The 143,741-nt window shown below is 43.2% G+C and overlaps 2 protein-coding genes and 1 pseudogene across 8 annotated transcripts; 2 read left to right on the plus strand and 1 right to left on the minus strand.

Moving 5' to 3' along the window:
• Nucleotides 1-13,348: 13,348 nt before the first annotated feature.
• Nucleotides 13,349-94,201, plus strand: CREBRF (CREB3 regulatory factor). 6 transcript variants are annotated; one of them, XM_055112875.1, is made up of 10 exons: nt 13,769-13,891; nt 14,609-14,708; nt 35,452-35,651; nt 41,351-41,476; nt 45,109-46,195; nt 63,641-63,835; nt 65,540-65,729; nt 67,314-67,387; nt 78,069-78,191; nt 88,551-94,201. In XM_055112875.1, exons 3-10 carry the CDS (start codon nt 35,643-35,645, stop codon nt 88,664-88,666), a joined length of 1,920 nt encoding a protein of 639 aa, XP_054968850.1. In that variant the 5' UTR covers nt 13,769-13,891; nt 14,609-14,708; nt 35,452-35,642; the 3' UTR covers nt 88,667-94,201. The 6 variants fall into 6 exon arrangements, with proteins under 6 accessions (XP_008964852.2, XP_024784523.2, XP_034816864.2 ...); XM_055112876.1 differs by having other exon boundaries at nt 13,793-13,908; XM_008966604.3 differs by lacking the exons at nt 13,769-13,891; nt 14,609-14,708 and adding an exon at nt 13,349-13,507 and having other exon boundaries at nt 35,452-35,665.
• Nucleotides 35,673-41,285, minus strand: LOC100981631 (cell division control protein 42 homolog; annotated as a pseudogene).
• Nucleotides 94,202-99,281: 5,080 nt separating the features above from the next.
• On the plus strand, nt 99,282-119,319 carry BNIP1 (BCL2 interacting protein 1). Of its 2 annotated transcripts, XM_003814001.5 has the most exons (6): nt 99,282-99,555; nt 101,792-101,884; nt 109,261-109,352; nt 113,681-113,782; nt 114,867-114,985; nt 118,657-119,319. In XM_003814001.5, exons 1-6 carry the CDS (start codon nt 99,472-99,474, stop codon nt 118,851-118,853), a joined length of 687 nt encoding a protein of 228 aa, XP_003814049.1. In that variant the 5' UTR covers nt 99,282-99,471; the 3' UTR covers nt 118,854-119,319. The 2 variants fall into 2 exon arrangements, with proteins under 2 accessions (XP_003814049.1, XP_034816865.1); XM_034960974.3 differs by lacking the exon at nt 101,792-101,884 and having other exon boundaries at nt 99,449-99,555.
• Nucleotides 119,320-143,741: the final 24,422 nt, after the last annotated feature.

The raw sequence follows: 143,741 nt of genomic DNA on the forward strand, positions 1-143,741 counted from the left end.
ACAGCCAAGCTGCCCATTTCTGAGATTCTAGGAGCCGCTTACAGCTGTTTTTTTTTTCCTACTTTTTCATCATTATTATCAGTCCTGTGGCTAACAATAATACCTAACACATAGCAGTTCCACATACGGATGTTAACTTTTTTTTTTTTTTTGAGACAGAGTCTTGCTCTGTTGCCCAGGCTGGAGTGCAGTGGCACGAGCTTGGCTCACTGCAACCTCCGACTCCTGGGTTCAAGCGATTCTCCTGTCTCAGCCTCCCAAGTAGCTGGGATTACAGACATGCGCCACCACGCCTGGCTAATTTTTTGTATTTTTAGTAGAGATGGAGTTTCACCATGTTGGTCAAGCTGGTCTCGAACTCCTAACCTCAGGTGATCCACATGCGTCAGCCTCCCCAAAGTGCTGGGATTACAGGTGTGAGCCACCGTGCCTGGCCTTTTTTTTTTTTTTTTGGAGATGTAGTTCTGCTCTTGTCACCCAGGCTGGAGTGCAATGGTGTGATCGCGGCTCACTGCAACTTCCACCTCCGGGGTTCAAGTGATTCTCCTGCCTCAGCCGCCCAGGTAGTTGAGATTACAGGCATGCACCACCATGCCCAGCTAATTTTTCTATTTTTAGTAGAGATGGGGTTTCACCATGTTGGTCAAGCTGGTCTCGAACTCCTGACCTCAAGTGATCCACCCGCCTTGGCCTCCCAAAGTGCTAGGATTACAGGCGTGAGCCACCACACCCAGACCACAGATATTATTCTTAATGTTTCACATATTTTAACTCGTTTAATCCTCACAAAAACCTATTAAATATTTATTATCTTCATTTTATAGATGAAGAAATTGAGGCCCAACGTTCCAAGCTGTTGTCAAAAAACCAAATTATAACAAACTAGTTTAAAGATTTCAATTGGCTTTATTTGCAATTCTAGAATCAGGCAACACTTCATTCCATAAAACAGTAAGTCCCAAAGAGCTGAGCAGAAGAGCTTGGCTTTATACACAGAGAGGGGCTGAAGAAAGCAGAAGGAAGGAACAGAGCATATTAGTCACTTTTAGACAGAACAATAGAAACGTCACTGGTTAGTAACATTGGTTTACTTCAGGCTACCTTTTTGGTTTAAGGATTAAGGCAGCCGGGCGCGGTGGCTCACGCCTGTAATCCCAGCACTTTGGGAGGCCGAGGCGGGCAGATCATGAGGTCAGGAGATCGAGACCATCCTGGTTAACACAATGAAACCCCGTCTCTACTAAAAATATAAAAAAAAAATTAGCCGGGTGTGGTGGTGGCTGCCTGTAGTCCCAGCTACTCAGGAGGCTGAGGCAGAAGAATGGCGTGAACCCGGGAGGTGGAGCTTGCAGTGAGCAGAGATCGCACCACGGCACTCCAGCCTGGGTGACAGAGCGAGACTCTGTCTCAAAAAAAAAAAAGGATTAAGGCAGAGGAACTTCCCTTATCATACTGATTGAAGATTGGAACTGGTCTTCTTGGGAAATTGGTTATTGTCTGTCTCTCTTGATTTCTTGCAAGGTCAGAAAACTCTTCAGGTTTGGTGATCTGGAACTTTAACATGGCTGACTCCATTTTGATTTTTTATTTTTATTTTTTGAGATGGAGTTTCGCTCTTGTTGCCCAGGCTGGAGTGCAATGGCGCAATCTCGGCTCACTGCAACCTCCGCCTCCCAGTTTCAAGCAATTCTCCTGCCTCGGCCTCCTGAGTAGCTGAGATTACAGGCATGCACCACTACGCCCGGCTAATTTTGTATGTTGAGTAGAGACGGGGTTTCGCCATGTTGGGGCTGGTCTCGAACTCCTGACCTCAGGTGATCCGCCTGCCTCAGCCTCCCAAAGTGCTGGGATTACAGGCGTGAGCCACCGTGCCCGGCCCTCCATTTTGATTTTTAGCCTGGTCTGTCGGGGCCTAGTGCAGGAGCTTATTCCAAAACAATGGCCTCCTATAATGGTTTATTTAACAGTGTTAATTAGAGGAAATGGGGTTTAAACCCAGGGGAGTCCGACTTTAGGGTTCAGGGCTGTCACTGAGGCTCCATTTTTCTGAGGTAAAATTCCTCACTTTACCCATCGATGACGGTCTTGTAGCCTTAGCTTCTTGGCCACACCTTCAACCTTTCCGTGCCTATGGTTGTTCCTAGCCCCAAAAGGTCACATGGTTCTTCTAATATCTTCCATTAAGAAGCCAATAGCTTTCTGAAAATGAGGCCAGAGGCCATTTGGAGAATCCTAAACCTACTACCTGGGAACGGGCAGGGTCTTGTGGTTCTGAATGTCCTCAGAATGAATTTCCTGCCATCCCTGGGATTCCAGCTCCCCTCTCTCCACAGCTCCCCACAAGACAGGGTTGGAATTGCTAATCCCCTGCCTTTGGGGCAGACTATCAGACCCAAAGGTAGTTCTTTGTGTTTTTTTTTTTCCGGTGACACTTCAATGCCCTCATGCAATAAAGGGGCCTGCCTTGATTTTCCTGAGTTGCCGAAGGGGGCCGGCACCTGCAAGTCCCAGGGAGGGTGAGCACTTCATGCTCTCTGCCAGCGTTTCTGAAGCATGGGGTCGGAATGGGATTTTCCAGTGTTACATTGCATGTGGATAGACGGTGCAGGTCCCTGAGAAAGCATCGCCTCATCTCACCTGCCTCTGCCTGGAAAGTTTCACCCCTCTCAGCTCAGCTCCAGGGGCATGTCCTGGAGGCAGTGCCCCGCCTCCTTCCCTCCAGAGGTGTGCGCTGTTTGCTTCCCACAGCAACCTTTGCTTATCTCCGTTATCACAGTTGTACATAACTCTGTCTTTCCCAGGGGCTGCAGAAGCTTTACTGGGCAGGATCCCTTGTTTGTTCGAGTTTGATCCCTACCATCTTGCACAAAAAGCTGTTCAGTAAATGTTCATTCACTGCAAGTTGGCTTGGAAAAAAAAGTCTTGTGAGAGATCACCTTTTTTTTTTTAATTCCAGTCTCTAGGTATTGAGTTTTCTTAAAGGATGGTAAAACTGTCTGACCTGGACCTCTAACATCTTAGAGGGTGAATTTCATGGGGCAGTCACACAGGGCCCCTTGCTTAGAAGGCCCCTGCACTGGGTTTGATGCTCTGCTCTTGTATTGAAATTCTTAGCAATTTTTTTTTGTGGTTGGGGGGGCGGGGGGACGGAGTTTGGCTCTTGTTGCCCAGGCTGGAGTGCAACGGTGCAATCTCAGCTCACCGCAACCTCCGCCTCCTGGGTTCAAGTGATTCTCCTGCCTCAGCCTCCCGAGTAGCTGGGATTACAGGCATGCGCCACCATGCCTGGCTAATTTTGTATATACATATATATATTTTTTTGAGATGGCATCTCACTCTGTCACCCAGGCTGGAGTGCAGTGGCGTGGTCTCGGCTCACTGCCAGCTCCACCTCTTGGGTTCACGCCATTCTCCTGCCTCAGCCTCCCGAGTAGCTGGGACTACAGGCACCCGCCACCATGCCTGGCTAAAATTTTGTATTTTTAGTAGAGACGGGGTTTCACCGTGTTAGCCAGGATGGTCTTGATCTCCTGACCTTGTGATCCGCCCACCTCGGCCTCCCAAAGTGCTGGGATTACAGGCGTGAGCCACTGTGCCCGGCCTAATTTTGTATTTTTAATAGAGATGGGGTTTCTCCATGTTGGTCAGGCTGGTCTCGAACTACTGACCTCAGGTGATCTGCCTGCCTTGTCCCCACAAAGTGCTGGGATTACATGCGTGAGCCACAGCGCCCAGCCTTGAAATTCTTAGTAATTTTTGAACAAGGTCCCTGCATTTTCATTTTGCACTTAGCCCCACAAATTATGCAGCTAGTACTGCATATTATAAGGAGACTCTCTAGTCAATCGGCAGGTCCTAATTGGGATCCACACCTATCTGTAAACCCCCTGAAAGCACCTGCACAATTAGGGGTGCGTATATTCGTGTGTGTTTTTCTGGAGAGCAAGTCTATGACTTTCGTCAGACCCGAAGCCAAGTTCAGAGCCGTGGTTATTAACAATAACAACGTCACCCAGGCTGGAGTGCAATGGCATGATCTTGTCTCAGTGCAACCTCCGCCTGCCTGGTTCAAGCAATTATCCTGCCTCAGCCTCCTGAGTAGCTGGGACTGCAGGTGCGTGCCACCATGCCCAGCTAATTTTTTGTATTTTTAGTAGAGACAGGGTTTCACCATGCTGGTCAGGCTGCTCTCGAACTCCTGACCTCATGATCTACCTGCCTCGGCCTCCCAAAGCGCTGGGATTACAGGCATGACCCACTGTGCCCGGCCCAACAATAGCCATCTTTTACCTAGTGCTTATTGTGTGCCAGGGCCTAAGGACATTATGTAACTGTGATAAGGACAGGAGGCAGGGAAATACTGGGTAGAAGAGAGCGGTTCTCTGGCAAAGGCCCACCCACAACCCCGGGCCTGGGGCCCTAAATGAGAACTTCACATCCCTGTTTTCCCACCTAAATGTTGCTTTTTCCAAAACCACCCTGGCCTGCCAGACCCCCCATCCTGTACCCATAAGAACCCCAAACTCCACTGGCAGAAAAGCAGAACAGTGCGGCAGAGGAGAGAAGAGAAGAAGCATCTGAACATCAAAGAGGCAGCTTGGTCGGCTGCTTAGTCTGCAGCCAAACTCCTTCCCACTCTATCCACTTTCCTCCTCCCCATCCCGCTGAGAGCCACCTTCATCTCTCAATAAAACCTCCACATTCACCATCCTTCAAGTCTGTGTGACCTGATTCTTCCTGGATGCTGGACAAGAACCCAGGTGCCAAGAGGGCAGGGTGTAAAAGGCTGTCACCCTGACTCTCCACTGAGCTGGTTAACACTTAACTGTCCACGGACGGCAAGGGCTAAAAGAGCATTAATTGTAACACACCCCTAGAGGCTACCATGGGGCCTGAGTCCAAAAGCGCTCGCCCTGGCCCCAGCACCCACTCACCTGTGTGCTCTCCCTCCAGCAAGGGGTTTGAGTAAGCAAGCCACACCCCTGTCACAAGTCCCCCGAAGGGGTCCAGGGAACTCTCCCATCTCAACTGTTATAGGTTCATTACCTGATGCACACAGCAAGCCAATAAATACATCGTGACACCAGGTTGCAGCAGACAAACAGGTTTAATCATAGGGTCATGAAACAAGGAGATGACCCTTGTTTAAATCCATTTCCCTGAGGAGTTTGGGGCTAGGGTTTTTAAGGGTTTTGGAGTGGGCCAAAGTGTGGAGATGGCTGACGGGTTGAAGAGTGCAGAGTGAAGTCATGGGACAGAGAGCTGAAGAAGCTGGGTTGTCATGCTGATCCCGTTCCTCTGTGGGGGTCTTCAAACTGGGAGCTGGAGTTGGGGTCTGGAAAACATCTTAAGTGAGCCTTAAACAAAAGTCTTATGATTCTAATGTCAGAGATCCTGTCTATAGGAACAATGGGGATGGAAATCAATTTTTTTTTTTTTTTTAAAGACAGAGTTGCCCAGGCTGGAGTGCAGTGGCACGATCTTAGCTCACTGCAAACTCTGCCTCCTGGATTCAAGTGATTCTCCTGCCTCAGCCTCCGGAGTAGCTGGGATTACAGGCACCTGCCTCCAAGCCCAGCTAATTTTTGAATTTTTAGTAGATACCGGGTTTCACCATATTGGCCAGGCTGATCTCGTACTCCTGACCTCATGATCTGCCCATCTCAGCCTCCCGAAGTGTGATTACAGGTATGAGCCACCACGGCCGGCTGGAAATCAATTCTTAAGCGGTCTTATGGCCCTGATGTCAGAAGTCCTACCTGTAGCAACAACAGGGATGCAAATGGTCAGTGTCTAGTGCTCCATGACTTTTTTTTTTTTTTTTTTTGAGATGGAGTCCCACTCTGTTGCCCAGGCTGGAGCGCAGTGGCACAATCTCGGCTCACTGCAACCTCTACCTCCCGAGTTCAAGCAATTCTCCTGCCTCAGCCTCCCAAGTAGCTGGGACTACAGGCATGCGCCACCACGCCCACCTAATTTTTGTATTTTTAGTAGAGATGGGGTTTCACCATGTTGGACAGGCTGGTTTTGAACTCCTGACCTCAGGTGATCCGCCCACCTCTGCCTCCCAAAGTGTTGGGATTACAGGCATGAGCTACTGCGCCCTGCCATGCTCCATGACTTTTAGCAACAAGGAAGTGGGGCCAGAGGGCAGCCTGATGATTGCTTAATTATATTTCTGTTCAGAATCTGGCACACAATTCTTGTCAACCCTGTGGGGACAGTTTTAGTTATATTAGTTGCCTTATGCTTCACCAGATTTTAATTGGATTGGGGCAGGGCAGAAAGCAGTATTACACATTTCCTGCCTTCTTAATACTCCCAACCCCTCTGTTCCTCACCCAGAGAGGAGACAAAAAACCCACCTACTGGGTCCTCCCTTCTCCCATGGTGTTCACAGAAGCCTGAACCTGTGTCATTACTCCCTTTGTTAGGAGGAGGGGAGAACCACCCTCTACTTTGTCCTAATCCCTACTTCAAGTCCCACCATTACTCCTAATTTTCCCAAAGATGGTTTCTTCTTTCGCCAAGCTGGGACAAGGTGACCGGGTGAGTAGACAAGAGGCCCCCTCTTTATATTATTTATTTATTCATTTATTTTTTGAGACAGAGTTTCACTCTTGTAGCCCAGGCTGAAGTGCAATGATGCCATCTTGGCTCACCGCAACCTCCGCCTCCCGGGTTCAAGTGATTCTCCTGCCTCAGCCTCCCGAGTAGCTGAGATTACAGGCATGTGCCACCACCCCTGGCTAATTTTATATTTTTTAGTAGTGACAGAGTTTCCTCATGTTGGTCAGACTAGTTTCGAACTCCCGACCTCAGGTGATCCGCCTGCCTCAGCCTCCTAAAGTGCTGGGATTACAGGCGTGAGCCACTGCGCCCGGCTATTTTTTTGAGACTATTGCTCAGGCTGGAGTGCAGTGGTGTGATTATAGCTCACTGCAAACTCAACCTCCCGGGCTCAAGCGGTCTTCCCACCTCGGCCTCCCGAGTAGCTGGGACTACAGGCATGTGCCACCACACCCCACTAATTTTTAAATTTTTTGTAGAGACAAGGTCTCGTTATGTTGCCCAGGCTGGTCTTGAACGTCTGGTCTCAAGGGATCCTCCTGCCTCAGCCTTCCAAAATGTTGGGATTACAGGTGTGAGCCACCACACCCAGCCTAAGACTGGCTGTCATGCTGATGGGTCGTCATGGCATCAGGAAAGGGCTGTAGCCAGCTCACCTGTGGCCAGAATCCGTCTGGCTTTATCCGTTGGTAGATCCTGAGTTATGGGGACTGAGTAATGAGAAGGAGACTTGGTCCTTCCTCCTGGTACTGCCTCTCTTAACATAGGACAGGAGCTACAGCTTGCATTCAGATCTGTTGATGTGCTTTATGTCCCACTGTTGCGGTTCCAGAATGTTGTACCCATTTATGTTATACTTTTCATCTTGGAGTCTGGACCTTGTGAAAACAAGATGAAAACTCAAACTTAAAAAAAACTGTTGGCCATAGTCCCAAGTTTTGCTGTCACGTGAGGGAAATCTATGACTTTGTGGATTTGTGGGTTAAAAAAATACTTTGGATAATAGGATGCCCTAACTTCATCATCAATTCTCCCAACTTCAGCAGCCTCTCTGAACAGCTGACTTCCTTCACTTGGGAATCCAGCTTCACTGTGTTCATCGGATTGGCTTCTTTGGTCCACGCCTCCGTTTGTATTTCAACAAATTATTCTCAAGGCTACAGGTCTTGATCTTCTCATCGATCTGTTTCTCCACTTTCTGTTTTTATCGTCCTACTTCTGACCTCATCAACAGAATGCCTTACTGTACCTATCATTTGGGAGTATTTTCTACAACAAATGCGAGGTTGTTCTCACTCCTTAGCTTCCTGGTTTGCTATCAGTTAGAGTTGCTGATACTACCAGCGTATGTTCAGCTCAGCACTGACAAGATAAAACAAAACAAAAAAGCCATAGCAGCTATTAGTTGTCCTAGGAGTTTCCAGTCTTAGTGAAACAGTCAAAACAATTTTGAGAGGAATGCTGCCTTGGAAGACAACAGAATCCCAAAGCCCTTTGAGTCACTGGCTGCCTTCTCTTTGCCATGCTACTTTCCCTTCTCTGCTGGTTCTCTACTAAGAAGCTTCCAGGCACATTCCTCCCTGGAAAGTGGAGAAGCCGGGGGGGGCATCTATTTTTAAAATTTATTGATTGATTGATTGAGACTGAGTCTCACTCTGTTGCCCAGGCTGGAGTGCAGTGGTGCAGTCTCGGCTCACTGCAACCTCCGCCTCCCGGGTTCCAGCAATTCTCCTCCCTCAGCCTCCCAAGTAGCTGGGACTACAGGAGCCTGCCACCACGCCCAGCAAAATTTTTCTATTTTTAATAGAGACGGGGATTTCACCATGTTGGCCAGGCTGGTCTCAAACTCTTGAACTTGTGATCTGCCCGCCTCAGCCTCCCAAATCGCTGGGATTACAGGCGTGAGCCACCGTGCCCGGTCTAAATTTTATTTTAAATACAGACAGGGTTTCCCCATGTTGCTCAGGCTGGTCTTAAACGCCTGGGTCAAGGAATCCTTCTGCCTCAGTCTCCCAAAATGCTGTGATTACAGGCGTGAGCCACCATGCCCAGCTGGGGGTATCTATTATGCATCAGGCCCTGCATTTAATCCTCAGAATCAATAACTGTGAGGCAAGTTATTACAGAATTAAGGAACAGACAGGTTAGTTACTTATCCAAGTAAGTTTTTCTAGCAAAAAGGTGGTGCTGAAATGCATATGTGTCCTGCTCTTAACAACCCTCTAACGGCTCCCTTCTGATGAACTCTGGTTGGATTGTGGGGTCAGTCTCCTCCACTAGGTTCTGAGTTCCTCCAGGGCAAGGATTGTATCTTCAGTGCACACATTAGGCACTCCGCAGATGTCAGTTTATTTCTCTCCCTTTCCTATTCCTAACCCCCGCCCATCACTAAACACAGGCTGGAAGATGGTTATCTAATGAAGTGCTTTGCATTCTTTCTTCATAACTCAAGGATTTGTGTTTATGCCCATGTGATTTTATTGAAGAAATAATATCAACACACGATATGAATAATACAAAGCAGTAAGTACATTAAGTGCTTAGTTCGGCGGTAGAGGAAAGGAGATTAAGGAGGGCAGAAATAGACATGGTAGAAATAGATTCCATGAAAGAGGTGAGATCTTGAGCCATGGAGGTTGAACAGAATTTAGATATTAATCTGTCCATTCAGAACACAAGCAGGCTCCTATCCTACGGCAGGACTGGTGCTAGGTATGCGAAATGGGGTGGAATGAGGAATCAGGGTAAATAAATGGGAGACTAGAGAAGGATATTTGGGACCAATTGTAGTGCTTTCTGTGGAAGTAAGAAACCAAGGCTCAGAGCTGTCACACGAAGAACACTGCGTCCTCTTGAGAGATCAGGCAGTGGGAAGAACTGACCTTTCTTCTTCCCCCAAAGAATTATTTTATTTCATTTCATTTTTTTAACATTAGTCAAGTGCAGTGGTCAGGCAAAAGAGCAGAACAAGGAGTTCCACCTGTAACTAACTATGAACAATTGAGATAATTCATTACCTTCGGACCAGCCCAAATAATTTTTTTTTTCTTTTTTTTTGAGACAGAGTTTTCCTTTGGTGAGTTTTGCTCTTGTTGCCCAGGCTGGAGTGCAATGGCGTGATCTCAGCTCACTGCAACCTCTGCCTCCCAGGTTCAAGTGATTCTTCTGCCTCAGCCTCCCGAGTAGCTGGGATTACAGATACCTGCCATCACGCCCGGCTAATTTTTGTATTTTTAGTAGAGACGGGGTTTCACTATGTTGGTCAGGCTGGTCTTGAACTCTTGACCTCAAGTGATCCATCCGCCTCGGCCTCCCAAAGTACTGGGTTTACAGGCATGAGCCGCCATGCCCAGCCCCAAATAATATTTTTGGTAAGATGAATGAAGGATAGAGGCCAATTGCTAACCATCAATCAGTATCTCTTTTCAATTCACTCCATTCTTCTCAGAAAGAAAATCAGTTTTTAGTGTCAGAAGGACACAGCTTTTCCTGGAGATCTTCCAGCTTTGAGTTAATTAATCTCACTTCTAAAGCTGTGAAGTCTTATTTAACTAATCACACAGGCCTAGAGGGGTCCGGAAAGAAAACATTTAGACTTGAAATGATAACACTCTCTTAAAAGATGTCTATGTGAGCAGCAGGCAGAGCTCAATCTACTGTAATGAAGATTTACACACAGCGCAAAGTTATGACCTACAGGTCATATGGAAAGTTAGGACCTGTGCCAACAATTTTAATTCTTTCAGGATGTGCGCTCAGTGTTGAAGTTAAAAAGATCATAGAGAATACCCAGTTTTACTTCTGATCCCTTGTGGTGAAGAAACCGGAACTCAGAGAGGTCACCTTGGATCTTACAGTTAGTGGTAAAGCTCAAATTGGGGTCTTGGCTCCAAGAACAGTGTTCCAAACACATGAAGGTTTAAAGTAGGTAAAATGCCTGCACATACAAAGGATATCTCTGGAAGAAGACACAGAATGTGGGTAACTGTGGTTGCCTCTGAAAAGGGAAAATGAGTAGCCAAGAAACAGGAACAGGATAGAGACTTGATATTCACTGAATACTTTCTTGTGCCTTTTGAATTTTGTACCATCTATATATGTTAGGTAATCGAAAATTAAAAAATTATTTTAAGAATTTGGCCGGGCGCGGTGGCTCACGCCTGTAATCCCAGCACTTTGGGAGGCCGAGGCAGGCGGATCACGAGGTCAGGAGATCGAGACTATCCTGGCTAACACGGTGAAACCCCGTCTCTATTAAAAACACAAAAAATTAGCTGGGCGTGTTGGTGGGCGCCTGTGATCCCAGCTACTCAGGAGGCTGAGGCAGGAGAATAGAGTGAACCCGGGAGGCAGAGCGTGCAGTGAGCCGAGATAGCGCCACTGCAGTCCAGCCTGGGCGAAAGAGCGAGACTCCATCTCAAAAAAAAAAAGAATTAAAAGGAGTTCTTGGTTTGTTTCCCCCATTGTATCATATTTGTGTAAAGCGTGTTTTTCTGACTCATGCTATTCCAGAATGTAAATTATTCCGCAGGAACCAGGTTAAACACTTTGGAAGTGGCGATGCCAGTTGGTTACTACTTTGTGGCTAGAACGAGAAGCCAATGATATTACAGAGTTCCAACTTCCTGCCAACTTTGACTGTGACAGAATCTGGCAGGATAAAACCCAGAGAAACACAAATCAATTCAGAGCCAGTGATTTCATTCATTTTGGAGCAGGATATAGTCATTAACAAACCTTGATGGAAAGGTCTCCTTTAGCCAAAACCTCATCCTTTCCAAGACAACGGAAGAGGGAAATGTGGGAATCCAATGTAACTCACTAGTAAACACCTTCAGTGGGCGGAGCCTCACGCTAGGAGATAAACCTGGCTGCCCCCTGACCCCAAGGAACTGCCCAGTAGAGGAGATGAACATGCCCGTGTCCAGATAGCAGTGTAACAATGGAAGGTCTAACCATCTGCTGGAGCTTTTTCAAATATAGTATTACAAGAGAGGATGGTCTGTCATGTATGCCGGGGAGATTTAATGCATGAATCTCATGTGAACGAGTCGGGGCAACTTGCCTCAAACTTCCCAGCTAGTTTTCCTCTTTTTCAATTTTAAATTCCAGTTGATGTGGAAAATTAGAATGTGGTATGTGTTAGATTTTAAAAAATTATAATCCTGGTACTCACTTTGCAGTAGGGGAAATACTCATTCCTTCATTGGGCATGGAGGCCCTACTATGTGGTTGGTATTGTGGCGGCTACAGAGGAGAGATTTATGCTTTTACTTTCCTGTTAGGTATCTACATATAGCTATCTATTCATTTTGTGTACAGAAGTATTATTTTAGTGGCTGTTAACCTGCTAAAGTCTAAAGTTATCTGTACTTGCTATTTAGTATACAGTACATCTTCCAAATGATGCCCTTAAACAATTTAATAATTCAACTATTGATTAAGTGCTTACTATATGCCAGGCACTATGATAAGTGCTTTATATGAATTATTTCACTTAGTTCTCACATCAACCCCAGAAGGTACTAACAGAGGAGGAAATTGAGCTTCACAGAGGTTAATTTGTGTTGCTTTACACGTGGTGAAACAAGGATTCAAATCCAGACTATTCATTCAACCAGTATGTAATGACTGTCTATGTGCCGGGCATGGAAGTTACAGGATAAACACTGCCCAGTCCCTGCTCTCCTGATGATTATGATCTGTGGGTCTTTTTGATTCCAAAGTCCATGGTTTTGACAATGACACTATACTACTTCTCTAAATCTGTGCAAAAGGGAGTCACATTTTCAAAGGCGATTCCTCCTAACAGAAACCTGGGCAGGTGTCTTTATTCCCCAGTCCTCCTTTCCCTGTGCTTACTAAAATCAAATTTCTGTTGTGTGTTCAGATCAATTCCGTGCCTTTAAGATGTATAAAAAGCACCTGGAAGAATAGGCTGTGATAAAAGACAAGGGCTCCAGCCCTAGCTAGCTCACTTACTAGCTGCCTGACCTCGGGCAAGTAACTTAACTCCTCTCAGTCTTAATTTTCCTGTCTGAAAAATGGATATATTACTACTGCATGTGCTTGCAGGGAAAACTAATTGAGATGATAAGCCCACCATATAGCACTCGTTCAATAAAGGGACGCTGTTGTTATTAAGAGGATCAGTAAGTGCAAGAAAACGACCATGTGTCACGGAGGTTTGTTTGTCTAGGCGCTTCTGTAGTAGTGGCATTCTGGTTGTACAGTCGTATACGGGTCTCTCTCTTCAAAGGTGCACGCAGTCTGATTGATCCCTGTGTCTCGGAATCCGTGCTAACTAAATATTGAGTCGGTGAATGAATGAACGAACGACAAAAGGCAAGGTTTGTCTCTCAATTAAGACGTTCAGATGGGGAGGCGGTCCATTACCCATGACATCGATACAATCCCCCTACTAATCAAGTTAGCCACTTCAAGTTTCAGTGAACTTAAACTTACAAAATGGGCAAACGGACACCTCATGCCTCACAGCGCAGTTCTGAGATCTGATAAAACGCTGGATTTGAAGCCTTTGTAAAAAGGAACATCCTCTCCCATCCTGGGCGTGCTGCCGGGTATCGCAGACGGCCCACGCCCACACTGCAGAGGCCGGCACCGAGCCCCCGCTCCGCCCTCTCTTCCTGGTTTTTCCCGGCAACCCGCCCCTCCGGCGACACGTGACAGGGGTGCCCGGCCGGACTCAGCCCCTGATTGGCCGGGCTGTGGAACGCCTCGCGATTGGCCCGAGGCCGGCGGGCCCCCGCCTCCCTCCTCCTCCTCGCCGCGGCCCACGTGAGGGGGGCGAGTCACGCGATTTCCGGGAACCCGTCAGGAAGGACATAAACAAAACAAACCCGAGGCAGCATGGAGAGGGGCCGTGGCCCCTGCAGCGGAACCGGACCCAGTCCCTGAGCCGCCCCTACACCCACAGGTGAGCGCCGCCACCCGCTGCTCGGAACCCCCAGGGGCCTGGGCTGGGGGAAGAGCGGAACGGGGGGCGGAGGGCCGCTTGCCTAGGAGGCAGCAGCGCTGGGGCTCTGGGCCGGGCCGGCGCGGGGCGGGGGCCGGGACCACGGCCGAGTGCTAGGGCGCGCGGGCCTTGGGCCACCGCCTGCAGGTCACGGGGGCTCCGCTCCCCTCCCCCACCCCCGGCCCGGGACGGTTACATAAAAGCGCGGGGCGGCGGTAGATGGGACTCGCGGGCGGGCAGTAGGCTAGGCCGGGGATGGGCAGCGCCGGGCGCCCGTCCTGCCGGGCCGCCCGGCCCTTCCCCGCTGCCTCCGAGCCCGGGGCCGCTGCTGCCGGCAGTCGGCCTGTCAGAGAAGAGAGCGGGTGGGAGGGGCCCGGGAGGGGAGGGGAGGCGAGACTGGCGGGGGAGGAGGGGAGAGAGGGGCGTGTGAGGAAGGGCCGGGGCCGCGGAGGTTGGAGCCAGGCTGGCAGGAGACGAAGAGGCGCGGGCTGGGGCTAGGGGGACCGAGCAGGGCGTCTCGGGGGTAGCCGCTCCCCCTTCTGTCCCCGCCTCAGAGGCGACGGGCGAGGGGCCTCCCTCCCGGGATTTGTTTATATGTCTTCTCACAGCAGCTTGAAGCGGCTGAGGGGCGGAGCCCTCAGAGCTGAGTGGCAGGCTCTGGCGTCCAATGGAGCGGGCGGATGGAGACTTCTGCACCAATGGGCGTGGGGGAGGCGGGGCGCGGGGGGCCACTAATTGGTTAGGCTGTGCCGGAGGTGGGCCGGGCGGGGCAGCCATGTTAGATGGGAGGGGACCAGTGGTGGTGGGTCACTGAGAGGGGAGGAGACAGGGCAAAGGGCGAGGGAGCCGGGCCGGGGGTGTTTCGGGTGTCCGAAGGCGAGTCCGATCGGACCAGGAAGTAGCTCAGGGGAGCCTGACCTCGACCCGCCTTTCTCCTCACACGAGCTGAGGAGGCAGGGAAGTACCGAGGGCAGTCAAGCCTCCCCTGGGGGTGGTTCCTGGGACTAGATGGAGCTCAGTCTCTGGATTCTCCCTCTTTCTCTGCCCTATGCTTCCTGACAGACCTGGCCGCCAAACCCTGTAATCGCCCTCCTTTAACCCAAGAAAGCAAATCTTTCTGCCGTTTCTGAGCTGGCTTGAGCCTTAAGACTACCTTAAGGAGGTACTTGGATAAATAGCGGTCTGAATTTCTGTACCAGGCCTCGGATAAGAGACAGGCAGTGAAGGGGAAGTTTTGCTTTTCTGAATTTTGTAAAAGAAAACGGGACTAGAAAAGCCGAGAAAGTTGAGGGCTGGGCGGGGTTTCTCTTTTTTTTTTTTTTTTCTCATCAGGATGCCTTTTAAAGATTAGGCCCCGTGCTTGTCCTAGTCTTAGTAGTAATTTGCCCCTCTTGCTAACCTAAGTTGGTAGTCCACATTAATCAGCTTCTTGAGAAAACTGAGCCCACAGGAAGTTATTTAGTTTCGAAGGTTCTTTGGGACTTTTCTTGCGAATACCCTGCAGGTGAAAAATAGGATCAAGGCCTGGAATTTCTTTCTTTTTTTTTTTTTTAAAGCAGAAAACAAGACTTGTGTGTAAATCTTGTGATCTGTCGTAAACTAGTTGTCACTTGATTGTACTTCTAAATATCTTTAATCTTTTAATCCAAAATAGGATATACACCAGAGGCAGGGAAAAATGGTATGAATAATTCGAAAATAACTTATTTTAATCTAATTGTATTATGGTTATTTTGGCATCCTTTTGGCCTTGTTAAATGCTTAATTTAACATCGGATTACAACCTGTGTTTACATCGGATTACAACCTGTGGCTACGTTGGTATTGTTAAGGGTACCAAGCTATTGATGGCATCTTTGGTTACGTACTTAGGCGTAGGAACATGCCTTAGATAGATCATGCAGGGGCTAATCAGAGTTAGCTGTATTAAGAATTTGCATTATCTTCTATTTTATTAGCTGGAGAAAAAGAATAATTGGTAACTGATTCATCAATTTTTTTTTTTTTTGAAACGGAGTCTCGCTCTGTCGCCCAGGCTGGGGAGCAGTGGCGAGATCTCGACTCACTGCAAGCTCCGCCTCCCGGGTTCACGCCATTCTCCTGCCTCAGCCTCCGGAGTAGTTGGGACTACAGGCGCCCGCCATCACGCCCGGCTAATTTTTTTTTGTATTTTTAGTAGAGACGGGGTTTCACCATGTTAGCCAGGACGGTCTCGATCTCCTGACTTCGTGATCCGCCCGCCTCGGCCTCCCAAAGTGCTGGGATTACAGGCGTGAGCCACCGCGCCCAGCCTCTTTTTTTTTTTTTTTTTTTTTTTTTAAGACGGAGTCTCCGTCTGTCGCCCAGGCTGGAGTGCAATGGCACGATCTCGGCTCACTGCAACCTCCGCCTGCTGGGTTCTAGCACTTCTCCTGCCTCAGCCTCCCGAGTAGCTGCGACTACAGGCGCGTGCCACCATGCCCGGCTAATTTTTTGTGTTTTTAATAGAGACGGGGTTTCACCACGTGCTGGTCAGGCTGGTCTCGAACTTCTGGCCTTAGGTGATCCACCACCTCAGCTTCCAAAGTGCTGGGATTACAGGCGTGAGCTACTGCGCCCGGCCTGATTCATCAATTTTTGTAGTACTTTGGCATGACTGACTCAGTTCTGTTAATAATGATACATAAAAACATAATCCCTGATTATTTGATAAACTTGAATTCTTACGTATAACTTTTGCAGTAAATAAGGGTATTAGCTTATTTATCAGTTCTTATTTTTCTTTTTTTTTTTTGAGACGGAGTTTCGCTCTTGTCGCCCAGGCTGGAGTGCAGTGGGAAGATCTCGGCTCACTGCAATCTCCGCCTCCCGGGTTCAAGCAATTCTCCTGCCTGAGCCTCCCGAGTAGCTGGGATTACAGGCGCCCACCACCATGCCCGGCTAATTTTGTATTTTTAGTAGAGACGGGGTTTCACCATGTTGGCCAGACTGGTCCTGAACTCCTGACCTAAGGTGATCTGCCTGCCTTGGCCTCCCAAAGCGCTGGGATTACAGGCGTGAGCCACCGCGCCTGGCCTATCAATTCTTATTTTATCAGGTGGCATTGTGTTGCTTTTGGAACCCTAGCCCTTACAATGCCCTAATTAGTTTAACAGAGAAGTATAGTGAAAATAAAAATAAAAACTTTTCATTGATACCTAGAATATTCCAGGCAGTTTTCACTGTTGCATCGGTTGATAAAGTCAATCAGCATTGCTTATATAATGCTCTCTTATTCTAAGAATGGCAAATAGATGCAATATAACTTATTTGGGTATAATTCCTTCATATGACTGGTATATCAGCTTTGGGTTTTTTATATTCATAAACATAGAAGAGGCTAAATACCTCCCGAAGAGAGTCTGGATGCTCCATTTACCATCATTCTCTGTCATGGCAGGTGAAAGCAAGCTTTTATATAGACAATGTTCTACTTAGTTTACAGGGTGTCTACTTAGTTTACAGGGTGGATGTGTGTGGGTTCTAGGATACTAGTGTAAGAAGTAAAGGAATAACTAGCATGGTTCCTCGTGGTGGTTAAATACAAGTGACAGTGAAGTACAGTAAGTTTGTGTGTTGATTCTATTAATATAACTCAGTTTTTAAAAGATAAAGAGAACTGAAATCACTGTTTGCTTTTAAAGCTTAATTTTCAGTCAAGATCGGCATTTATATATTTATTTAAAAAATACATATATATATATATATATTTTTTTTTTTTTGGAGACGGAGTCTAACTGCGTTGCCCAGGTTGGAGTCCGGTGGCGTGATCCTGGCGCACTGCAACCTCCGTTTCCTGGGTTCAAGCGATTATCCTGCCCCAGCCTCCCCAGTAGCTAGGATTACAGGCGTGCACCGCTATGCTCAGCTAATTTTTGTATTTTCAGTAGAGACAAGGTTTCACCAAGTTGGCCAGGCTGGTCTTGAACTCCTAATCTTAAATGATCCGCCCGCATTGGCCTCCCAAAGAGCTGGGATTACAGGTATGAGCCACCGTGCCCCCTCTAGTTATGTGATTTTGAAATGAATTAGCAGTCGCTTGTTTCCATGTAGGGTTGAACTTGGATTTTTTTGAGGAACAATTCACTGACACTTTCACCATATTCAGTAGCTCATTTCGGGATAGGTAAACTCTTAGACTAGACATAAATTTGTCAGATAATTGGTTCTGATTATTTTAAGACAAGGGTTGACGACTTTTTTTTTTTGGAACAGGATCAAATAGTTAATATTTAGGCTTTTTCAGCCTTATAGTCTCTGCCACAACTACTCAACTTTGCAATCTGTAGCATGAAAACAGCTGTAGAAAATATGTTCTACATATTTTTGGGCTGTATTCCAATAAAACTTTATTTACAAGGTCAGGCTGTGCCTCTATTTGTGCTTCCACGGCTATAGTTTGTCAGCCCCAGTTGTAAGACATCAGTCAGTGAGGTTTTTTGTTTGTTTGTTCGTTTTTTGAGACGGAGTCTAGTTCTGTCCCCCGTGCTGGAGTGCAGTGGCACGATCTCGGCTCACTGCAACCTCCGCCTCCCGAGTTTAAGCGATTCTCCTGCCTCAGCCTTCTGAGTAGCTGGGATTACAGGCGCCTGCCACCGTGCCCAGCTAAGTTTTGTATTTTTAGTAGAGACGGGGTTTCACTGTGTTGGCCAGGCTGGTCTCAATCTCCTGACCTCCTGATCTGCCCGCCTCAGCCTCCCAACGTGCTGGGATTACAGGCGTGAGCCACCGCATCTGGCCCAGTCACTGAGTTTTAAGTACTTAGATGTTAAGGTATTTCAGAATATACAAATAGACACTTTAGGTAAATTTGAGCATTTGCAGATTGTACAGTCTCCTGCCTTGAAGAAAATTTTTAGTACAAGAGCATATGGCAACATTGTATTTTGTATTTTACATATAAATGTTTTCTTGAAAAGCTGTTTAAAGCAAATATTGGTACAAATCCTGTTGATTTTAGAGATGCATTCTGATTGAAAAAACTTTGGCCCTAAGATATATTCAGGATATGGTCCTCTTGAAGTTTCAAAGCACATTTAGCATATAATCCTTAACAAAACTGTATAGCTGTTTCAAGAGATGATAGTCACGTGAATAGTCAACACATGTAGTTCTTATATTCAAATATGCAGTTAATTTAGAAGTTATTAAGACATTGAGTGCTCATTGCCTGAGATGCTTGAAGAAGTAAAGAGAGAGGATGCTTTTTCCAGGCCCAAAAAGATACAGGTTACCTCCTCTCTTTTTCCGGGGAAAATGTCAAGTGGTGCTAAGTGCCTAGTGAAGCAGAGATGCCGTAATCTACAAATATAACTGGGAAATACTAAATTTTTTTGATAACTTTTGCTTTATTTTTAATGTAATATTTCACCATTTTTGTTGACTTGAACTGGATTTCAAGTGGAAGCGTAAAAGTTTAGAAAAGAGAATATATTGACCTTTATGAACTGAGAAACATGTGGCCTGCAATCTTGTTTCTAGTTCTAGCTAACCTAGGGTCTGGCTGGATGACTACAGATAATCTCAGTTTATTAATTTGTAGTGGTAGGGATTAATGATGTTTTCCATCTCACAAGGGGATACTGGGAAATTTTTAGTTACTGTATTCTTAAACTCTTGTACTTTGAATATGCTAATATTTCGGTCTGCTTGAAACCACTTCTCAAATCTGGATTCGATTTTCTCCTGGCTTATTTGTCTTCTCATTAAACTATGAGCTCCTTGAGGTCAGAGTCTGTGTTTTATTTCTATATATTCACTGCCTCACACTGTGCCTGATACCTTTTAGTGCTCTTGAACTGTTTAAATGAATGCATGCATTGCTGAGAACTGCTTATCTGGAAAGTAATAAAGTCTATTAGAGATGTTGGGCTTTTCTTAGTTAGAAAGGAGGAATTAATCACCGTCTGTTCAAACAAAAAGCCTTCATTCTAAAACTGATCCGTTCTTTTAAGAAAGTATTTAGAGAAGCTATTTTGATGATGTTTAAAAATCTCTTTAGTTCCTTTGTTAATTTGTTTTCAGATGAACTCCATTAGTTAGACTTGTTGAATATTCCTTGCAGGTATTAAAAAAAAAAAAAGTTGTGCTTTTTGTCCTATTTGGCAAATATGGATGGAATCTCTTACTTCATATAGGTTTGGGATAATTTTTCATCTGCATAGTAGGGTCTTTTTTTAAGGAGGGCACTGTAAAATCATTCTTTTTTTTTTTTTTTTTTTTTTTTTTTGGGACGGAGTCTCGCTCTGTCGCCCAGGCTTGAGTGCAGTGGTGGGATCTCGGCTCACTGCAAGCTCCGCCTCCCGGGTTCACGCCATTCTCCTGCCTCAGCCTCCCAAGTAGCTGGGACTACAGGCGCCCGCCACTATGTCCTGCTAATTTTTTGTATTTTTAGTAGAGACGGGGTTTCACCGTTTTAGCCGGGATGGTCTCAATCTCCTGACCTCGTGATCCGCCCACCTCGGCCTCCCAAAGTGCTGGGATTACAGGCGTGAGCCACCACGCCCGGCCTGTAAAATCATTCTTGCTAATAAGTCTGACTCACCTCTGTGGGGTAGGCTAGGATTTGGATCGAGTTTGATGCAGGGTGCGGCAGTAGTATCACCAGCCAAGCCTTATATGCATTTCACCAATTTATGACCTTTCCTCCAAAATCTATATTGTAACTCTCCTTCCTAAACAGCTTTCTAAACTACTGCTTTCTGTACTTAACTCTTGGCAACTTAAATCATCCTACGCTCTGTCCTTTCAACACCAAAACCACTTTTATATCTTTTGGGTATTACTAATTTTGAGAATTTCCTATGAAAGCCTCACAAATTTGCTGATTTCTTTTTCTCTTTTTTTTTTTTTTGAGACAGAGTCTCACGCTGTTGCCCAGGCTGGAGTGCAGTGGCGTGATCTTGGCTCACTGCAACCTCTGCCTCCTGGGTTCAAGCGATTTTCCTGTCTCAGCCTCCTGAGTAGCTGGTATTACAGGAGCACGTCACCACACTCAGCTAATTTTTTGTATTTTTAGTAGAGGTGGGGTTTCACCATGTTGGCCAGGCTGGTCTTGAACTCCTGACCTCAGGTGATCCACCCGCCTTGGCCTCTCAAAGTGCTGGGATTACAGGCGTGAGCCACCACACCTGGCCTGCTGATTTCTTTTTCTTAATTTTTAATTTCTTAATTAAAACAAATTTTTGTTCTTTTTGATTTTTTTTTTTTGAGGCGAGTCTCGCTCTGTCACCCAGGCTGGAGTGCAGTGGTGTAATCTCTGCCCCTGCGACCTTTGCATCCTGGGTTCAAGCAATTCTCCTGCCTCAGCCTCCCAAGTAGCTGGGACTACAGGCACCTGCCACCATGCCTGGCTAATTTTTATATTTTTAGTAGAGACAGAGTTTCACCATGTTGGCCAGGCTGGTCTCGAACTCCTGACCTCAAGCGATCTGCCTGCCTTGGCCTCCCAAAGTGCTGGGATTACAGGCGTGAGCCAATGCACTGGCCTAAAGTTTTTTTTCTTAAAGACTAGTGTGATAGTAAAGCTTGCTGTTTTTTTTGTCCTCCAGTTTTTTTTTAGATTCTTGTTGTACATATGTTTTCTTCAGTATAATATTTTGTCCTGAGGGTTTGAGGTGCTCCTTTTATAAAAGCAGTTTCTATTTTGGCTGCTGATGGAATTGCTGCCTTTTCTATTATAGGTTAGTCATTTACTGAGAAATTTAAAGCATTACAAAAATAAAACGTTGATATGGGGAGGAATTAGGGGTAGGGTGGGTGTACTTTTGAAAAGATTCATTGTAAAATTCCTTAAAACAGCAAGGCTTCTAGCATCCTAGTGGTATGGTATAAATGAGGTGGACTCATGCAGTTTTTGTTGTTGTTGTTGTTTGAGACAGGTCTTGCTCTGTCACCCAGGCTGAAGTGCAGGGGCATGATCACGGCTCACTGCAGCCTTGACTTTCCAGGCTCAAGCAATCCTCCTGCCTCAGCCTCCTGAGCCTCCTGAGTATCTGGGACTACAGGTGTGCACCACCACACCTGGTTAATTTTTTTTTTTTTTTTTTTTGAGACAGAGTCTCGCTCTGTCGCCCAGGCTGGAGTGCAATGGCACAATCTCGGCTTACTGCAACCTCCACCTCCCGGGTTCAAGCGATTCTCCTGCCTCAGCCTTCCAAGTAGCTGGGATTACAGGGATGTGCCACCATGCCCAGCTAATTTTGTATTTTTAGTAGAGTCGAGGTTTCTCCATGTTGGTCAGGCTGGTCTTGAACTCCCCACCCCAGGTGATCTGCCTGCCTTGGCCTCCCAAAGTGCTGGGATTACAGGTGTGAGCCACTGCGCCTGGCCCACTTGGCTAATTTAAAAAATTATTTGTAGAGAGAGAGTTTTACTATGTTGCCCAGGCTGGTCTTGAACTCCTGAACTCAAGTGACCCTCCTGCCTCAGCCTCCCAAAGTGTTGGGGTTACAGGTGTGAGCCACTGTACCTAGCTGTACAGTTTTTGAACTGCTTTTTAGTAAGGTTTTCATCTTTACCTTTGAATCCTCTACTAGAGTTGCCCATAGACTAGGAGAGGAGACACGCATTGCAGCCCAATGTTACGATGGTTTTTCAGAACAAAATGTTCTGAAATATGGAAGAAGGACTGCTAACTCTGCCTGGGGAAAGTTGAATATTCATTGAAAAAGTGGTGTTTGAACTTAGTTTTGAAGATTAGTGAAGGAGGCATTCTAGTACAGTTGAAGTATAAAAGATGTGTAGTGTGGGGTTGGGTATGAGATGGTTTGAGCTAAGGCAGAGGTGGGAGGGAGAATGGAAGAGGAGGAAACTGATGTGTAAGATTTAGGAGGAAATAGCTTTTTTTGCTTTCACTTTGTCCTCTAATTCTCTTCAGTCTGTTCTATGCTGTCAGGTCTCCAGTCTCCTTTTCTCTGTAGCTCCCTGTACCTCTGACTTTGGTTGATTGGTTTTTTCCCCTAGTGTTCCATTTTTCTTTTAGTCCCACCTTTTCTAATGTGTTGGTACTAAAGTACCTTTCATTCTGACTCTATTTGTCTCTTGCGTTTATTTCACCTCCCACCCTCCCTCCCTCTCTCTCTTTATTCCCTTTGGGTTATATTTCTTTCCTTTTCTTTTCCTTTTTCTTCTTTTTTTTTTAAAGACAGGATCGTGCAGTGGCACAGTCATGGTTCACTGCAGCCTTGACCTTGGGCTCAAGTGATCCTCCCACCTCAGCCTCACGAGTAGCTGAGACTACAGGTGTGTGCCACCATGCCCAGGTAATTTTTTTTGTAGAGACAGGGTTTCCCCACATTGCCCAGGCTGGTCTTAAACTCCAGGGCTCAAGCCACCCACCCACCTTGGCGTCCCAAAATGTGCGATTACAGGCGTGACCAACCGCACCTGGCCCCTTTGGGTTTCTCTTTGCCCCTACCTTTCCTTTTTATTTGCTTTATTTTATTTTTTATTTTTTTGAGATGGGGTTTTGCTGTGTTGCCCAAGCTGGCCTCAAACTCCCGGTGTCAAACAATCCCATCTCAGCCTCCTGAGGAGCTCAGGCTGCAGGCGTGCGCCACCTCTCATTATCTTTTATTTAAAAGCAAAACAAATTCTTGCACACTATCTGCTTATTTTACATGTAAATAGCAAAATAAGCTGATTCCCTCTTGGGAAATCTTGTAAGATCAACTAGCTTTTGATACCTGTTCAAAGACTAATTATCCATTTCTGTGAATTTCTTTTTATGAAACATTTTCCTTTGTATTCAAAGATGCTACTTCTTCAAAGGCCACAGTGTAGAATGTGACTGCCTATGTGCCTTGTTTTCTATTTCTTATGCACCTACAAATTGTTCGATAACAAAGTCCAATTCACCTTTTTCCTAAAGCTTTTCCAAACTTTCCCAGGAAGTAGTATTCTCGGTAGTTGTCTATTATTTTGTAAACACCTCTTTTTAAAATTCAGCTTTATTGAATTATAATTTATATAAAAGAAAATTCAACCAATTTTGAGTTTTGACAAACACATGCTGTCATCTAACCACTGTTATATCTCTAACATTTTTATCACCACAGAAAGTTCCTCATGCCCTTTTGTTCAGTTCTCCTGCACTCGCCCTTGGCTCCAGTCACTGATTTGCTTTGTATCACTATTGTTTTGTCTTCTCTGGAATTTCATATAAATCTTTTGGTAGAATGTGTTGTCTTTTGAGTCTGACTTCTTTTAGTTAACATTGATTTTGAGATACTCATATTGTGTCGTATATTCATTGAATCTTTTTTTTTTTTTTTTTTTGAGACAGGGTCTCATTCTGTTGCCCAGGCTGAGTGCAGTGGCGTGATAATGGCTCATCGTATCCTTGACCTCCTGGGCTAGAGTGATCCTCCTTCCTCAGCCTCACGAGTATCTGGGACTACAGGTGCCATCATCATGCCTGATTAATTTTTGATTTTTTGCAGAGATGGGGTTTTGTCATGTTTCCCAGGCTGGTCTGGAACTTTTGGTTGCAAGCAGTCCTCCTGCCTTAGCCTCCCAAAGTACTGGGATTACAGGTGTGAGCCACCTTTCTCAGCCTGAGCCACCGTGCTTGGCCTGAGCCTTTGTCATTGTGCGGACATACCACAATTTATCTGTTTACCAGTGGGTAGACATTGGCATTGCTTCCAGATTTTAGGCTATTATAAATAAAATGGCTTTAAATATTCATGTACAAGTCTTTTAGATATCTTTTAACATTCATTACATTTTATTTGGAAGTTGAGTTGCAGAGCTGTCAAGACTGAACACCCAACATTCATAAATAGGCATTTTGCTAGTTCTGTGGTTTTGAGCATCTTTCAGCTTAGATTCATAATCTGTAAAATGGGACTGGGTGGAGATTCAAGCAAGCTAGAGAGCACAGGCCAATTTAAAGAGGATACCTCTTTTTAGTTCAAGTGATCATCTTTCTGGGAATGTATACCCAATGTCAGATCTAATTTTTTCCCCCAAAAGAGTGGTATTTGAGATCAGACATCAAATTTTATATGAAATTTCATGTGAAATTTAAATACTGGTAGTTACAATTTAAAAAACACTAATGCAACTGAACACAACTGATTTGTGGGCGTTGATTTCTCACTGCAGTACAGTTTGAGACCTTGGCTTTAAATCTTCAGTTAATTGGCCGGGTGCCGTGGCTCACACCTGTAATCCCAGCACTTTGGGAGGCTGAGGCGGGTGGATCAAGAAGAGGTCAGGAGATCGAGACCATCTTGGCTAACGCGGTGAAACCCCATCTCTACTAACAATACAAAAAATAAGCCGGGTGTGGTGGCGGGCGCCTGTAGTCCCAGCTACTCGGGAGGCTGAGGCAGGAGAATGGTGTGAACCCAGAAGGTGGAGCTTGCAGTGAGCCAAGATCGCTCCACTGCACTCCAGCCTGGGCGACAGAGCGAGACTCCGCCTCAAAAAAAAAAAAATCTTCAGTTAATTTTGTCTTCTGTTTTAAAATGTATATCCTCCCAGTAGAGTGCACTTGTTAGGTCCTTTTTACCTTAGTTTTATTAGCATAATAACTTGCTGGTTGTCAAAATTCCCAAGTTAAAAACTAACGAGTTACTGTCAATTTTATTCTTTCGTCTGATTGGAAGGATATTAAGAATACTGACTGCCTGATGGAGGAGTGGAACTAGGTTCTGGTTACTCTATGTACTTCTTCTCTGATAGCTGCTGATTACATTCAGTACTATGTTTTCTCAGCAGTTGGAATAATCTGCCTCACTTGTTTGATTTATCTCAACACTTTTGAGACAAGTATGGTATAAACTCTGTGTGTCTCTTTATTAGAAACTATGCAAGGTGTTACAGATATACATATACATTTTATATCACTCTGTTTCCTCAGATTGTCCAGAGCCATTTGGTGAAGCCAGTATAATGAACTATGAAAAAGTGATAAATTATATGTAATTGTTTGAACAATAAAGAGCAATAATCTTTCTAAAGAGGCCTTTTCCCCTTTATCTGCCATTTCTTTATTGTGTATAGAGATGACTAGTTTGCAGCTTTATGAATGACTTTGTGAGTCCAGAGATTCTTTTGCTGATTAAACCAGCATAATTGACATACACCCTCATAAACCTGGGGGCAAGGGTGTTAAGTGTCCTGTGTTGCCTGAGTATCCCATATTCACCCTGGTTCTAGCTTGGTGGAATGTGGAATTTAGACAATTTAGGATTTTGAGTGGGCCAGGCGCGGTGGCTCACGCCTGTAATCCCAGCACTTTGGGAGGCCGAGGCAGGCGAATTGCCTGAGCTCAGGAGTTCGAGACCAGCCTGGGCAACATGGTGAAACCCCATCAGTACTGAAAAAAAAAAAATTAGCTGGGCGTGGTGGCGTGCACCTGTAGTCCCAGCTACTCAGGAGGCTGAGGCAGGAGAATTGCTTGAACCTGGGAGGCGGAGGTTGCAGTGAGCTGAGATCACGCCACTGCACTCCAGCCTGGGTGACAGAGGGAGACTCCGTCTCAAAAAACAAAAAAAAAAAAAAGAAAAGGATTCTAAGTTGAGTTTGGTTTTATACCTTAATAGCAGCAACATCCCAGGAGCATCACATACCAAGGAATAGATCTGAGAATAAAAATAGCCACCATTTATTGAGTGTCTGTTTTGTGCTAGGGCTAGATACTTTTATGTTATGTTATTGTGAATCACAATATCCCCACAAAATAATGGGGAATTCTTGCATTTATACATAAAGTAAGGCAGATGAGAGTCTGGAATGAAATTCTTTTTTTAAATGTATTTCTTTTTTTTTTGAGACAGAGTCTCACTCAGTTACCCAGGCTGGAGTGCAGTGCCGCAATCTCTACCTCCCAGGTTCAAGCAATTCCCCCATCTCAGCCTCCTGAATACCTGGGATTACATGTGCGCCACCACACCCAGCTAATTTTTGTATTGTTAGTAGAGATGGGGTTTCACCATGTTGGCCAGGCTGGTCTTGAACTCCTGACCTCAAGTGATCCACCCACCTTGGCCTCCCAAAGTGCAGGGATTACAGGCGTGAGCCACCATGCCTGGCCATGAAATTCAAAATATTCACTCACAATGCATAACCTTTTACCTAGAGTTTGTTCCTCATAAAGCAAGCTTTTTAGGAATGTTAGAGCCAAAGTGGCACCGAGCTTTTCTCAGTGTTAAAAGAGATGACTGCAAAACCATGTTCAAATAACCTCTGTACTGGCTATTATATAGTTTATGCTGGTGGTATAGCCTGCTTCACAGTAGGAAGGAATTTGAATATATCTCTAGTATATTTCATGCTGCTTTTAAAAAGGTGCCAAATCTGAGAAAGGAGGAAGGAAACATTTTTTTTTTTTTTTTGAGACAGAATCTCTCTTGTAGTCTAGGCAGGAATGCAGTGGCGTGATCTCGGCTTACTGTAATCCCGAGTTCAAGCGATTCTCATGCCTCAGCCTCCTGGGCAGCTGGGACTACAGGTGTGCGCCACCACGCCTAACTAATTTTTGTCTTTTCAGTAGAGATGGTTTTGCCATGTTGGCCAGGCTGGTCTTGAACTCCTGATCTCAAGTGGTCTGTCTACCTTGGCCTCCCAAAGTGCTGGGATTATAGGCAGTGAACCACTGTACCTTGCCCCTACAGTAAATTTTGAAGAAGAGCTCAAATCCTTGCTAACAACAGCATCAAAGTTGTTACAGTGTGTGAAGAATGTCTGGTGTCACTGGAATCCTGCTATGTGCTCCAGTGCATTCTCACTTGCACCACTGCCTGTTTTTATGCCGCTGCCATTAATTGTACTGTTCTCTTTTTAACATTTTATAGATTTCTGCAGAACAGCTTAGAAAACAAAGTGATTCTTTAAAACTAAAATCTTTAACATCCTGCATAAAATATTTTGTTTTACTATGGTGAGTTTATCTTCGTGCTTTGTAGTTTAAAATATTAAAATAAAATAATGACGAGGGAGAGAACAATATAACATGTATCGGTCCAGTGCCTGAATTCAGTTGATTTAAATTAAATTTAATTCTACTTCTTCCTCTGTCCTCTCTTCCCTAGATAATAATTACATCAGGTCTTTAAAATGGACTAAAATTTAAATATCACTCTTCTTGGAAATTAAAATCCAGGAGTACAATTTTTCATATTTTTACTATATGATACTACAGTGGTAAATATAAGATGATGAGGACCAAGTAAGGGTTGAAAAAGAGGGAAGGGCAAAGTCAAACAGATGCATTTGTGCTCAGTACAAGGTAAGTGATCTGTATATCTTTGTTAAAAAGAATTGGTATGATTCAACAAAGTGAGTAGGGGAGGAGAATTTAAAGAGTGAAGGCTGAAATCAGCCTTCTATCCCTGAAAGTCAGAGAGTGATAGTATTATTGACAGAATAGGAATGTTTGGATGGGGAGATGGCATGTTGTATCTGCGGTGATGGAATGTGAACATGGAGATATCCACATCTCAGATGATAGAGCTCATGCATGCACATGTTTAGGTTCAAAATGTAGATTTGCGAGTCCTTTAGAAATGATCTCTGAGGCCCAAAGAGTAGAGATAGTCTTTGTAACAATAGGTTTGCTTGGAGGTATCCATTTACTGAATGACCTTGGACAAATCTCTTACCCTTGCTGTACTTTTTATTTATTGATGTAAAAAGGGTTGGACAGGGACTGGGGGATAGTGGTTATCCTGATACCAAGACTATATTACCTAGATGTTTTATCAAAATACTGGTCCTTGTTACTTCACCAAGTTGTTTTATTAAATGACAGGGTATAGAAATGTACTTTAATCTGTAAACAGCTACACAGATACATACAAACTGAATATTTTGTCCCCAGTGGTAATCAAAGTTGGCTGGGATTAGAAATGCATTCTCTGGTTCTGTCTAAAATTGTTCCATGCTCTTATTCTTGTGCTCTGAACAACTTAATTGACAGATATCAAGGCTGCAGAAAGCCTCCAATACCTTGCAATTGATAGTTTTCAGAAATAAAAACTAGTCCTTCCCATTCAACTCAGATTAATCCAGATACTTGCTTTAATAGTCTTTTTAGGGCCGGGCGCAGTGGCTCACGCCTGTAATCCCAGCACTTTGGGAGGCCGAGGCGGGCGGATCACGAGGTCAGGAGATCGAGACCATCCTGGCTAATATGGTGAAACACCGTCTCTACTAAAGATACAAAAAATTAGCTGGGCGTGGTGGTGGGCGCCTGTAGTCCCAGCTACTCGGGAAGCTGAGGCAGGAGAATTGCTTGAACCTGGGAGGCGGAGGTTGTAGTGAGCCGAGATTGCGCCACTGCGCTCCAGCCTGGTGACAGAGCGAGACTCCGTCTAAAAAATAAAAAATAAAAATAAATAAATAAATAAATAAATAAATAGTTTTCTTTTTGGCCGGTTGCGGTGGCTCATGCCTGCAATCCCATCCCTTTGGGAGGCTGAGGCGGGTAGATCACCGAGGTCAGGAGTTCGAGACCAACGTGACCAACATGGTGAAAACCCACCTCTACTAAAAGTACAAAATTAGCTGGGTGTTGTGGCACATGCCTGTAATCCCACTACTTGGGAGGCTGAGGCAGGAGAATGGCTTGAACCCTGGAGGTGGAGGTTGCAGTGAGCTGAGATCACACCATTGCACTCCAGCCTAGGCAACAAGAGCGAAAGTCTGTCTCAAAAAAAAAAAAAAAAAAAAAAAAAGCTTCTTCCTTATTGGTTCCCAAAGAGCTTTGACTAAGCTCCCATATGTTGTCCCTGTAACCCAAAGATTAAAGTTGGATAGGAGCCTTTGGAAAGGAATTGAACAAAATTGTAACTGAGAGTTCTTCTGTCTTCCTCTAACATGGCATTCTAAGAAGAGATCACTTTTGAGATTTAGTATATCCTCTTTGCTTTTTAAGATTTTCAGTAAAAGGTGGTTTTATTTTGTTTAATTACATTTTTTTTTGTGGCAGACCTAATTCACCTCCCATATTTTATTTTTTATTTTTTAAAATTTTTATTTATTTTTATTTTTTTATTTTCTGAGACAGAGTCTCACTCTGTTGCCCAGGCTGGAATGCAGTGGCATGATCTCAGCTCACTGCAACCTCCACCTCTGGGGTTCAAGTGATTCTCCTGTCTCAGCTGCCCAAGTGGCTGGGACGACAAGTGCGCACCACCACGCCTGGCTAATTTTTGTATTTTTAGTGGAGAAGGGGTTTCACCACGTTGGCCAGGCTGGTCTCAAACTCCTGACCTCACGTGATCTGCCTGCCTCATCCTCCCAAAGTGTTGGGATTACAGGCATGAGCCACCATGCCTGGCCACCTCCCATATTTTAAAAACTCTCCGAATGTGAGGATAAAAGACTATTGGATTGATCAGGTATACAGAGTTTGCAAGGTGGTATGGCAAAAGGATCACAGATTCTTACAAGGTCATTATAAGTACTGCTTTGGCTAGGAAAATGATCTTTTTTCACCCAATCTGAGGGAAAAGATACACTTTCTTTCTTACTTTCCTCTTTTCCCATTGTCCTTCCTTAAAGACTAGCAGCAGCAGAATTTGGAAAATAAATAATGGGCATGTTTTGCTAATAATCATGACAAACTATAATAATCTGTTTTGAATTTTACTTGCCTGTTTCTAAATTTTGGAGTCTAGAGAACTGCTATCAAAGGGTAAAATATAGTGATTCACCTGTAGTTTTGGTTACAGGTTTCATATTACATAATAAAGGGAGAACTTGAGCCCCACCTTTCCCCCAGTGTATTCCTTGCATAGGCAACCTCTGCTGCTTAAATGTTTTGGAGACTTTGGGATATCTGATTTCAACTGTACCGTGAAACAGGTAGTGGCTTGACTTAGTAAGCATCTGAAGGACTGTTTTGTTCTGCTCTTGCAGAGTAGAGTAGTTTTCAAAAGGAAAGGAAAGGAATTGTTGAGTGGGACCTATGAAGTATAGCAGGATGGATAGAATATGAGGCAGATGGGTCCTAGTTTGCTAAAGAGCTTGGGCAGTCTGATAAGTTGTCTTTCTTGCCAAACAAGGGAATCACGTGGGGTATACACATTGTGTAACCTTTTCAGTCACCAAGGTTGCCTGTCCTTCCTGCCTCCCTGTTTCCTTGCCTCCTTGCCTCCCTTCTTCACTTCCCTTCCTTTCCCACCTCCCTGTCCACACCCCTCCCTTCCCCTGCCTCTCTTCGTTTCCCTTTCCTTCATTCTTTCCTGCCCTCCTGCCTACTTCCCTGCCTCCTTTCCTTTACCTCTTGTCTTAGTCTATTTTCTGTTGCTGTAACCACAGATTGGATAACGGATAATTTTAAAGAAAAGAGATTTATCGCTGGGCGTGGTGGCTTATGCTTCAAATCCCAGCATTTTGGGAGGCCGAGGCAGGAGGATCGCTTGAGCCCATGAATTCGAGACCAACCTGGGCAACATAATAAGACCCCATCTCTACAAAAAAAAAAAAAGTAATTAAGTAAAAGAAAAGAGATTTATTTGCCTCATGATTCTGGCAAGACTGAAAAGTCCAAGAACATGACACTGGCATCTGTTGAGGGTCATCCCATAGTAAAAGGCAAGAGGATGAGAGCACGTGAGACAGAGGAAGTTGAGCGGAATTCATTTTTTCTATCAAGAGCCCACTCCTGTGTCCAGTGATAATGTCATTGATACCTACCTCTTAAAGGGTCCACCTTCCAATACTGTTAGGATGGCAATTAAATTTCAAACATGTTTTGGAGGGGACATTCAAACCGTAGCATCTTCCTTGCCTGTCTTCCTTTCTTTCCTTTCTTCCTCTTTCAACTTTACTGAGGATTAAGCCTTAGGAGAAATGATTTATTTAAATTAGGGGTCATGGCCAGGCATCAGTGTCTCACACCTGTAATCCCAACACTTTAGGAGGACAAGATGGGTGGATCACCTGAGGTCAGGAGTTTGAGACCAGCCTGGCCAACATGGTGAAAACCGGTCTCTACTAAAAATACAAAAAAAGCCAGGCGTGGTGGTGCTGCATGCCTGTAATCCCAGCTACTCAGGAGGTTGAGGCACAGCAATCGCTTGAATCCAGGAGGTGGAGGTTGCAGTGAGCTGAGATTGCACCATTGCATTCCAGCCTGGGGGACAGAGTCAGTCTCAAAAAAAAAAAAAAAAAAAAAAAAAAAAAGAGAGTGTTTAGAACAGTTTCTGCCTCTTAGAATTGTGGATCTGGAACAGTTTAAAGACAACAGAGAGAGGAAAAGACCTCTGGTCACATGAAAGAAATGAGCATGAACCAGCAAAGATTAGGAAGGATCAAAGTAGACCATAGTATATTAACTACATAGCAGTATAAATTTATTGGCTTTTTTTTTTTTTTTTGAGACAGTGTCTCACTCTGTAGCCCAGGCTACTGTGCAGTGGCACAATCTCGGCTCACTATAACCTCTGCCTCCCAGGTTCAAGCGATTCTCCTGCCTCAGCCTCCTAAGTAACTGGGATTACAGGCGCCCGCCACCATGTCCAGCTAATTTTTTGTATTTTTAGTAGAGACGGGGTTTCACCATATTGGCCAGGCTAGTCTCGAACTCCTGAACTCAACTAATTCGCCCGTCTTGGCTTCCCAAAGTGCTAGAATTACAGGATGGGCCACTGCGCCTGGCCTGTATTCAGGCATTTCTTACCGAAAAAACTTTAAAAAAATTTTTTGTGGTAAAATATACATAAAATTTACTATTTTAATCATCTTTAGCTGTACAATTTTATGGCATTAAGTACATTGAGAAGTGTTGTGTAACCATCACCACTGTCTGTTCCTGAACGCTTTTTTTTTTTTTGAGACCGAGTTTCACTTTGTTGCCCAGGCTTACTGCAGTGGCATGATCTCAGCTTACTGCAGCCTCTGCCTCCCAGGTTCAAGCGATTCTCCTGCCTCAGCCTCCCAAGTAGCTGGGACTACAGCCGTGAGCCACCATGCCTGGCTAATTTTTGTATTTTTAGTAGAGACAGGGTTTCACCATGTTGGCCAGGCTGGTCTCGAATTCCTGACCTCAAGTGACCCACCTGCCTCAGCCTCTCAAAAGTGCTGGGATTACAGGTGTGAGCCACCACCCCCAGCCTCCAGAACACTTTTATCATCCCAAACAGAAACTATGTACACTTATTAAATAAAAACTATCCCAGCCCTTAGTAACCTCCATTCTACTCTCTTTCTCTATTCTAAGCACCTCATAAAGCCTAATCATACAATATTTGTCCTTTTGTGTCTATTTTACTTACCATAATGTTTTTAAGGTTCATTCTTGTAGTGTGTATCAGGATTTCATTCATTTTCATGGCTGAATAATATTCTGTTGTATTTGCCATATTTTGTTGATCCATTCATCTGTTTGTGGACACTTGAGTTGTGTTTACCTTTTGGCTTTTGTGCATAATGCTGCCATGAACATAAGTGTACACATATCTGTTTGAGGCCCTGCTTTTAACTCTTTTAGGTATATACCTAGGAGTGGAATTGCTAGATCATATGGTAATTGGATTTCGCTTTTTGAAGAAATACCAAACCGTTTCCCACACCAGCTGCAATCCTACCAGCAAATGCACAAGGGCTCTGATTTCTCTATATCCTTGCCAATATTTGTTATTTTCCACTTTTTGGATAATACTCATCTTAATTGGTGTGTCAAAAATGTTTTAACATTTACTGTGATGAATGTTAGATGATTCGGAAGAGCTACTTACTGTTGTGAGGAACCAGTTTCCTTAAGTTACTAAAAGGGGGCTTAAGCCAGTTCCATATAAAACAAGAGCTGCAGGGATTCTGGCCATCATATACAACATCTCCTTATTCATAAAATACTCTCATTTACAAAAAGGTTTATGTATTTATTATTATTAATGTATAATAAATATATATTTATTATTCGTAAAATACTCTCATTTACAAAGAGGTTTATATATTTCTTGATGTGAAGTTTTTCTTTTTTTTTTTTTTTTTTTTTTGAGACGGGGTCTTGCTCTCTGGCCCAGGCTGGAGAGCAGTGATGCGATCTTGGCTCACTGCAAACTCCGCCTCCCGGGTTCACACCATTCTCCTGCCTCAGCCTCCCAAAGTGCTGGGGTTACAGGCGTGAGCCACTGCGCCCAGCTGACCCTATTGCTAGTAAGGTTAATTTTTCAGATTTTAAAGGGTATCAAACTTTTCTCCCAAATCCAGGTTTTATGCCAAGATTATACTGATCCACTTTATTGAACACATGACTTGAATTAGATGCCTTTTGGGAGGCCTAAGTCATAGGTCTAGAAAAAGTGACTGACCTTCTTTCTCATAGGAATCAGGGGAGAGAATTAGGGCAATGACTATGACTACATACCAGTTGTAGGACGACGGCATGAGGTCACATACGACGGCATGAGGTCACATAAGGAGAGACTGCACAAGAACAGGCCTTTGGCAGGAACAGGGAGCAATCTAGTTATACTGTAGCACTGAATTGAAAAGCATAGTTAACTCTGTTTCTAGGTGGGCACTTGACATTGTTTCCTAGGTTAGACCAGTGAGCTGGGAACGACAGCCCAGTGGAGGGGAGAGTGCAGCAAAGATCCAGAAAATGTGAATTATAGTCAGTTTATTAATCTAATTAAGTAGAACAATGATTGAGTCCCTGGGTGTGGTGTTGCTTGCCTGTAATCTCAGCTACTTGGGAGGCTGAGGCAGGAGAATCACTTGAACCCAGGAGGTTGAGGTTGCAGTGAGCCAAGATTGGGCCACTGCATTCCAGCCTGGGTGACAGAGTGAGACTCTGTCTTTTTTTAAAAAAAAAAAAAAAAAAAGGAAATTAATACAATGTACCACTGTAACCCTCTAGCCCAGACAATGTGCTGACTTCAGAAGGCAAATTCAGTGTAAATTGACTGTTTACCAATATAAGAAGTGACACTGCTTCTGGACTGAATTAGATCAAGGATAGGACAGTGGTTCTCAAACTTTAGAGAGGACCACAATCACCTGGAGGGCGTATTAAAAAACATTGCTGGTACCCACTCCTAGAGGTTCTGTTTTGATTCTGCATTTTAAACAAATTTTTAGGTTGTTGCTGATGTAGTACTGCTGATCCTTGGATCATACTTTGAGACCCACTGATCTTGGACAGGAAAATGAAGCGAGTATAACTGTTTAGTTCCTCCTGGTTAAAGTCTTCATGGAGAAGGGAAAAAACACTAACATTTAAGTCTGTACCCTGTCAAAATCCTGTGCCAGATGATTTGTAGTCATTGTTTTACTTAACCCTTGAAACCACTCTGCAAAGCAGTCCTCAGGCCCATTTTCCCTCAAACGTACACCTGTTAAAAACTTGCTGGAATAATTCTTTCTTCAATGACAGCTTATACTTATAACTGAAAGAATAATGTTGGCATATACCATTACAAATGTGATTTTATTTAATGTAGAGGATATGTTAAGTTCCATTGCTGACTATTATGTATTCATTACTCTTCTGTTGACTTATGAGAGAGATAAAATGTAGATTAATTTAGCAGTAATGATTATACAATAGATGGAATTAAATTTTGAGATATGTTTTCTCATAAAGAACATAAAATGAATGAGAGCTTGACTTTAAAAATCAATATATTACATCTTTCAGATCACAGAAAAAATAAGCCTATGTTAATTTTGTGTTTTTTTTTTTTTAATGTTGCCAATTGGTTATTGACCAGCTCTATTTTAGAAAAATATAAGAGGAGGAATGGTAAATTTCAGAATAGTAAGTATTAAGATATGACCAAATCCTTGATAACTCAACCATAAGACTTATTCATTTAAAGTACAGTATTCTCTGCTAATATTATTTTTCAAAAGTCAACTTTTTTTTTGAAACATCAACTTGTTTTTCCTGGAATTCAGTGAAGTTACTTTGTGTTGTTTGACAGACAGCATCGCACAGAATTATTTTTTAAAAAAGCAGTGATCCAAGCAATTGAATTGGAAGCACTCTGGGGAAACCTGCTGTTTATTGTGAAAATCATCTTCGATCTTGGAATTGAAAGTAAAGCTGGAAAGGAATTTACAAACGAGAAAAAAAAGAAGTTTGGAATCGGATTCACAGGATCTGGGCTTGGAAATGCCTCAGGTAAATCATACAGAGTAGGTGCAAAGTTTTTTATTTTCCCACTACAGAAAGTCAATACCTTTGACTCTTAAATGAATCTTAACACAACTTTGCATACTACCTTTTTGTGATATCTCATTTCTGATCTCAGCTAGTTTTGAGTACATATTCTTCCTTCCATTGGCTTCTATTTCTTACTTTGCTATCACTTGAAGTTTAATGAGTTCTACATAGGTAGTATGATAAATAGGTAGAAGGTGGACAGATCTGCTGGCTTTATGGGGCAAAACCAACTCCCCTGAAAATTAGTCTGCCACAGCAATCCCATTTCTATCTCCTCACTCTTCCTATTTCCCAATTCTTACCTTTCATTTATGCTAGCTGAATTTAGAAGTAATTAAGAGGAAATAGTGAGAAACTTCAGGCTGCCTCCCCCAACCCCTCTCATCTCTCTTTCTCATAGACACACACACATACCTGTGTGTGCACATGTAAATATCTCCCCACAAAATATATCTAAGAATGATTGTATCTGTTTATATTATGGCAGCTACTCTGAATTGATCAGTTTTGGTTTAAGGCAATCAGTGAGACAATCAGTGAAGCCCTGTTAGTCCCCATTCTGCTTATCTAAACTCCTCCTTTTCTTCTCCAGTGTTTAGCTCTTGCCCCTCCCCTGTTTGTTTCAGTGCTGGGGAGAAACCTAGAAGTAATGAGTGGGCAGGGACTCTTGGGTGGCTTTTTGTGTTGCCATACTGAGCTATCCCTTGAGCACAGGGAATCAACAATTTGCTGGGATTGTCTGGTGACTCGGAGACAGGCAGAAGAGGTAAAGAAAGGGGACTTGGTAGTAGATATTGAAAAGACCAGCGGCCGGCTAGGCACAGTGGCTCACACCTGTAATCCCAGCACTTTGGGAGGCCGAGACAGGCGGATCACAGGTCAGGAGATCAAGACCAGCCTGGCGAACATTGTGAAACCCTGTCTTTACTAAAAATACAAAAACTAGCTGAGTGTGGTGGCACACGCCTGTAATCCCAGCCACTTTGGAGGCTGAGACAGGAGAATTGCTTGAACCTGGGAGTGCAAAGATCATGCCATTGCACTCCAGCCTGGGGACAGAGCAAGCTCTGTCTCAAAAAACAAAAAAGAACAGCTGCCTACCGCCACCCCAACCTCTGTGACAGATGGACTGCATATACCCTTTTAGAGTGGTTGCCCATTCAAGGTTTAGTTTTTTTTTTTTTTTTTTTGAGCTGGAGTCTCGCTCTGTTGCCCAGGCTGGAGTGCAGTGGTGCAATCTTGGCTCACTGCAAGCTCCACCTCCCGGGTTCACGCCATTCTCCTGCCTCAGCCTCCCAAGTAGCTGGGACTACAGGCGCCTGCCACCACGCCTGGCTAATTTTTTGTATTTTTAGTGGAGACGGGGTTTCACCGTGTCAGCCAGGATGGTCCCGATCTCCTGACCTCGTGATCCGCCCGCCTTGGCCTCCCAAAGTGCTGGGATTACAGGCGTGAGCCACTGTGCCTGGCTGAGGTTTAGTTTTATATTTATTGAGTACTTGAATTTGGGGCTTAAATTTTAAACTTATTTTCTCAAGCTAACTTTTTCTAGGAAGAAAGGTTCTGCAGGCCTGGAAAAGTAGGGGGAAGATAAGAGAAAGAAAAAAAAATAAGATGGGATGTACCAGTGAAGAAAAATACGATGAGAGGGTCTATGAAAAGTCCAGTTTGTGAAAGAAAGTATATGAAAAGAATAAGCAAATAGATTAATACCATTTAAAAACATTTCTGCAGAAACTTGCAAAAAAAGAGAGAAAATACTAAAAAAGAGAAATTTTTGGCCAGTTGGCAGTGGCTCATATCTGTAATCCCAGAACTTTGGGAGGCCAAGGTGGGCGGATCACTTGAGGTCAGGAGTTTGAAACCAGCCTGACCAACATGGTGAAACCCCGTCTCTACTAAAAATACAAAAATTAGGCCAGGCGTGGTGGTGCGTACCTGTAGTCCCAGCTACTCGGAAGGCTGAGGCAGGAGAATCGCATGAACCCTTGGGGGGGAGGTTGCAGTGAGCCAAGATCACGCCACTGCACTCCAGCCTGAGCGACAGAGCGAGACTCTGTCTCAAAAAAAAAAAAAAAAAAAAAAACCAGGTGCGGTGGCTTGCACCTGTAATCCCAGCACTTTGGGAGGCTGAGACAGGCTGATCACTTGAGGTCAGGAGTTAGACCAGCCTGGCCAACATATAGTGAAACCCCATCTCTACTAAAAAATATAAAAATTAGCTGGACGTGGTGGTGCCTGACTGTAGTCCCAGCTACTTGGGAAGCTGAGGCAGGAGAATCGCTTGAACACTGGAGGTGGAGGTTGCAGTGAGCTGAGATCATGCCAACAGAGCGAGACTCTGTCTCTCCAAAAAAAAAAAATAATAAATAAATAAAAGAAATTTTTTATTCTTTCTCATTCTCTTTCTTCATCTCAGTTAGATTTCAAATTGAGGCCTTTCTATTATTTGACCCACTTTAGGAGGGTGAGCCCAGACTTGACTCTGGCGGGATTTGTATAGATGTTAAAATGTAAAAAGAAGATAGAGAAAAAACAAGAAGGAGAATTAATGCTGGGTCCCAAGTCTTTTTTTTCCCCTTTACTTATTATGGAATGGACTGTGCCCTTTTCAGGAATCAGGATTAAGGCTACAGAGTTCATGCCCAAGTTACTGGTCTTATCAAGGAGATTTCTGGGTATTTAGTTGATTCTGTTTCCATTACCTTCCTGCAGGCATTGGTTGTACTAGACAGTGATGCCCAAATTGTCTTCCAGCTTGCTTTGGAAAATAAGACATGGGACTCACTTAGCAGCACAGAGTGAGAGTGATTTGCTGTATCTGCAGACCCTAGGAAAAGACAGGGAATTCTCTACTGATAGTTAAAATAGTGTTGTTAGACAAGGATTTGAAGAAATGTTATATAGCTAAGTGAAAGTACTCGATAGGTGCTGTATGGTGACTGGTGGCTAAATAAGCTTTGCTTTCTAGAAGATATTAATTGCTGCTCTATATTTTTTCAATTTTTTTTGACAGGGAAAACATTTTTTTAAATTACAAACTCAATTTATTTGGTGTATTTCAAAGGTGCAATACTTCTCTTCATGTATCACTGAAAGAAGTTAGAAATTAACTTCCCAAAAAATCAGCAAATGGCAGACAGATGTCTGTGAAAGTCACAGTCACATATAGTGTGGCCTAGAAAACAGAGGGGCAAGACAGGCTTCACCCACTTTCATGAGTTTCATCAAATACTGGATCTACTCAAGGGTGGAAAGAAAAGGCAACTTTCAAAAAGGAGTATGTTATTAAATGAGGCATTTACTATACTCCTTCCTGAGAGCACCAGATGGGGAACATGTTTTCTAAACTAGATCTAGGAAGTGGATCTATCCTCCTCCCCTTAAGGGCTATCTACTGGTTAATGAATTAAAAAAACAAGACTGAAAAACAAACCGCACACTCCCCTCAAAAAAAGAGGAGGAAAAACAACAACAACAACAACACACCAAGATGTCCCAGATTACTCTCCAGGGTGGAACCAGGGAACAGCTTCAACAATTCCAATTAGTTTGTTACAGAGTCATCCATAAGCATGCCTTGCTTTTAAACAAATAATAATAAAGTTTTAAAACAACAAAACAAAAACTGGTACTAATCACTTTTCTGACGATACACAATTACTCAAAATTAACTAGTACTGGGAGGGGGAAGGAGGGACCATACCTATGGGCCTTGTCCCACACAAGTGCATGTGGGTAGGTACGCGGCATTTGTCATTATTGCAAACATGATTTTTTTTCATTTTTATTTTTATTTATGTATTTTTGAGACAGAGTCTCGCTCAGTCGCCCAGGCTGGAGTGCAGTGGCACGATCTCGGCTCACTGCAAGCTCCACCTCCCGGGTTCATGCCGTTCTCTTGCCTCAGTCTCCGGAGTAGCTAGGACTGCAGGTGCCCGCCACCACACCCGGCTAATTTTGTCTTTGTATTTTTAGTAGAGACGGGGTTTCACTGTGTTAGCCAGGATGGTCTCAATCTCCTGACCTCGTGATCCACCTGCCTTGGCTTCCCAAAGTGCTGGGATTACAGGTGTGAGCCACTGCGCCTGGCCTATTTTTTATTTTTTGAGATGGAGTTTCGCTCTTGTTGCCCAGACTGGAGTGCAATGGCACAATTTCGGCTCACTGCAGCCTCCACCTCCTGGGTTCAAGCGATTCTCCTGCCTCAGCCTCCTGAATATCTGGGATTACAGGTACGTACCACCACACCTGACTAATTTTCGTATTTTTAGTAGAGACAGGGTTTTGCCATATTGGCCAGCCTGGTCTCGAACTCCTGACCTCAGGTGATCTGCCTGCCTTGGCTTCCCAAAATGCTGGGATTACAGGCTTGAGCCACTGCACCCAGCCTGAATTTTAATTTTTAATCTTTAGTTTGATTTAAACACTGCTTTTAGTATGATGTCAACACCAGCTATGCAGAAAGGGCTCTGGAGAGATGTTCATAGCAGCACACACCTGCGGCTCTTCTTCGATCCTGGAGGCTCCAGGGCAGCCAATATTGTATCGTCAAATACATTCTTTTTTTTTTTTTTTCCTTTTTGGAGACGGAGTTTCGCTCTTGTTGCCCAGGCTGGAGTGCAATGGCGAGATCTCAGCTTACTGCAACCTTCGCCTCCCAGGTTCAAGCGATTCTCCTACCTCAGCCTCCTGAGTAGCTGGGATTACAGGTGCCTGCCAGCACGCCCGGCTAATTTTTGTGTTTTTAGTAGAGACAGGGTTTCACCATTTTGGCCAGGCTGGTCTTGAACTCCTGACCTCAGGTGACCTGCCCACCTGAGCCTCCCAAAGTGCTGGGATTACAAGCGTGAGCCACCGCACCCGGCCATCAGATACATTCTTTAGGCCTTTCTGTGTGAGTGTAGAACACTCCACATACCTGATGGCCTTCAGGTCATAGGTCAGCTTTTTAGCAGTCTCCAGAGTGATAGGCTTCTGTTTGTTCTTGGCAAGTTTCTCAATAGTAGAGGGGTCATCTCTGAGATCAGTTTGGGTCCCAACAAGCAAGAAAGGAGTCTTTGGGACAGTTATCTCAGGCACCCACTTTTTTTCACATTTTCAAATGAAGATGGAGAGACCACTGAAAAACAGACTAGAAATACATCTGTTTGTGGATAACTCAGCGGTCATAATCTGTCATAATCCTTTGCCCTGCAGTATCAAAAATCCAAGAGTGTATGGTTCTCTACCAATCATAACTGTGACTGCATAGTTGTCAAAAACAGTACGTTATTCCGATGGAAATTTGTTTGTCGTGTAGGATATCAGGAGACATGTTTTGCCAACAGCACCATCACCCACAACACACTTAATTGTCTGCATTGCTGAAATAGTTTTGTATCCACTTTAAATATTTCAAATCTGATGTTGACCTCAGCTTCTCCACTGGGGCATTGGCAGCACTCTATTTTTTCTATTTTTAGGTATTTTCCTAATTTAAGTCTACAGTTCAGTGTTAGCCAAAGCTCTTAAATATACTATACAGTAGAAAAAAAGTATAGAAATGTTTTCTGAAAAGAATAAGTTACTTAGTGGGGGTGGGTTGGGGCTCATATGTGATAAATTGGTCTCAAAGTAGTCTTTAACTTTCTAAAATAAAAATCACTCTGTTGTAGCCTAGTGTAAGCGGAATGGATCCGCCTTTCGGGGATGCCTTTCGAAGCCACACCTTTTCGGAACAAACTCTGATGAGCACAGATCTCTTAGCAAACAGTTCGGATCCAGATTTCATGTATGAACTGGTAAGCAACATTTTCTTGGTTTTGGTCTTGATTGATTTGGGGTAAAAGTTTGTGGGAGAGTTTTTTATTTATAAATGCCTGAAAAAAAGAGATGTGCTTGGGCCAAGGTTGATTCTTATGATTATACCTAGGATAATTTTATTTATTTATTTTTATTTTTATTTTTTTGAGACGGAGTCTCACTCTGTTTCTCAGGCTGTAGTGCAGTGGTGTGATCTTGGCTCACTGCAATCTCCACCTCCCAGGTTCAAATGATTCTTCTGCCTCAGCCTCCCAAGTAGCTAGGATTACAGGTGTGTGTCACCACATCCGACTAATTTTGTTTTTTTTTTTTTGAGACAGAGTCTGGCTCTGTTGCCCAGGCTGGAGTGCAGTGGTGCGATCTCGGCTCACTGCAACCTCCATCTCCTGGGTTTAAGCTATTCTTCTAACTCAGCCTCCCAAGTAGCTGGGATTACAGCCACCTGGCACCATGCCCAGCTAATTTTTGCATTAGCTGGTCTCGAACTCCTGACCTCAGGCTATCCACCTGCCTCGACCTCCCAAAGTCCTGGGATTATAGGCATGAGTCACTGCGCCCAGCCTAATTTTTGTATTTTTAGTGAAGACGGGGTTTCACCATGTCAGCCAGACAGGTCTTGAGCTCCTGACCTCAGGTGATCCGCCCGCCTCGGCTTCCCAAAATGCTGGGATTACAGGCATGAGCCATCGCACCTGGCCTACATCTAGTAATTTTAAAAGTATGCAGCTGTTGGCTGGGCATGGTGGCTCACGCCTGTAATCCCAGCACTTCGGGAGGCCAAGGCGGGCGGATCATGAGGTCAGGAGATTGAGACCATCCTGGCCAACATGGTGAAATTCTGTCTCTGCTAAAAATACAAAAATTAGCTGGGCATGGTAGTGCGCACCTGTAGTCCTAGCTACTCGGGAGGCTGAGGCAGGAGAATTGCTTGAACCAGGGAGTCAGAGGCTGTGGTGAGCCAAGATCGCCCCATAGCATTCCAGTCTGGCAGACTGGAGTCTCAAAAAGAAAAAGGATCCTTCTGGGTATGGTGGCTCATGCCTGTAATCCCAGCACTTTGAGAGGCCGAGGCGGGTGGATCACCTGCCTGAATTTTAATTTTTAATCTTTAGTTTGATTTAAACATTGCTTTTATTTATTTATTTATCTATTTATTTGGGACGGAGTCTCGCTCTGTAGCCCAGGCTGGAGTGCAGTGGCACAATCTCGGCTCACTGCAACCTCCGCCTCCCAGGCTCAAGCGATTCTCCTGCCTCAGCCTCCCGAGTAGCTGGGATTACAGGCATGCACCACCACACCTGGCTAATTTTTTGTATTTTTAGTAGAGATGGGGTTTCACCATATTGGTCAGGCTGGTCTCGAACTCCTGACCTCGTGATCCACCCACCTCGGAGTGCTGGGATTACAGATGTGAGCCACCGCGCCCGGCCTTAAACATTGCTTTTAGTATGATGCCGACAGCAGCTGTGCAGAAAGGGCTCTGGAGAGATGGTCATAGCCACACACACCTGCAGCTCTTCTTCCATTCTGGAGGCTCCAGGGCAGCCAATATTGCTTCATCAAATACATTCTTTTTTTTTTTTTTTTTTTTTTTGAGACGGAGTTTCGCTCCTGTTGCCCAGGCTGGAGTGCAATGGTGCAATCTAAAATTAGCTGGGTGTGGTAGTGGGTGCCTGTAATCCCAGCTACTCAGGAGGCTGAGGCAGGAGAATTGCTTGAACCTGGGAGACGGAGGTTGCAGTGAGCGGAGATTGCACCACTGCACTCCAGCCTGGGCAACAAGAGCAAGACCCCGTCTCAAAAAAAAAAATAAAATAAATGCATCAAAAATGGTAAAAGATTATCTAAATATCTTCAAATCTAGTTTTTAATAAAGATAATGGGCTTTTCAGCTGGAAAACATTGAGCAAGGCATATGAATGACATAAAGAATGTGGCACAAAAATAGCAATTCCAAACAGGATCTGCATATACTTAATCATTTATTCTTAAGGTAAATAGACACTTAAAATTCAGAAGAAAAACATTTTAAGAACAGTTTTAATTACATAAAATTGAAATAACACAAAAATATATAAAAACTGGAAAACTGAGTGCTCAAATGCATAAATCTACTAAAAATTATTGTCTACTTAATATAGGTTGGTTTTATGGTATGTGAAATTATACTTCAGTAAAGCTGTTAAAACATACACAGACAGGCCGGGCGCAGTGGTCATGCCTGTAATCCCAGCACTTTGGGAGGCTGAGGCAGGTGGATCACAAGGTCAGGAGTTCAAGACCAGCCTGGCCAAGATGGTGAAACCTCATCTCTACTAAAAATACAAAAAAATTAGCTGGGCATGGTGGCACGTGCCTGTAATCTCAGCAATTCAGGAGGCTGAGGCAGAGAATTTCTTAAATCCGGAGGAGGAGGTTGCAGTGAGCCAAGATCGCGCCACTGCACTCCAGTCTGGGTGACAGAGTGAGACTCCATCTCAAAAAAAAAAAAAAAAAAAAAACCCATACACAGACAACACACACACACACACACACACACACCAAAAATTAAAGAAAAAAAATAACTCTGGAAGACTCAAAACTTCCTCATTTTCTTTCTGTGCCTCCACCTTCTAAACCTTTTACCAAAACGTAACTAACAGGTTCTTTTCCATGCATATGTAAACATATGTATATAGTTTTTTTGTATATACTTTTTAATTGGATAATATAGATAACAGTTTTCTGTAACTTGCTCTTTTAAAAATAAAAATATGGTGGGCAGTCTTTCATATTTGTACATTAGAGCTATGCTGCATTCATTTCAATGGCTGCAGAGTCTTAACTGATATTTGAAATTGACATCTCCAGTGGCACATGCCTGTAATCCCAGCAATTTGGGAGGGCAAGGTGGGCAGATCACTTGAGGTCAGGAGTTTGAGACCAGCCTGGTCAACATGGTGAAACCCTGTCTCTACTTAAAAAAAAAAAAAAAAAAAAAAAAAAATCATCTCTAAAATTCGTGAGGAGTATTTTACTCTGCCTGCCCAAGTGTTGTTATAAGGTCTTGCAAAAGATCTTACCATTCTGTGGTTGAATTCCAACTCTCTTTGGATTGCTCTTTGCCTCTATATTTAAGTTCCCACTAAAAAGATATCTTCTTCTGTAATGAGGGTGTCTTTATTATTTTCATTGTTAATATTTTAAATTCTTCTCTCTCACTTATCACATTGTTTGCTTTTTAGTTGAAGTGTCTCCCCCTGCCCCCACCCTACCACCACTAAGGAGATCCCAAAATCCTTCTAAGATAAGGAAATGTAAACTTTTTTCAGGCAGAATGTTTATGGTAAACTCAAGAGCCCTTGATATTTGGATCATACCTGAGCCTCTCAAGGGACACACTTTCTGTCTTTTTTAAATTTAATTTTTAATTGTTTTTTGTTTTATTTTCATTCTACTTTTTCTTGCCTAAGGAAATGATGACATTATATGAAATGATAAAGCGTCATGTCAGTAGCCTTTATGTTAAAACAGACCAAAAGTCAAGTATTGATTTATCAGTTTGACATATGGAGGTGAATATTTCCTTCTGAAATATGATGTGCAATTTCTTTTTTAAAACCTTTCTCAGGATAGAGAGATGAACTACCAACAGAATCCTAGAGACAACTTTCTTTCTTTGGAGGACTGCAAAGACATTGAAAATCTGGAGTCTTTCACAGATGTCCTGGATAATGAGGGTGCTTTAACCTCAAACTGGGAACAGTGGGATACATACTGTGAAGACCTAACGAAATATACCAAACTAACCAGCTGTGACATCTGGGGAACAAAAGAAGTGGATTACTTGGGTCTTGATGACTTTTCTAGTCCTTACCAAGATGAAGAGGTTATAAGTAAAACTCCAACTTTAGCTCAACTTAATAGTGAGGACTCACAGTCTGTTTCTGATTCCCTTTATTACCCCGATTCACTTTTCAGTGTCAAACAAAATCCCTTACCCTCTTCATTCCCTGGTAAAAAGATCACAAGCAGAGCAGCTGCTCCTGTGTGTTCTTCTAAGACTCTGCAGGCTGAGGTCCCTTTGTCAGACTGTGTCCAAAAAGCAAGTAAACCCACTTCAAGCACACAAATCATGGTGAAGACCAACATGTATCATAATGAAAAGGTGAACTTTCATGTTGAATGTAAAGACTATGTAAAAAAGGCAAAGGTAAAGATCAACCCAGTGCAACAGAGCCGGCCCTTGTTGAGCCAGATTCACACAGATGCAGCAAAGGAGAACACCTGCTACTGTGGTGCAGTGGCAAAGAGACAAGAGAAAAAAGGGATGGAGCCTCTTCAAGGTCATGCCACTCCCGCTTTGCCTTTTAAAGAAACCCAGGAACTATTACTAAGTCCCCTGCCCCAGGAAGGTCCTGGGTCACTTGCAGCAGGAGAGAGCAGCAGTCTTACTGCCAGTACATCAGTCTCAGATTCATCCCAGAAAAAAGAAGAGCACAATTATTCTCTTTTTGTCTCCGACAACTTGGGTGAACAGCCAACTAAATGCAGTCCTGAAGAAGATGAGGAGGACGAGGAGGATGTTGATGATGAGGACCATGATGAAGGATTCGGCAGTGAGCATGAACTGTCTGAAAATGAGGAGGAGGAAGAAGAGGAAGAGGATTATGAAGATGACAAGGATGATGATATTAGTGATACTTTCTCCGAACCAGGTATTATAATGCTTGCAAGCTTACCACACTGACCTTTGTATTACTATTTTGAAATAGAAAGGTTTTTGTTTCTGTTTTGTTTGGATAATTTCTTTATTTTAGTTTGGGAATTAAATGACTTAAACCTTGGCTTGGATATGTAATTGGTTTTTCTATTCAAATAGCTCTAAAATGATCACTTTTGCTCACATAGGGATTCATAAGCTGATTCCTTGAGGGCTTATTTTTTATTATTTTATTTCTTATTTTTAAAATTAAAATAGAGATGAGAGCTTGCCACTGTGCCCAGCTGAGGACTTATTCTTAATGTATCTTACGTTAAGTGACCTGTTTTGTCACTCTCTTGAGCATTTATGCAAAGACACCAATAATTTATTGGTTTAAAAAATATTCCTGTTTAGGGCCAGGCGCAGTGGCTCACGCTAGTAGTCCCAGCACTTTGGGAGGCCGAGGTGGGCGGATCACCTGAGGTCAGGAGTTAAAGACCAGCCCGGCCAACACAGCGAAACCCTGTCTCTACTAAAAATACAAAAATCAGATGTGGTGGCACGCATCTGTAATCCCAGCTACTCCGGAGGTTGAGGCGGGAGAATCACTTGAACCCAGGAGGCTGAGGTTGCGGTGAGCTGACATCGCACCATTGCACTCCAGCCTGGGCAACAGGAGTGAAAGTCTGTCTCAATAACAACAAAAAATAATAAATAAAAATATTACTGTTTATGCATGTGTCTCTCTATTATAGTTGAGATAAGTTAGGAGTATATAGAATGTTGAACCAAGTGATGATGGTTTATATTACTCATTCCAATACCCAACAAAGTCTATTTATGAATAATGTAAAAGCATTTTCTTTGTGTCTGCTAACATTTTAATTTACATCGTATTTTCCTATTTAAGAAAAATACATGCTGTAATTTGGTGAGCATGAAGGAGACTGCTTTATTTATATACAGCGCATATAAATAAAAGGAACAAAGAAAATGAAATCTCTGGGGGAACTGGTTCACTTTAGCATTTACATGCTTGGGCTTTTGGCGCTGTTGGCTTGTGCAGTTTATTTATAAAAATAGTATTGCCAAGTGGCACGTGGTTGAAAATGCACAAAGAAGTAAAGATCTTCAAATTTAAACTAAAGTTATTTTCTTCAAAAATATTGTTGGTACTAACTCTGCATGAAAACTAAGTTATTATTTAAAAAAAAACTATCAAAGAGAACCCTTTTGTTATAATGATGATTGCTGGAATTTCAGGCAGTATAAACATAGATATTTAATTTTCTGAAAGGCGTTTAAAGCATAATACCTATATTGTAACTAGTGAAACATTATTATTACTAAAAGAATTTTTCCTTTGGTGAAATCTTTCTATTACACAAATGCTTTGATTTATGCATTTGACACAAACATTTTTTGATTTGGGTGGAGTTTCAGGTAAGTAAAAGGTACTTGAATATGGAAGAAAAGGGATTGTGCCTTCTTCATTGGTTTACTGTACAACTCTATATAGTCTAGGTAGAATAATGTCTTTTTACAATACAGGAAAATTTTTCTCTTGGCAAGTGAATAAAATCTGCTTTGAGATATTTCAAGGAGACTTGACTTTGTAGGTAGGGGTAATTTATATAACTCCCTGCACTTGGAAGATCATAGTGCTCTTCATAAGTGGTCCTTAAAGTCTTGACAGATCGGTCCTGTTGCTTTGAGTCTCGTATTTAGGAGCAGGGAGGGGAAGGGTGAGACAAAGAGAGGATGGGTAATTAAGGGAAATGGCAAATGTGGGGAAGGAAATGCCTTTAGCAGCTGGTGCTTAAAGGAATATATAGATCAGAAGGAGTCAGTAAATCCTACCATCACCAAGGCAGCAAGGACTATATTATCTACCTGACTTTTGATTGTAGTTTTGCTTTTCTTTGACTTTTTCCCCCCAGCTTTATTGAGGTATGTTTGGCAAATAAAAATTGTATACGTTTAAAGTGTACAACATGTTTTTACATATGTATACATTGTGAAATGATTACTAAAATCAGGCTAATTAACATACCCATCACTTCACATAGTAGGGTGGTAAGAATATTTAAGATCTACTCTCTTAACAAATTTGGCCTACACAATACAGTTGTTGTTGTTGTTTTGAAACAAGATATGGCTCAATTGCCTAGGCTGGAGTGCAGTGGCACAATCTTGGCTCACTGCAACCTCTGCTTCCCTGGCTCAAGCCACCCTCCCACCACAGCCTTCCAAGTAGCTAGGACCACAGGCGTGCGCCATCATGCCCAGCTAATTTTTGTATCTTTTGTTGAGATGGGGTTTTGCCATGTTGCCCAGGCATGTCTTGAACTTGTGAACTCAAGCCACCTGCCCGCCTCAGCCTCCCAAAGTGCTGGAATTACAGGCGTGAGCCACCACACCCAGCCCAGTATTGTTATCTGTAGTCACAATGCTGTATGTTAGATCTCCAGAGCTTATTCATCCTGCATAACTGAAACTTTGTACCTTTTGGCCAACATCTTCCCATTTCCCCCACCCACCAGCCCCTGGCAACCTCCATTCTACTTTTTACTCTCTGATCCTGAGTTTGACTTTTTTTCTAAGATTTTGCATGTAAATGAGATCATGCTGTATTTGTCTTTCTGTGCCTGGCTTATTTAACTTAGCATGATGTCTTCCAGGTTCACCCATGTTATTACAAAGACAGGATTTCCTTTCTTTTTAAGGCTGAATAATATTCCTGTGTGTGTGGGCATGTGCGTATAACTCTCACATTTTCTTTATGTATATGTTCATTGTTGGCCCCTTTGTTGATTCCTTATCTTGGATTATGTGAATACTGTTGCAATGAACATAGGAATGCAGATATCTCTTCAAGATACTGACTTTATTTATTTTGGCTGTATCCCCAGAAGTGGGATTGCTGGATCATATGATCGTTCTATTTTTAATTTTTTGAGGAACTTCCATGCTGTTTTCCATAATGACTGTACCAATTTACATTCCCACTAATAGTTTACAAGAGTTCTCTTTTTTCCACATCCTCAATAACACTTGCTTTCATTTATCTTTTTGGTAATAGCCATGCCAACAGGTATGAGGTGATATCTCATTGTGGCTTTCGTTTGTATTTCTCTGATGATTAGTGGTATTGAGCATGTTTTCATATACTTGTTGGCCATTTGGATGTCTTTTTAAAAATGTTTATTCAGGTCCTTTGCCCATTTTTTAATTGGATTGTTTTCTTGCTATTACATTGTTTGGGTTCCTTGTATATTTTGGATATTAACTCCTTATCAGATGTATGGTTTGCAGATATTTTTCTTTCATTTCATAGGTAGTCCCTTCACTCTGTTAATTGTTTATTTTCCTCTGTGGGAGTTTTTTGGTTTGATGCAATCTCATTTGTTTTATTTTTGCTTTTGTTGCTAGTGCTTTTAGAATTATACATTTAAAAAATCATTGCCCAGACCAATGTCAAGAATCCTTTTTCATGTTTTCTCCTAGTATTTTTATTATTTAGTTCTTATGTTTAAGTCTTTAATCCATTTCGAGTTGATTTTTCAATATGGTATGAGATAAGGGTCTCCAGTTTCATTATTTTGCCTTTGAATATCCAGTTTTCCCATAACCATTTATTGAAGAGACTATCCTTTACTTATTGTTGTTTCTGGCACCTTTGCCAAGAATTAATTAATTGGACATAATGTGGGAATTTATTTCTGGGCTCTCTGTTTCATTGGTATATATGTCTGTTTTTATGCCAGTACCATATTGTTATAATTACTATAGCTTTTTTTTTTTTTGAGACGGAGTCTCGTTCTGTTGCTCAGGCTGGAGTGCAGTGGCCCGATCTCGGCTCACTGCAAGCTCCGCCTCCCAGGTTCGCGCCATTCTCCTCCCTCAGCCTCCCAAGTAGCTGGGACGACAGGTGCCCGCCACCACGCCCAGCTAATTTTTTTGTATTTTTAGTAGAGACGGGGTTTCACCGTCTTAGCCAGGATGGTCTCGATCTCCTGACCTCGTGATCTGCCAGCCTCGGCCTCCCAAAGTGCTGGGATTACAGGCATGAGCCACCGTGCCTGGCCTATAATTACTAAAGCTTTGTAATATATTTTGAAATCAGGTAATATGATGCCTCCAGTTTTGTTTTTCTTGCCCAAGATAGCTTTGGCTATTCAGAATCTTTTGTGATTTCATATGAGTTTTAGGGTCTTTTTCCCTTTATTTAAGGATTGCATTGAATTTGTAGTTCATTTTGGGTAATAGGGATATTTTGGCCGTATTAATTCTTCCAATCCATAAACATAGGATATCTTTCTATTTATTTGTGTCTTCAGTTTCTTCCACCAATGTTGTATAGTTTTCAATGTATAGATCTTTCACTTTCTTGGTTAAATTTCTAAGTTTTTTTTTTTTGGTGTGATACTGTTGTAAATGGGATTGTTTTTCTAATTTCTTTTTTGGATAGTTGTTAGCATATAGAAACACAAGTGATTTTTGAATAATGATTTTGTATCCTGCAGCTTTACTGAATTAGTTTATTAGTTCTAACAGTTCTATGGTGAAGTCTTTTTTTTTTTTTTTGAGACAGAGTCTTGCTCTGTTGCCCAGGCTGGAGTGCAGTGGCGCCATCTGGGCTCACTGCAAACTCCGCCTCCCGGGTTATGCCATTCTCCTGCCTCAGCCTCCTGAGTAGCTGGGACTACAGGTGCCTGCCACCAAACCCGGCTAATTTTTTTGTATTTTTAGTAGAGACGGGGTTTCACCGTGTTAGCCAGGATGGTCTCGATCTCCTGACCTTGTGATCCGCCCGCCTTGGCCTCCCAAAGTGCTGGGATTACAGGCGTGAGCCACTGCGCCCAGCCTATGGTGAAGTCTTTAGGGTTTTCTAGATACAAGATCATGTCATCTACTAACAGAGACAATTTCTTTTCCTATTTGGATGCCTTTCCTTCTTTGTTTTCTTTCTTCCCCTGCCTCCCTTCCCTCCCTTCCTTTTCTCTTTCCTTTTCCCTTCCCTCCCCTCCCCTCTCCTCCCCTCCCCTCCCCTCTCCTCCCCTCCCCTCCCCTTTCTGTGTCCAGTCCCTCCCCTGCCCTCCTCTCCCCTCTTCCCCCTTCCCCCTCCCCTCCCCTCCCCTTCCCTTTCCTTTCCTTTTGCATAATTTCTCTAGATAGGACTTCCAGTATTATCAATACATGGAATAGTAGTTGAGAGAATGGGCATCCTTGTCTTGTTCCTGGTCTTAGAGGAAAAGCTTTCAGGTTTTCATCACTGAGTATGATGTTAGCTATGGGTTTGTCGTGTATGGCCTTTATTATGTTGAGGTACGTTCCTTTTATATGTAATTTGTTAAATTTTTTTTATCATGAAAGCATGTTGAATTTTTTAAAGCAAATTCTTTCAGATCTTGAAGCATGTTGAATGTTGTCACGTGTTCTTTCCATATCTATTGAGATGATTATATTGTTTTTATCCTTCAGTCTGTTAATGTGGTATATCATTGATTGATTTGCATATATTGAATCATCTTTGCATCTCAAAGATAAATCCCACTTAATCATGATGTATGATCCTTTTAGTGTGCTGTTGAACATGGCTTGCTAGTATTTTGTTGAGGATTTTTGCATCCATGTCCATCAGGGGTACTGGCCTGTGATTTTCTTACCTCGTGTGTTCTTGTTTGGTTTTGGTATCATGGTAATACTGGCCTCATAAAATGAGTTTGGAAATGTTCTCTCCTCTACATTTCTTTAGAAGTATTAGAGAAGGATTGGTATTAATTCTTCCTTCAATATTTGGTAGAATTTACTAGTGAAGTCAGCAGGCCCTTGGCTTTAGTTCATTGAGAGTTTTTGTTTGTTTGAGACAGAGTCTTGCTCTGTCACCCAGGCTGGAGTGCAGTGGCATGAACTCGGCTCACTGCAATTTTCGCCTCCCGGGTTAAGTGATTCTCCTGCCTCAGCCTCCTGAGCAGTTGGGACTACAGGCACTCACCACCATGCCTGGCTAATTTTTGTATTTTTAGTAGAGATGAGGTTTCGTCATGTTGGCCAGGCTAGTCTGGAACTCCTGACCTCAGGTGATCTGCCCGCCTCGGCCTCCCAAAATGCTGGGATTACAGATGTGAGCCCTCGTGCCCGGCCGACAGTTTTTGATTACTGATTCAGTGTTCTTTCTTGTTATTGGTTTGTTGAACTTTTCTACTTTTTTCATGATTCAGTCTTGGTATGTTTCTAGGAAGTTATCCATTTCTTCTAGGTTATTCAATTTGTTAGTGTATAATTGTTTATAGTAGTCCTTAATGATTCTTTGCATTTCTGTGGTATTAAATCTGATTTCTCCTCTTTCATTTATAATTTTATTGATTTGAGTCTTTTTTCTTAATTTAGCTAAAAGATTGTGAATTTTGTTTTCATTTCTTTTTTTTTTTTTTTTTTTTTTTTTTTTTTTTTTGAGACGGAGTCTCGCTCTGTCGCCCAGGCTGGAGTGCAGTGGCGCGATCTCGGCTCACTGCAAGCTCCGCCTCCCGGGTTCACGCCATTCTCCTGCCTCAGCCTCCCAAGTAGCTGGGATTACAGGCGTGAGCCACCGCGCCCGGCCTTGTTTTCATTTCAACAAAAAACTCTTCATTGATCTTTTCTATTGTTTTTTAGTGTCTAATTCATTTATTTCTGCTCTGATCTTTGTTATTTTCTTCCTTCTGCTAACTTTGGGTTAGTTCTTCTTTTTCTGCTTCCTTGAGGTGTAAAGTTTGGTTGTTTATTTGAGATCTTTTTTTTTTCTTTGTTGTAGGTATTTATTACCATAAGATTCCCTCTTGGATTTGCTTTTGCTTTATCCCGTAAGTTTTGATATGTTGTGTTTCCATTTTTGTTTGTCTCAACATATTTTTCTATTCCTCTTTTGATTTCTTTGACCCATTGGTTGTTCAGGAGTTTGTTGTTTAATTTCTACATATTTGTCAATTTTCCAATTTTCCTTCTTTTTTTTTTTTTTTGAGACGGAGTCTCGCTCTGTCGCCCAGGCTGGAACGCAGTGGCGCAATCTCTGCTCACTGCAAGCTCCGCCTCCCGGGTTCAGCCATTCTCCTGCCTCAGCCTCCTGAGTAGCTGGTACTACAGGCGCCCGCCACTACGCCTGGCTAATTTTTTGTATTTTTTAGTAGAGATGGGGTTTCATTGTGTTAGCCAGGATGGTCTCAATTTCCTTCTGATTTCCTTCTGATTTCTAGTTATACAGTTGCCAAAATATCATACTTGGTATTATTTCAGTCTTCTTAAATTTGTTAAGTAAGACTTGTTTTGTGGCCTAACATATAATCTAAACTAGAGAATGTTCTGTCTGTGCTTGAAAAGAGTATATATTCTGCTGCTGTCAGAATGTTCTATATATGTCTGTTAGGTCCATTTGGTCTGAAGTGTTATTCAAATCCATTGTTTTTTTAATTGATATTCTGATGATCTATCCATTGTTGAAAATGGAGTGTTGAAGTCCCCTATATTACCTTCTGTTTTTTCCTTTAGTTCTATTAATATTTGGTTCATTTACTTAGGTGCTTTGATATTGGGAGTACATACATTTACTATGTATACAACCTCTTGATAAATCAACAAACCCTTTATTATTATATAAAGACCTTCTTTGTCTTGTGACAGTTGTTATTTTTTTACTTTTTTTTTTTTTTTTTTTTTTTTTGAGACAGAATCTTACTCTGTTACCCAGGCTGCTGGTGTGCACCAGTACTATCACCGCTCACTGCAGTCTCAACTACTTGGGCTCCAGCAGTACCACTGCTTCAGCCTCCTGAGTAGCTGGGACTATAGGTGTGTGCCACCTCTTGTGACAGTTTTTGATTTAACATCTATTTTGTCTGATGTAAGTATAGCCAGCTCTGTCCTTTTTGGTTGCCATTTCCATGGAATATCTCTTTTCATTTCTTCACTTATGGCTTACATGCATCCTTTTTATTTTTTTGAGACAGGTTCTTATTCTGTTGCCCAGGCTGGAGTGCAGTGGTGCAATCACTGCTCACTACAGCCTTGACCTGCCAGACTCAAGCAATCTTCCCATCTCAGTCTCCCGAGTAGTTAGGACTACAGGCATGCACCCCCATACCCAGCTAATTTTGGTATTGTTTGTAGAGATGAGGTCTCCCTATGTTGCCTAGGCTGGTCTTGAACTTCTGGGCTCAAGTGATCTGCCTGCCTTGGCCTCTCAAAGTGCTGGGATTACAGGTGTGAGCCACTATGCCTGGCTATATGCATCCTTAAAGCTAAAGTGATTTTCTTGTGGGCAACATAGAGTTGGTTCTTGGTTTTCTATTCATTCAGCCACTCTATATCATTTTACTGGGTATTGATAGGTAAGGATTTACTGTTACCATTTTGTTAATGTTTTCTGACTGTTTTATAGTCCTTTTGTTACTTCCTCTCTTGCTCTCTTCCTCTGTGATTTGCTGGTTTTTTTGTAGTGGTATGCTTTGATTCCTTTTTCTTTATCTTTTGTGTTATCTGTACTACAGATTTTTCTTTGTAATTACCATGGGGCTTACATAAAACACAAGTCTTTTTTAAGCTGGTAATAGTTTTAACTTCGGCTATATATAAAATCTCTACACTTTACACTTTTTATTGATACTACAGTTAACATCTTTTCATATTGTGTATCCCTTAAGAAATTATTTTATATATAGCTTTTTTTTTTTTTTTTTTTTTTTTTTGAGACAGAGTCTTGCTCTGTCATCCAGGCTGGAGTGCAGTGGCACAGTCTTGGCTCACTGCAACCTTGGCTCACTGCAACCTTCTCCTCCCAGGTTTGAATGATTGTCCTGCCTTAGCCTCCCAAGTAGCTGGGATTACAGGCACCTGCCACCACACCTGGCTAATCTTTTGTGTGTGTATGTGTGTGTGTGTGTGTGTGTGTATGTGTGTGTGTGTATATATATATATATATATATATATATATAAAATTTTTTTTTTTTTTTTTTTAAGTAGAGACAGGGTTTCATCATGTTGGCCAGGCTGGTCTCGAACTCTTGACCTCAAGTGATCCGCCCACCTCGGCCTTCCAAAGTGCTGGGATTAGTAGTGTGAGTCACCATGCATAGCCAAAATTATTTTATATATAGTTATTTTTAATGCCTTTTTAACTTTTATACTAGCATTAAAAGTGTTTTGCATACCACTGTTACAGTATTAGAGCATTCTGAATATGACTGTTCTTATTTTTACACAGTGAATTTTATACTTTCATGTTTTTCTTTTCTTTTTTTTTTTGAGATGGAGTCTCACTCTCTTGCCCAGGCTGGAGTGCAGTGGCGTGATCTGAGCTCACTGCAACTCTACCTCCCGGGTTCAAGCGATTCTCCTGCCTCAGCCTCCTGAGTAGCTGAGATTACAGGCGACCACCACCACGCCCTGCTAATTTTTGTATTTTTAGTGAAGACAGGGTTTCACCATGTTGGCCCGGCTAGTCTCAAACTCCTGACATCAGGTGATCCACCTACCTCGGCCTCGAAAAGTGCTGGGATTACAGGCGTGAGCCACACCGCTCCCCCGCAACCCATATGTTTTCATGCTGTTAGTTAGTATCTTTTCATTTCAACTTGAAGAACTCCCATTAACATTTCTTGTGAAGCAGTCCTACTGGTGATGAACTCCCTCAGCTTTTGTTTTCTGGGAAAGTCTTTTTTGTTTTCCCTTAAGAGAGAGGGTCTCACTGTGTTACTCAGGCTGGTCTTGAACTCCTGAGCTTAAGCAATCTTCCCAGTTCAGTCCTCTTAAGTAGCTGGAACTACTGATGTGCATCATCATGCCCAACTTAGGAAAGCTTTTATTTATTTTTTTCATTTGTGAAGGACAGCTTGCTTGCTGGATATGGTGTTCTTTGTAGGGTGTTGTTTTTGTTTTTTTCTCTGAGACAGGGTCTTAACTCTTGCTCAGGCTAGAGTGCAATGGCGTGATCCTAGCTTACTGCACCCTCAATCTCCTGGGCTCAAGCAATCCTTCCACCTCAGCCTCCCAAGTAGCTGAGGTGTATGCCACCACACCCAGCTAATTTTTGTATTTTTTTGTAGAGATGGGGTTTTACCATGTTACCCAGGCTGGTCTTATACTCCTGGGCTGAAGCATTTTACCTGCCTTGGCCTCCCAGAGTGCTGGAATTACTTGCATGAGCCACCATGCCCAGCCCAGTGGTTTTTTTTCTTTCAGCACTTTGAATATGTTATCTCACTCTCTTCTAGCCTTCAAGGTTTCTGCTGAGAAAACCACTGACAGTCTTATGAGAGTTTCATTGTATATGACAAGTTGCTTTTCTCTTGCTGCTTTCAAAAGTCTGTTTGTCTTTGACTTTCCAGAATTTGATTATAATGTGCCTTAGTGAAGTTTTTTTTTTTTTTTTTTTTTTTTTAAGACGAATTCTTGCCACTCTGTCACCCAGGCTGGAGTGCAGTGGCACCATCTTGACTCACTGCAACCTCTGCCTCCTGGGTTCAAGTGATTCTCCTGCCTCAGCCTCCTGAGTAGCTGGGATTACAGGCGCCCACCATACCTAGCTAATTTTTGTATTTTTAGTAGAGACGGGGTTTCACCATGTTGGTCAGGCTGGTCTTGAACTCCTGACCTCAGGTGATCTGCCCCCATCGGCCTCCCAAAGTGCTGGGATTACAGGTGTGAGCCACTGTGCCCGGCCTGTCATTATTACTTTAAATAAGCTTTCTGCCCCTTTCTCTTTCTTTACTCTTTTCACTATTCCTATAATGTGCATTTCATTTTGCTTGATGGTGTCCTATAAATCCTGTAGGCTTTCTTTATTCTTTTTCATTCCTTTTTCTTTTTGTTCCTCTAACTGGATAATTTCAAATGACCTGTCTTGGAGCTCACTGCTTCTTTCTTCTGTTTGATCAAGTCTTCTGTTGAATTGCCCTATGGAATTTTTCAGTTTAGTCCTTGTGTTCTTCAGCTCTAGATTGCATTTGGTTGTCTATGTTCTCTTGTTGCTCACTGAGCTTCTTTAAGACAATTATTTTGAATTCTTTGTTAGGAAGTTCATAGATCTGCATTATTTTGGATCAGTTGCTGGTGCTTAATTTTCTTCCTTTGCTAGTGTCATTTGTCCCTGATTATTTGTGATCCTTGTGGCCTTTAATTGGTGTCTATACATTTAAACATGTGGGCTCCTCTTCCAGTCTTTATAGACTGGCTTTGCCAAGGAAAGCCCTTCACTTGTCGGGTCATCTAGAGGTTCTGGGTGGGCTTGCTGAAGGGCTCTGCAGGCAAGTTTGCTCCTGGAGTCCTTGGGTAGGCTGGCCTGTTGCTGGAGTCAGCAGCCAGGTGGGTCTGAGGCTTGGGTCTGTAGAGATCATCCTGGTGCCTGGTACTGTGGAAGCAGGCCTGGAGCCTGGATTATTTGGGGTCAGTCTGAAACCTGGGTCCATAGGAGCTGACCCGGCAGTGGGGTGGGTTTTGAGTCTGAATCCACGAGAACTTACCTGGCACCTGTATCTGTGGGAGTGGACTTGGTCCTGACTCCACAGGCACCAGCGTGGCATGGGGGTCTCTTGGGGCAGGCCTGTCAACTAGGACTGTGGGTGTGAGCCTGGAGTCCAGGACTCCAGGGATGGGTGGGCCCTGAGCCTAGGTCTGCAGCTGCTGGCTTGGTGCTGGGGTAGGCCCGTAACCAGGTTCTGCTGGGGCTAGCTTGGGTCCATGGGAACCATTTTGGAGCTTGGGGCCATACTTTTCTTTGACCTTTAACTCCACTCTAAATTCATCCTTGATCTCTTGACTTCATTCCTTCTGGATGTGTTGAGAGATAAGGAGGTCTGTGAAGGGAGATCACATGGTTAATTGATCGCCATTTTTATTTTCTCATCCCTTTGACTCTCACAGGGAGGCAGAACTAGTCACATGTCACATTTTCTTCCCTTGACCCTTGTAGGAGAAGCCTTATTTATTAGCATGTTGCTCTTACATAACAGGACAGTGGCTTTATACATTAGCAGGCATTTGGCAGGGTCAAGTTCTCTTCTTGGACCTATTTGACAATTATCCCAAATTTGTGGATGGCATTTAATTCATTCACTTTCAGTTGACTTGAAGTAAAACCCTTTTGGTTAATATTATTTGGACAGTTCTCACAAATGTTAATGAGCAGCATGCTTTCACCACAAAATTGTGTTAATTTTGTGGTATTATTTGGGCTTTATTCACATTTGCTAGTAAAATTTTCTCCTTTTCCTAGAAGAGCTAAACAAGTGACTTTAAAGATGCAAAAGTGAGTTACTGGTGAGAAACAGGAAGAAATTCTTTGTAGCAAAAGAGTAAGGATAGCTATAGTTTCTTCAGTGCTAGTTTAGGGTGGATTGATTGGTTTAATCTATAGCTGACAGTTTACAAAGGCCCTTTTGTGATGACTAGCTCCCTTGATGCTGTTTCTTGGCACTTGGCTACAACAGTTCACGAGCCTACAAAGTTTCAGGAAAGGTGCAAAATGGAGTTTTAGTCTCTTTTCTGGATTGGCTCCCAAATTTTAATAGAGCCTTTTCTGTGGACAGGCTACAACTGTTTGGGGTCATGAAATTACATGATTGTAAGGCTAAGAATGGGCTCCCAGAATGAGAATTTATTTTGTAATTTTCACTAAACATCTTCACAGTTGACTTTACCAGCTTATTGACAGTAGTCTGTACTAACCAGAGATGTGTGATTGAAATTTTAGGCAGTAAATGTGGTATTTGTTACTTTTTTTGGTAATCATGTCAGATAGCAATGAGTTAGATCAGTATGATGATCTATCACATGAAAAGAAAAGGGAAAGGCCTTAATAGGAAATGTTGCATTAAACAACATCATGAATTTGTTTTAAAAAATTTTGAGTGCCTACTTTTGTGGCAGGCACTGTGTATATTAGGTATTGGCTATACAGAGATGAAAAAAGTAGACATCTTTATCTTCATGGAATTTAGTGTTAAGTGGGTTTATTTACTGTTATGATTTCTTAATCTTTTAACATGTCTGTGTACTGTAATTTGGCAAGAGAGATATGCAGGATGAGAGATTTTAAAACTTATCTGACTACAGAATTCACTTCGGGTAAAACCATATCTTACGGTAACAATGTTCTTCAGAATCTAGTTTGAGAAATATTTAATGACCCTAGATTCAAGACCAGTGATCTTGGGGCATAATTTTTTTCATTCTGTTTGATCATTGGTAGTCTCTGTATTGAAAGGTGGATGGTGGCTGAGCATGGTAATTCATGCCTGTAATCTCAGCACTTTGGGAGGCTGAAATGGGAAGATTGCTTGAGCCCAAGTTCGAGACCACCCTGGGCAACATAGGGAGACTCCTGTCTCTACAAAAAATACAAAAATTAGCCCAGTGTAGTGGTATGTGCCTGTAGCCCTAGCTACTCAGAAGGCTGAGGTGGGAGGATTGCTTGAGCCCAGGAGGTCGAGGCTGCAGTGAGTTGTGATCACGCTGCTGCATTCCAGCCTGGGTGACAGAGCAAGTCACAGTCCCAAGAAAGGTGGATGGCTTTAGGCAACAAATTCAGAGAGAGAGAGAGAGAGAGAGAGAGAGAGAGAGAGTGTGTGTGTATTTTTGTGATGGTGAATTTATGGTGTATGCTATTAGAAAATGTTATTATATTAAGTCAAAGAAAACTGATGGCTTTTAAATACTTCTGGGAAAAAGGCTGGACACCTATAGGTAATAAAACTGTAATTTGGGTGGGACAGAAGAAATAAAAAAACTTCATGATTCTTTAAACTTAACATGAAATATATGCAGGAAAAAATCTATTCAGATCATTTAATTAGGCACAAGAAAAGTGGGAAGCCCCTGAGACACCTTGAGTTGTGGGGCCTGACTTAGTCCCAGCTGTGCCAAATCATGTCAAGTCTCCATGAGCATTTTAGTTCGTATAAATGGAGCTAACAACCTCCTTCCTAACTAGGGACAGTGATTTGCCAGAGATCCAGGCCCCTGCAGAGAGGCAAAGGTAATTACTATCTAAGGGAGTATATCAAATAAAGTATCCAGGAGGATGGTATGTGTGTATATGTGTGTGTGTGTGTGTGTGTGTGTGTGTATGTGTACACACACAGCTGAGGAAGCTGTATATAAAATTTTTTCCCTTATGCTTTGGGCTGGGATAGGCTTAAGTGTGGAACACCCAATTACTGACATTGATAGGAAGGTGGGAGTGTTTTGGTTGGTGCATCTGCCTGTGTTGAGGTGTTCACAGTCAAACTAGGGTAATCTTGTGAGCCAGTAATTTTTGCTTACCTAGTGTAACAAGGGCCTTTTTATTATTTATTTATTTATTGAGACAGAATCTTGCTGTTGTTGCCCAGGTTGGAGTGCAGTGGTATGATCTCGTCTCACTGCACTCCACCTCCCGGGTTCAAGTCTTCTCCTGCCTCAGCCTCCTGAGTAGCTGGGATTACAGGTGGGCGCCACCACACCCAGCTGATTTTTGTATTTTTAGTAGAGATGGTTTTGCCATGTTGGACAGGCTGGTCTTGAATTCCTGACCTCATGTGATCTACCCACCTCAGCCTCCCAAAGTGCTGGGATTACAGGCATGAGCCACCGTGCCTGGCCATGAGGGCCTTTTTATTTATTTATTTTTGTATTTTTAGTAGAGATGGGGTTTCATCGTGTGAGCCAGGATAGTCTCAATCTCCTGACCTCCTGATCCGCCCGCCTCGGCCTCCCAAAGTGCTGGGATTACAGGCATGAGCCACTGTGCCTGGCCACAAGGGCCTTTTTAAAGGCCATTTCTGTTGGCAACATATGGCCCTTGCATCTTTTCCAAAACTAGGTTGATAACTAGAACAAAATAAATCCTATCATTTGAAAAGAAACATAAGCACAAATAAATAGGCCAAAGCCATTGCTTTATTCTAATATAGTTTTTAAAAATTAGACTTCTAGAAATGATTGTGTCACTCAACTTGTGCATCATTTTTTAAGAAGAGCCTAAGGGGCCGGGCGCAGTGGCTCACACCTGTAATCCCAGCGCTTTGGGAGGCCAAGGCGGGTGGATCATGAGGTCAGGAGATCAAAACCATCCTGGCTAACATGGTGAAACCCCATCTCTACTAAAAAATAGAAAAAATTAGCCAAGCGTGGTGGTGGGGGCCTGTAGTCCCAGCTACTCAGGAAGTTGAGGCAGGAGAATGGTGTGAACCTGGAAGGCGGAGCTTGCAGCGAGCCAAGATCATGCCACTGCACTCCAGCCTGGGTGACGGAGCAAGACTCCATCTCAAAAAAAAAAAGAAGAGCCTAAGGGTCACCATCACACTGCTTGCTGTTTTGTTTTAAACTACCACGTGTACACTAATAAAATGCTGTTAATACCAGCAGTGCTACAAAAGCTTGCCTTAACTGTTGCTCAGAAATCATTCTGCTTTCCAAATTGATTCTTTTTTTTAAAGTCATGTTTATTGTGGTATAATTTTCACACAGTAAAATTCACCCCTCTTACAGTGTACACTTCTATGAGTTTTGACAAATCATGTAATCACCACTAATACCAAATAGTTTGATCACCCCCGAAAATTCCCTCTTCTATTTTATTTTATTGAGATGGAGTCTTGCTCTTGTTGTCCAGGCTGTAGTGCAATGGCACGCTCTTGGCTCACTGCAACCTCCGCCTCCTGGGTTCAAGCGATTCTCCTGCCTCAGCTTCCTGAGTAGCGGGGATTACAGGCACCCACCACCATGCCCGGCTAATTTTTGTATTTTTAGTAGAGATGAGGTTTCGCCATGTGGGCCAGGCTGGTCTCGAACTCCTGATCTCAGGTGATCCGCCCACCTTGGCCTCCCAAAGTCCTGGGATTACAGGCATGAGCCACCGCACCCGGCCCCTTATATTCTTTTATAGTCATCCCTTTCCTCCACTGCCAATCCCTGGCAACCACTGTCCATATAGTTTGCTTTTTCCAGAATAGTATATAAATGGAAGCATGCTCCTGATTCATTCTTTGTCTGGAGAAAACTTAGTTCCTCAAAGCAAACATATCATCACCTTCTTATGTTTTCAGGAAGGAAAAATGACCATTTTACTTATGGCCAATGCTGCCCAAGTTTTCCTGGTTACCTTAGGCTTGGATTGTGTACATTCTTCGCACAGCCCATTCCGTCTTGTTCATGTACCTAGCGTTAATGATCTGGAGTACATCAGAGGTGGCCATTCTCTGAGGGTATTTTAGATTTATAGGTCATTCAATACTGGGTCTGACCAACAGTTCTAGCAACTCAGAATTAAGTATTTTCTGAAACTTCCTATTAGGAAGATCCCCCCTTCTTAAACAGTGACGTTAATACAAATAGCTTTCAATAAAATATTAACTGGAATAGGCATATAAGTTTTTTATCTGATAGTCAGTGTGAGAACCGTCATCTTTTATACTTTTCCAAAAGAAGTAGTGTGACAGGTAGGAAGAAAACTAATGCTGCAACATAGAATTCTGCCCAGTAGAACACCATCATAGAAGTGTATACAGCTGGGCTAGGCATGGTGGCTCATGCCTGTAATCCCAGCACTTTCAGAGGCTGAGGCCAGAGGACTGCTTGTGAACCCAGGAGTTTGAGACCAGCCTGGCAACATAGTGAGACCTCTGTCTCTACAAAAAATTTTTTTTTTTTTTTTTTTTTTTTGGAGACAGAGTGAGAGTCTCATTCTGTTGCCCAGGCTGGAGTGCTGCGGCACAATCTCGGCTCACTGCAACATCCGCCTCCTGGGTTCAAGTGATTCTCATGCCTGTGCCTCCCGAGTAGCTGGGATTGCAGGCGTGCACCACCACGCCCTGGCTAATTTTTGTGTTTTTTAGTAGAGACGGTTTTGCCATGTTGGCCAGGTTGGTCTCAAACTCCTGACCTCAAGTGATCTACCTATCTCAGCCTCCCAAAGTGCTGGGATTACAGGTGTGAGCCACCACACCTGGCCTACAAAAAATTTTTTAAAAATTAAAATAAAAGAAAAATATTTAAAAAAAAAAGAAGTATACATAGCTTTCTGTCTGAGATGTTTCAGATACATTAATATTAGAAGGAAGACATTTAAAAATCATAGTTTATGTATCTAAGTACCATTATCTGATGGTACTTTTGATATTCCTATAGCTGTCCTGTAATTGTTCTCTTAATCCTGTTTGAAGATAATAAAAATAGTATCGTATACTAACTTATAAAAACTAAAAAGAAACCCAAGGAAGATGAACAGTGTAGTTATCTATGTTTATTAATCTCAGAATGTTTTATGAGTTAGAGATTTACATATTAAAAGTTCTCTTATAGACCTGGTTTATTATCTTTGACATGCCAATGATGTTTTCAGATGCAAGGAAATATACCAAGTTACAAATAGAAGGGGTCTTTTCATTTGTTCTGATTGATTTATTGAAATTTATGGAGCTTAAAAATTGCGGGACCTTTTTTTAAGGCTATGAAAATGATTCTGTAGAAGACCTGAAGGAGGTGACTTCAATATCTTCACGGAAGAGAGGTAAAAGAAGATACTTCTGGGAGTATAGTGAACAACTTACACCATCACAGCAAGAGAGGATGCTGAGACCATCTGAGTGGAACCGAGATACTTTGCCAAGTAATATGTATCAGAAAAATGGCTTACATCATGGTAAGAGGGGATTGCAGTCAGATATTTAGTGTCACTTTAACTAAGTTGAGCTACTAATCCATAATGTTTACTCCGTGTACCTAGGCATTCAGCCCTTCCTAGCAAACTGGAGATGGGGACTGTAGAGCTGCTACATTTGCGTGACTACTCTTCATCACTCACAAATAGCTTTTACCAGTGTTAAGAGTCCTCACCTAAGCGGAGAGGAAGGACTGTGTAAACATTATTTCATTTCTAGTCCCTTCTTAATCTACCTACCCCATCCAGGAAATGACTAGGAGGCTGCTGGTTTCTGACCTGTCACAGTTGGTATAACCAGAAGGGTTGAGGAGAAAGTGAACAGGCTCTCTTGCATTCTTGTCTAATCCCCAGATGTAAATGGGGGGACTGGAATTCAAACGGTAATGGGGATAAAAGGGCAAAGAAAGAAAAGAAAGGGAGGATGGTTATGGAGAAAAGGAGTAGTAGAGAAGAGTTGAATACCTGTAGCAGGAATCAGAAGTTTATAATCTTAGGTAGGTCAGGCCGTGTGCTGCAGCTCATGGTTGTAATCCTAGCACTTTGGGAGGATCACTTGAGTCCAGGAGTTAGAGTCTGCAGTGAATTGTGATTATGCCACTGCACTCCATCCTGGGCGATAGAGTGAGATCCTGTCTCTAAAAAAATTTTAAAAATGACAGTCTTAGGTAGGTCAAATTTTTTATTGTGAACTCAGGAAGCTGTGATTAAGTAGAATTTATTCTGCACAAATGTTATTTTTAAATTAATCCATAGTTTCTAGTTCTTCTGCTCTGAATAAAAAAAAATTAATACAAAGTCTTTACTGAAAAAAGTGGGGAGGGGAACTACTAGTAAGTGTGATGGTCAGTAAACAGGTTATTCACTCATCGTACGGATGTGAGTTGCAAAGGATTTTTGAGGACAAGAATTCCATCTGATGTATGTTTGTGTCTCATTTTCCTTTTCCACTAGCAACCAGGTGTACTATATTGTCTCTCAGTAAATAATTACTAAGCTTTTGCCTTCAGATAAGTTTTCTACTAGAAATGAAACATTAAGTCCAGTCAATAATCCCAAGTAGCATATGAATACTAGGAAAGTTGTAGGAGTTCAGAGGACAGAGCCATCCCTTTTGCCTGGAGTGATAGACCAAGACCCCTTGAGTCTTCTATAATGTTATTTATCAAAGCAACAAAAGAAGAGCTTTTAAACAAGGTTATGCTTACTTGTTGGATTTTCAAGTTCAATACAAAAATGTGTATGTCTGACAGTTTTCAGACGTAGCATCAGAAACATCTTGGTTTGTGTAAAATCTCCAAGCTCTCTTCCGACTATATATTATACCCTAGTCCTGATTTTGGTGTTTAGTTGAACTCATACTCATCCTGAGATTTGAGATGCTTAGTATGCCATGCAAATAATGAAGAATCTGTCATGCTGGAACTAGAAGCCTAGGGTAGGGAAGAACTTGGAAAAAGTTAGAACTCTGCCATATCACCCCCATTTCCTGCAGCCACAAGATGGGAAGGAGAGGAGGCCAGCCCTTCTAGGATAGATTGTTAAACATGCTAAGACTTCTGAAACATGCCAAGACTTCTGAAAAGAAAAGGTAGTGGTGGGAAGTGGTTAAAAATGTGGCCGTGAAAAACGTGTCTCTTGTTAATTAAAGTGATCTGACTTAAACTTCTTTTAAACTGTTTATAGGAAAATATGCAGTAAAGAAGTCACGGAGAACTGATGTAGAAGACCTGACTCCAAATCCTAAAAAACTCCTCCAGATAGGCAATGAACTTCGGAAACTGAATAAGGTGATTAGTGACCTGACTCCAGTCAGTGAGCTTCCCTTAACAGCCCGACCAAGGTCAAGGAAGGAAAAAAATAAGCTGGCTTCCAGGTAAATGCTAATAATGTTCACTCATGTGAAGAAAGTTTAGGAGGTGAGGTTAGGCCCTAAGTGAGTTTTTACAGAAGGACAACAAAGAAATTGTATTTTTCTTATATAAATACTACAATGAGAATATTATAATTTTTCTTTTGAAAGTAGAAGACGGTATTTTTGTTTTATGGAAAAAGTTTTTAAGAGGGGAGAGATGAATGGACTCTGGTGCATTATGTTTATAACAATAAAAAATTTTTTCATAGCTTTATTTTTTGTTTGCTTTTTTAGTAAGAGTTATTGAGCTATAACTTACAGTAAAATGTATACCTTTTAATGTATACTTTTATGAGTTTTGACAGACCAATCATACAACCACCACCACAATCAAGATATTGAACATTTTCATCATCTTAAAAAGTTTCCTTATGTCTCTTTGTAAAAGCAAACCCCTTCCTGCAGCCATCGCCCCTCAAAACTACTGATCTGTTTTCTGTCTCCGTAGTTTTGCCTTTTCCAGAATGTCATGTACATGGAATATACTGTATGTATGTAGCCTTTGATTGAACCTGTCTTCCTTTTTTTTTTTTTTTGAGACAGAGTCTCGCTCTGTCACACAGGCAGTGGCCTGATCTCAGCTCACTGCAACCTCTGCCTCCAGGGCTCAAGGGATCTTCCCACCTCAGCCCCCTAAGTAGCTGGGATTATAGATGTGACCCACCATGCCCAGCTAATTTTTGTATTTTTTGTAGAGATGGGGTTTCACCATGTTGCCCAGGCCTCCCAAAGTGCTGGGATTACAGGCGTGAGCCAGTGCGCCCAGCTGAATCTGTATTCTTTCACTCAACATGACACATTTGAGATTCATCCATATTGTTGCCTGGAGTAATAATTTGTTCCTTTTGGTTGCTGAGTTGTATTCCTTTGGGTGGGGATATACTACAGTTTATCCATTCACCAGTTGAAGGGCATTTGGGTTGCCTCCAGTTTTTGGCAATTATGAATAAAACCACCATCAATGTTGACTTACAAATGTTTGTGTGAATATATTTCCATTTCTCTTAGATAAATATCCAAGCATATATGCTTATAAGAAACTGCCAAACTATTCTCCAAAGTAGCTATATGTGCTGTTTTACTTTCCTGCTAGCAACACATGAGGGTTCCACTTCACATCCTGTACAACTTTTGGTATTATCAGTTTTTGTTTGTTTTTATTTTTGTTTTTTAGCCACTTTAATAGGTGTGTGCTGATATAGCTTTATTTTTAAATGTGTGCTAAATTTTTAAAAATCAATTTGCATAAATGATTATGTTGTGTTTTCTGGTAACTCAGTTATTTGTTAAATGTCAGTAGGCAGCAGTTTTGGATTGCTATTAGAAAATGAAAGATGAAAATTCACTTAAAAAAGAAAGCAAGCTGGGCATGGTACCTCATGCCTATAATCCCAGCACTTTAGGAGGCCAAAAAGGGAGGATCACTTGCAGCTAGGAGTTGGAGAGTAGCCTGGGCAACATAGCGAGACCCCTTCTCCATAATTAAAAATAATAAAATTAAAATTAAGAAAAAGAAAGTGAACTAACTGCTCCTTCCTTTCACAGAGCTTGTCGGTTAAAGAAGAAAGCCCAGTATGAAGCTAATAAAGTGAAATTATGGGGCCTCAACACAGAATATGGTAAACCTAAAGTTTTAAGAAGTTGATTAACCACCTATTGATTTGCTGACCACTCTCTCTTTTCTTTGGTTTGTGATTTGCTTTCGCTGTATTCTGCCTAGTTTTTGGCTAGCCTCCTATTTGTTTATCTGTTCAGTAAGCCACATGCTCACTTTCCTTCAGTCTTGTCCGCCTTTTAATATAAGTTTCTGTACTGCTGACTTCCCAATCCACATCTCATCTTTACACTAACAAGCTGATCCACATTGTGACCATGATAATTTATTTATTTTTTTCTGTAAAAGATGTGGAAAGTTTTACTAGTAAATTAAGAATAGGCAGCAAAAACAACCCGCACTTCTCGAAAGATCACAATAATTTCTTCTATTTTATAATTGTGTTACTGGATTAGCCAGTTTTGTTGACTGATTTTAATATTTTCCCTAAATTGAATAATGATATTTTAGGCTTCGTATTAATAATTCAGACCTGTGTTTTTCAGATTTGATTGCTCATTGGAATTGTCTGTGTACTTGGTTAAAATACACATTTCTAGGCTTCTCTGCAGATCTTCTGAATTAGATTGTGTACAAGTAGAACTCAAGAATCCATATTTTTAACACTTCTCAGATCATTCTCTTTTTGTGTGTGTGAGACAGGATCTTACTCTGTTGCCCAGGCTAGAGTGCAGTAGTTTGATCACAGCTCACTGCAGCCTCCACCTTCTGGGCTCAGGTGATCCTCCCACTGCAGCCTCCCGGGTATCTGGGAATACAGGAGTGCACTACTACGCCTGGCTGCTTTTTTGCATTTTTCATAGAGGTGGAGTTTCTACTGTGTTGCCCAGGCTGGTCCCAATTTTGTGGGCTCAAGCAATCTGCCCACCTCAACCTCCCAAAGTGCTGGGATTACAGGCATGAGCCGCTGCACCCAGCCAAGATTTTATTTTTTTTATTTTTTTTATTTTTGAGACGGAGTCTCGCCCTGTTGCCCAGGATGGAGTGCAGTGGCACGATCTCGGCTCACTGCAACCTCTGCTTCCCAGGTTCAAGCAGTTCTCTTGCCTCAGCCTCCTGAATAGCTGGGACTACAGGCCCACGCACCACACCTTGCTAATTTTTGTATTTTTAGTAGAGACAGGGTTTCACCACGTTGGCAAGGCTGGTTTCGAACTCCTGACCTCAGGTGATCCACCTGCCTAGGCCTCCCAAAGTGCTGAGATTACAGGCATGAGTTACTGCACCCGGGCCCAAGATTATTCTTAATGGAACCATTCTAGCACTTACTCAGGAACTACTGGCTTTGATCTAAACCAAAGTGCTTCTCAGCATTTCACATTGTAGCACATGTAGAAAATTATCATCTCTGAGGCATCACGGAATATAACAAGAGTAGGCTGCTCATGGGAGGAGGTCCCCATGAGCTGAGGGGATAATTATCTTACACATCTAGAACCCTTTTACAGCACTTCAGGGGTATGGGAAGCTCTGGTTTTGATCTTCTGTGATAAGAACACCTCCTTTCTCACTTATTTTGTTTAAGCCTGGTGTTATAAGAGTGTATTCCTTTGCCTCAAAAATTGTCCTCTTCGATGTGTAGTTCTTTTGGGCAAGTTGAATCTGAAAGTGAAACAGTGTGAACAATGACCAATTATTTGTTTCTAGAGGTTTTCTTAAGTTTAGCATGTCTGGCACATAGGTGTTCAATAAACTGTGCAGTTTTTCTTAATCTTTTATCTTGATTATTTTGTTTCCTTTGGTGAGGGCAGAAAAAGAATTTCCAACTGTAAAGTTTTCAACTTATGAAATGAACTTAATGTTTTATTTAATAGCCACTCAGTAAATGAATTAGATAAAATAATTGTTGGTGTGTTGAAATGCAAAGCTATCCATTTTCCTATTGTTCTTTCTTACTATTGAAACATTTTGGCCTTGAGCTCTGTTAGTGGTGCCCTGGCCGCCTCCTAGATATCTGGAAGTCACTCTGTTACTTTTTTGTGGAACACTTATTATCCATTACCTATCAGCCCAATAGTTTCTAGAATTTGTGATTTACAATTTGAAAAATATTTTGAGACTTGAGAACATAGGCTTACCAACTTTATATTTTGCCAAGTGAGAACAATAAAAAGAACATCATCTACTGTTACTATAATTTCATATAAGGAAGGATATTTTAGTATTAAAAATTTGAGAAGGGCATAATCTCATAATAGAAAATAAATTTAGCTTTATGAAAAATGTACTCTGTTGTCTTTATCATTTTTAATATGTCATGAACTGGCATTGTTCCAGGGACTAGCTTCAGGGGCCCACTGTACTACTCATCTCATCCTATCCCACCAAACTTCCTTCTGTTGATTCCTCCTGACAAAGCTCACTGGAGACTGCTGTGTGAATCCTGTGGAAACTTGTTGACTCAGAATGAGAAATAGAACTGTTAGCTTTTCACCCTGACTGATGTATTTTGTCCCTAAGGAAAGCTATATGGAAACATTAAAACCAGAAAATCCCTTGATGAATATGGCATCAGAGGAGGAGGATCTGTTTATGAGTTGAATGTTTGGACTCAATTTCTGAGAGCCAGGTGCTTCTATTTCCTAAACCAGAGGTTTGCGGTAGCATGAGAGCCCTTTCCCTTTTCTCTCCTTGCCCCGTAATGTGTTTGGGCACTGTCAAGGCTTGAGAAGAACTATTCTGCTCAGTTTTACTTTAGATTTTATAGTGTTTTTTCTTTTTCTTTTCTTTTTCTTTTCTTTTTTTTTTTTTTGAGACAGAGTTTCACTCTTGTTGCCCGGGCTGGAGTGCAATGGCGCGATCTCGGCTCACCGCAACCTCTGCCTCCTGGGTTCAAGCAATTCTGTTGCCTCAAGCCTCCCGAGTAGCTAGGATTACAGGCATGCACCACTATGCCTGGCTAATTTTGTATTTTTAGTAGAGACAGGGTTTCTTCATGTTGGTCAGGCTGGTGTCGAACTCCCGACCTCAGGTAATCTGCCTGCCTCGGCCTCCCAAAGTGCTGGGATTACAGGCATGAGCCACTGTGTCCGACGTGTGTTTTCTCTTTTAAAAGTAACTTTATTTACTTTTAACCTGTTGAATATGGGAGAACTCCATTGTTTTCCCTAAGTCTAGCCTTTATGCAAATATCTTTGAGTAAGTAGTCTTCTCTTTCAATTATTCATGGGGAAGAAACACAGATTTTTTGTTTCAAGTGATATAGGAGGTTAGCTGTACTTTCCTTGTTCAATGACACATTTTACATATATTGGCCCTGAATGTAGTTTTGCTTTGTTTTTTTTTTGAGACGGAGTCTCGCTCTGTTGCCCAAGCTGGAGTGCAGTGGTGCAATCTCAGCTCACTGCAAGCTCTGCCTCCCAGTAGCTGGGACTACAGGCACCCGCCACCACACCTGGCTAATTTTATTTTTTTGTATTTTTAGTAGAGATGGTGTTTCACCGTATTAGCCAGGATGGTCTTGATCTCCTGACCTCGTGATCCACCCGCCTCGGCCTCCCAAAGTGCTGGGATTACAGGCATGAGCCACCGCGCCCGGCCCCTGAATGTAGTTTTAAATTGTCCCTCTCACTTTCCTCTTCAACTGCAGTTTAGATTGGCCCCTTCTCAGTATTGCTAGATGAAGAATAACAAATCACTGGTTTTTACACCAGGCATTGTGGCATGCTTCTGTAATCCCAGTTACTCAGGAGGCTGAGGTGGGAGGATTGTTTGAGACTAGCCTGGATGATAGAGAAATACCCCATCTCTTTAAAAACAGAACAAAAACCTCAAATCACCAAGGCAGTCTCTGAAGAGGTAGAGATGAATTTCAGACTGTAGGAATCCTGTGTGCTGAAATAAAAAATGTGTTTTCCTTACAGCTTTACCGAGGTATAATTGAAGTACAGTACCTACACATTGAAAGAGTATGATTCGATTGGTTTACATATACGCATACATATGTGAAACAATCAAGATAATGAATATTTCCATTACCTCCAAAAGATTCCTAGTGCCCCTTTGTAAGTCATTCTGCTCTCCACTCCTATCCCTGGATAGCCTCAATCTGCTTTCTGTCACTATAGAGTAATTTACATTTTTCTAAGATCTTACATTGGTGGAATCACAATATGTTTACATTTTTGCCTGGCTACTTTCACTCAGCATAATTATTTAAAAATTCCTCCATGTTGTTACCTGTATCAATAGTTAGATCCTTTTTATTGCTAACTAGTATTCCATTGTATGGATGTACTACAATTTGTTTATCTCTTCACCTTTTGATGGATACTTAGGTTGTTTCAAATTTTTGGCTATAACCATGGGGCTATGAATATTTGTGTACAAGTATTTGGGTAGACATATGTTTTAATTTCTCTTGGTTAAATACCTAGATGTAGAATGATTGATTCATAAGATAAGTGTATATTTACTTTTATAAGAAACTGCTAAACTGTTTTCCAAACTGACTGTGCCATTTTGCATTCTTAAAAACAGTGTAGGAGGGTTCTAGTTGGTCCACAGCCTTGCCAACATATGGCAAGGCCTATCTTCTTATTTTTACAAATCTAATGGGTGTGTGATGGTATCTCATTGTGGTCTTAACTTTTCATTTCTCTGATTAATAACATTGAGCCTCTTTCCTGTGCTTATTGGCTGTTCATATGTTTTCTTTTGTGAAGTGTCTGTTCAAATATTTTGCCATTTAAAAAAATTGGTTTCTCTTCTAAAGGTTCTTTATTCTGGGCCGGTCGCAGTGGCTCATACCTGTAATCTTAGCACTTTGGGAGGCTGACATGGGTCAATCACCCGAGGTCAGGAGTTCGAGACCAGCCTGGCCAACATAGTGAAATCCCGTTTCTACTAAAAATACAAAAAATTAGCCAGGCTTGGTGGTGAGCACCTGTAATCCTAGCTACTCGTGAGACTGAGGGAGGAGAATCACTTAAACCCGGGAGGTGTGGTTGCAGTGAGCTGAGATTGTGCCATTGCACTCCAGCCTGGGCAACAAGAGTGAAACTCTGTCTCAAAAAAAAAAAAAATAAAATAAGTAAGTAAGTAAATAAATAAACGTTCTTTGTTCTGGATATAAGTTCTTTGGCTTGGCTTTTTGCTTTCCTCATTGGCATCTTTTCCTTTCCTTTTCCTTTTTCCTTTCCTTTTCGCCTTCCCTTCCCTCCCCTCCCCTCCCCTCCCCTCTCCTCTTCCCTTTCCCTCCCCTCTGCCTCCCTCCCTCCCTCCCTCCTTCCTTCCTTCCTTCCTTCCCTCCCTCCCTCCCTCTCTCCTCTCTCTCTCTCTGTCTCTCTCTCCCCCTCCCTCTCTCTCTTTCTTTTTCTCTCTCTCTCTCTCTCCTCCTCTTCCCTCCCTCTCCTTCCATCTTTTTATCTTTCTTGTCTTTCCTCACTCTGTTGTCCAGGCTGGAGTCCAGTGGTGCGATCTCAGCTCACTGCAACCTCTGCCTCCCAGGTTCAAGCGATTCTCGTGCCTCAGCCTCCCAAGTAGCTGGGATTACAGGTGTGCACCACCACACCTGACTGATTTTTTTTTTTTTTTTGAGACGAAGTCTCACTCTGTTGCCCAGGCTGGAGTGCAGTGGCGCAATCTTGGCTCACTGCAAGCTCCGCCTCCTGGGTTCACGCCATTCTCCTGCCTCAGCCTCCCAAGTAGCTGGGACTACAGGCGTCTGCCACCATGCCCAGCTAATTTTTTTGTATTTTTAGTAGAGACGGGGTTTCACCATGTTAGCCAGGATGGTCTCGATCTCCTGACCTTATGATCCGCCTGCCTCGGCCTCCCAAAGTGCTGGGATTACAGGTGTGAGCCACGGCGCCTGGCCTGATTTTTGTAATTTTAGTAGAGACAGGGTTATGCCATGTTGGCCAGGCTGGTTTCGAACTCCTGGCCTCAAGTGATCCACCCGCCTCGGCCTCCCAAAGTGCTGGATGGGATTACAGGCATGAGCCACCATGCCTGGCCCTCACTGGCATCTTTCAAAGATCAAACATTTTTAATTTTGATGAATCAATTTGTCAGTTTTTTTAATATTTCATGATGTTTTGTGTTGTAAGAAACCTTTGCCAACTCCAGCATTTACAAATCTTTTCTTGTATTTTTTTTTTCTTAGCATTTACGTAGTTTTAGGTTTTGCATTTAGGCTTATGATCTTTTTTAGGTCAATTTTTGCATATGGTATAAGGTAAAAGATGATGTTCATATTTTCCCATATAAATATCTGGTTGATCAAGCACCATACATTGAAAAGACTTTCCCTTCCCCATTGAATTGTTTTTGCACCTTTGTTCAGTCAATAGACCATATATTTATGGGTTTACTTCTAGATATTGTATTCTGTTTCATTGATACATTTATCTTCCTTTATGTGGATACAAAACTTTTTTTTTTTTTTTAAATAGAGACAGGGCTGGGCATGGTGGCTCATGCCTGTAATCCTAGCACTTTGGGAGGTCAATTGGGAGTATTGCTTGAGGCCAAGAGTTCAAGACCAACCTGGCCAACATAGTGAGACCCTTGTCTGTATTTAAAATTATTTTTAAAAAAGAAAAAAATATTAAAAAAAAACATAGATGGGGTCTCGCTGTCTTGCCTCGAACTCCTGGGCTCAAGCGATCATCCCATCTTGGCCTCCCAAAGAGCTGGGATTACAGGCATGAGCCATTGCACCCAGTCATGTAGATAGAAAATTGTCTTGATCACTGTACAGAACTGTCTTGATTACTGTAAATCTTTAAGTCAGGTAGGGCTAGTTCTTGTTAGACCTCCAATTTTGCTCTTTTTGTTTAAATCTGTTTTGGCTATTACAGGTCTTTTGCATGTCTATATAGATTTTCAAATTACTTTATCATCTTTTACAGAAAAGCTTACTGGAATTTTAATTGGGATTGCTTTGAATCTTTAGATCTATTTGGAGAGAATTACTGTCTTAAAATGGAGTTTTCCGATCCATGGACCTGGTATCTCTCTCTACCTAGCTAAGTCTTCTTTAGTTTCTCTCTGTCATCTTTTACAGTGTTCAGTGTAGAGTGCTTGAACATCTTTTATTAGATGTAGTCCTGAGTATTTTATGTTTTTTAGTGCTTCTGTAAATGGAATTGCTTTTGAAATTTTATTTTTGAGTTCTTTGGTATTAATATATAAAACATATTTTTGTGTATTACTCTTAGTTCCAGTAGTAGGTATGTAGATTCCCTGGGATTTTCTGCTGACACAGTCATCATCTGCAAATAGGAATGGTTTTATTTATTCCTTTCTGATCTTTATGGCTTTTGTTTTTCTGCCTTATCAAAATGTCTAGAACAGCCACAATATTAAATAGCGTGGTGATTGCCTTGTTTACAATCTCAGGGGAAACCTTTTATCTTTAGGTATGATGTTTGTGTTGTACTTTTTTGTAGATGAGATGCCCTTTATCATTTTGAGAAAATTTCCTTCTATTTCTAGTTTTGTTTATTATGAATGGGTGTTGATGATTTTTTTGCATCTATTGGAACAATCATGTATTGTTCTCTTTTATTCTGTTAATACATCACATATTCATCTGTTAAAGTGGCAAATTACATTTGTTAATATTTGGATGTTAAGCCAACCTTGCATTCTTGGAATAAATGCTACTTGGTTATGATATATCTTCCTTTTTATATTGGAATCTATTGCTAATATTTCATATTATTCTATTCTAATATTATATGTTGGATTCCATTGTTAATGCTTTGTTAAGGATTTTGTGTCTACATTCAAGAGGAATATTGGTCTTTGATTTTTCTTTTCTTTTTTAAAAAGGTTTTAGTACTAGGGCTATACTGGCCTTATAGAATTAATTGGACCATGATCTCTCTTTCTTTTTTGTTTGACAAAGTTTTATAAGATCAATTTTATTTCTTCATTGTATCTATGATAGAATTTGCTATTAAAACCTTCTGGGTTCTTTTTTTGGGGAAGATACTTGGTAATTTCAATTCTTTTACTAGAAAAAGCTATTCAGATGCCTTATTTCTTCTTGTATGGATTTTCTTTTTCTTTCTTTCTTTTTTTTTGAGACAGTATCTCACTCTGTTGCTCAGGCTGGAGTGCAGTGGCACAATCTCAGCTCACTGCAACCTCTGCCTCCTGGGTTCAAGCAATTCTCATACCTCAGTCTCCTGAGTAGCTGGGATTACAGGCATACACCACCACACCTGGCTAATTATTTTTATTTTTAGTATAGATGGGGTTTCACTGTGTTGGCCAGGCTGGTCTGGAACACCTGGCCTCAAGTGATCCACCCATCTTGGCCTCCCAAAGTGCTGGGATTACAGATGTGAGCCACCGTGCCTGAGCCTCTTTTTTTTTTTTTTTTTTTTTTTTTGAGATGGAGTCTTGCTTGTTGCCCAGGCTGGAGTGCAGTGGTGCAATCACAGCTCACCGTAACCTCCGCCTCCCAGCTTCAAGCGATTTTCTTGCCTCAGCCTCCTGAGTAGCTGGGATTACAGGCACCTGCCACCAAGCCCAGCTAATTTTTATATTTTATTAGACATGGGGTTTCGTCATGTTGGCTAGGCTGGTCTTGAACTTCTGATCTGGGGTGATCCACCTGCCTTGGCCTCCCAAAGTACTGAGATTACAGGCACGAGCCACCGCGCCCGGCCTTCCTGGCTTCTTATGTGGATTTTAAATTGTGTTTTCAAGAAATTTGTTCATTTCACCCAAGTTGTTAAATTTGTTAGCAGCATATTTTCTTATTATCCTTTTAATATCTGTAGATTCTAAAGTGATAACACCTTTTTCGTTACTGATATGAGTGATTGGTGTTGTCTCTTATTTTTCATGATGGATCTACCTGGGTAGGGGGTTGTCAGTGTTATTGATCATTTCAAGGAACCAGCTTTGGCTTTGTTAATTTTCCTTATTGTATATTTTCTGTTACATACATTTCTGCTCTTTATTATTTCCCTCCTTTACTTTGAGCTAACTTGCTTTTTTTTTTTTGAGTTGGAGTCTTGCTCTGTTGTCCAGGCTGGAGTGCAGTGGCGCAGTCTCGGCTCACTGCAAGCTCCGCCTCCTGAGTTCATGCTATTCTCCTGCCTCAGCCTCCTGAGTAGCTGGGACTACAGGCACCTGCCACCACGCCCAACTAATTTTTTGTATTTTTAGTAGAGACAGGGTTTCACCGTGTTAGCCAGGTTGGTCTCTATCTCCTGACCCCGTGATCCGCCCGCCTTGGCCTCCCAAAGTGCTGGGATTACAGGTGTGAGCCACCACGCCTGGCCTTAACTTGCTTTTTGTTCTGTTTTGTTTTAAAGCTTTTCAAGGTGGGGAAATCTGTTTTTAAAGCTTTTGTTTTTGAGGGACTTGATTTATTTAATAAACATTTACTAAGGTCCTATGATGCGATATAGCAGGCACTATCAGGTCTTAAAGCAATGAAGACAAGTAGGGCAAGTTGCTTACAGGTTAGTGGACATCGATGCATGTCTACAGTGTGTTGTCTTTTTTCCTTGCCGTTTTTTTTAGTTGGAGATGGGGTCTCACTGTGGTACCTAGGCTGGAGCACAGCGGCTATTCACAGTCACCATCCTAGTGCAACTGCCTGCAACTCCTGGGCTAAAGCCATTCCCCTGCCTCAGCCTCCCAAGTAGCTGGGACTGCAGGTGCACACCACCACACCTGGCTACAGTGTGTTATCAAAAGTGCATACCCAGTAATCTTGAGGGTTTTGTTGTTGTTGTTGTTGTTTGCTGCTGTTGTTGTTGTTGTTTTTTGAGAGGGAGTCTTGCTCTGTTAGCCCAGGCTGGAGTGCAGTGGCAAGATCTTGGCTCACTGCAACCTCCACCTCCTGGGTTCAGGTAATTCTCCTGCCTCAGCCTCTGGAATAGCTGTGACTATAGGCACATGCCACCACACCTGGCTAATTTTCGTGGTTTTATTAGACACAGGGTTTCACCGTTTGGCCAGGCTGGTCTCGAACTCCTGACCTCATGCAGTCCACCTGCCTTGGTCTCCCAAAGTGTTGGGATTATAGGCGTGAGCCACTGCACCTGGCTAATCTTGAGATATTTTTAAAAAACAAGTGCCACATCATTTGAAATCAGTTTCTTTGTATAGGAGCTGCTTATAATCATTACTGCTTAATGCTTTCTTACACATTCTCCATTTCTTTTTTTTTTTTTTTGAGCATAGAATTTTTTTTATTTGTTGGTGTCATCTATTATTTCTTTTATTATTATTATTATTATTATTATTATACTTTAAGTTTTAGGGTACATGTGCACAATGTGCCAGTTAGTTACATATGTATACATGTGCCATGCTGGTGTGCTGCACCCATTAACTCGTCATTTAGCATTAGGTGTATCTCCTAATGCTATCCCTCCCCCCTCCCCCCACCCCACAACAGTCCCCAGAGTGTGATGTTCCCCTTCCTGTGTCCATATGTTCTCATTGTTCAATTCCCATCTATGAGTGAGAACATGTGGTGTTTGGTTTTTTGTCCTTGCGATAGTTTACTGAGAATGATGATTTCCAATTTCATCCATGTCCCTTACAAAGGACATGAACTCATCATTTTTTATGGCTGCATAGTATTCCATGGTGTATATGTGCCACATTTTCTTAATCCAATCCATTTCTTAATTATCTGTTATTACATAATTAAAAGGAAAGTCTTTCATGGTAGTGACATATTCCAAGTGTTTTGTTCTGTTTTACAGATAATTTATTGTTTGTAATCAACTCCATCAAGCAAGAGATTGTAAACCGGGTACAGAATCCAAGAGATGAGAGAGGACCCAACATGGGGCAGAAGCTTGAAATCCTCATTAAAGATACTCTCGGTAAGGAGAATACGAGATAAATTCATAACAATTAATAACATGTGTAAGATGTATGATTTAAGGGGATATTAAAAGTTCTTTTAGTTTAAGGAAAAACTCAAGTGCTCTCATTGTAATTACTCTCCTTTATGAGTAGTTTTATCTTTTGAGATTTAGTGTTCATAAACATGTGTTGCAGGTGACCACAACTTGTAATTTAGACTTAATCATGAAACTATTTTAACATTTAAGAAAAACAAACTTCTAGCAACTTTAACCTTTCATGGAGGACAAAAGGTCCCAGAGCTGTCAAGCCTGCAGTTTGCACTTTAGTGTAGAGATTCTTACTTGTTTTACTCAGTAATGCATTTCACAGGATTCCCACAAACTTGGCTCTCTGATTTCCCATCCCTGAACAGATTGCACAATGTGGGGAGGATCAGAGGGCAGGGATCTAGACGTCAGGCCAACTGAGAGCTGACAGGGAAGAGAGAGCTAGCTAGTACAGACATAGACATGAGAATCAGCTCAGCTGCTGTAGGAGAAAGTCACTGACAGACAGTAGCATCCAAGGCATCCAGCGTTATATGACCCACGAAAACCCCCAAAATTAAATATACACAATAAAAGGTCAAATGTTTTTCTTGAACAAAAGTATATTTATATTGAAAACAATCAGGTGAAGAGTAGACCCTAATCGCCAGTATTTTCCTCAGCAATCACTTACCTCCTGCTTCCATATGGATTAATTCTGTGCTTGACTTTTTCTTCAAATGGGTTGATGCTATTTTAATTTTTTATGTATTCTTTCATAGCATTTCTTTCTTTTCTTTCCTTTTATTTTTAAAAGCATTTTTATTCTTCCTTTATTAGCTACAGGGGGAAATTTAACATTACAAGAAAAAGTTATTTTTACCTTTTTATTTTTTAATATAAACATCTATATGTTTGGTAAGCTTATGTACTCCTTTACACTTGAAAGTCAGTTTTACCAGGTATAAAATCCTCAACTCGTATTTTCTTTCCTTGAGTATCTTGAATATGAGTCTCCATTTTCTTTTGGCATAAAGTGTTGCTATAGAAAAGCTAATACTGGCTGGGCGTGGTGGCTCATGCCTGTAATCCCAACACTTTGGGAGGCCAAGGCGGGCGGATCACTTGAGGTCAGGAGTTCGAGACCAGCGTGGCCAACATGGTAAAACCCTGTCTCTACTAAACATACAAAAATTAGCTGGGCGTGGTGGCAGGTGCCTGTAATCCCAGGTACTTGGGAGGCTGAGGCAGGAGAATCGCTTGAATGCAGGAGGGGTGGAGGTTACAGTGAGCCAAGATTAGACCACTGCACTCTAGCCTGGGTGACAGAGCAAAACTCTGTCTCAAAAAAAAAAAAAAAGAAAAGAAAAAAGAAAAGCCAATATTGACTAATTATTTTTTCCTTATAAGTACTTTGCTGTTTTTGCTTAGGTGCCAAAAGGATTTTTTCTTTAAATACCAGTGATTTTGCTAGGTTATATCTTAGAGTTGGTCATTTTTAGTTGACATTTTTATGTTTATACTGTGTTCTTTCAATATGTACTTTCAAATGTTTTTAGTGTTTGATCTGTTCCCTTGCTTTGCTTTTCTTCTGTAGGGACTCTTATTATCTATAGATTGGCTCTTTTTGGCCCATCTTTAGTATTCGTCTGTCTTTCTTTTCTCTTTTCTTCTTCTTTCTTCCTTCTCCTTCTTTCTTCTTCATCTTCTTTTTTTTTTTTTTTTTTTTGAGACAGTGTTTTGCTCTGTCACCCAGGCAGTAGTGCAGTGGCACAATCTTAGCTCACTGCAGCCTCCACCTCCCAGGTTCAGGTGATTCTCCTGCCTCAGCCTCCTGAGTAGCTGGGATTACAGGCACCCACCACCACACCTGGCTAATTTTTGTATTTTTTAGTAGAGGTGGGGTTTCACCATGTTGGCCAGGCTGGTCTCGAACTCCTGACTTCAAATGATCTTCCTGCCTTGTGTCACTTTTTCTTGAATCATTTTTATCTCTTCATTTTTAACATTATTTCTCCTTTTTACCTTCTGTTTCTCTTAAAGCATTATTTGCTGTCATTACTTGCTGATCTTAGGTTCCTTTTACTTTCAGGAATTTTCCCCTGTATTTCTAATTATTTTCTGAATTCTGTCACCTTATTTCTTAGTTATTCTGTTTCTGATTTATGTTCTTTCATGTATCGTGCCATTTTCTTTAATGTCTTTTATTCTCTTTTTTCTTAGAAAAAGTTGTGGGATTCTGACCTTGATACTTCTCTGTTGTTCATATATATGTGAAATTAGTTCCTCTGAACTTTTAAAAGAAGGTTTGGTTCAGAATAGCTTTTCTTTTTTCACAGAGTCTCCGCTTTTCAGTTAACATTTAAAAACATGGCATCCGGGCACGGTGGCTCACGCCTGTAATCCCAGCACTTTGGGAGGCCGAGGCAGGCAGATCACGAGGTCAGGAGATCGAGATCATCCTGGCTAACATGGTGAAACCCCGTCTCTACTAAAAATACAAAAAAAAAGCTGGGTGTGGTGGCGCGCGCCTGTAGTCCCAGCTACTTGGGAGGCTGAGGCAGGAGAATTGCTTGAACCCAGGAGGCAGAGGTTACAGTGAGCCAAGATTGTGCCACTGCGCTCCCGCCTGGGCGACAGAGCGAGACTCCTTTTCAAAAAAACAAAACAAAACAAAAAAAACATGGCACGCCAGGTTTGGTGGCTTTTTCCTGTAATCCCAGTCACTTGGAAGGCTGAGGCAGGAGGATCATGTGAGGTCAAGAGTTCTAGACCAGCCTGGGCAACATGGCAACCCATCTCTGAAACAAAAACAAAAAAGTGGCACCTGTCTTTCTGAGATTTCTTGTTCTGCTTCCCTCCCTCATTTTATTTGGACCATCTCTGTTTCATATCTTTAGTTCCTTTCTTGCTCAATGTTAATTTCAACCCCAGGGTTTTTTGTTTTGTTTTGAGACAGAGTCTCACTCTGTCGCCCAGGCTGGAGTGCAGTGGCGTGATCTTGGCTCCCTGCAGCCTCTGCCTCCCAGGTTCAAGCGATTTTCCTGCTTCAGCCTCCCCAGTAGCTGGGATTACAGGCGCACACCACCACGCCCGGCTGATTTTTGTGTTTTTACTGGAGATGGGGTTTCACCATGTTGGCCAGGCTAGTATCAAACTCCTGACATCAAGTGATCTGCCCTCCTTGGCCTCCGAAAGTATTGGGATTACAGGCCTGAGCCACTGCACCTGGCCAGTTTTTTTTGTTTTATCACGGCTTGCTCCTGTCCTGCAAGAGTCCTGGCTGGTCCATTTTCAGAGTTCACAGAGGCTCAACTGTGGGCCCCTTCACTTCTGACTGTGGGTTCCTTGTACTCACCTTGTATTCAATATTGGGTTGGAGAAAATCCCTCACAGCGTTAGCTGCAGTTCTCAAGTTGACTCTGCTGTACTTGCCAGTGGGTAACCTATTGGCTATTTGGAAATTTTTTTTTGTTCTCATGTCCATTACTTCCTTTTGGCCCATCCACATAAATATTGATAAATATTGATAATGCTGTTGCCATACATGTCTTAAAGCTTTTGGTAGTTTGTTCCTACCTTCTTGAATGTTCCTAGGGATACCTTATCACTTGTAAATGTTTTCCATGGGTTTATGGTTTTGCCATTTAGTTGCTCTGTTTTTATATGGGGAAATGAAGATTAAAAATCTATGTGGTGGCTGAGCACAGTGGCTCATGCCTGTAATCCCAACACTTTGGGAGGCTGAGGTGGGAGGATCGATTGAGGTCAGGAGCTCAAGACCAGCCTGAACCTGGAAGGTCAAGGCTTCAATGAGCAGGGTGATTGCACCACTGCACTCCAGCCTGGGCAACAGAGTGAGACCCTTTCTCAAAAACAACAATAACAACAACTATACAGCTGTCTTCCCAGAATTTGCCTCTGGACCAGTTTAAATGGGTTGGAGTTTCTTTTTCTTTTTCTTTTTTTTTTTTTGAGACAGTCTCCCTCTGTCACCCAGGCTAGAGTGCAGTGGCACTATCTTGACTCACTGCAACCTCCGCCTCCTGGGTTCAAGTGGTTCTTACGCCTCAGCCTTCTGAGTAGCATGTTCCACCATGTGCAGCTAATTTTTGTATTTTTAATGGAGACGGGGTTTCACCACGTTGGCCAGGATGGTCTCAAAGTCCTGACCTCAAGTGATCTTCCCGCCTCAGCCTCTCAAAGTGCTATAGTCATGAGCCACTGAGCCTAGCTGAGTTTCTTTTTCTTTCTTTTTTTTTTTTTTTTTGAGATGGGGTCTCGCTGTGTCACCCAGGATAGAGTGCAGTGGCACGATCTCGGCTTACTGCAACCTCTGCCTCCCAGGTTCAAGCGATTCTCCTGCCTCAGCCTCCCAAGTAGCTGGGACTACAGGCGCATGCCACCGTGCCCGGCTAATTTTTGTATTTTTAGTAGAGATGGGGTTTCACCATCTTGGCCAGGCTGGTCTCAAACTCCTAACCTCGTGATCCACCCACCTCAGCCTCCCAAAGTGCTGGGATTACAGGCGTGAGCCACCGCGCCTGGCCTGAGTTTATTTTTCTTAAAGGTAATTTCTCTGTCAGGTTACAAATTCTTCTGGAGTCATTTTTGATAATTTACGTATTCCCGAAAAATTACTTCCTCCTGGGCCTCAAATTTATTAAAAGTGAGCAAAGCATTTTTGTTTGATTTTTGATTTCTTCTATATCTGTTGTTACTGTTCCATTTTCATTTATTATTTTGTGTCTGTTCTCCCTTATTTCTTGATTCATTATAGGTTATTCTACTTTCTCCCCCCCAAAACCAGCTCTTAATTTACCAGTTCTAATTTCTTGAGTTGTTAGATGCTTAATTTTTTTCTTTTTATTCTTTCTTGACCATTCATATAAATAACAGCCTTTGAATTTTCTTCTTAGAGCTACTTTAGCTGATTTAAATTCTGACATAAGTTCTGATTTGTCATTTTTATTGTTTTCTGAATACTTTGAAATTTTAGGTTTGATTTACTCTTTAACCCAAGAATTCTTTGAGAGAGATTTAAAATTTCCCCCAGCAGGTAGGGATTATTGTTTTCTAGTTTTATTACTGACCTCCAGTTTTTTGTGGATTTATTGAGATTTTCTTGGCTGCCTAATATAAGATTACAATTTTTAATGTTCTGCGGGAGTTTTAAAAGAAGATGTATTTTCTGTTTTATAATAAGATTCCCACATATCGACTAGGTATTTTTAATTAAGCTTTTTCCTTTTTTTTTTTTTTTGGTGTGGCAGTCCATTTACTCTGTGTAGAACTGAGAAAAGTTCCCAGTAATGTATTTCAGTTTCATCTCATATTTTCTGTGTTTTTGCTTCTGAATGTCAGGATGTTTGAATAGTATTTATTAGTACTAAATCTGCATTATGAATTACAGTTTTTATCATCACGAAGTACACTTCTTGTCTGGTATTATCACGAATGCAGCTTTCTTATTATATTTGTTTGGTATTGTTTCTAATCTTATTATTTATATTTGTTTGGTATTCCTTTGTCTACTCTTTTATTTTCAATCCTTCTGAATCATTTTATTTCATTTTATTTTATTTATTTATTTATTTTTGAGACGGAGTCTCGCTCTGTCCCCCAGGCTGGAGTGCAGTGGCTCGATCTTGGCTCACCTTATGCTCCGCCTCCCGGGCTCACACCATTCTCCTGCCTCAGCCACCAGAGTAGCTGGGACTACAGGTGCCCGCCACCACGCCCGGCGAATTTTTTGTATTTTTAGTGGAGATGGGTTTTCACCATGTTAGCCAGGATGGTCTCGATCTCCTGACCTCGTGATCCACCCGCCTCAGCCTCCCATAGTGCTGGGATTACAGGCGTGAGCCACTGTGCCCGGCCTTTGAATCATTTTATATTAGTTACATTTTTTTTTTTTTTTTTTTTGAGATGGAGTCTTGCTCTATTGCCCAGGCTGGAGTGCAGTGGCGCGATCTCGGCTCACTGCAAACTCCACCTCCCGGGTTCAAGCGATTCTCCTGCCTCAGCCTCCCGAGTAGCTGGGACTACAGGCACCTGCCACTGCGCCCGGCTAATTTTTTGTATTTTTAGTAGAGACGAGATTTCACCGTGTCAGCCAGGATGGTCTTGATCTCCTGACCTCATGATCCACCCGCCTCGGCCTCCCAAAGTGCTGGGATTACAGGCATGAGCCACCGCGCCCGGCCAGTTACATCTTTTTAAAACATTTTAGCCAGGTGCATGGCTTACAGCTATAATCTCAACATTTTGGGAGACCAAGGCAGGAGGATCACTTGAGCCCAGGAGTTCGAAGCCAGCTTGGGCAACATAAGGAGACCCCATTTCTAGAAAAAAAATACAAAAAGTTAGCCAGGCATGGTGATGCGAGCCTGTAATCCCAGCTTCTCAGGAGACTGAGGCGAGAGGATCGCTTTTGCCCAGGAGATGGAGGCTGCAGTGAGCCAAGATCGTGCCATTGTACTCCAGCCTGAGTGACAGACCTCATCTCAAAAAAAAAAAAAAAAAAAAAAATACACACACACAAAACATTTTAGTTAAATTAAAATGTAACTTAATTTTAATTCAGATATCAGAAAATTTTTTCTTAGATTTTTTTGTTTGTTTTTTGTTTTTGAGACAGAGTCTTGCTCTGTTGCCCAGACTGGAGTGTAATGGAGTGATCTCAGTTCACTGCACCTCTGCCTCCCAGGTTCAAGCGATTCTCCTGCCTCAGCCTCCTGAGTAGCTGGGATTACAGGCGCATGCCACCACGCCTGGCTAATTTTTGTATTTTAGTAGAGACGGGGTTTCACCATGTTGTTCAGGCTGGCCTCAAACTCCTGACCTTGTGATCCACCCACCTCGGCCTCCCAAAGTGCTGGGATTACAGGCGTGAGCCACCGCGCTCGGCCTAGATTTTTTTATGTAGCATGTATTTGGATTTTTTTTGTTATTTATTCTGGAGGTTGTACTTTAATAGGTGAGTTTAGCTCATTTTTAAAAAAATTGATCTATGTTTGGTTTTAGTGCTGTCATCAAAAGATCTGCTAGAGTTTGTTTATGTGGCCTTTTTTTTGCCTTTACATGATCCATTATGGTTTCACTTTTGTTTGTATCCTCTGATAATTTGCAAAGCTTTGTGTTTTTATCTTGTGGATTGGCTTTTAACTGTAACATAAAATGTATACTTATTTTGTCTGTCAACTTTTCATTTAAGATTTTAATCCTATAGAAAAGGAGAAAGAATTGTACGATGAACATATATGTTTCGTTCAACTGGATTCACCAGTTGTTTTCACTGTTTTTTAAAATTCATTGCTTTTTTTTTTTTTTAGAAACCAGTCTCGCTCTGTCACCCAGGCTGGAATGCAGTGGTGCTATCATAGCTCACTGCAGCCTCCAACTCCTGGACTCAAGTGATCTTTCAGCACCAACTCCCAAGTAGCTAGGACTACAGATGTGCGCCACCATGTCCAGCTAATTTATTTATTTTTATTTTTATTTTTATTTTTATTTTTGAAATGGAGTCTCACTCTGTCTCCCAGGCTGGAGTGCAGTGGCGTGATCTTGGCTCACTGCAACCTCTGCCTAGCAGATTTAAACGATTCTCCTGCCTCAGCTGACTCCCAAGTCACTGGTCGTACACCACCATGCCTGGCTAATGTTTTTGCATTTTTAGTAGAGACAGGGTTTTTCACCATGTTGGCCAGGCTGGTCTCAAACTCCTGACCCCAAGTGATCCGCCCACCTTGGCCACCCAAAGTGCTGGGATTACAGGCATGAGCCAGCTCGCGTGGCCAGCAGCAAACTTATTTTTATGTTTGTAGAGACGGGTTCTTGCTGTGTTGCCCAGGCTAAGCTCAAGTGATCCTTCCGCCTCAGCTTCCCAAAGCACTGAGATTATAGGCATGAGCCACCCCACCCAGCCCTCACCAGTTGTTAATATTTTGCTACATTTGCTTTATTTCTACCTCTATCTACATGTATATTTTGGACAGGGAATATTTGAAAATAACTCGTAAAAATCATGATTCTTTGTCTCTAACTATTTTAGCCTGTATTGCTTGAAAACAAGGACATTCTCTTAGCCACAACGCCAGTGTCACATCCTAGTGCTTCAACATTGATATAATATCTAATATGGAATCCATTTTCCCAGTTGTCTCAATAATGTCCATTATAGCATTTTTGTGTGTGTGTGGTCCAGTCGAGGATCATGCATTGCATTTAGTTATATCTCTTCTTTTGTTTTCTTTAGTCTACATCAGTCTCCCCATCTTATTTTATTTTTATGAAAAAGCCAGGTCTTGTAAAATGTCTCAACATTTGGATTTATCTGTTTCCTCATGACTAAATGCAGTTAGATTTTCTGGTAAGAATACATCATACAACCTTTTCGTTCCATCAGTCAAGAGGCACATAATATCAGATTGTCTCATTATTGGTCATGCTAAGTTTGATCACATGGTTAAGCTTGTATACATGTATACATACACACATACACACACACTTTTTTTTGTTTGTTTTTGGAGACGGAGTCTTGCTCTGTCACCCTGGCTGGAGTGCAGTAGTGCAATCTCAGCTCACTGCAACCTCTGCCTCCTAGGTTCAAGTGGTTCTCCTATCTCAGCCTCCTGAGTAGCTGGCATTACAGGTGCCTGCCACCATGCCCAGCTAATTTTTGTATTTTTAGTAAAGGCAGGGTTTCAACTTGTTGGCCAGGCTGGTCTCAAACTCCTGACCTGTGCTCTGCCCACTTCGGCCTCCTAAAGTGCTGAGATGACAGGCCTGAGCCACCATGCCCGGCCAGTATTTTTTATGATATCTTTTGACTTCTTCCTATGAGCAATGACAAATATATTTCTTTTTTTTTTTTTTTTTTTTTGAGATGGAGTTTCACTCTTGTTGCCCAGGCTGGAGTGCGGTGGCACAATCTTGACTCATTGCAGTCTCTGCCTCCTGGGTTCAAGCAATTTTCCTGCCTCAGCCTCCTGAGTAGCTGGGATCACGCATCTGCCACCATGCCCAGCTAATTTTTTGTATTTTTCGTAGAGACAGGATTTCACCATGTTGGCCAGGCTGGTCTCAAACTCCTGACCTCAGGTGATCTGCCTGCCTTGGCCTCCCAAAGTGTTGGTATTACAGGCGTGAGCCACTGCGCCCAGCCGACAAATTCTTTTTCCTTTCCCTCCCCTCCCCTCTCCTCCCCTCCCCTCCCCCTTTCCTCCCCCTCCCCTCCCTTCCCCTCCCCCTCCCCTCCCTCTTTCCTCCCCCTCCCCTCCCCCTCCCCTCCCCCTCCCCCTCCCCTCCTGTTCCTTTCCTTTTTTTTTTTTTTGAGGCAGAGTTTCACTCTTGTTGCCCAGGCTGGGGTGCAGTGGCATGATCTCGGCTTGCCCCAACCTCCACCCGCCGGGTTCAAGCGGTTCTCCTGCGTCAGCCTCCCGAGTAGCTGGGATTATAGACATGTGCCACCACACCTGGCTAATTTTGTGTTTTCAGTAGAGACAGGGTTTCTCCATGTTGGTCATGCTGGTCTCGAACTCCCAATCTCAGGTGATCTGCCGACCTCAGGTGATCCGCCAACCTCAGGTGATCTGCCTGCCTCAGCCTCCCAAGGTGCTGGGATTACAGGCATGAGCCACCGTGCCTAGCTGACAAATATATTTCTATTTCCATCCTTTTTATTTTTCTTAATACTTAAAAAAATGTACTTATACCTCTGTTATTTGATTTACTGATTTTATCTTTTGGTCTTACTATGGAAGATGAGGAAGATGAGAAAATCTACATACTTATGCTGCTCCCACCTTTCTCCCTCTTCTCTTCCAACATTTCTTATTCGTTCATTCACTTTTTTAAATGAAGAAAAGGAAACTTAAACTGTATCCAGTAATTATAAAAATGACCCAAAACATCCTTCAGATCTATATTTTCAGTTTCATGGGTGAAACCCACCCATGGAACTTGGTGAGTTTAGAGTAATTGGAAGAGACTGGCTGAGAGAACAGGGAAAAACCAGGGCGTGGGAAGCAGTGCCTGTCGGCAGCCTTTGGGTTTGGGTTTGGACTGTTATTTGGACTGTTACACTTGTCATCTACCTCACTTTAAATGTTGGTTTATGATTTTTCATGGCTATTCTTGGTTTGACTCTTCTAATCTTAAAATTTTAGACAGTAATATGAAGGGTAGCATTGTTTTCTGAGCTGCAATAACAAGTGCCAGGGAATTCATCTGGGACCAGTATCAAGCTGAGGGCCACACCTGAACCTCAGTTTTTACCAGCTCCTTCCCTTCCCTTCATGGCCTTCCATTTTTGTGTCTAGATGTGCCTTTTATTCTTCTCTTCAGGTCTACCAGTTGCTGGGCAAACCTCAGAATTTGTTAACCAAGTGTTAGAGAAGACTGCAGAAGGGAATCCCACTGGAGGCCTTGTAGGATTAAGGATACCAACATCAAAGGTGTAATCAGCCTCATTGGACCACTGGTCAGAAATGTCTGCGTTTTGTCACGTTATCCATTGTAAATTTTCATTCTGTTTTGCATGTCAGTTAGCATTATGTAAACATTTACAATTAGGTTACATTGTTTTAAGAACTAAGTAGCATAAGTGAAGCATGATCCAAAATACTTGATTATTGCATTTTCAGAGCATAAACCATGATTAAAACTGCTACTGGCATCAGAATTGAAAATCATATGTTTAAGTAAATGTTTAGGTACAGATTACAAAAATCTGTTAAAGCAAAACATTTTGGAGGAGTGAAATAGTAAAATGCCAAGTATTGTGGCAGATTTATGCTCTGAACCACACAAAAAAAATTGAGGAAGCATTTTTTTAAACAGTCGGTTTAAATTGTTTTTAGAATTATTGCTTTTTGTTCTAATTTTCCACAACCATTAATTCTCACTTGTATATGGCACACCCAGCACTTGTGCCTGTGGGCCATATTAGATGTTCATTGTCAGAGCTCAAGATGATATATATAAATATATATATATATATATACACACAAATGTCTGTGCAAGTAAGAAAAAAAAAGCATATTCTTTGTGCCTTGTATTTTGGGGAAACTATAAAACTGGTAATATTTTGTATGATGAAAACCCTAATGAGAAAAAACAAGATATATAGATGGAAAAATTATGGGGTTTAAATGTTTTTTTGTTCCAACTCTTTTTCAGATTTTTTGAATGTATATAGGACTATGTTGAAATGTAGATATATGCCACAGAGTCTGTGTATTGTATAAAAAACAAAACAAAAAAACAACAAAAAAAAGATGGCTCTAGAAAACTCATATTTCGGTACTTGACCGGAAGAAGACAAATACTTGCACATTATTGCGATTGTTTTATTTTTTGTACCAAAGACAAATGCAACTGATATGGCAAACTGCCAGTCTAAGTAAAGTTTTGCACAGCTTACATGATACTGTATGAATGTATGAAAAAAAAGGAGAAAAAAAGAAAAAAAAAGGTCAGGGTTGGGGATCTTACTGAACTGTGAATTTTATTTCTGTTTGGGTCCAATTATCTACAGAAGGAGCATCCATACATACAAATATTATTTTGCTGTTCCTCTAGTTCGCTTCCATAGTAGATAAGTTGGTGGCCATTTAGATGTCTTTTATTTCTGCACTTATTGTAGGAAATTTTAATATATTTCATTTTAGTAAGCTATTGGTAAAATAGTTTTTGACTTTGAAAATTAAAATGTTTATTTAGCTTATTGTAGTATACTTCCACCAGACAACAAAATAGATTATTTTTATTGTATTATGTATATATATATATGTAAAGAAAGAAAAAAGCTAAAAATATCTAATTCTTTAGTTGCCACTTTTCCAATTGATGTATTATTGTGCATGTAATATTTTCAAAGATCAACACAGGCTAAAACAAAAACAATTTATAGATTTTTATATTTTTGTACAGGTATTTTCAAACTAGCTTCTTCAAACTTAACATGTGACTTATTCTTCTATAGTTTCTAGAATTGAGAAACATTAACACATTTAGTTTTTAGGTGCTCTTTTTTGCTCATATAAAACAGCTTCATTAGTCAGTGTTTTAACTGTGTTCAAGCTTTACCTCTTGATGAGAAATTTCTTATGTCAAGGCAGCATTATAAACCTTCCCCCACAGATTTTTCCATCCTGTCTCTCTTACTGTTTTATTCTCAAATCTTGTGTTTTGAACTCTGAAAACTGGTGGCTTAAAAACTAAAAAAAGAAAAAAAGCATATTTAGCAAGGAAAAAAATACCAAAAATTTCAGGCATAGCTGCTGGAAAAATTATCTATTTCTCCATTACCCACTGTAGGATTTCTTTTTTAATTATACTTTGACTATAAAGTGTCAAAGTATAATTTGTTCTTTTCTTTTACTTTGATACCCCATTTGTAAGCTATAGCATATGAAGCTATATATATAGCTTGTGAAGGTTTGATCTAGAACACCCAGTAACAAATGAACAATGTTGCTTACTTGCTTCTTTGACATCTTAAAAAAGAAATCCAAGGAGGATTGTAAGGATTGTCTTACCACCTTAGCTGAACTGTGATGCACAAGATTTTTCTATGTGTTTGGTGGAAATGTACCTGGTTTGTACATTCACGCTAAACAGATGATAAGCTCAAGTCTAATGGTTTAATAGAATGTAAGTTCATCGTTTAAAGCTTTTCCTTTTTAGGTTGGAGAAGGCAAAACACAGGCTTGCAAGTTGGAAGTATATGAAGTCTTGACAGAGTGTGTCTGGTAAATTGAAAAGTGTTTCAAACTATGGCAGTTTTGCAATCAGGTGAAAATCACCTCATGATATTCAGCTGATAAGGTTTATAAAATTGCCCCTTTCTAGCTGCTCTGTTAAGAATTCTGGTTTTTGATACTTTTTTCCTGTCTGCAAACCAGAATTTGATTTTTTGGTCTTGCATTTCAAAAAAAAAAAGACTTTGAATCTGTTTAGTAGATTCCATATCTTTGAGTTTCAGTGTTTTTTATATGTACTACTTAAGTTAAATAGTTAAAAGCTTTTAAATAGTTGAGCTTTTTAATGTTGACACTTTATTTTGTACCTATTTATATATGTATGTATATCTTAGAAAAGCACTTTGTTAAAAAAAAATTGCATTTTATATGATTCCTGCCATTTGCTGCTAAATCTGGGCTGGTCAGAATGCTGCAGCGATACTTGATCTATATAAAAACCTGGCAGTAAAATGTAGAGTGAAAGTTAAATCCTCTTGCTGTTTTAACTTTATCATAAAGATGACATAGGCAAGCTGTGCAGCTTTACATTTTAACCAGGGGACTCTGTGGCATTTAAAACCGTCTAGAAATGGTTGTACTTTAATGCCAGTAATAATCTGCTTCCTCTATTGTCATTAAAATATATACGTTTAGTGTATCACACAAACCAATCTTATAAGGGTAATGTAAAAACCCCAACAATTGTACATGTTCTGTTTTTGAAAATTGTGGCATGTATTTTTGGGTGAAGATCATTAGAGAAGGGTTCTCTAAAGGTTTTCTGTGTTCATACATGGTATACAGATAGCTCATAATGAAGTCCAGAATCTTACTTTAAGTGAAGGCATTGTGAATTCACCTCAAGTAAACCCATTGTTCCAAAGCAATTATAAACTTTGACTCTAGTACTACTATGATTTAAAAAAAAAAAAAACCAACAAAAACCTTTTTTCCTATTTTCAGATACACTGGATTCTTTATAGAGTTTGTCTCCATATGAAAGCATGCTGTCCAGTCGCTCTTGTTAAGATCTTGTCTGAGTTTTGAATTGGGTGCCACACTTTTCCAGTCAATATAATTGCTTGTTCTACTGTACCATGTATGATTCTTGTCCTTTCCTATATCCTTCATGACAGATTATGATGTGGCTTTATATTGTGCCTTACTTGTACATTTAAAACTAAACGTCTTCATTCCCTTCCACTTCCTACATCTTTAACTTTGACCTTTTTGGTAAGAGAATCAGAACTATTACAAAAGCATCATGAAGGATTTCAGATGGGTATGGTTTCAAATTCCCTCTCTTTATAGTTATTTTATATTTGTATGAAAGACCAGTTTTGGATGGTCTTTGAATATAGGGGGGAAAGATTAGCAGTAATTTCACTACATCCCTTTTCTCTGACTTTCATGCATTTCTCATACATCTTCTTTCTGATGCTTGACTTTATTTGCTTCCTAGCAATAGTCTGCATTTAAAGAAAGGTGTGTTCAATTCATCAGCTTGAAATTGACTATTTCATTTTTCCAGGATTTTTTAGGAGAAGAGTACCCATTTTGTTTTATAAAAACAGATGACAAGTCTCTTTAAAAGAAACAGAAGTACAGTACTTTTGAAATACAATGCTGTTAGTTTGGATTTCTTTTTATATATATATATAATATTCATACAATGATCTGATGTTTGCCTTCATTAATAAAGCTGTTAGTTTATTCACCAAAATGTCAAGAATGGATGTGCTTTTCTTTATTCCACACATTTAAAAAAATTTAGCTGCTAAGATTTAGTTAATGTTATAAGAAATGAATTCAAGTTGCCTTCAGCAAGAATTAACAAAAACTTATGTTCCCTTTCTTTATATAGTTTCCTAAAATTCTGTTCAAGTATTTTCTAGTTAATTATGTAACAGAATGTTTAGCATCTCTCCATATCTTGAAACTTGAATTTTGAGAATGCATTGAATTATGCTTTCAGTGTTAAAGTAAAAGGTTTCAATTATCCTTCTAGTGAAGTCTGTTGTGGAATACCATTTCCCATGGAACTGAGGCCATTTCCACAACTTTGCACAGAACTGCAGTCTTGTTCTTCCCTTGGATCATGACAAATAAGTCTCACACAGTGCCGTAATACTTGTGGATTCTTTTGTAATCTTTGTAATCTTAATAAGGGCATTATGAGAAGACGACTCCATGTTTTTTTAATACTTCAAACACATTGGGATGTAACAATGAATGTCAACTGTAGGAATGGTTGTTTCGTTTTAAGGAATAAGCATGTTGGGGAAAGATGATGAAAATGTACTACTGAAAGTTATACACTTCCATAGGCAAATGGGATTATGTGTTGAAGCATAGTCCTCATGCTTAATAAACTGACTGAAATCGTAGAAATTACACCTAGGAACTGAGCTAGGCCAAATTGCCATTTTTGTTTAGAGAGTTTTGGAGGTAGTAGTGAGGGGACAGAGCCTTAAAGCTACTTCCAAACAGTATTTTGGAATTGAAGACTTGGTAACTAGTGAAGAACATCAAAGTTGGGTATTTCAATGTGCCAAGTTTGGGTGAACTAGGTTCGGTTTGCCTCTTTCATAACAATGTAAACACAATGGTGTAGTTAATTAAATTCTGGGTGGATAGGAGCAGGACTGATTACTATGTCTTGCCCTTCGCCCTTTGTTTTTTTCAGAACCAAATAACAGAAATGTGTATGTGTGTACTGTATCTGCCTTTCCACCACATTTTTATGACACTGTATTCCACTGCCTGCTTTTTTACCTTCTTTCCCTAGGATTTGTCCTACAGCTTAGTATTGTGGTTGACAGCGATACTAGGGCTGACAGCACAGAAGTCACAAGAGAAGAGTGGAAGGGCAAGAATTCAAAGCATTTGTTCATACAATGTGGCAACCTCTTTTGCATAGTTGCGTAGGATCCTGTTTGTAATGCTATCATAAATATTCTGTAGTTTTTTTTTTTTTCTCTCCCAACTGGAGCTATGACACTTTTTATTGGATTCAGTCTTGTCTCTTGTCTAGAAAGAACTTTATCTTGTTGACGCATGAGCTGTTTAAAAATTATCCTATTAAATGTTGGTTAATAGTTGTGCAGTTTTTCATTTCAGATGGAAAGGCAATGCAAATTTTGCCTTTGTTTTCTGTCACCTTCCAACCCCTGAGCACTTCTAGTCAGATACAGATTCATCAGTGTATGCAACATCCTTTGTAATTTAAAATAAAAAAAGATGAAAAGAAAAGGTTCTGAATTGTTTGCCTCATGTTTTCGCCCTTCCTTTCTGTACTTGTATCTTGCTTACCTAGGTAACCATCCGCTCCTCAAGATAACCTATTCCAAAGAAATTCCAAATCACAGAGAGTGGTGAACTGCTGGTCTGCTGCCCCTCTCATGGTAATAATCAAAGAGCTAACATTTTTTTGACACTATAGGTTGATTTTTCAATATTTTAGTGACATTTAGCTATTATATAGAATTATTTGTTGATGTAAGCATTTGCATTCTTCACAGCTTAGAGGATATTCTTATTTCTCCTCTTTCAATCTTTGGGCAAGTGTTCTGCATGGGAAATAAAATATTTTGGGTCTCTCCTGATTTAAACATTTGTATGTGTTTGTGTGTTTAATCACTCTAAGTAAGTCTCCAAACTAAGCTGGGCGTATATATAGAGGCTTAAATCCAGAGACCTAAGTGAAGGCTTCTATCAGAGTATGTGGCTGAAAGTCAGCCAGCAAATATTTGTTGAGCACTTACTCTACCAGGACCTGTGCTAGGTACTGGACAATAGAGAGATGAAAGAGAACTCCAGGAACTCAGAGCCAGCATGTGAACAGGATTGCAGAACAACACAGGAGCTGTTACAGATATGCAAAGGGCTCTAGGTACATTATTGTTGCTGAGGTGTTTTCATGGACACAGGTACCACATCCAGTGGTGTATTAGAGAATTGATAGACTTGGGTTCTTAGTATCCTGGACCCTTGAAGAAACCCTCTTTGTTTCATGTGAGTGACATTAAGGCCATCAGGAAGCAAAGGGGAGGGGCATGGCCTCCCATGGACTGGTTCTGCATCAGGACTTGATCTCTAAAGACCACTGCTCACAGGATCCTCTGTCAAGATCTTGAGACTGTTAAAGGGCTGGGTGAGCCAGACCAGTATAGTCCTTAGGAAACTAAACCTGTGGATAGCATCCAGTTAGCTGGGTCATTCAGCTGGTGAGCTGTTTAGCCACAGTACAGTGGAGAATTTGAAAGAAAGAAAATGGCTGGGAAATGCTATAATATCCCAGCTAAAAGGTTCACAGCAGGAAGAAGGTGTTAGAAAGCCCTAGGGGAGGGAGTGGCATTCCTTAAGACTCTGCTAGGTGCTTTTTTGTTACAGGAAACTCAGCTGCTACTCTCAAGCGCCCAATGAGGCTGGTGGTCATGTTCATTTCACAGGAGACTAGACTCAGATGAGGAGACTAGCCCCAGACCTACCTTATATGATTATAGAGCTCCAATTCAACTCCAGTCGGCTTGCTGCACTACAGAAATAATTTGTATTCATCTCTTTGGGATCAGGCCAAGTCACAGGCAATATTTGGAAGGATGTCTCTGTAGCGGGGGATAAAGGCCTTAGAATCTAAAAACCAAAAAGAAAGCCAAAACCTAGCAGATAAACAAAAGCTAGTCTAAGGATCAGTGGGTAAAGGTGATAGGGGAAGCAAAACAGAGTTGAGAGGAATCAGTGATTGGGTGTAATGATCACCAGACTGCACATCTGTTCCTCGAAGATGGCCTCTAGCTTAAGGTTTAGGATTGGGTCCCCTTATTGGAAGGAAGTATATTGGAGGGTAGAGAAAAAGGGAGCTTATGTTTTCTTCTTTAGCTGCAGCATAAGAGATGCAACTGGGGACTGTTGATTGCATATGAATATTCAACAAGAAGCATGATGTGAACGGGGTCCCAAGGGCACGTCCGCAGGTCTGCCAACCGCTGGCTTTGGGGCTTCTCTGCTGTCCTAAACAGGGAGCTTCTATGTGAGTATCCAAAACACTGGAGTGACCTGAAGAAAGTAAACCTCAGTTTCTTTAAAAGGTTTTAACCTGAAAATATTACCAGGAATAAACTTAACAGAAAATGTATACAAGGCCTAGGATAAAGAAAACTTTGAAAGTACTGTGAAGGACACAGAAGGAAACTGGAATAAATTGAAAGATACACCAAGTTCTTACACAGGAGCAGTGACATAGAACTAACAGTGGTAAGTTAAATTAAAAATATAATATTGCTAAAAAATGTCATCCTAAGAAAACATACCAAGAGGGTTAAAAAAAAAAAGTTTACACAGGGATAAAATAGCTGGAAGATGCTGGTAGGCAGTGGGGCTGAGGGGGCAGTGATGCAGGGGACAAGGGGAAGAGTTATTTAATCCTAGCAGATACTAAAAGTCGTTATAAAACCATAATAGTTAAAACTGTAATTCTGATACATGAATAGGCCAGTCAAGCAGAATAGAAGGTCTAAAAGTAGACTCAAATATATATGACAAATTAGTATGGCAAATATGGCATCCAGAACCAGTGAGCAAAAGGTAGACTCTTCATTAAATAGTATTGGAATAACTGAGTAACCTCCGGAAAAAGTAAAATTGGGTCTATATCTCACACCATAAGCCAACATATATTTCAAAATAGATAATGATCTAAGTGTAAAAAAAAAAAAAAAGCTACAAAAAACCACCCATAAAAACACTGCAAGGAAATGTGGGCAATCCCTTTAAATCCCTGTGATTTGGACCGCGATTCCAGGAATCATAAATGAAGATTGATAAATTCAGTGTAAAACAAGATTAACAAAAACCATAAGCCAAATCAAAGTTCTATAGACTTTTTAAGGCTGTAGATGTCTTTAAGAAAAAATGAAAATAGAAAAGCTTTGAAACTCATCTCTAAGGACTAATCCTCCTAATATATAGAGTTCCTGGAAACGGATATGAAAAAAACCAACAACCCAATAGAACAATGAGCAGACAATAGAATAAATGCAAATAACTCTGAAGCATAGGTAGAGTTTCTCAGCCTCCTTCATGATCAGAAAAGCATAAACTAAAGAAGGCATTTCTACCTAATCAGATTGGCAAAACTTCCAATGTTTGTTAACCTACCGTGTTGACAAGGCCACGGGAAACAGGCATTTATGCCATTTTGCTGGAGGGAGTATGGATTGACATAATCCCTATGAAGAGCAATTTGGTAATATGTCAGAATTTTTAAATGCATATATCCTTTGACCTAGCAACTCCATTTGCTCTGGGCAAATCATTATTCCTCTCTGCCCCGTTTTTACCTCACAGAGTTGTTGTAAGAGTTAAGCGAGACACACATGAAGCGCTTAGTACAAAGTTCCTGGCACATAGGAAGTGCTCCCAAAATGTGGGCTAGTAGTAGAATAACAGCAGCTAACGGGCATTGAGATCTTACTATATGCCACATTAGCACACTGTGCTTGGTGCTTTTCATGTATTATCTCATTTAATTCTCCAACCTGTGAAGTAGGCGCAATTGATTATCACCAGTTAGCTTCCGAGGAGACAGAGGCACAGGCCTGCGAAGTGTGTGGTGGACAGGATTTGAGCCCAGGCAGATGCCAAGCCTGTGATACACTGCCTCTCTACTAGGTGCAGTGGGGTGATGAATACCTTACGAGAGGGTGTGTAAAGGGCTGTAGGGACACAGACAAGCACAGAGCCCCGCTTACAACAGGTGGGGACCATATTGATTTTTTGGGGAAAAGATGGCTTTCAGTAGAGGCTGTGCCACTTTCTTTCTTTTTTCTTTTTTTTTTTTTGAGATGGAGTCTTGCTCTGTCGCCCAGGCTGGAGTAGTACAGTGGGGCGATCTCGGCTCATTGCAAGCTCCACCTCCCGGGTTCACACCATTCTCCTGCCTCAGCCTCCCAAGTAGCTGGGACTACAGGCGTCCGCCACCACGCCCGGCTAATTTTTGTATTTTTAGTAGAGACGGGGTTTCACCGTGTTAGCCAGGATGATCTCGATCTCTTGACCTCGTGATCCACCCGCCTCGGCCTCCCAAAGTGCTGGGATTACAGGCATGAGCCACCGTGCCCGGCCTAGGCTTTGCCACTTTCAAGATAGGTAATCTTGCAACAGGGTTGATTGTTTTTTGTTTTAATCTACTCTAAGCCCTACTCCTGATCTGTGATAATAGTGTAGTACAATTTCAAGGGTGGTTGTGAGGATTAAGAGAGATGAACATGGTCGGGCACAGTGGCTCACGCCTGTAATCCCAGCACTTTGGGAGGCCGAGGCGGGTGGATCACGAGGTCAGTTCGAGACCAACCTGACCAATATGGTGAACCCCGTGTCTACGAAAAATACAAAAATTAGCTGGGCATGGTGGCACGCACCTGTAATCCCAGCTACTCAGGAGGCTGAGGCAGGAGAATTGCTTGAACCTGGGAGGTAGAGTTTGCAGTGAGCCAAGATTGTGCCATTGCACTCCAGCCTGGGCAACAGAGCGAGACTCCGCCACAAAAAAAAAAAAAAAAAAAAAAGAGAGAGAGAGAGATGAACATTCAAGTCCTAAGCCTTTAGGTCCTCACAATCTATGCTTGCTGAAGTGACCCGAACAAAAGCAGTTGGAGTGGGGTCGAGTGGGGGAAAGGCTTTCTAGGGAGAGGGAACACCACATTCTAAGGCTACACATCCAGAAAGAGCTTGAGCAATCCAGGAAGGGCGCAGGGTGCGGTGGCTGATGGCCGGAGTGGCTGATGGCCTTGAGGACCAGCTAAGAAACTTGGATTATTTACTAACAAAAATAAAAGAGCCACCATTTGTTGAGGGTTTGCTCTGACATTTCCATCAAAACTACCTTAGCAAGGTAGATTTAATAAATCCAGTTGTATACAAAAGGGAAACACGAGAAGCCATAGAAGGGCTGCATACAGGTAGGTGACTTGATCAATTTCGTGTTTTACAAAGATCCCTTAGATCATGTGTTGGAGTGATAGGAGGTACTCTACTGACCTGCCTTGAACTCCATACTTTAAAAAATATATGACGTTTATCATTTCCTCTTTTACTCCACAATTTATACTCACTGTAGAAAATATTAAAAATATAAGAAAGTTTGAAGAAACAAAAAATTATTACTTGTACTTTCCAGAGACATCTCAATTGATACTTTTCTTCCAGTCTTTTTTTTCTATGTAAAAAATATATAGTTATTAGAATGCCTGACAGAAGGAAGATGGAAAGAGACCACTGTGAAGCGTTCTTGATATTCCCTCTTCTCTTCCTCTCCATGTTATTAGGGCCGTACCAAGAGGAGAGGCTGATTTCCCTACACGTGTCAGGGAAAGTCCCAACTCTGCGCAGCGACCCTCGCTTGCCATTTTCGCCGGTCTCTAGGGGGCGCTGCCCCGAGACTGGGCGGGGAGGGAAAGAAGGCGGTGCGAAAACGCGTTTGAACTTGGGTCCTGCCGCTGCCCGTAGCCGGCGTCCCCAACATGGCGGCTCCCCAAGATGTCCACGTCCGGATCTGTAACCAAGAGATTGTCAAATTTGACCTGGAGGTGAAGGCGCTTATTCAGGTACTCTCCCGGGACCCCTGCCGGGCTCCAGCAGCCCTAACCCAAGCTCTGCTGGTCTGTGAGCTTGGCAGTGTCACTCCCGAACTTTCCCCACTTGGTTTCCCAGACCACAGGCTCCGCCCCATGGTCGGCTACCCGCCCGGTCCCCATTTGGTTGTGTCCCGGTGACTGCTGGCCTTGATCCTTTTTCCGGGTGCCGCCGGATCTCCCATCCCCAGAGCACCCCACTGTTCTCCACCTCTGACTCAGCTACTGCTTCGGGGCTCGCCTTTGCCCCTTCCACCTGCAGCCCTGGTCGTCGCCCCGCCCCTGACTACCTCACAACCTACCTGTCACCCTGCTTGGCCCCGCCCTCTGACGCCGCTTCACCATCCTCTGGTAGCGTCCGGGAGGCAGCTAGCCCCCCACCCCTGCTGGCCAGCTCCACTGGCATCAAAGGCCACCTGGCACGGGAGGCACTGGGTGAAACGAATGTAACCTGGACCGTAGTTGTTTTTTTATGCTTGAGGAAATCGAGTACGGCGCCAAGGCCTAGGTTAGAAGGCAGACCTGGGTCAGTGGCAAAACTGGGACCTGGACTGGGAAAGTCAACCTAGGAATAACATCTTAGAGTGTTACCCCGTTTGAACAGATAGGAAATGAAGTGTTTCGCCTTAAGTCATTTAAGGGTAGAGGTAAAATAAATGAGTGGACTTAGGCAAGAATTGGGAATGTAGACACGGTTCCATGAGTTTAGCAAAAAGAAACCGAGTTTTAAACCTTGTTTTTGTTTGTTTGTTTTTGTTTTTTTGAGACGGAGTCTCGCTCTGTCGCCCAGGCTGGAGTGCAGTGGCGCGATCTCGACTCACGGCAAGCTCCGCCTCCCGGGTTCACGCCATTCTCCTGCCTCAGCCTCCTGAGTAGCTGGGACTACAGGCACCCGCCACCATGCCCGGCTAATTTTTGTGTTTTGCTTAGTAGAGACGGGGTTTCACCGTGTTAGCCAGGATGGTCTCGATCTCCTAACCTCGTGATCCGCCCGCCTCGGCCTCCCAAATTGCTGGGATTACAGGCGTGAGCCACCGCGCCCGGCCTAAACCTTGGTTTTTAAAGCTAATCATTTTCAACAAAGTCACTAAACATTAGATGTAGACTCAGAGTTTGTAACAAGGTGTGGCAAAAAGTGCAGGAAAATAGGGCTCCCCAGATAAACCAGATGCAGAATAAACCAAATTAGATGCAGAATAAACAAATACGGTGCAAAGAAGTGTGATTAAATGAATAAGCCAGAGAAAAAGTGAAATTTGATGCAGATATTTAAAACTTCTTGAACTTCACTTCTCTGGTGTATACATTACAAAACTTCTGGGCCAATTATAGAAAAATAAACAGGTTTCATACAAATGAAATTACATTTTCACATAATCTAAATTGCTTAGGCATTCTTCTGTACACTTTCTAACATTTGGGTTCTTGTCATTGCTGAGGAGAAAGACTGATTATAGCTGGATGTATTGCATTCTTACCGTTTCCCAGCAGCTCTGCTAAGTACTTTACATACATACATAATCTATGATGTTCTGTGAGGTAAGTAGTGTTGTGATAAGGAAACTCAGACACAGAGAATTTAAATAACTTTCCAGGTAACTTTACACAGCTTATAAGTTGCTACAGCCAGGATTCAAATCCACCTGGTCTGTCTCCAGAGCCTGCTGTGAAAGCTGGCACCAGTAATTCTGAATGTCCAGCAACAGATTCTAAATCTGCCCTTAAACATGTCTATATAAACACTCTAACTTATCACTAATGGTTTGTAAAATCACACTGGAGAAGTTAGTCTCATCATATGATGCCAGATATTTAAACATCCTGATCTTCCAAGTTGGAAGGATCTAAGGTTCTAAAGTGATACTATCACTTTTGCATGTCCATTCTTGTTGGGCATACAAGCTGTTTTAAGCTGTTTCCTACTGGCCAGGTAATGTTTTGTTAAAATTTAGGCACTAAAAATTAGGTCAAAGCAGTTGTGTTTCTTTCTAGGCTTTTATATTAATTCAACATTAATCTAAAAAGGAATGAGAAAAATGTAAATGATAATGTTTTTGCTTGTGTTGCAGAGGTAAACAGCAAAGATCAGGATGAATTATAGTCAGTACGTTAATATTAGTTGGTCTAAACCAACTCTCTCACTGTGTGGATGGTGTCATTTCATTTCATTGCCTTGAGAAAGGCCTTTCATCTGTTCAATGTCTCCTAGGATATCCGTGATTGTTCAGGACCTTTAAGTGCTCTTACTGAACTGAATACTAAAGTAAAAGAGAAATTTCAACAGTTGCGTCACAGAATACAGGTGGGTATTCTCAGAACTGAGATGCTGAGTATCTCAATTCAATCAATGAAGGGGGCTCTGTCCTGGGTATATCCTCTGCTTGAGAGCCGTCTGGGTTCTTCAAACACCAGCTGATGGGAGCAGTAAACACTTAGACAGGGAGGGTGACTCTGTACTAACCTGCTCTCCAGGTAAAAACGAGAAACTTTTGGCCGGGCACGGTGGCTCACGTCTGTAATCCCAGCATTTTAGGAGGCCGAGGTGGGGAGATCACGAGGTCAGGAGATCGAGATCATCCTGGCTAACACGGTGAACCCCGTCTCTACTAAAAACACAAAAATCAGCCGGGCGTGGTGGTGTGCACCTGTAATTCCAGCTACTGGGGAGGCTGAGGCAGGAAAATCGCTTGAACCCGGGAGGCGGAGCTTGCAGTGAGCCGAGATCGAGCCACTGCACTCCAGCCTGGGCGACAGAGCGAGACTCTGTCTCAAAAAAAAACAAGAAACTTTTGCATGCAGAACACTGCCAGCTGTGTGAACAAGTGAGTGGCAGGAACACCATTATCCTTGGAATTTTTGAAATCCTGGGGCCACTTCAAATACTTTCTCTTCTCTGCCATTCTTTCTACCCTATTCATTCATTTACTACCTCAATCCATCACACTCCTGGGTTTTTTTTTTACGCTGTTACTTTGCTCAGCATCTTCCTTATTTCAATAGTCACCAGTCACATCATATACACATTTAGTATGCCTGAATTCAACTATGGTATATGTGCTGTCTCAAAAAACACTAGAGGGTGACAAGTAGCAGTTTTGTTTGTTTGTTTTATTTATTTCACATTTTATTCTTATTACATTGGGCTGGGCAAAGAGTTGTGCACCACTGTATAGATCATGTTATTCTGTTGCTTTCATTGTTAAAAATGAAAATGAGGCCAGTAGTTTGAGAACAGCCTGGCCAACATGGCAAAACCCTGTCTCTGATAAATGCAAAAATTAGCTGGGCATGGTGGCACACGCCTGTAATCTCAGCTACTTAGGAGGCTGAGGCAGGAGAATCACTTGAACCCAGGAGGCGCAGGTTGCAGTGAGCGGAGATCGTGCCACTGCACTCTAGCCTTGGTGACAGAGCAAGACTCTGTGTCAAAAAAAAAAAAAAAATATATATATATATATATACATATATATATATATATTTTTTTTTAATAGAGATGGATTTTTTGCTCTATGTTGCTTGAGCTGGTCTTAAACTCCTGGGCTCAAGCAATCCTCCTGCCTCAGCCTCTGAAAGTGCTGGGATTACAGGCATAAGCCCAGACTATTGTGTTGCTTTCAGACAGAATTGGGATTCAGCTTCTAATTGTTTCCAAGTTCAGAATCTAGATCAGAATCAGATGACGAAGACCACTTGTGGGTCTTGGGGCTGCTGAGAAAAAGCCAGGAAACACGTATGGAGCTGACTATGGAGGGGTCATGTTTCAAGGCTCCCATCTGGGCATCCAAGGATCCTGCATGCAGCTCATGGGTAGAGGGGCCCACAGCAGCCCCTCAAAGTGAATAGGGATGGCACAGGCCCAGGGCTGGAACTCAGGAGTTGAAAGGACGACTGCGTCTGCACACTTAAAAAGATGCTGTCCATCTGTATCCTGGAATCCTGTGTAGGCCCTCTCCATGAGGACAGGAACAGGGTTGGCTCCTTGGCCTCTATTTAGCCTCATGAGTAGTTCAGTAAAAGTCCTGCAAACTTGTCATTATCTGGAGACATTCCTGCCGGCTCCTCTTCATGCCCCTCTACTTGAAACACTAGGCAGTTGCTTTATATTGTTCATGATTCTTCTTCCTCAGTTATTCAAATTTGAGATAATTGCATTCTTTTAGGGAACTCTGGATCTCCTGGTCACTCCAAGGGTTGGTAACTGTTCTGATGGTTTTTCTGGTTTCTTGGTTTCTTCTTCCTTCTTTATTTCCTGAGGGTTTCTTGTAATTTCAGTCTGATGTCTTACGTTCTCCATTTTTATTCCTGAGTTTTCTCCTGGGATTCTTCTCACTGCAGCCACAGGACCTAATGTTGGGTTGGCAGAGAACTAGCACTTACTCTGCCCTAGTGGGACCTAGGAGAGTCAGGAGGTACCTGAGTGTGGAAACATGCCTGCTCCTCTAGACTTCTGGAGGTCTCTTAGAAGTAGCAGTTTGAATAGTGGAGATGTTTCCCCTGCTGTACCTTCAGTGAGGGTGAGGTGGGTGTCATGGATCTGCCCATCTATATTAGTCTGTTTTCATGCAGCTGATAAAGACATACGTGAGACTGGGAAGAAAAAGAAGTTTAATGGACTTCTGACATGGCTGGGGAGGCCTCACGATCATGGCAGAAGGCAAAGAGGAGCAAGTCACGTCTTATATGGATGGCAGCAGGCAAAGAGAGAGTTTGTGCAGGGAAACTCCTGTTTTTAAAACCATCAGATCTCGTGAGAGTCATTCACTATCATGAGAAAAGTGCAGGAAAGACCCACCTCTGTAATTCAGTCACCTCCCACCAGGTACCTCCCATGACGTATTGTGAGAGTTACAATTCAAGATGAGATTTGGGTGGGGACACAGCCAAACCATATCAGCATCCCTGGATGGGTCTTGTGGCACCTGGTCTTGTGGTATTGGGGTTTTGTATTAGGCCTTTCTTGCATTGCTGTAAAGAAATACCTGAGGCTGGGTAATTTATTTTAAAAAATGGGTTTAATTGGCTTATGGTTCTGCAGGCTGTATGGGAAGCATAGCAGTATCTGCTTCTGGGGAGGCTTCAGGAAGCTTCCAGTCATGGCAGAAGGCAAAGGGAGCAGGCATGTCACATGACAAAAGCAGGAGCAAGAGAGAGATTGAGTGAGAGCTCACTTACCACTAAGGGGATGACTTATGCCATTCATGAGGGATCCACCCCCATGATCCAAACACCTCCCACCAGGCCCCACCTCCAACACTGGGGATTACCATTCAACATGAGATTTGGGCAGGGACAAATATTCAGACTATATCAGGTCTAAAGACTTGTGCTTTTTTGGCCAGCACAGTGGCTCACGCCTGTAATCCCAGCACTTTGGGAGGCCAAGGCGAGTGGATCGCCTGAGGCCAGGAGTTCAAGACCAGCCTAGTCAACATGGTGAACCTCCATCTCTACTAAAAATACAAAAATTAGCTGGGCATGGTGACCCGTGCCTGTAATCCCAGCTGTTTGGGTGGCTGAGGCATGAGAATTGCTTGAACCTGGGAGTTGGAGGTTGCATTGAGCCAAGATTGTGCCACTGCACTCCAGCCTGGGTGACGGAGCAAGACCCTGTCTCAAAAAAAAAAAAAAAGACTTGTGCTTTTCATATAACATGGCCCCCAAAGCCCACCAGCAACTCTGTTGTTGCTTAACAGAGGAAGACAGTCTGTTGTAAAGCTGGTAGAAAAGCTGGCCAGTTGGACCCCTGAGAAACAGTATGTCTGTGTCCAGTGTTTGCCTACCTCAGAGATTTTCAAGGGCAATTTTGAAAATGTGTAATTTTTGCTATTGGAGTTAACTATATGATTTTCAGCCGCGTCACCATACCTAGCTGATCTCTTCCTGCCTTCATCTCCAGTACTGATTTAATCATCTTAATTTTTTATTTTTGAAAAGATGTTCCTTTTACATGTTTTATGTATGTGTCTGTGTCTATAAGTATCAACATTCAGTGAAAAGTCTCAGTTATGCCCCAGTTTTGTTTTTTGTTCCACTCTTCCAAACAGGTAACCACTTTTGTTACTGATATGTCATTCCAGAGTTTCTCTACTCAAATATTTAAAAAGTCAAATTTCTTTTTTTTTTTTATTTCTTCCTTGTTTCTCATCTAAGAAGTAGCATACTAACACAAAGCTTTTAAAAACTTTATACTTTTTTTTTTTTTTAAGATGGAGTCTGGCCCTGTTTCCCAGGCTGGAGTGCAGGTGTGATCTCTGCTCACTGCAACCTCCACCTCCTGGGTTCAAGCGATTCTCCTGCCTCAGCCTCCCAAGTAGCTGGGATTACAGGTGTGTGCCACCACACGCAGCTAATTTTTCGTATTTTTAGTACAGACGGAGTTTCACCGTGTTAGCCAGGCCAGTCTCGATCTCCTGACTTTGTGATCAGCCTGCCTCAGCCTCCCAAAGTGCTGGGATTACAGGCGTGAGCCACCACGCCCGGTCAAAACTTATACTGTTAAGTATAATTTTATTATACGTATATTGGAAATTTTTCCATTTCAGTAATCAGAGACTGTCCTCATTTTTCTTTTTCTGTTTTCTTTTTTTTTCTTTTTTTGAGACAGGGTCTTGGGCTGTCACCCAGGCCAGAGTGCAGTGGCACAATCTCAGCTCACCACAGCCTTGATTTCCCAGGCTCAAGCGATTTTCCTCCTGCCTCAGTCCCCCAAATAGTTGGGACTACAGGCGTGCGCCACCACACCCAGCAAATTTTTGTAGTTTTTATAGAGACTGGGTTTTGCCATGTTGCTCAGGCTGGACTTGAACTCCTGGACTCAAGTGATTGTCTGCCTCAGCCTTCCAAAGTGTTGGGATTACAGGCGGGAGCCACCACACCTGGTCTCTCATTCTTTTCTAAATAGTTGTCATTTTTTTTTTTTTTTTAGCCAGTTCTCTATCAAAGGGCATTTATTTGGACTGCTTCCACATTTTTTTTAAGCTAACTTATTCCCTGACAGACTTTTCTTCAACTCAGCATGACTTCAACTCTCCAACTACACCTGTTACCTTCAGTGTGAGTATTTGTATGTTCTTTTTAAACATCTGGGTGCCCACCCAGTGTTTATTTCCTTCACTCATTAAAATGACCTCACCAATACGTGTACATTTACATATTTATTATGGCACCTAGGAAGGACCTAATAAATGCACATGGCCAGTAAATGAATAACCCCATCCCAGTTTTAATCTGCGTTTCTTAAGTATTTACATACTCTTTTTATATCTGGAAATAAATACAAGATTCCTGTTTGTTTGCCATTTTTAGCTTTTATTTGAATGTCTTTTTTGTGTATTTCCAACAAGATCGTGTGATACTAGAGAACCGGCCTCATATCCTCAAAACTGGGTGTTCTGCACATGGTGAATCTTGGGCACTGACTGTGTATAAATATCTGTGTGTTTGTCTTTGTACATATAGCTCTCAAACTGGAATTTGAGAACTACTCTACCCTACCATTCCTTTCTCCAGAACTATCACTGGTTCTCTTTGACAGAACTTCCAGGCAATCTTTCATGAGTAAATTGTACATTTCTCCCCCTTTTTAATCCCTCCCTTTTTCCCATGCGTTCATTCTTCCATTCAGTGACTCAGTGCCCAGTATGTGCCGGGCACAAGGAATATATGTAGTGAATAATGTGAGATACAGCTCTGCTTATTCATAGAATTTACATCCTTTTTTTTTTAGACGGAGTCTCACTCTGTTGCCCAGGCTGGAGTGCAGTGGCACGATCTCGGCTCACTGCAATCTCCACTTCCCGGGTTCACGCCATTCTCCTGCCTCAGCCTCCCAAGTAGCTGGGATTACAGGCGCCCGCCACCACGCCTGGCTAATTTTTTGTATTTTTAGTGGAGATGGGGTTTCACCGTGTTAGCCAGGATGGTCTTGATCTCCTGACCTCGTAATCTGCCCGCCCTGGCCTCCCAAGGTGCTGGAATTACAGGCGTGAACCACCACGCCCAGCCCATAGAATTTACATTCTAATAGGGAATACAGATTTTAAACAAATAATTATGAAAATAATTGATGACATTTGCAAAACTTTTCCAATTCACAGTTGATTATTTCTTTTATTCTCTACCTCAGCAATATTTGGAGGCATAAATTGAAAGTCATCTCTGTGCTATTGAAATGGTGGATACACAAACTTGTTCCAAACCAGCATGTGCAAATTGATATGTAAATCAGTAAATTAGTATATAAATGAGCAAATACATTGATGTTTCAGATCAATAGCGTGATTGAAGCTAGAATCTGTTTTAATTTGTAAACCAAAAAATGTGATTGGTATAATGCTATCTTTAATTATAGTCCCTCTTGATGGTTCTTTTATCTGAAGTTCTTGGGGTTTAATACTTCTGGGTATGTCTGCTGACCCTCACTTATGGTGGGTTATTTCCTTGGTGTTAGGTTATTTTGGACTGTGAGCACTCATCTTCAGCAGACCTTATCTGAGGGACTTTGTGCAGCTGGGTCGAGGCCAAGTCTCTACAGAGGTTTTTGCATTAGCTTCCCACCAGGTCTCCTGAGATGATCACAAGTCTGACAACATTTTTTTTTTTTTTTTGAGACAGAGTCTCTCTCTGTTGCCCAGGCTGGAGCGCAGTGGCACAGTCTTGGCTTGCTGCAAGCTCTGCCTCCCGGGTTCACGCCATTCTCCTGCCTCAGCCTCCTGAGTAGCTGGGACTACAGGTGCCCGCCACCACGCCTGGCTAATTTTTTGTATTTTCAATTGAGATGGGGTTTCACCATGTTAGACAGGATGGTCTCGATCTCCTGACCTCGTGATCCGCCCGCCTCGGCCTCCCAAAGTGCTGGGATTACAGGCGTGAGCCACCGTGCCCGGCCGAGAACACTGTTTATGTTCATTTCTCTTAATGGAGTTTCATGAACCACTCAGGGAAGATAAATTGCACCCTAGATCAGTGGAAGGAGCAGCTCCCTGGTTGGTTATAAATTCTCAGGGGAGTTTTTTTTTAACCCCTCTATTTGGAACTCATAGCAAAAAAAAGCAAGCATCTATGTTTTCACTCTGTGCTGGTAGATGGACATTTTTTTAGACCATTTTCCTGTGTCTGTAACCTTTCGTGGGTTTTAGATTTGTGGTGATCTCAGTTCAGCTTCTCAACCTCAGCCTCAGATGGCTCAGGGCTTCATTTTTCTGTCCCTGCACAAGCTCTCAAACCTTCAAGCGCTCAAACTGCCTATTACTCGTCTTTAATGAAATAGGCACAGAAATTGTATCTGGAAATGAACAGCAGTTTGATATTTTAATGATATCTAAGTGGGGGATCAGTGTGCTCGTATTTCGTCATTGTTTTTCTTTTCCTGTCGGGCCTGCCCTAGGTGACAGGAGCAGCAGCTCTGACGCCAGGACAGCCGTGCATCACTCCCAGGCTGACTATTCCAGCTCTTGTTCCCTTCTCACTTTTGGGCCATAGGGGTTTTCCTTACTTCCTTGTGGACTTAGCTATAGATTTAAAAGGATGTGTGTTATATGTTACCTAGCATTCCTAGGTGTTCTGTTTTAAAAGGGTGCTTCAAGTGCTATTGTATGCCCTTGGCAGAAATAGAAATGCTCTTCTGCTTTCATGTTGACTTTTGAAATAATTTTAACATGGAGTTATTTTTCCTCAAAGGACCTGGAGCAGTTGGCTAAAGAGCAAGACAAAGAATCAGAGAAACAACTTCTACTCCAGGAAGTGGAGAATCACAAAAAGCAGATGCTCAGGTAGGCAGGGCCTGCCCCCGCCAGCGGCTTCTGCTGGCTCTTCTTTTTGCCTGTGAGCCTTGCACGTGTGTTTGCCTGATGGATCTGGTTTAATGCTGACTTAATGGTGTCTTTTTTTTTTTTTTGAGAGATGGTGTCTCGCTCTATCGCCCAGGCTGGAGTGCAGTGGCCTGATCTTGGCTCACTGCGACCTCTGCCTCCCGAGTTCAAGCAATTCTTCTGCCTCAGCCTCCTGAGTAGCTGGGATTACAGGCACCCACCATCACGCCTGGCTAATTTTTGTATTTTTAGTAGAGATAGAGTTTCGCTGTGTTGGCCAGGCTGGTCTCTAACACTGGCCTCATGTGATTCACCCACCTTGGCTTCCCAAAGTGCTGGGATTACAGGTGTGAGCAACCACGCCCAGCCAATTGCATCAGTTACACACTGGTGGAATGTTCTCTCTCAGTCAGTAATAGTCAAGTGGGGGCGAGTGGGGAAGGGATAAATAGGGCCTATCTGAGCAGGTGGAGCTGAGCATAGTTTACAAAAGCATATTTAACATTATACTGTATTGTATATTTTTAATAAAAAAATATGATTGCTTTTGTAATACAGGGTCATTTTTTATCTAAGGATAATTGGTACCAGAAAAAATCTACAGAAAGAAAACCTGCTGAAGGTGGACCAAAATTTAGAAGGTTTTGAGTGGGATGCTGTCTAAAAATAAAATAAAATAAAATGCAAGAAAAACCGTAAATTAAACAAAATTGAGGTCAAAAATTAAAACCAAAATCGAGGTTGTAATTGCAGGTGTGTGCTAATCCTTGATTATATAATTACAGTTATATGCCATTTCTTGTTATTGAATTGGGAGAGGTTTAACTTTTCCAATGAAATTGTCAGACAACATGAAACAGTATCTTTCCCTTCACATTTGACTTTTGTACCAATCAGAAAGAGGGTTTTTCCAAACATATTTGAGGTATTCAGATCATTCTCTCTCTTTTTTAAAAATACATTTTTGGCCCAGTGCGGCGGCTCATGCCTGGAATCCCAGCACTTTGGGAGGCTGAGGTGGACAGATCATGAGGTCAGGAGTTCGAGACCAGCTTGACCAACATGGTGAAACCCCTCTCTACTAAAAATAAAAAATTAGCCGGGTGTGGTGGCACACACCTGTAATCCCAGCTACTCGGGAGGCTGAGGCAGGAGAATCGCTTGAGCCCGGGAGGCAGAGGTTGCAGTGAGCCGAGATTGCTGCACTCCAGCCTGGGTGACAGAGTGAGACTCCACCTTAAAAACAAAAAAAAAATATTTTTATTTTTAAAAAATTAAAAAATTTTGGAAAGGAGGTCCTTCTCTGTTGCCCAGTCTGGAGTACAGTCATAGCTTACTGCAGCCTCAGGAACTCCTGGGCTCAAGTGATCCTCTCACCTCAGCTTCCCAAGTAGTTGGGACTACAGCACACTCCACCGTGCCTGGCTAAATCATTCTCTTTTGAAACCCCTGCTAAGTTGTCATTCCCATGGGTTTTCTCTTTGTCTCTTGTTCACTGGTCTGCCTCTGCCAGATCTGTATTTGTGGCTTTGCTTCTGATTTGAGCAATTTGCCAGCATCATCTTCCCTGCAAGCAGCTGTGTATGTAACAGTCAGCTGTCAGGAAGACACCGACTGGCAAAAACACAGGCACAGGGAGGCCAGTGTAAGCAGGGAGGGCTGTATGAGTGGTGGGCAGTGATCCAGGGCTTGGCTATTTCACGAATACTTTATGTTATGATGGCTTTTGCTTTCCTGAGCCACCAAGCCTACTCAGATTATAAACACTGAGTACAGAGGAGCCCTTGTATAAAGTATGGTAAGTTATGCCAGACACACTCAGCTTAGCATGGGTTTAAACCTGGGAATGGCCATCCACAATGTAGCATTACAGGCCAGAGCAGAGAAAGCTGTCAATTTATACTTTGGGGCTATGTGCAGTAGCTCACACCTATAATCCCAGCACTTTGGGGGCCGAGGCAGGAGGACTGCTTGAGCCCAGGAGTTTAAGACCATCCTGGGCAACAAAGCAAAACCTCATCTGTTAAAAAAAAAAAAAATTAGCTGGGGGCATGCTGATGTGTGCCTGTAGTCTCAACTACTTGGGAGGCCAAGGCAGGAGGGCAGTGGGCTCGGGAGGTCAAGGCTGCAGTGAGCCGTGATCATGTGACTGCACTCTGGCCTAGGAGACAGAACGAGACCCTGCCTCTTTTCTTTTCTTTTTTTTTTTTTTTGAGACAGAGTCTCACTCTGTCACCCAGGCTGGAGTGCAGTGGCGCAATCTCGGCTCACTGCAAGCTCCACCTCCCGGGTTCACGCCATTCTCCTGCCTCAGCCTCTCCGAGTAGCTGGGACTACAGGCACCCGCCACCACGCCTGGCTCATTTTTTATATTTTTAGTAGAGATGGGGTTTCTCCGTGTTAGCCAGGATGGTCTCGATCACCTGACCCTCATGATCCGCCGGTCTCGGCCTCCCAAAGTGCTGGGATTACAGGCGTGAGGCACCGTGCCCAGCCGACCCTATCTCAAAAAAAAAAAACAAAACAAAAAAAACCAACTTTGGCAGTTGAAGCAGTAGTTGTGCTTGCTTGGGTCATCATGCTTGTCACACCATACAGTGAGTATCTGTTTGCTTGTCTTTTTCCCAAATGAATGTGAGGTGGTTGAGGAGAAATACTGCCCCTCATTCATCTCTGGATCCCAGGGTCCTGCAGAACCCCCTTGCAAACTGTTTCAAAATGTAATGGATTCTTTAAAGTGGCAGATGTGAAATGGCGGAGCAGGTGCTCATTAAGACCTTCAGCATAAAGGTGCTATTAGAAAACCCCCCTGTCAGTTCACGTACTCTGTGTTTTGATTTTTGAGTATTTCCAGAGATGAGCACAATTGGTTTGAGCTGGCTACATAAGAGTTCTGAAGTATGAGTTTGATTCTTAGAGAGACTCAGTTAGCTTTTTTATAGTCTATCAACAACTGTCAACATTTCTTTTTTTTTTTTGAGATGGAGTCTTACTCTCATTGCCCAGGCTGGAGTGCAGTGGCATGATCTTGGCTCACTGCAACCTCTGCCTCCTAGATTCAAGTGATTTTCCTGCCTCAGACTCCCGAGTAGCTGGGATTACAGGCACTCGCCATCATGTCCAGCTAATTTTTGTATTTTTAGTAGAGACAGGGTTTTAACATGTTGGCCAGGCTGGTCTCGAACTCCTGACCTCAAGTGACCCACCCGCCTCGGCCTCTCAAAGTGTTGGGATTACAGGTGTGAGCCACCACGCCCGGTCAACTGTCACATTTCTAACTCCAGGAAGCTGTTCACCAACTTTCCGTTATCACCCACAAGTTAGCGCAGGTGAAGACTGTAGATCCGCCGTGTCAGTCAGGGCTCTGCTAATCCATCATGTTTGTGTCATTCATGATTGGTCTGTAGTATGGAAAGAACAACAAACCTTGAAGAAATATTTTGAAAGATTGGCTTTTTGTGTGTGTGGTTTTTTTTTTTTTTTTTTCCTTGAGAGAAGGTCTTACTGTGTCACCCAGGCTGGAGTATAGTGGTACTATCACGGCTCACTGCAACCTCCACTTCCCAGGCTCAGGTGATCTTCGCTCCTCCGCCTCCTGGGTAGCTGGAACGACAGGCGTGCGCCACCACCATGCCTGGCTAATTTTTTGTATTTTTAGTAGAGACGGGGTTTCTCCATGTTGCCCAGGCTGGTCTTGAACTCCTGGGCTCAAGTGATCCCCCCACCTCGGCCTCCTAAAGTGCTATGATTACAGGTGTGAACCACTGTGCCTGGCCACGATTTTTTATTTCCTACAAAGTATATTAACTCAGCAGCTGAATGGCCAGAAATGGTTGTTCAAGATACTGGAGATGAGTAAGTCATGGTTCTCCGGGGATGGTACCAATTAATACACAGGCCATAGCAGTACAGCCTTAGAGGCAACTGGACTGAAGAGGGGCCTTGTGTGACCAGCTGGGAAGTTTGGATGCCTCCCTGAAGTCCAGCCATTGTGGAGCTGTGCACAGAGGAGTGCCATGTTCACAGCCCCTTGGGCTGACGGGGGCAGAGGGACAGCAACAGAGCCTCCCCGTGGCGACCTCCAGGGTCCGGTCAAGGGGTATCAGGACCTGAGCAAGAACAGTTGCTGGGGGACCAGGAGGCAGAAGTGGCAGGAGGTGGGATGGGCTCTGAAGGCCGTGCCTGGTGGCCTTCTCCCGTGTGCCTTTGTTGGGGGGAAGTGCTGTGAATTGAACTGACTTATGGCCTGGTGGAGTGGACACACTCACACGTGAACCTTCCAATTCCAGCAATCAGGCCTCATGGAGGAAAGCTAATCTCACCTGCAAAATTGCAATCGACAATCTAGAGAAAGCAGAACTTCTTCAGGGAGGAGATCTCTTAAGGCAAAGGTACCTATTCTTTTATTTTTCTGGGCTCCGATAATAATAGATAACAATTGGCAAGGTGTAGGAAACCCCCTCTTGTTTTCAGCTTGGTGTTTAATTTAATTACATAAGTAATTTTTTTAAGTTTGAAAAAAATGCATACTTATTTGTAGTAAATTGGTAAAATAAAGTATGAATTACAAAATTAAAATATCGAATTTTTTTTTTTTCTGAGATGAAGTCTCACTCTTGTAGCCCAGGCTGGAGTGCAGTGGTGCCCTCTCGGCTCACCGCAATCTCCGCCTCCTGGGTTCAAGTGATTCTCCTGCCTCAGCCTCCAAAGTATCTGGGATTACAGTTGCGCGCCACTGCACCCAGCTAATTTTTTGTATTTTTAGTAGAGATGGGGTTTAACCATGTTGGCCAGGCTGGTCTTGAACTCCTGACTTCAGGTGATCCACCCACCCCAGCCTCCCAAAGTGCTAGGATTATAGGCGTGAGCCACCATGCCCGGCCGAAAATATCGAATCTTATTACTCATGAACATTTTGGTATATTCTCTCCCTCATTTTTACTTCTACATTTCTTACAAAGTCAAAATTGTACCATACATAAAATTTCATATTCTGCTGTTTCAGCACAAAAGTTGTTCATTAAAAAAAAAAAAAGCTTTTTAAGCCTAATTCTAACAGTACATAGTATGTAGATTGTATGTTAATACAATCCCCTGTGTGTGTTTGCATTTCTAGTGTTTCAGTAGTGTAAGTAATACACCAGGGCATGTCTTAGAACATAAGGCTTTATCCACATTTTGGATGTTTCCTTTGGAGGGATTTCCAGGGATGAGATGATTGAGTCAAAGGAATGAACATTACCAAGGCTCTTCAATTGGCAAATTGCTTTACAGAAGGCAGCACTGGTTTATGTTCCTACTAGCAGTCCACAGGGGCGTGGGTCTCAGCACACCCTTTCCAGCATTGAATGTGATCATTTAAAATATGTATACTAATTGGATAGGTAAAACATGAGATCTCATTTGGATGTGGGGCCTTCTTGCAGGGAGGCTTTTGTTGACATTCCTCCCCTTTCTCTTCCTCTGAACTTTTAGGAAAACCGCCAAAGAGAGCCTGGCCCAGACATCCAGTACCATCACTGAGAGCCTCATGGGGATCAGCAGGATGATGGCCCAGCAGGTCCAGCAGAGCGAGGAGGCCATGCAGTCTCTAGGTAAAGCTGGGCCTGGAGTAGGAAGCTTCTCCCAGAGACGCTGCTCTAGGGCCCTTGCCCTGGCACCTCCACTCTGGGCTCCTCCACCACAGCCCACACGATGTTCACTGACTTGGGTGGCTTCTCCCTCATGAGATGACTTGACACCATGGTCTTATCCAGTGTGGGATGTGCTGCTCCTATTTCTCTTTTTTTTTTTTGAGATGGAGTTTCGCTCTTGTTGCCCAGGTTGGAGTGCAATGGTGCGATCTCAGCTCACCGCAACCTCTGCCTCCTGGTTTCAAGCGATTATCCTGCCTTAGCCTCCCAAGTAGCTGGGATTACCGGCATGCACCACCACACCCGGCTAATTTTGTATTTTTAGTAGAGACGGGGTTTCTCCATGTTGGTCAGGCTGGTCTTGAACTCCCAACCTCAGGTGATCCGCCTGCCTCAGCCTCCCAAAGTGCTGGGATTATAGGCTTGAGACGCCACGCCCGGCCCGTATTTCTGTTTACTAGAAGACCCCACACCCCCATCGATGTTTCCTCAGGGGGAGCATTCCCATGTGTTCATGTGAAAGGCAGAGGTCCCAGCCCCTCTCCTAGAGAGGGTGTCGGCAGGGCTGGGTGAGGGGCCTGGAGTCTGATTTTCAGTGAGGGCTCTGGGGACCCATATGGCCAGGCAAGTTTGGGAATGGTTGCTCCAAGAGATGTTTGGCGAATCAGCTGCTGGTAGGACTGCTAGGACCTCAGTTTACAATTATACTCCCCAACGTTATTTTTCCTATGAGTTCCTTTTAAAAGATGTGAATCAGAGGCTACAGGAGAGACTGCTTGAGACCATCTGGTTTCCTCCAATAGTTTTCCCAGAGTGTCTCCTCTGTGATGGAGAAGAGTATCAGCCCTCTCCAGGGTCCTTCAGTATAAGACAACAAAAAAGGGCGTTTACTCCTTGAAACGCTTTTGGAAAATTGCACACGTGGACAAAAGTAGAAAGCATGGTATCCTGAATCCCCTGAGCCCTGAGTCCATGACCCCAGCCAGTCTCGTTTCAGTTCTACCCTCAGCCCATCCCCCATCTGGATTATTTTGAAGCAAATCCCAGACATCGTCCATAAATATCTCAGTACATCTCTCTAAAACATAAGGGACTCTTTGGGGGAAAAGCAGAAGCAACCCCATAACTACAATACCATGATCACGCCTAGAAATTATAATTTTGGACCACTGTTTTTTCAGTGCACCAAATAGGCAGAAGCAAAAGGAAAGCAAGCAGGTGACCCCTAGGTCGCTCCTTGAGTTTGCAGCTTACCTGAACATCTGGGCTCGGAACCAGCCAGGGGCTTCCTCTCAGCGTGTGCTGTGGGAGAGGCCTTGGAGAGAGAGGGAGCAAAGCGACAACTTGGCCTCTGAGTCCAGGGCTTTTATGCTCTGGTGTGGCGACAGCATACCCCCCGCTAACAGTGGGAAGGAAACACAAATGCTGGTGGCTTCTGGGGTGTTGAGAGGGTCCCAGTGTTCTTGGGGCCCATTTTGTAGAAGCGATAACTATTGAAGAAAAGAGAAGAATACAGTTCTTAACCCTTTCCTTATGCCTCACAAATTCAGCTTGATTTAAAAGCCTACTAGGACCATAATTTTAAAACAAAAAGCTTATTAGGAATATGGTGTCTGGAATTTGCTCCACAATTGCAGGAGTAGTGGCAGCTGGGGGGAGGGGGAGCAGGATTTCAGAGGTTGGTGGTTCTTGGTTATGGGTGGTGGACACATGGCATTTCATGATATTATGCTGTCTGCTCTGTGATGCTTCAAAATTCTCCGTAATAAGAAAGTTTAAAAAGAAAGGCCTATTAGATTTTTACTTAGCAAGATCTCAGGGTTTTGAAATCGCAGCAGGCAGGCGTGGAGAAAGCAGGCGGAGAGGGATTCCTGTTCTGTGAGTGTTTGTTTTTCTCCTTTTATCTGTCATTTTCAAAACGCTGCTGTGTTTCCTCTGATAATTTATCTTATTTACTTATTAGCTTTTAATTTTTAAAAAGGTAACACATACAGCATAGAGAAGGATAAGAAAACTCTAGCCCAGGACTGCCATAGAAACGCAACAGCAGCCATGTACGTAACTTTAAATTTTCCAGTAGGCACATTTTAAAAAGTAAAAAGAAACATAAGAAATTAATTTTAGTAAGATGTTTATTTAACCCATTATGTAAAATATTATAATTTCAATGTAAAACTAATATTAAAAACTATTGAGATATTTTACATTCCTTTTTCTCAGATTAAGTCTTTGAAACATCGTGTGGATTTTGGCCAGGCGCGGTGGCTCATGCCGGTAATCCCAGCACTTTGGGAAGCCAAGGCGGGCAGATCACTTGAGGTCAGGAGTTCGAGACCAGCCTGACCAACATGTTGCAACCCTGTCTCTACTAAAAATACAAAAAGAAAATTAGCTGGGCGTGGTGGTGCATGCCTGTAATCCCAGCTACTGGGGAGGCTGAGGCAGGAGAATCATTTGAACCCGGGAGGTGGAGGTTGTGATGAGCCAAGATGACGCCACTGCACTCCAGCCTGGGTGACAGAGTGAGACTGCATCTCAAAAAAAAAAGAAAAGAAACATTGTGTGGGTTTGACACTTACATCTCCTGACATCTCCATTTGCATTAGCCACGTTTTTCTATGCACAGCAGCCTCGCATGTCTAGGGGCTGCCATATTGGTCAGCACAGCTCTGGAGAGTACAAAAGGGACACAAAAAAGATCACTCTCTGTTCTGACCTCCAGCTGACCCCTACCTGCCAGCCCTCTGGTCCACTTCCCAGAGGCAACCTCTGTAACCAGTGTCTTAAAAAATATCTTGTGATCCTCTAAGCTTTTGTAACTTAAGCAAATGAAATACCATTCATCTCCCTGTTTCTTACCTAAATGGAAACATTTCACAGGCGTTCCTTTATACTTTCCCTTTTCACTTAATGTGTTCTATTCAATGGCTGTTCTGATGATGCCTTGCTATGTTTTGTGGGAGAACCTCGCCAGGTACACCTTCTACCCTCAGCGTCAGGCCCAGATACCCATATTCAGAAATACATCTGACTCTGGGGACAGTGATTCCTTAAGGGACGTGGGCCTCTTCTTAGGTGTCACCTCCTTAAAGCTACAGCCAGTATCCCTGGCCTGAGGGACTGGTATGTGTGAGGGCTTACGGCAGAGCCCGGGACACCCTTGCCCTTTTGAGATCCTGCAAAGTGCCGGTCTGGCCAGCAGATGTCCTGGAGGCCGCACCTCATAGGTGGAAGGTTCTGGTGCGTTCGGCTGCTGCCCCAACACAGACCTCACAGTGCCTGCCCACGATCCCTGGGTTGGTTTTGTGGCTGGTGGTTTCCCTGAGCAGCGTCCATCTGCTTCAGAGAGCTGAGGAGGTGGCTGGGTGAGCAAGCCTCTTCTGCCCTTCTCCCTGGTGACGTTCATGTTCAAGGACTCCCAAACAAACCCCCCCTCACTCTCTGGAGCTGATGGGACCTGGGGAGGAGCCTTTCCTTGTCAGCTCCTTGGCTGGTCTCCACATGCTTTGATTCCAGCTCAGAGGAACTCACTTGAGAATGCTGGTTTTTATCAGCACCCCAGCCAGCAGAGTGAGGTCTTTGGATCTTGAGCTGCAGTCTCTGAGTTGGGCCTCCTTCCTCTTTTGTTTCAGTCACTTCTTCACGAACGATCCTGGATGCAAATGAAGAATTTAAGTCCATGTCGGGCACCATCCAGCTGGGCCGGAAGCTTATCACAAAATACAATCGCCGGGAGCTGACGGACAAGCTTCTCATCTTCCTTGCGCTAGCCCTGTTTCTTGCTACGGTCCTCTATATTGTGAAAAAGCGGCTCTTTCCATTTTTGTGAGATCCCAAAGGTGCCAGTTCTGGCCCTTTCAGCTCCTGTTTCAGGATCTGTCCTGGTTCCTGAGCTCTAGGCTGCTAAGCTGAGCCACACACCCCTCCGTTTGTGCCAGTTGCCTGCAGGTTGGATGGAACACAGTGCCCCACTTTTCTGCGAGTAGCTGGCTTGTAAAGGGTGAACAGAGCCATGGGAGGAAGGCCTGGCATTGGGATGCCGCCCTGGGGACATACGAACCGCCTCCTTCCCCCATTGTGCACTATGGGAGGCTGCTGCTGCGTGGAGCACTTAAAGTCCAGCCTCCAGGACCGGATGCCCCTCCTGTCTCCCGCTCCCATCGTGCCCTTAAATGCCAGATCTGGTGGAGGGAAGAGAGAAGAGGTAGGAAGAAAGGTGATGAAAACTCCTGGTCATTCCTTGAATAAACTTGATTTTATTTAATAGAATAAAATGTATTTGATTTTGTAAGATAGCCCTCTGGGAATGTGTGTTCCTCTTTTCTTTTTTCTTTTTTTTTGAGATGGAGACTTGCTCTATCATCCAGGCAGGAGTGCAATGGCGCAATCTTGGCTCACTGCAGCCTCTGCCTCCTGGGTTCAAAAGATTCTCTTGCCTCAGCCTCCCAAGTAGCTAGGATTACAGGCACACACCACCACACCCGGCTAATTTTTGTATTTTTTTAGTAGAGATGGGGTTTCTCCATGTTGGCCAGGCTGCTGTCGAACACCTGACCTCAGGTGATCCACCCGTCTTGGCCTCCCAAAGTGCTGGGATTACAGGTGTGAGCCACCATGCCCAGCCCTCTTTTCTTGATGTCCAGATTTTTAGGACATGAACCTAGATTATTTATTTATTCATTCATTCAACAACGAATTAGCATTGTTATTTTCTTTCTGTCCCTCCCCAACAACAAGGAACTATTAAACAGCTGCCACACACAGGGTGTTATAGACGCTGCTGAACATGACAAATACATTGGTGAACCAGACATGGTTCCTCCCTCAAGGAGGAACAGAAGGAGACACGGAAATAAAATCTCACAGACTATCAGGAAGGAGGGTCCAACAGCCCCTGTTCAACCAGGTGTGGTGGCTGATACCTCTAATCCCAGCATTTTGGGAGGCTGAGGCAGGATGATCACTTGAGCCCAGGAGTTCAAGACCAGCTAGACAACATAGCAAGACCCTGTCTGTATTTAAAAAACAAAAAAACAAAAAAACAGAAACAGAACAGAAAACAGCCCTTGTTGGAAGTGGCTCACACCAACATCTGAAAAGGCTGTGATGCCATTCTCTACCACAGCAGCCTGGCCAGGCCTGGGGGTGTGCAGTGATTCGGGCTGGCACATGCCTTTCTCTCTGATGTCCAGAGCTAAGTATAACCAAGGAGGGAGAAGCTAGTGAGAAGCTGAGACTGTGTGAGCCTGAGTTCTGTCCAGGCCAGAGGGAGAGGGCCCAGGCTAGGCCAGTCCTAGAGGTGCTGTGTCTTTTGTGCTGCAGGCCTGGCTGACCTCAAGCTTGAAATCCCAGCCTCCCCCCACTATTTATAGCCCCAGAGGACCTGGGAAGGGCAGTGTGGAGGCTGAAGGGAAAGTGGGAAGAACATGGACTTTGATCCTTGGCTCAAACACTTGGTTTTGAGATTTGGCTCCACTGCTAATGGACCACAGGACCATTGGCAAGTTACCTTATGTTGCTAAGCCTCAGTTTTCCTATCTGTAAAATGGAGGTGATAATCCATATGGGTCCTCATAGAGTCAACCTGAGAATCCAAAGAGAATATAAAGCAGCAAGTGTAGCTAGCTGTCTTCAGACCAGGCCTGCCATGGCCTTTCCAAATGCTGCCACCCCCTGGGCCCTGGACACTGAGGTTTCCTGCAGCTGACAGCAGCGGTGCTTCAGGAAAAGCTGGGCCAGGCACCAGAATTCTGTTAGAGGTGTTTGAGCAGAGGATGTCAAGAGTTAAGGCCTCAGTTATAAAGTGGCAGATCATGATGGGACCAAGTTATAAAAAACTAGCTGCACATCTCAGACCAGCTTAATGAGTGGATTCCAAGTTAAAGTGTGGATCTAAGTATAGAGCCACACTTTGTGTACACACACACACACACACACACACACACACACATATTTTGTAGGCTGTATATCATCCTTAAACAATTCCTGGCCCCAAAAGACACTCGGTGCAGATTGTGCACACATGTGTCTTATTTATAGTCAAATTAAAGCTGAGAATAAAGCACAGATGGGAAATTCCCACTCAGATTCCAGCTGTAAGTGCAGCAGATGGATGTTATCAAGTTCGGATTTTCTTGTCTTAACATTTTTCTTTACTGCTTCCCACTAATTGTCAACATCCTCCTCACAATATGGAATTGCGTGGGCTCTGTATGCCCTAAAATTGCTCCCTTTGACACTTTATTCCTCTTTTACTTGCCTCCTCCTGAAAATAGAGTTGAATGTGACCCATTTTGAAATGTCATTGATAACAACATCTTGCAGCCTCCACCAGCCACCAGGGTTAATCCTTCCCCAAAGCAGAATGCGGCCCTCTCCATGCTCAACCATGAGAGGGCAGTGTCCACATTTGCTCTGCCGTCTTGCAGTGGGTGTGGTAATCTTCATCAGTCCATTTGAAATGCTTTTATGGATATATATACACACACACACACACACACACACTGCATATATACGTATATATGTACTGCATGTGTATATGCAGCGTATATTTATATGTAGGTATCAGATTTTTTTTTTTTTGAGATGGAGCCTCGGTCTGTCACTCAGGCTGGAGTGCAGTGGCGCAATCTTGGCTCGCTGCAACCTTCGCCTCCCAGGTTCAAGCAATTCTCTGCCTCAGCCTCCTGAGTAGCTGGGATTACAGGCATCTGCCACCACGCCCGGCTAATTTTTTTTTGTATTTTTAGTAGAGACTGGGTTTCACCATCTTGGCCAGGCTGGTCTTGAACTCCTGACCTCGTGACCCGCCTGCCTTGGCCTCCCAAAGAGCTGGGATTACAGGCGTGAGCCACCGCAGCTGGCCAGATTTTTTAAAACGTAAATGTATGAAGCTTACCTATATTTTGTTTTTGGATATGTTTCCTAAGTGGCCATAATTTTCACTGTTAAATAGTAATGCAAGCTCAGATGCTACCTTTTTTTTTTTTTTTTCAGACAGGGTCTTGCTCTTTTGCCCAGGCTGGAGTGCAGTGGTGTGACAATGGCTCACTGCAACCTCTGCCTCCTAGGCTCAAGCGATCCTCCCACCTCAGCCTCCCGAGTAGCTGGGACTACAGGTGTGCACCACCACGCCTGGCTAAATTTTGTTTATTTTTTGTAGAGATGAAGTCTCACTTTGTTGTCCAGGCTGGTCTCAAACTCCTGGGCTCAAGCAATCCTTCCACCTCAGCCTCCCAAAGTGCTGGGATTACAGGAATGAGCCGTTGTGCCCGGCTCATCTGTTACATTTTGATTAGCTGACAGTCAAGGAGTTAAAGGTATAGAGCAGTCATCAAGAGATCTTTCATTCAAGAAGTATTTACTGAGCACCTACTATGTACCAGGTACTTGTGTTAGAGCTACACAGTGAACAAAACAAAGATTCTCTGTTGTCATGGACCTTCTGGTGTGTAGGGGATGTTGGGCAGATGATAAACAGTTAATACATGAAATGAGCGGTTTGGGAAGAGTGGAGCTTATTGATGGCGATCTGGATGGAGAGGTGGGAGCAGGTTTGCAGTGTTAAGCAGAGTGGTCAAGGTTGGTCTCACTGGGGTGGGATTTGAGCAAAGACTTGAGGCAGGGGAGGTGCGTCCTGGGGACAGTCGAGAGGAGAGGGTTCTGCACAGAGGGAGCAGCTGGAGCAAAGGCCGGGCAGGGGCACACTGGCACATCCGAGGAGGGCAAGCAAGGCTGCGTGGCAAGAGGTGAGTGTAGGGGCTCAGTGACCTTAGGCTGCCAACCTGGAGGCCATCTCCCGCCCGTACCCACCCTTTTCTTACCTCTCACAATCTTTGGCCCTGTTGGGCACTGGTTCTTCCAGAAAGCTCCCCGGCTATGTGGTGCCACACTCTCTTGGCTTCCGTCTTACCTCTCTGGCAACTCCTCTCCTATTCAGGCTTAAATGCTTCAGATCTTGTTCCCTTTGTATCAAAGGAAAGGTCATCCATGTTCCTACACTTTGACCGTATCTACAGGATGCTCAGCCATAATTCAAAAGTTAAATGTGCAATGCAGGCCTCCCAGGCGAGCTCCAGACCCTGATCAGCTCCACCGCCCTGTGGCTGGTGCTCCTCATCCGCCCCACGTTCCTGATCGCTCCCCACCCCACAGCCTGGGCCTTCCCGGGCTTCCCGGCTTCCCTAGCACGCTTCCTATTTTCTCCTTCTTAGGTCTCTTTTCCCTTCATCCAGCCCATCTCTTTGAAACCTCTTTCCCACCAAACCAGGAGATGAGCATTCGCTTTATTTTGACAGATTCGTGTCAACTTGTTCTGAAAAGAAGGCATCCATACATTGTGTTAGTGTATGTAGGTGGCTGAAAAAAGATAGTGAAGCAAGCTCTGTGTTCTTCCTTGGCTAATGGTGGTCTTCCCTGGGGCCCTGCTGGAGGGTTTGCCCGAGCTGTGTTTCTTCCCTAAGCAAGAGCAGAATAAAAATAGCTGTGGGCTAATCTAAGAGATAGCAGACAGGAGTCTCAGCCCTGTTGTCAGGAATGAAGGGCTCAGCCTGGGGGTGAGGGGAGGGGTGGGTGTTATCACCCCAATGTCCCTTCAGTCCCCAACAGCAGGCCCAGGCTGCTACACACCAGAAACCTCAGGGCTCGTAGTATTGGTCAACTTGCATCTTTAATGGGCCACAGTGCCTCAGTCAAAACTGTGGCCTTTGGTGGCAGAGATCTGAATTCTAGTTGTACTCTTCTTGGCCATATGCCCTCACCAGTGGATCGCCTTCTCCACAACAGTTCTGACCTCTTAGCAGTACTGGGATGATCAAACGACAAGACACACGCCAGGAGCTCACGCAGTGCCTCTCACACAGTGACCCTGGCGGCTGCCGCATTCTCTCCCAAACAAAAGCAAAACGGCCTACTACCCCTTTCTGTCTGGGGCTTAACTTTAGGAAAACAGCGCTTAGGCTAAGAAGAAGAGGATGCTGGGGTAGGCGAGAAATCAGGACCCAAGGACGGAGCACAGTTTCCCAAATGGCAAAGGACTGAGAGGGGCAGAGCAGGCCCGGGCAGGTGGCCATCTTTCCCGATCCATGGAAAAAAAAGTTAATGGGTAGAATTAGCTTAATGTGCAATGTTCTTTTTTCTTATTCTTAAATCTTTGCTCTTCCCCTCCTTCCCCTGCAATCTTGTTTGCTGGCAAAGAGTACCCCTAGATAAAATGAATCCACAGAATACCAAATGAATGTGATGGAAGAAGGAGCAAATGGTGAATCTGTTTTAATCTGATACCCTGAATGGCACGAAGAGCAAGAGTGCTCCTGGCAGAAATTTCATAATTTTTAAGAAAGTCATTCTTGGTTTGCAAGAGATGGCTTTTCCGTGGCATTCTCCATTGCCACCTGAACAGGCTTCAGAAGCAATGGATTAAAGGACCAAGAGGGTGTGATCTGTCAGACTCTGCAGACTCCTGCTGCCATCCTGAGAGACCTTGTCCTCCCATCCATTCCCATATCTTATTGAGTGTGTGCTAAAGCTACACCCTGCTGCATCCTGTGGACAGAAGAGTAAGATCCCGCCTGGCTTGCAGAGCCAACAGCTTGTCAGAGATTGACCTGAAGTCAGACAAATACATGAGAGGGTATATTGAGACCCCATAATGAATTGTAATTCCAATTCACTAAGCCGAAAGAAAAAAAATTAAGCTGAAAGTTGAGTCATGCAAGAAATTGCCTTTCCTCTGGTTCCTAAGCAGATAGCTACGGATAAAAAGTTAAATATCTCCACAGGTGGCTACTCTATGTTCACCTTACCCTTATGTAAAGTGCTAATTTACTGAGCACCAGATAATTCATAGTTGACCATCCCCTTACCTGCTCCTTCTCCCTTGCAACCTGTGGATGACCATACACCCTCCCTCTTTCCCTTCCAGTCAGCTTTTCCTCTTTAAATATTGAAGCCCTCAAAATCATCCTCGGAGAAAGGCACAGACCACGGACTGTTTCTGTGATTCTGTGTTTTTATCTTCCAGATATGTCCTTCACTTTGGCAAAATAAACCTTTAAATTGATTGAGACCCGTTTCAGATACCTTTTGTTTTACAAAAGCAATATATGTTCATTGTGGAAAAACTAAGAAATATGTTTAACCAAAACAAATTCCCCCCCCAAAAGATAATAGGGAGTCATAGTGCGGCCGGGCACGGTGGCTCATGCCTGTAATTCCAGCACTTTGGGAGGCCTAGGCAGGCAGATCACTTGAGGCCAGGGGTTTGAGACCAGCCTAGCTAACATGGTGAAACCCCGTCTCTACTAAAAATACAAAAGTTAGCCGGGCGTGGTGGCACATGCCTGTGATCCCAGCTACTCGGGAGGCTGAGGCAGGAGAATCGTTTGAACCCAGGAAACAGAGGTTGCAGTGAGCCGAGATCATGCCACTGCACTCCATCCTAGGCAATTGAGTGAAACTCTGTCTCAAAAAAAATTAGTCCTTCTGGTGGGTGTGTTGTAGTCTTTATTGCGGCTTTAGTTTGCATTTCCTAATGATAATGATGTTATGTGCTTATTTACTGGCCACATATCTTCTTTGATGAAGTGTCTTGCTGTGGTCTGAATGTTTGTGATTTCCTCTCCTTGCCCCAATTAATATGTTGAGATCCTAACCCCTAAGGTGAGGGTAGTAGAAGGTGGGGCCTTTGGGAGGTGATTAGGTCATGAGGGTGGAGCCCTCATGAATGGGATTAGTGCCCTTATAAAAGAGGCCCAAAGAGGCCCCAGGGAGACCCCCGACCCCTCCACCATGCAAGGACACAGCAAGAAGGTGTCATCTAGGAACCAAGAAGTTGGCCCTCGCCAGACACTGAATCTGTCAGTATCTCACTCTTGGACATCCCAGCCTCCAGGACTGTGAGAAATATATTTCTGTTGTTTGTAAGCCACCCAGTTTGTGGTATTTTGTTATCTCAGCTTGAATGGACTAAGATATGTCTTTTCAAAATTTTTTTTTTTTTGAAATGGAGTCTTGCTCTGTCACTTAGGCTGGAGTGCAGTGGTGCTATTTCGGCTCACTGCAACCTCCACCTCCTGGGTTCAAGCCACTCTCCTGCCTTAGCCTCCTGAGTAGCTGGGATTACAGGTGTGTGCCACCACGCCAGGCTAATTTTTGTATTTTCAGTAGAGACGGGGTTTTGCCATGTTGGCCAGGCTGATCTTGAACTCCTGACCTCAAGTGATCCGCCTGCCTCGGGCTGTCAAAGGGCTGGGATTACAGGCGTGAGCCAATGCACCCAGCCCTTTTCAAATATTTTGACCATTTTTTAAATTAGGTTGTTTGATTTTTTTTTATTTTTTATTTTTTATTATACTTTAAGTTCTAGGGTACATGTGCACAACATGCAGGTTTGTTACATATGTATACATGTGCCATGTTGGTGTGCTGCACCCATTAACTCATCATGCTCCTAATGCTTTCCCTCCCCCCTTCCCCCACCCCACAACAGGCCCCGGTGTGTGATGTTGCCCTTCCTGTGTCCAAGTGTTCTCATTGTTCAATTCCCACCTATGAGTGAGAACATGCAGTGTTTGGTTTTTTGTTCTTGCGATAGTTTGCTGAGAATGATGGTTTCCAGCTTCATCCATGTCCCTACAAAGGACATGAACTCATCCTTTTTTATGGCTGCATAGTATTCCATGGTGTATATGTGCCACATTTTCTTAATCCAGTCTATCATTGATGGACATTTGGGTTGGTTCCAAGTCTTTGCTGTTGTGAACAGTGCCACAATAAACATATGTGTGCATGTGCCTTTATAGCAGCATGATTTATAATCCTTTGGGTATATACCCAGTAATGGGATTGCTGGGTCAAATGGTGCTAGTTCTAGATCCTTGAGGAATCACCACACTGACTTCCACAATGGTTGAACTAGTTTACAGTCCCACCAACAGTGTACAAGTGTTCCTATTTCTCCACATCCTCTCCAGCATCTGACTTTTTAATGATCACCATTCTAACTGGTGTGAGATGGTATCTCAGGTTGTTTGGTTTCTTATTGTTGAGTTGTAAGAGTTGAGTATTAGTTGGGTTAGCTAATCTCCTTTTCCATCAAAAGCTTTCAATTAATACACAAGCACTGCCATGAGCTTCTTATATCTCCTTCTGAAGATGTTCTTTTATATCCACAAAAGCAGGCTCCGGCTTAGCATTCGGGTGGGATGCAGCACACCGCCAGCCTCTGTGCTAACGGGTGGCGCCCTTCTCTACCAATTGTTAAATACTTTGCCCCCGTATTCAAGTATCTGTGAGTTTATATGTATATATGTGTATACATGTGTGAACATAAAATTATCCAAATGGAAGATTCCTGTGCACACCGTCTTGCCCTGTCATCAACGTATCTTAGTGATCCTCCATTTCAGTTTCCACAGAGCTGCCACATTCTTTTTTTTTTTTTTTTTTGAGATGGAATCTTGCTCTGTCACCCAGGCTGGAGTGCAGTGGTGTGATCTCAACTTACTGCAAGCTCCGCCTCCCGGGTTCAAGCGATTCTCTTGCCTCAGCCTCCTGAGTAGCTGGGATTACAGGTGCCTGCCACCACGCCCGGCTAAGTTTTTTTTTTTTTTCGAAGAGACGGGGTTTCACTGTGTTAGCCAGGATGGTCTCAATCTCCTGACCCCGTGATCCGCCCGCCTCTGCCTCCCAAAGTGCAGGGATTACAGGCGTGAGCCACCGCGCCCGGCCAGAGCTGCCACATTCTTTCAAATACCTACATAGTGTCCCACTGAGACACACTGTAAATAATTCACTCTGTTGGCCAGGCGTGGGGGCTCACGCCTGTAATCCCAGCACTTTGGGAGGCCAAGGCAGGTGGATCACCTGAGGTCAGGACTTTGAGACCAGCCTGACTAACGTGGTGAAACCCCGTCTCTATTAAGAATACGAAATTAGCCGGGCATGGTGGCAGGCGCCTGTAATCTCAGCTACTTGGGAAGCTGAGGCAGGAGAATTGCTTGAACCTGGGAGGCAGAGGTTGTAGTGAGCTGGGATCATGCCATTGCACTCCAGCCTGGGCAACAATAGCAAAACTCCATCTCAAAATACTACTACTACTACTAATAATAATAATTTACTCTGTTCTCTGTTGATGGACACTGATATGGTTTGGCAGTGCATCCCCTCCAAATCGCATGTTGAAATGTGATCTCCTGTGTTGGAGGTGAGATCTAGTGGGAGGTGTTTGGGTCATGGGGTGGATCCCTCATGAATGACTTGGTGCCTTCCCTGTGGTGATGAGTTCATGAGAGATCTGGTTAAAAAGAGAGGTCAAGTGTGGTGGCTCATGCCTGTAATCCCAGCACTTTGGGAGGCCAAGGCAGGCAGATCCCCTCAGGGCAGGAGTTCAAGACCAGCCTGGCCAACATGGTGAAACCCCGTCTCTGCTAAAAATACAAAAATTAGCCAGGTATGGTGGTGCACACCTGTAATCTCAGCTACTTGGGAGGCTGAGGCACAAGAATCGCTTGAACCTGGGAGGCGGAGGTTGTAGTGAGCTGAGATCACACCACTGCACTCCAGCCTGGGCAACAGAGCAAGACTCTGCCTCACAAAAAAAAAAAAAAAAAAAAAAGCATCTGGAACCCGCTCCACCGCCCCCTCCTTGCCATGTGATACACCTGTTTCCCCTTCACCTTTTGTTATGAGTGGAAGCTTCCTGAGGCCTCATCAGAAGCAATGCCTGCTCCATGCTTCCTGTACAGCAGGTCGAACTGTGAGCCAAATAAAACTCGTTTCTTTATAAAGTACCCAGTCTCGCGTATTCCTTTATAGTAATGCAAAATGGACTCACACAGATACTTAGATTTTTTTTCTAATACAACATCATTTTTTAATGATTCTGTCATACTCCATGATAAACTTAACCAATGCCATAGTTCAAAGGGTATTTCAGTTAACTTTTTTTCCTACTGCTTTAATAATGCTCGGTTACTATCTTTATATATACACACTTTTTCTCCCAGCCTCGATTATTTAGTCAGGCTCTTTGCTAACTGTAGGAAGATGGTGATTGTGCACATTCAACATCCAAGTCAATCATCTTGGTGGTCCATGGTCAGCATCTCATGATTCGTGCAGACACTCTGGAGATGCTACACAGGATGGTGGAAAGAGAAGGTGGGGTTGTAATCAAAGAAGCATATTGCGGCTGGGCATGGTGGCTCACGCTTGTAATCCCAGCACTTTGGGAGGCCTAGGCGGGCGGATTGCCTAAGCTCAGGAGTTCGAGACCAGCCTGGGCAACACAGTGAAACCCCGTCTCTACTAAAATACATAAAAAATTAGCCAGGCCTGGCAGCGTGTGCCTGTAATCCCAGCTACTTGGGAGACAGAGGCAGGAGAATTGCTTGAATCTGGGAGGCGGAGGTTGTAGTGAGCCGAGATCATGCCACAGCACTCCAGCCTGGGCAACAAAGCGAGACTCCATCTCCAAAAAAAAAACAAAAAAAAACAAAAAAAACAGCATATTGCAAGTCTTGGGTTGACATTTTCTTTTTCTTTTCTTTTTTTTTCTTTTCTTCTTTCTTTCTTTCTTTCTTTCTTTCTTTCTTTCTTTCTTTCTTTCTTTTCTCTTCAGACAGAGTCTCGCTCTATTGCTCAGGCTGGAGTGCAGTTGCATGATCTCGGGTCACTGCAAGCTCTGCCTCCCGGGTTCACGCCATTCTCCTGCCTCAGCCTCCTGAGTAGCTGGGACTACAGGTGCCCGCCACCACGCCCGGCTAATTTTTTGTATTTTTAGTAGAGACTGACAGGGTTTCACCCTGTTAGCCAGGATGGTCTCAATGTCCTGACCTCGTGATCTGCCCGCCTCGGCCTCCCAAAGTGCTGGGATCACAGGCATGAGCCACCGCGCCTGGCCATAATTTTCTTTTTCGTATTAACAGCTTTATGGAGATAAAATTCACATACCATACAATTCAACCATTTAAGATGTTCGATTCAATGGTTTTTAGTATATTCACAGAGTTGGCAACCATCACCGCAGTCAACATTTTCATCACCTCAACGCCACTGTGCCTTTTAAATATCACCCTCTGTGCTGGACTCTTCTTCCAGAGGATGCTCAGACCAGCCTGCTTCTCTTAATGCAGTGGTCCCCAACCATTTGGGCAGACAATTTTTCCATGGACAGAGTGGGGGTGGGGATAGTTTCGGGATGTAACATCAGGCATTAGCTTCTCATAAAGAGCCTACAACCTAGGTCTCTCGCATGCGCAGTTCACAGTAGGGTTCTCGCTCCTATGAGAATCTAATGCCGCTGCTGATCCGACAGTGAGTAGAGCTCAGGCGGTAGTGCTCGCTGGCGGCTCACCTCCTGCAGGGCCACCCAGTTCCTAACAGGCCATGAATTGGTACTGATTTGAGGTCAGGGGTTGGGGACCCCTGTCTTAATGGGTCCTGTGCCCTTGGCGAGTTCTGCAAGGTGCTTGTCAGAGAGGCTGTTGAGGTCTGGGAAGCCCTGGTGGGCAGGGATTACTGGGAGTTGGGGCACAGACCAGAGGCTGGGTCTCACTCGTTCAAGGCAGGATGATCTGTTGACTGGGAAGCCCCAGAGGTACCCAGTTGTTGGGAGTCAGGAAATAGAAACAGTCAATGAAGGATGAAAGGATCCCCTACAGCAACTCAAAATCCCCAACGGGAGACTGAAACAATGAGAGGGCAGTTCTTGCCCACCAGGGTGGCAACGATGAAAATGACTGATAATTATTCAGTGTTGACAAAGGTGTGGGTAAATGGGAACAAGCATTCCTCCTTATCCAAATCCTGAAACTTGCAGGACAGTGAATTTTCTGAGAGCCAGAGGCTATGCAATCCTTTTTTTAAATGGGTTTTTAATAAATTTCCTCTTCATCCAAAAATTCCAATCCATTTCCCCTAAATATCACTATGCAGTCTTAAACATCTAGATGCACAATTCATCAAAAACCTCCACAAAATATAAATCATTTGAACAACTGTTTCATGTATAAAATGGTATGTTTGTGTTCAGTGAAAATAATATACAATATTGCCCGGGCATGGTGGCTCACACCTATCTATGATCTCAGCACTTTGGGAGGCTGAGGTGGGAGGATTGCTTGAGCCCAGGAGTTTGACACCAGCCTGGGAAACATTGCAAGACCCCATCTCTACAAAAATGAAAACAAACAAACAAAAATTAATATCATATAGTCATAAGTACAAATGACATTTTTCTTCCATATTTGTTTTGTATTGATTTATTACTCTTTGTCAATTTCAACTTCTCTCCTAGGTTCCTGAGGAGATACACTTTCTTCAGAAGCTGTTCTACTTCTTCTTCTTTTTTTTTTTTTGAGATGGAGTTTCGCTCTTGTGTCCCAGGCTGGAGTGCAATAGCGTGATCTCGGCTCACCGCAACCTCCGTCTCCTGGGTTCAAGCGATTCTCCTGCCTCAGCCTCCCGAGTAGCTGGGATTACAGATGCCTGCCATCATGCCCAGCTAATTTTTTTTGGTAGTTTTAGTAGAGACGGGGTTTGACCATCTTGGCCAGGCTGGTCTTGAACTCCTGACCTTGTGATCCACCCGCCTCGGCCTCCCAAAGTGCTGGGATTACAGGCGTGAGCCACCGCGCCTGGCCCCCTCCGTACTTTCTGAGACATCCATGCTGTGGGGTACAAGGCAGAGTGAGGAAGCCTGAGAAGACCGTCTGTGCAGCCATGATGAGCCCTCCAGGACACACCGCTCTGGGAACAAAGGACACCAGAACCCAACTTTAAGAATGAAGCCATTCATGTAAGATCATCCACATTTACAACAAAGCAGTATGTTTTCATATGGGTATATGCGTGTGTAAATGTGTAAAATGGACAATAGGACAATATAACCCACTTGACATTAGCGGTGCTGTCTCTAAGGAGACAGTAGCTGGTGGGGGCGTGGGAGAAGGAGGATTTTCTTTATAACTCTACAGGCCTAACATATGACTTTTTACAATGATAATGGATTCATGTGCTATTTCATTTAAATAAATCAATTAATAAGTAAGCAGGCCAGGTGCAGCGGCTCACGCCTGTAATCCCAGCACTTTGGGAGGCTGAGTCGGGCAGATCACTTGAGGTCAGGAGTTCGAGACTAGCCTAGCCAACATGGTGAAACCCCATCTCTACTAAAAATACAAAAATTAGCCAGATGTGGTGATGGGCACCTGTAATCCCAGCTACTCAGGAGGCTGAGGCAGGGGAATGGCTTGAATCCAGGAGGTGGAGGTTGCAGTGAGCTGAGATAGCACCACTGCACTCCAGCCTGGGTGGCAGAGCAGACTCTGTCTCAAAATAATAATAATAATAATAATAAGTAAGCAAAAACAAAAACAAAACAGATGGAAGGCAAGTGCTTACCTCACAGACTGTGATGAGGGCTGAGAGAAGGGTGTCATGTCCTGGCCCCCAGGGCCCTCAGCCAGACTGGTCATTTGCAGCAAGTCCATGTGGAAAGGCCACTGGTGGCTGAGGGTGCAGAGCTCAGAATCAAGTGGGCAGGGGTCGGGAAGGACAGAGCTGGGGGGCGTCTACCTCTGCTCAGTGCCCAAGGGGTGGATGAGGTTCTTGCAGAGTGCATGTGGGAAGAGAAAAGGGCTCTGAGGTTGACTCCGGGGTACATGATGATGAAGGGCAGTGGGCGAAAGGAACTAGCAGAAAAGGCCCTGGAAGGTGCAGAGGAACCCTGGAGGGGGCGGGGAGCCAGGTGGCCCTGCAGGCAAGCGGAGAGGAGGAGGGGAGTGTCTGGATGTCAGGGGCGAGGGAAGGCCCAGGAGGCTGAGGTCTGAGGAGAGGCTGTGCTATCAACCTCTGGGGGGTGCCCTCTGGGGTGCCCAGAGCAGTTTCGGTGCATGGGGAGGGCAGAGGACAGCTCGAAAAGGGACATGTGTCTGTGAAGCCTGTCAGTGTGGACCGTTCTGTCAAAAAGTCTCATGAGTTGAGCAGAAGGGAGCCTGAGTGAGGAGGAGGCTGAGAAAGGAAGCCCATTTCATAAAGCGAGAAAAGGGGATTTGCTAGGGAAGACGGTATGGGGGTTCCTCAAAAAACATAGAATTACCACACAGTCCAGCAATTCCACTCCTGGGTACATACCCCAAAGCATTGCAAGCAGAGACTCAAACACATGTTTGCACACCCAGGTTCATAGCAGCATTATTCACAGCCGCCAAAAGCTGGAAGAAACCCACATGTCCATCAACGGAGGAAGGAATGCATGAACAAAGTGTGGTCTATCCACACAGTGGAATATCATTCAGCCTTCAAAAGGAAGGAAGTTCTGACACATCCTACAACATGGGTGAACCTTAAAGGTGTTACACAAAGTGAAATAAGCCAGACACAAAGGACAAACACTGTATGACTCCGCTGATAAAGTCAAAGTCATAGAAACAGAAAGTAGAACAGAGGTGAGCGGGAGGCCGGGGGAGAAGGGAGTGGGGAGTTATTGTTTAATGGGTAGAGTTTCAGTTCGGGAAGGTAAAAGCGCTCTGGGTGGGTGGTGGTGACGGTTGCACAGCGACGTGAATGCCGCTAAGCTGCACACTTGAAGATGACTAGCATCGTCAATTTCACAGTTGCAGCTGCTTCTGATTTTATTTGTTCTCACTTCTCACACTCCCAGAACCCGCCTCTAATAGATCAGAGGCACCAGCAGCCGCCAGGCAGAGCCCCTCCCCAGATCCAGGCTTCTGGGTTCTGATGACCCTGACCTCTCCCCGCTGCCCATTCACCTGCAGGAGTGGCAGCTGCTCCCTGCAGTAACTCTTTCTGTGAGCTCAATATTCACTTTTGTTTTGCCTTTTGGATTGTTTGCCATGGCCATTTGCTGCTCTGTTTAACTAGTCCCTATATTAAATTCTCTCTATTGAGAAAAAAAGGTAAATTTTATTTTATGTTGTGTATGTTTTATTGCAATGCATTTTTTTTTCTTGTTTTTTTGAGACAGAGTCTTGCTCTGTTGCCCAGGCTGGAGTGCAGTGGTGCAATCTTGGCTCACTACACTGGGCCTCCCTGTGGAGGTGGAGGCCTCCCAGGTTCAAGTGATCCTCCTGCCTCAGTCCCCGAAGTAGCAGGGATTACAGGCATGCACCACCATGTCCGGCTAATTTTTGTATTTTTAGTAGACAAGTTTTCGCCATGTTGGCCAGGCTGACCTCAGGTGATCCACCCACCTCGGCCTACCAAAGTGCTGTGATTACAGGAACGAGACACCGCACTGGGCCTGCAATGCATTTCTTTTTTTAAGTGGAAGGGATATTTTGGGGACATCCTGGAGGGTCTTCCAGGTTAAAGGGAGAGCGGCGGAATCCTGGGCAGCTCTGGGATCAGGTCCTGCCTCAGGGACTCACAGACCCAGGCCTCCATTCCTGCCCTCCTATCTCTGTGGATGTCTAGAAGCAGCTTCTCCTCAGCCTCTTCCCAACAGGATACATGGCCATTAAGGGGACAGAGGGAGCTGTCTCCCAAACCTAGTAAGAAAGATCCCAGGCAAGGATTCATGGGACACAGAAGCTGGAACCTCAAAGTCGTGTTCAAACCTCCTTATTTCCGATATCATCACCTCTGGAGGATGACCCTTCTACTTCAAAAATGAGTTTACTTTTGGCCTTCCCCTTCCTTTTTGCTTCCTGCTGACCTTGGCTGGCTTATTACAGACTCCTTCTGAGTGATCTCCCTACCCCAGGCTTAAGGGATGGGTTTACTTAAGAGGAAGAAACCTAGCACATTCCAAGAATGTGAGGGAAGGGAAGAGGAAGGATGAGAACAGGTTGGGCGAGGTCATGGAGGAGGCAAGGTGTCTCGACTCAATGGAGGATTCAACATGGAAACAAGGTTCAAGTTCAGCACCAAGGGCATCTGTCGGGGAGTTCTGCTGTCTTGGCTTCCCTTTTATGAGGAGACAAGGTCTTCTGCTGAGAGCAGAGGGTCTAAGGTGGAGTTCAGTGCTGAGAAGATGCAGAAAACGGGGACTGAGGGGCCAATGGGTAGGATGACTGGTTGGTGTTAGAGTGCCACTGGGGTGCTTGGGAACTTTGGTTCAGGAAAGCACTGTGCAGTCCTTTTAAAAGATGTCTGCAAGTTTATTAGCAGTCCACTCAAAAGGTGGAGTCTTAAGTTTTCTCACTTTGAATATGGTTGACTTGTTTCTAATAATAGGCTGTGGAGGAGGTGAAGCTGTGTGATATCTGGGACCAGGAGAGAAGGCAATATAGCATCCCCCTGGTTCTCTTTCTTGGGACACTCACCCCTGGAACCCAGCCACCGATGCTGTGAGGAAGGAAGCCTGGGCCACATGGGGAGACCACTTACTGGTGTTGTAGCTTGGCTGAGCTCCCAGTCAGCAGCCAGCATCAAATGCCAGACACATGAGCAAGCTCCTCATTGACTCCAGCACCAGCCACCGTCTGACTGCAACCACAGGAAAGACCTCAAGGAAGAGGCACCCTGCTGAGCCCAGCCAATCCCTAGAAGTGGGAGAGAGAATTGTGATGAATGGATGTTGTTCCTTGATGCCACTAAGTTTGGGGTGATTTGTTAGGCAGCACTAGATAGCTGGAGCATGCTGCTATACCACTCGCAGAAAGTCAGTTTCTTTGGTTGGTTTTGTCCTTACTGAATGAACATCAGGTTTTTTTTCTGATAATAAAAGTGATACTTGCTCATTTTAGAAAATTTGGAAAACTGGAAAAATTCTGAAGAAGGAAAAAAATGGCCTGAAAACCACTATACCCAGAGATAATCGCTGGCACACAACAGGTGCTCAATATTTACAGAATAGGTGAAGGAACTTGATGGGTGGAGTGTATTTGGGTTGACCCCCTCTCCTCCCCACAGCTGGGCATTTAGGTTGTTTGCAGGTTTTAGAGTGGTAAATTCTTTCCTTTTTCTTTTGTAGACACATTAGAAGATAAAAATGGTCAATTCTTTTTTTTTTAGGTAATTTTTTATTTTTATGGATTTAGGGGTACAAGGGCAGTTGTGTTACATGAATATATTGTGTAATGGTGAAATCTGGGCTTTTAGTGCTCTCCTTACCTGAGTAGTGTACATTGTTAAGAAGTGGTCCATTCTTTACTTCTGGAGTTCACTGTGTCAAGCAAGAGAGAAGAAGGGAAATAGAGTGAATTAGAGTCAGGCAAGCCACCCTGAGGTTCGGAACCTCAAACATTAAGTCTTTCCCAGGCAGAGAAGCATTTTCCAGAGCCTCCAGCTTCTTCCTACCTAGAGCACTGATTCACCCCAGAAGACACGCTGGGTCAGGAAAGAGATTGCAAACATTTTCCTTCTGGAGAATGGATTTACACAGGAAGGAAAGCTTCTGTGATAAAGTTTACATCCATCTTTCAGCCTCACCGCTCACGTTACACAGCATCATGTTGACTTCAAACACTCCTATACGGCAAGTGCGGGCACTGCCGTCTGCTACTCTCTGGAACAAATGTGGTTGTATGATCCCGGGGCCTGTGAGGAATGTGGCAGATAAATGCAGCAACCGAACCCAAATTATTTACCATTTTCTAAACCAAAAACCTGGAAAGGGGACAGCAGAGATAATGTTGAGCAGATCATGTTAATGATCCAGAATTTTATCAACCCTGCAACTACAAACACTTCCAATTCCATCTGGCTTGAAAGACGCCACTCACAAAGTTAATGTTTTTCCTTGTGCATATTTTAGTACATTTGGAATTGCTTTCTTCCCCCATTTTGTAGCAGTGACATAACTGGTAAAATAGGTGTGAGGCAGGGTTTGAGGTGGATCCCCCTGATTAATCAGAAGTACTTCCCTCCTTTCTTTAGGGAAGTGGGCCTAGCTAAGCAGAGATGAGATTATTTGGTTCTGGTAGGGATGGCCTGGGAGAAGGACCCTTACTTTTCCCCACAGAGTACAGAAGCCAGGGGTTGAGGGACCAATGCCCTGCAGTGGGCATCTACTGTATCAGTCTGCCCAGCACTCATTCCCTTTCGTCTGGGATCAACATCTAGTTTTCTTTTGAGAAACCATCACTCCCCAACTCAGTCCACATGGGGACAGAGCTGACACAACCCCTGATGCCAGGGTTGAAGAGGTGACCTGGATGGTCAGGGTCAGAGCGATTGGCTCACATAACCAAACTAGGCAACTGAGCATCAGTCCTGGGTTGTCTCATGGAATTCCGAGGAAAACAGCATTCTCTTTCTCTAGGGTCACCAAGCTGCCAGGAAGGGATCCTGGAGCTACAGTGATACCATCTTTAAGGGAGCCTGTCTAAGAGGAGAGCCGAGCTGAGAGGCAGAGAGATAGCATCCTATTCACATAATTTGAGCCCCTGGATCCAGCCATGCCTGAAACCCATCAAATCTCTGGTCTTCCTATTTAGGTCAGCCAAAAACTACTTTCTTTTACTTGGGTTTCTGTCACTTACAACCCAATGGGTCCTTAGTACTATAACCCCTGTGTGCCTTATTGGAAGAGGGAGAGATTAAGAGAGATGAAACTGGCAGGCCAGCCATCCCCCCAGTTAGGCTTCCAGAGAGGAGACCTCCACATCAGTATGGTCAAAAGTATAAACGTGTCTGTCCAGAGCTCTTCCTGCAGTGGGCCCAGGCATTGGCCTTTGTGGCTTACTTTTACCACCATCATTTTGATAGACTGTGAACTGGTATAAATATTGCTCAAAATCCAGAGCTGGAATAAAAATTGCCCCCAAATCTGGAATTTGGCCCTTCTTTTTAATTTTTATGTATTTATTTTTGAGACAGGATCTTGCTCTGTCACCCAAGCTGGGGTACAGTGGTGCGATCATGGCTCACTGCAGCCTCAACCTTCTAGGTTCAAGCGATCCTCCCACCTCAGTCTACTGAGTAGCTGGAACTACAGGTGCATGCCACCACCATACCTGGCTAATTTTTAAATTTTTTGTAGAGACAGAGTCCCACTATGTTGCCTAGGCTGGTCTCCAACTCCTGGGCTCAAAGGATCCTCCAGCCTCGGCCTCCCAAAGTGTTGAGATTATAGGTGTGAGCCACTGTGCCTGGCTGGATTCGGCCCTCCTTGACATCAAGCCTGTTCCTCAGCTTAACTGCAGGCACTCACCCAGACCAGGTCTGCCTGAGCATAGTAGATAAGTGAAGGATGCCTACGTGAGTCAGGCCAGTGATCAAGAATAAAGAAACTGAATGTTGGCCAGGCGTGGTGGGTCACGCCTGTAATCCCAGCACTTTGAGAGACCAAGGCGGGTGGATCACCTGAGGTCAGGAGTTTGAGACCATCCCAACCAATATGGTGAAACCCCATCTCTACTAAAATTACAAAAACTAGCCAGGCGTGGTTGCGGCACCTGCAATCCCAGCTACTTGGGAGGCTAAGGCAGGAGAATTGCTTGAGCCTGGGAGGCGGAGGTTGCAGTGAGCCGAGATCCTGCCACTGCACTCCAGCCTGGGTGACAGAGCGAGACTCTGTCTCAAAAAAAAAAAGAAAGAAAGAAAGAAAGAAAAAAAGAATAAAAAGTGAAATTGGATGTCAAAACCCTTATCAACCCCAGGTGAGTTCTGCCACCTGCATTCTCCATTTTGGTTGCAACCAAGTGACCACCTGGAAGCTTCTCCTACGCTTGCTACTGGCCCCTAGGGCTCCCCAAAAGAAACTCAGCCTCTTCATGTCTCCTTCATCTTTCTCTCTTCTGGGGGTCATGTCCAAGGCTCCCATTTGTACATTTGGCCTCTGCCTACCTCGGGCACCCCTGTGCCTTGCTTGGGTCATTCTGGCAGCTTCTGACTGGGCCCAATGCAGCCGGACTTTCCTCATTCAAGTTGGTGCCCTGCGTCAGCCCCTCTCTTTCAGAGGCACATGCCATGGCCTCCTTGAGAACTCTCCAGTGGCCTCCCTGTCCGAGGCAGGGGCACAACAGAGATGTCCTCAGGCCAAGCAGAGACATGGGCCCAGTGACATCACATTTTCAGATTTTTCTAGAAAAGCCAGATACTTGAATTTTGGGGGGTGATTCACTTGATTTTTATGTGTTAGCCATTAATTAACAAAAAACAGTCCAGGCACAGTGGCTCATGCTTGTAATCCCAGCACTTTGGGAGGCTGAGGCGGGTGGATCACCTGAGGTCAGGAGTTATAGACCAGCCTGACCAACATGGTGAAACCCCATCTCTACTACAAATACAAAAAAAATAAGCCGGGTGTGGTGCGGGCGCCTGTAATCCCAGCTACTCGGGAGGCTGAGGCAGGAGAATCAGCTGAACCCGGGAGGCAGAGGTTGCAGTGAGCTGAGATCGTGCCACTGCACTCCAGCCTGGGTGACAGAGCGAGACTCTGTCTCAAAAAAAAAAACAAAAACAAAACAACCAAACAAACAAAAACAAGCAAACAAAAAAACAAACAAAACAGAAAACAAACAAGCCAAAAAAAAAAAAATCCCCAAAACAAACACACAAAACCTGCTGTCTTTGTGCAGGATGATCACTCGGGAGACTAATTTGGCAATATCCAGTAAGGCTGAATTTGTGCTCCGTACCTTGGTCATTCCACACCGAGGTAGGTACCTGAGAGCAGGCGTATTCAAAATTTGGTCTCAGTAATCCTTTATTCCCTTAAAAATTACTGAGGACTCCAAAAGAGTTTTTGTTTATTGGATATTAATATTTACCCTATTAGAAATTAAAACTGAGAAATATTAAAAGTATTTATTTACTAATTTAACAACAGTGCTAAATCAATCACAATGTAACATAACATCTTTTTAGTAAAAAATAACCATGTTTTTTCAAAATGAAAAAATTAATGAGAAGAAGGCACCGTTTTGCATTTTTGGAAAACTCCTTAGTATCTTATTCAGTAGAAGTCACTGGAGTCTCATTAATGCATCTGCAGCTGTATTGGTTAAAATACGCAAATACGCAAAAGCATATCTGGCTTTATTCACACAGATATGTAGTTAGAAAGGGAGATTCTCTCAAACAAATCAGCAAGAAAAAAACCAACAATCCCATCAAAGAGTGGGCTAAGGACATGAATAGACAGTTCTCAAAAGAAGATATACAAATGGCCAACAAACGTATGGAAAAATGCTCAACATCGCAAACCAAAACCACAATGAGATACCAACTTACTCCTGCAAGAATGGCCATAATAAAAAAATTAAAAAATAATAGATGTTGGTGTGGACGTGGTGAAAAGGGAACACTTTTACACTGTTGGTGGGAGTGTAAACTCGTACAACCACTATGGAAAACCGTGGAGATTCCTTAAAGAATTAAAAGTGGATCTACTGTTTGATCCAGCAATCCCACTACTAGGTATCTACCCAGAGGAAAAGACGTCATTATACGAAAAAGATACCTGCACACGGATGTTTATAGCAGCACAATTCGCAATTGCAAAAATGTGGAACCAACCCAAATGCCCATCAATCAACGAGTGGATAAAGAAAATGGTATATATACCGTGGAATAGAACTCAGCCGAAAAAAGAATGAAATAATGGCATTCACAGCAACCTGGATGGAATCAGAGACTATTATTCTAAGTGAAGTAACTCAGGAATGGAAAATCAAACATCGTATGTTCTCACTCATAAGTGGGAGCTAAGCTGTGAGGACACAAAGGCATAAGAATGATACATTGGACTTTGGGGAGTTGGGGGAAAGGGTGAAGTGGGGTGAGGGATAAAAGACTACAAATTGGGTGCAGCGTACACTGCTCGGGTGATAGGTGCACCAAAATCTCAGAAATAAAAAAAAATAAAAGAAAAAAACAAAAGGGAGGTTCTCACAGGCCCCTGAAAGGGTCTCAGGGACTCCCTAGGGTTCCTCTGACCACACTTTGAGGACTGATAGCTTAGAGCCTCTCTTGGGCAGCTTCGTAAGTGCACGTCTACACAGGAAGAACATTAATGCATTGTCTGTAATAGCGAATATTTGAAACAACTGAAATGCACATCTAAAGGATGAAGAAATTGGAGTGTATTTCTTCAGTGGACTACAATGCAGCAGGAAAAGGAATGTTTGGCATCTGTGCGTATCAACATGGATCAATGTCACGATGTCAATCAAAAAAAGCAGCCGCAGAACGATTCTCATAGTTGACTACTATTTGTGTAAAGTTACATTTTTTGATTATGGTAAAATACATATAACATACAATTGACTATCTTAACCATTTGTAAGTGTATTTATTTCAGTGGTATTAAATACACTCATGATGTTACGCAACCATCAGCACCATCCAGCTCCAGAACTCTTTTTTTCTTTTGAGACAGAGTTTCGCTCTTGTTGCCCAGGCTGGAGTGTGGTGGCACGATCTCGGCTCACTGCAACCTCTGCCTCGCAGGTTCTAAGCGATTCTCCTGCCTCAGCCTCCCAAGTAGCTGGGACTACAGGTGCCCACCACCATGCCCAGTTAGTTTTATTTTTTATTTTTGTATTTGTAGTAGAGACGGGGTTTTGCCATGTTGGCCAGGCTGGTCTCAAACTCCTGACCTCAGGTGATCTGCCTGCCTCGGCCTCCCAAAGTGCTGTGATTACAGGCGTAAGCCACCGCACCCGGCCTCAGAACTGTTTATCTTGTGAAAGTGAAGCTCTGTCCCCATTATACAACTCCCCACTCTCCCCTTCCCCCAGGCCCTGACAACCAGCATTTCACTTCCTGTCTCTATGATTTTGACTACTCGGCTCCGATAAGTGGAATCATACTGTATTTATCTTTTTGTGACTGGCTTATTTCACCTAGCCTGATGTCCTCAAGCTTCACTCATGTTATAGCATAGGTCAGAATTTCCTTCCTTTTTAACACTGAATAATATTCCTTGCATAAAGTTTTAAACGTGAAAAACAATTACATATTTTAATGGATATATACGCATGTGGTAAAATAGAAAGAAACGAATGAAAAGAATAGACACAAAAGTCAGGATGGTGTCTGCCTCTGCAGGGGCGAGGGGAGATGGTACCGGGAGGGGCGTGCAGGGGCTTCGGTGGAGTCAGCAGTAGCTTGCTTCCTAGCCAGGGGATGCTGCGCTGCAGGTTCCCTGTGCTATTCTCTATGCCAGCGCTTCCTTACACTCATGCCGTGCCCAGCATACACGTGTGCTGAGCTCAACACTCAGGTGTGCCTGAGACATCCACACCTTGAGTCCTCTGGGCAGCCTAGCAGAGCCTGGGGCAACTGGAGCCCCTGGGCTGTGAGCCCACTTTGGGGAGGCCCAGTTGAGTGACAGGACCTGAGAAGCACCCTGTGGTGCCCCAGCGGCCTCAGGAGCACCGTGAGCCTTGGTGGTATGCCCTGATCTAGGCGGGGTCCTGAGTGCCATCAAGAAAGAGCTGCTTGCCGCCTGGATGTGGAGGACAGTAGCCAGCCGCCAGGCATTATGCTGTCTGGTTTGGGCAAGAGCCACGGGGGCTGGTGAGCTTGCATTGCAGGTGCCCAGGAGTAGCGGGTACAGACTGAAGGGAGGCCCCCTAGGGGTTGGAGGGAAGGATGAGGGCAGGTGCCTGGGCAGGCCCAGCTCCGGGCTGCCTGCTCTGTCTTCACACAGATGCTTCTGTTTGGGTGACTGTAGGGGTACAGGGGTAACTGTGCCACCTGCAGGCAACCATTGCAGTCAATCACGTGTGCTCTACAAGTTAGAGTGTCAGCATTATTGTGACATACTCAGTATGAAAATATCGGACTGGCTCACGCCTATAATTCCAGCACTTTGGGAGACCAAGGCAGGCAGATCACTTGAGGTCAGGAGTTCAAGACCAGCCTGGTCAACATAATGAAATCCTGTCTCTACTAAAAATACAAAAAAAAAAAAAAAAAATTACCCGGGAGTGATGGTGCATGCCTATAACTCCAGCTACTCGGGAGGCTGAGGCACAAGAATCTCTTGAATCTGGGAGGCAGGGGTTGCAGTGAACCGAGATTGCACCACCGCACTCCAGCCTGGGCGACAGAGTGAGACTCTGTCTCAAAAAGGAAAAAAAAAAGAAAGTTGGACTGGATTAGAAATCCCAAGAAGTTCCTATATCATAATTGCCAAGGAAAGAAAGGGTGATCCTTTATGTGTAGTTTTGACCATTGTAAAAATTTGAAGGTAGAAAAACACAATTTTTAAACCTTTTTAAAAGTCACTTACTTGTAAAAGCAAAATTTCTTGGCAATGATGATTACTAAGAATCTGAAACTCTTGCATTCAAGGGATGATATGTCATTTAACAGAAAGAAGAGGAAACTGGTCACAGTGGCTGATGCCTGTAATCCCAGCACTTTGGGAGGCCAAAGCGGGAGGATTGTTTGGGGCCAGAGGTCAAAGCTGCAGGGAGCCATGGTTGCACCATTGCATTCCAGCCTGGGCAACAGAATGAGACCATGTCTCTTAAAAATCAATCAATCAATCAATCAATCAATCAATGATGAAGAATCATGTAAAAAAAACCTAGAATTTGAAGCTTGTCTCATTAAATCAGGACTCACGGGTGCCCACTGAGCCTGAAGTCTGACATAAAAATTATTTTTATGGAAGTAAGTCTTCATTAAGAGTTTGGAAAATATTTTATTCAAATTTTATGTTAAATATATTTTCCCCTCTTTGTATTTTACCTTTGAATCAGAATTATATAATCTAAAAATGTGGTAATTTTTTTTCTTTTTTTTAGAGACAGAGTCTTGCTCTGTTGCTCACGCTGGAATGCAGTGGCATGAT

The sequence above is a fragment of the Pan paniscus genome, chromosome 4, assembly GCF_029289425.2.
Source record: "Pan paniscus chromosome 4, NHGRI_mPanPan1-v2.0_pri, whole genome shotgun sequence".
NCBI classification, from domain to species: domain Eukaryota; kingdom Metazoa; phylum Chordata; class Mammalia; order Primates; family Hominidae; genus Pan; species Pan paniscus.

Bases quoted from the DNA above. Each gene is read 5' to 3' on its own strand.
- CREBRF (XM_024928755.3), top strand. The intron at 41,477-45,108 runs GTAAGCAACATT...AACCTTTCTCAG, and splicing joins CAGATTTCATGTATGAACTG to GATAGAGAGATGAACTACCA. The intron at 46,196-63,640 runs GTATTATAATGC...CCTTTTTTTAAG, and splicing joins TGATACTTTCTCCGAACCAG to GCTATGAAAATGATTCTGTA.
- BNIP1 (XM_003814001.5), top strand. From the start codon at position 99,472: ATGGCGGCTCCCCAAGATGTCCACGTCCGGATCTGTAACCAAGAGATT. The intron at 99,556-101,791 runs GTACTCTCCCGG...AATGTCTCCTAG, and splicing joins AGGTGAAGGCGCTTATTCAG to GATATCCGTGATTGTTCAGG. The intron at 114,986-118,656 runs GTAAAGCTGGGC...CTTTTGTTTCAG, and splicing joins GGAGGCCATGCAGTCTCTAG to TCACTTCTTCACGAACGATC.